Source organism: Pseudophryne corroboree, chromosome 6, assembly GCF_028390025.1.
Source record: "Pseudophryne corroboree isolate aPseCor3 chromosome 6, aPseCor3.hap2, whole genome shotgun sequence".
Taxonomy (NCBI): Eukaryota; Metazoa; Chordata; class Amphibia; order Anura; family Myobatrachidae; genus Pseudophryne; species Pseudophryne corroboree.
In genome coordinates, this window is record NC_086449.1 from 73331282 (window position 1) to 73460888 (window position 129607).

Below are 129607 nucleotides of genomic sequence, written 5' to 3' on the forward strand. Positions count from 1 at the left end.
CCTGTTGTTGACCAGAGCAGTCTGTTTCGGTGAGAGTGCCAGAGAGGTCGAGAAAGGATCTGGAATGGGTTCTGATGGCAAGGACGGATTTGTAGAATTCCAAGAGCAACACATTCACCGAGCAAAGGCGAGTATCAGAAAACGATATGGTAGTCACGAAACTAGGAGGCACTGTGAAGGGTTATTGGCTGAGGAAAATTGTATTTGTAGAAACTGTGAAAACATAGTTGAGGACGGGTGCATCCAGAGATGTCAGTCCAGCCTTAATATCAACATGGACCGTCATCCATTGAGTGACTATCACTCATTAGTGGGTAAGGTTTTAAACTAAACAGAATGCTGGGTGTGCTCACAAGTACCTCAAGGTCAGAGCAAGTCAGGACTAGTACCGTATCCCTTAACAATAGATGAGGTACTTGAATTAAGGGGTGGGAGACCGGTGGACAAGAAATTTAATATTTCTAGGCCCCCTAGTTTGAAGCTCCACCAATATCATGTGGATAGGTCCTTAGTATGTTTCAACATTTCCAATCCCCGAAAGCCGGGAAATTGGTAAGTAACATGGAATAACCAAACCATGGCATTTTCACACAGAGCCGACAGAATGTCAGTAGACACAGAACTTATACGCCAGATAGCCGACGTTGGAAGGTATTTTCGGTACAGGTATACTCTAGGAAGTAGGACCATGCGGGTTGGAGAAGTATCTCCAGGGTACTGTGCGCATATCATACAGCCTGATACGTGTACTGAACAGATGAGTTAGGGGTAGGATTTTTCACTTGGAAGGTTTGCAATATGGTAATGTCATATTCTGTCCCATATGTTCTCCCCGATGATGCATATTTCATATGCGGGAGGAAGGCGTATAAGTGGCTTGCCCCAAACTCAGAGGGATTGTGTTACATTGGAAGAGTGTTGCCAGAAGTTATGACCATAACCCATAATAAGATGAAAGACGTTCACCGCAATGCTCAAGCTCCTTACACTCATACTCACTACGAACACATCGTTAAGAGACACCTTATAGATAGGACAGAGCACGCAGCCTCTGATTTGATCCACGAATCCACCGGGATTCAATTCCTACTCGCGTTAGATATCACCCGTACCACCAGAGGAATTATAAATTTTAGGTATATTCATGCGCTAGTGAACCTGATAGATAATATCACCGAGATGTATGATGACACCTTCAGGTATACTGGGAGGGAGTTGCAAGCTTACAAAACGGAACTGATCCAGCACAGGATGGTTCTCAATTACATCACAGCGGTGACAGGCGGGTATTGTGTCACCCTAGCGACTCAGTATGGTGTGAAGTGCTGCACGTACATTACAAACAGCACTGATGACCCAACCGAGGTCATAGATCAAAAGATGGACGATATCTTGCAGTTGAAGTGGGAGTTCCGAAGGAGACACAACCTTACCCTCACTGCTGTGAGTAATGAACAGACCAGCTGGGTCTCATGGTTGAACCCACGCAATTGGTTCTCAGGTTTAGGAGAATGGGCTCAAAATGTTATCGCGAGTGTAGGAAAGTTTCTCCTTTGTATCCTGGGAGTCGTCGTAATGATTGGTTTGATATTTAGATGTGTTCGATTTTTAACGCGGCGCAAGCGCAGTACCAAAGTGATGAGTTTGAGGAGCAGGGGCATTGTTACAACAACTGATTTAATTTATGACCCATCAATCGAGACAATGTTGTGATAAGACGTGATTCCACGGTCCGTTTCTTTCACCCGTTTCTCCTTTGTTTTTCCCTCAAGAAAAAAAAAAGACATCCATTTGGAAGGAACTTTGATGAACTATACATTCATTCGGAAGAAGACTTTGATGGACATTCTAAAGACTTTGATGGACATTCTAAAGACTTTGATGGACATTCTAAAGACTTTTATGGACACTCTAAAGACTTTTAAAGACTTTGATCATCACCCACAGCAAGGATACACCCATCCGGACAAGACTTCAACCAACACCCAAGAACGATTGCACAAATGTTATGTGAATGTATTTGTGATACGTGTCTTATCTTCATCTCTACAACCTTCAGGTAGTATCACACATAGTCGACAGGTGATATCTACATATTAGCATTCACATATGTTCCCCCTCCATGTATCATCAACTAAACGTGCACCCCATTTGTTGGAACAAGAAGCCGAAAAGAGCTCGGTAGTGTTTGTTGGCCCACTTACAGACCCTTAATACGGGATAAGAAGGATTTAATGTATACTTCGCAATACCTCGAAGCTTATCTAGAACATGTACGGCACGATGATACATGCCCCTCAGACATGGATTTCATACATACATACTTTTACTATCCCACTAGGTCATACATTTCCCGCCTACTCCTCTCCTCCTACTATCCAATTATTTTATAGATATTGTATTGTATATTTTTCTGTTTAATGTTTAGATAGTGGCAGTTATTGTTGACTGTGGACTGTCAAAGTCGAAAAATATCGTAATACATATGCCTTGTACTAACCCCATGCACATGCCCGCTGCGTGTGCACTCGCTCTGCCGTGCGCGCGCATATCCGCACTTTGCGTAACGGAGCTTTCACGGCCATGCGCCTTGGCGCGTGGTATGCGCATTTACGGTAGAGTTTGTGAGCGTGTAGCGTGTTATTAGAACATTACATATTTAACCCATATAGCGTACATTTTAGATATAGTTCCCCTAGACCATGTCAGCGAGTATTACTAGTTTAAACGGTTCCTGGACAGAGAGATTCGCCTTTGTACGATAGGAAGGGTCAGATAAAGGTTGGTAGGTGATGTCTAGTATCCAGCTGTAGGGTATTTTGAGGGTAACATTCCGGTGTTAGTTAGAGAAAGATCGCTTGTTCCTGCGTATAGTTATGTACAAAAGTAGAATATGAACATTAACTGTATTTACTGTAAATTACATATGCGGCGGGAATCCAGAGGATACCACCCACAAGAGCAGTTGGGGAAAGACATCGCCCACCCTTTCAAATCCACCTATGACCTTTTCTGTAATGTAGAGACACATCTCTGTGTCCAATGAACAATGAGATTACAGTGACCATTGTATTGTGTATGCATGTTGTGTATAAAAGGACCATTGTTGCCTGGCCGGTCAGAAGACTCTGAACGCTATCTACCTGATGAGCGGAGGACCGGAACCGGGTTGCGCTTGCAAATATTCTCACGTATGTACATTCTCTGTAGCCATTATTCTGTTTAGATTTACTTGTTAGCCTGTAGTGTATCAATTGTATTGTTTTTATCTTTTGGAATCAATCCACTGTGGCCTTAGAACCCGGTGGTTTCAACTACAAATCAGTGTGGTGTCTTCACTTTCCTGCACGAGGGTTTAAAGTATATTTATCTGTATAAGGTGTATCAGCATTGATAAGGTGTACGCACTGCGGGTACTTTATACCGCCAGTGCTACTTAAGGTTTAAGATATAACATCATTACAGTACTTTACTGTTAAGGGTTTAAAGTGCGATCATATCATTAGATTGTATCATTAACAAGGTTTAAAGGTTATCAATTGTGTGCACGCTCGCTGTGTGTTCTTTGTACACTCAGCGCGGAGTGTGTACGCCAAGTGCGTACCACGTGCAGGACTCTGTACGCAAATAGCGTACAAAGTGCGTAGCACGTGCATTCAGTCTAGCGGCCATAGCGGCTCAATGGTAAAAGTGTATTACAGGTATAGCTTTGCGGTCTAAGATAATATCGACATTATCAAGGGAGAGTGTATTTTAGCTGTACGAGTGTGTGACCGCATGTGTAGCAGAGCTGTACAAACAGATCTTGTGCAGTCTCTGAGTAGCCCAGGACTTACTCAGCCACTGCGATCACATCAGCCTGTTCAGGACCGGAATTGATGTCAGGAACCCTCCCTGCAAACGCTTGGACACGCCTGCGTTTTTCCCAGACACTCCCTTAAAATGGTCAGTTGACACCCACAAATGCCTTCTCCCTGTCAATCTCCGTGCGAACGCCCGTGCAAATGGATCCTTCGCACAAACCCATCGCTGAGCGGCGATACGCTTTGTACCCGTGCAACGCACCTGAGCATTGCGGTGTATACGCATGCGCAGTTTACACCTGATCACCTGCTGTACGAAAACGCAGCCTAGCGATCAGATCTAAATTACCCCCTGTGTTTCAACAGCTACTACCAGTCCGCAGTGACACCTGTAATACCCACTGAGGCTGCACTGTCCCTGCTGTAGTATCAATTCATTTTACAGCAGACTAACCTGTTCTGGGGGGTGTAGTACGGGTGACCGCCGGTCACCTTACCGACGCCGGGATCCCGGCAGCATACCGACGCCGGGATCCCGGCGGGGAGGGGCGAGTGCAGCAAGCCCCTTGCGGGCTCGCTGTGCTCGCCACGCTGCGGGCTCGGTGGCGACCTGCGGTCGCCACGGGTTCTATTCCCACTCTATGGGTGTCGTGGACACCCACGAGTAGAAATAGTCCCTGTTGGTCGGCATGCCGACCATCGGGATAGTGAGCCGTCGGGCTCACGGAGGAGGTCATGTGACTGTCGGTCAGCCGACCAGCGGTCACATGACTACCACCCTGTTCTGGGTAGTGCTTGATAACCCCTAAACTACATTATGTTTCAGCATCAGCATTCTACCATACCAGATCCTTTCAGTAACCACCCATCATCGTTTATTGGAACCTTGTTGACACTAACCACCTAATTAACATCACCAAATGTAGCAACTGATGAAGTGGTGACCATTACATTAGGTGACTATATATTGATTCTGCATGTTTAGCCCTCCTTGGGATCACCACCGTTCCTCTTTTTTAAACCAATGGATTTATTTATGTACTGTTATTTGTTTTTCATTTTGTGTTCATTTTATTTCCCATGACATAGCGTCTTTATTCTACAGCAGAATTTTGTTGATTTCTTGGTATATTGCCACAGTATCTTGTGATAAAAACAGTAAAAGCAATAAACAGTTTTAAATTAAAAAATATACATATATATATTTGTCTGGTGTCACGTGTATTCAGTGTTGTTCAGCAGCTTCTCTGGTGTGATCCCCCACCTTCATGCTACCCCAGCCATCCTCAGGTATCAGGTAGTGATTCCTTTTAGTTGGGAAATCTCCATATCTCCACTGTTTGTCCACCAGAAGCTGCGGCCACTGTTCGTCCTGCCACACTGACCTGAGATGAAACACATGAGAAGAAGGGCTGTGGAGTTAGGAATTGAATGTAGAAGATGAGATATGAAGAGAGGACGGGAAGGCAGGAACATTCTCCTACTAATAGTAAAAATAGGATTTTAATTACCTACCGGTAAATCCTTTTCTCTAGTCCGTAGAGGATACTGGGGTTCCATTTAGTACCATGGGGTATAGACGGGTCCACTAGGAGCCATGGACACTTTAAGAATTTGATAGTGTGGGCTGGCTCCTCCCTCTATGGCCCTCCTACCAGACTCAATCTAGGAAACTGTGCCGAAGAGACGAACATAATTTGAGAGAAGGATAAATAAGGATAGTGGTGAGATTCCAAACCAGCACACACAACAAGAGGAAAGCCAAGCTAACCAAACCTGAAACAGGAACAGCAACGGCTGAGCTAACATTTCTTAACTAAGTAACAGTGCAAGAAAAACGAACCACCGGGCGGGCGCCCAGTATCCTCTACGGACTACGAGAAAAGGATTTACCGGTAGGTAATTAAAATCCTATTTTCTCTTACGTCCTAGAGGATACTGGGGTTCCATTTAGTACCATGGGGATGTACCAAAGCTCCGAAACCGGGTGGGAGAGTGCTGAGGTTCCTGCAGAACTGATTGACCAAACTGAAGGTCCTCAGAGGCCAAAGTATCGAACTTGTAGAACTTAGCAAATGTGTTCGAACCTGACCAAGTAGCCGCCCAGGAAGAACCCACTGACCTAGTAGAGTGGGCCTGTACAGATTTTGGACATGGCAAACCTGCCGTGGAATAATCATGCTGGATAGTAAGCCTGATCCAGCGTGCAATTGTCTGCTTTGAAGCAGGACACCCAATTTTATTCGGATCATAAAGAACAAACAGCGAGTCCGATTTTCTGTGACGAGCTGTTCGCTTTACATACACCTTCAAAGCCCTCACAGCATCCAAAGAATTTGAAGTAGCAGAGGTGTCAGTAACAACCGGAACCACAATAGTTTGGTTGATGTGAAATGCAGACACCACTTTAGGAAAAAATTGCTGACGAGTTCTGTGTTCAGCTCTGTCCTCATGGAAAATTAAATAGGGACTTTTGTGAGACAAAGCCCCCAGCTACGACACCCGTCTTGCTGAAGCCAAGGCCAACAGTGTGATGGTCTTCCACGGAAGATATTTTAGGTCCACCTCCTGTAACGGTTCAAACCAGTCCGATTGGAGGAACTGCAGCACCACATTGAGATCCCAAGGTGCTGTGGGAGGCACAAAGGGAGGTTGAATGTGCAGAACACCTTTCAAGAAAGTCTGGACCTCACGGAGAGAAGCCAATCGTCTTTGAAAGAAAATGGACAAGGCCGAAATCTGAACTTTTATGGAGCCCAGACGTAGGCCCACATCCACACCTGCCTGCAGAAAAAGCAGGAAACGTCCCAGATGAAATTCCACCGCAGAATAATTTCTGCCCTCACGCCAAGAGACATATTTCTTCCAAACACTATGGTAATGCTTAGACGTTACCCCTTCCTGGCTTGGATCATAGTCGGGATAACCTTGTTAGGGGTCCCTTTCCTGGCTAGAATCAGCCGTTCAACTTCCATGCCGTCAAACGTAGCCGCGGTAAGTCCTGCTAGAGGAATGGGCCCTGTTGCAGATGTTCCTCGAGAAGAGGTAGAGGCCACGGATCTTCGAGGAGCATCTCCAGAAGGTCCGCATACCAGTCCCTTCTTGGCTAGTCCGGAGCAATGAGTATTGCTTGAACCTTTTCCCTTTTTATTCGCTTGAGAATTCTTCGGATCAGAGGAAGTGGAGGAAACACATACACCATCTGATAGACCCATGGAGTGGTCTGGGCGTCTACCGCCACTGCCTGTGGGACTCTCGACCTGGAACAATACCGCCTGAGCTTCTTGTTGACACGAGAGGCCATCATGTCGATCTGTGGATATCCCCATCGCCGTGTCAAGCACCTGAACACTTCCGGGTGAAGGCCCCACTCCCCCAGGTGCAGGTCATGTCTGCTGAAGAAGTCTGCTTCGCAGTTGTCTACTCCCAGAATGAAGACCGTTGACAACGCCACAGCGTTTTTTTCTGCCCAGAGGAGAATACTTGACACCTCCGACATTGCTGCTCTGCTTTTCGTTCCGCCCTGTCGGTTTATGTACGTCACCGCCGTCACATTGTCCGACTGGACCTGAATGGCCCGATCTTGAAGAAGATGTGAGGCCTGCAGAAGGGTGTTGTATATGGCCCTGAGTTCCAGAATGTTGACTTGAAGGATGACTTCCTGACTTGACCATCTTCCTTGAAACTGCACCCCCTGGGTGACTGGTCCCCAACCTCTGAGGCTTGAGTCCGTGGTTAACAGAATCCAGTTCTGAATTCCGAAGCTGCGACCCTCAACGAGGTGAAAAGTCTGTAGCCACCACAGAAGGGAGATCCTGGCTTTTGGCGACAGACGTATCCTTTGTTGCATGTGAAGATGCGATCTGGACCATTTGTCCAACAGATCTAGCTGGAAGGGTCTTGCGTAAAAACTTCCGTATTGAAGCGTTTCGTAAGCGGTCACCATTTTCCCCAGAAGGAGAATGCATAGATGCACCGATATCCGGGTTGGCTTCAGGACATCCCGAACCATCGACTGGATTACCGATGCCTTTTCCAATAGAGGGAACACTTCCTCCGACTCTGTGTTCAGTATTATTCCCAGGAATGGAAGCCTCTGTGTTGGCTCCAGGTGAGATTTCGGAAGGTTCAGAATCCACCTGTGATCCTGGAGGAGTTTGGTTGGGAGACCAATGCTGTCCAGCAACCTTTCCCTGGAAGGTGCTTTTATCAGGAGATCGTCCAGGTACGGAATTATGTTCACTCCCTGTTTGCGGAGTAGAAACATCATCTCTGCCATCACCGTGGTGAACGCCCTCGGTGCCGTGGAGAGACCAAATGGCAGGGCCTGGAACTGGTAGTGACAGTCCAGCAGTGCAAACAGTAGGTAAGCCTGATGAGGCGGCCAGATCGGAATGTGAAGGTACGCATCCTTGATATCCAGAGACACTAGGAATTCCCCTTCCTCCAGACCTGAGATCACAGCTCTCAGAGACTCCATCTTGAAATTGAACACTCGTAAGTACGGGTTTAATGACTTGAGGTTCAGAATCGGCCTTACCGAACCGTCTGGCTTCGGTACTACAAACAGGTTGGAATAGTACCCCTTGTTTTGCAGATGAGGTGGAACTGGAACAATGACTTGAGTCTGTACCAATTTTTGGATGGCATGCTGTAAAGTTATACTTGCCTCTTGTGAAACTGGTAAGCCTGATTTGAAGAATCTGTGAGGTGGGATCTCTTGGAACTCCAGTCTGTAGCCCTGGGAAATAAGATTTATGACCCAGGGATCCTGGCACGAACTTGACCAGATCTTACTGAAGAATTGTAGTCGGGCTCCCACCTGACAGCCTTCCAGGCATTGCGATCCACTGTCATGCTGAAGTCTTTGAGGAAGCAGAGCCTGAGCTCTGTTCCTGAGCGCCTGCAGTTGCTGGTTTGTGTGGTTTACCTCTTGCGCCGCTGGAGGACGTAGAAGCACCTCTGGGTTTGCCCTTGAACTTGGCCGTCCGAAAGGACTGCAACTTAGAAGCTGAATAAGTCTTCTTGCTTGGGTAGGGCTGCGGAAGGAAGATACGTAGACTTACCCGCAGTAGCTTTGGAGATCCATTTGTCTAGTTCATCTCCAAACAAGGCCTCTCCTGTGAATGGTAGGCCTTCCACGCCTTTCCTGGAGTCCGCGTCAGCAGTCCACTGGCGTAGCCACAAGCCTCTGCGTGCCGACACTGCCATAGCCTCTCTCTTTTATGGCCTCCACCATAAAATTTGCAGAGTCCTGTATATGCTGCAGGAGTAAAACATCCCCCCTAGGCAAGGAATCTAACCCTCAATTAGGTTACCTGACCATTTAGCAATGGCTTTTGAGATCCACGCACATGCAATAGTGGGTCTTTCGTGACAGCCTATAGACTGATGCGTCCACTATGGGCGGATTTTCCCATTTTTTCCTATCTTCCAGAGGAAAAGGAAAAGATGAGAGCAACCTTTTAGGGATTTGAAATTTCTTATCAGGATTAACCCATGGTTCTTCAAACAGGGTATTCAATTCCTTTAACGCAGGAAAAGTGACTGAGGACTTCTTTTTTACATTAAAATAAGATTCCTCACACTCCTCTGACACCTTATCAGCAATATGCTGAACATCTCTGATAGCCTCTATAAGAGCCTCTATTCCCTGTGACAGAGCGTGATCCCACCCCTGCAAATCCACCTCACCCTCCTCCATGTCTGACCTGTCAGTGTCAGAGTTAGACTGCAGGTTATGGGCCAGAGATCGTTTTTGCGGACAAATAGGAGGAGATTGAGATGCTGTTTTGGGGACTGAGTCTCTGTTCATAAACTCATCCACAGTCTGTTTTAAGTATTGCGTCTCTTTCTCATTGCGGGACAATTTTGTAGAAAGAGTGGAGTTAATTTCTTTAAGAGAATTAACCCACTCTGGTTCAGCCCTGCTATTCTGGGAAGGTGCACTGCCCTGAGTAACCAGTAGTGAGCTCCCTGGTGAAGAGGAACACTCCGCTGTACGTGAAACACACTCTTTGCCCTACATAATGTAAATGTGACAGCACACACAGGAAAAGGTTAAGCACAATGAACCCACAAAGAGCCCTTCAGGGAGACACAGAGTTGTTGGAGCCAGCCCCCACCGCGCCCTCAATGCTAATGCCAAGTTTAGATGGGTCGCAGACCAAGTACCCTGATAGGGGGCTTAGTACACTAATAGACTCTATCCCCCTGCTATAACCCCCTGGTACCGCTGAGGTAATTTGGAGTCACACCGGAGGAGCTGCGCGTCCCTGTCAGTCAGCGTCTGTGTCCAGTGCAGAGGGAAAATGGCGCTGGTGAGCTGTGGATCCTCTCATAGTGAAGCCCCGCCCCTTCAATGGCGCGCGGTCTTCCAGCTCTTTTTATACTGGCTGAGGTCATTTTTGTGCTTAAAATGGAGCAGAACCGTTTTAAGGCTGTGTTTGCCACTCTGGGTACTGTGTACAGTGACGCAGGTGTGTACTGTGTCCAGAGACCCATTCCACACCGTTGAGAAGCGGTGTGCATCTCCGTACCCTCGTGCTGCCATAATAGCCGGCACCCCACTAACCGGGACGCCGACTCAGTACTCACCACTCTTCATTCTTTTGGCTCTGTTAGGGGTGGTGGCGTGCTGCGGGAATGTACGCTCGCCATAGTGGGGCTTGCGAATAGTACCCTCAGCAGCTCAGTGTCCTGTCAGTGGGGAACGGGACCATTAACCCCTCAAGAGGTTGGGCCGTCCATCCCCCCCCCCCCCCCTCTTGAGTCCCACGAAGCAGGCAGGCTGGTACCAACCAGCCCTGCCTAAAATAAGATTTTACTTACCGGTAAATCTATTTCTCGTAGTCCGTAGAGGATGCTGGGGACTCCGTAAGGACCATGGGGAATAGACGGGCTCCGCAGGAGATAGGGCACTTTAAGAAAGCTTTGGATTCTGGGTGTGCACTGGCTCCTCCCTCTATGTCCCTCCTCCAGACCTCAGTTAGAGAAAATATGCCCAGAGGAGACTGACAGTACGAGGAAAGGATTTTTGTAAATCTAAGGGCAAGATTCATACCAGCCATCCAATCACACCGTATAACTTGTGATAAACTACCCAGTTAACAGTATGAACAATAACATAGCCTCGGTTCAAACCCGATCAACTATAACATAACCCTTATGTAAGCAATAACTATATACAAGTCTTGCAGAAGAAGTCCGCACTTGGGACGGGCGCCCAGCATCCTCTACGGACTACGAGAAATAGATTTACCGGTAAGTAAAATCTTATTTTCTCTAACGTCCTAGAGGATGCTGGGGACTCCGTAAGGACCATGGGGATTATACCAAAGCTCCCAAACGGGCGGGAGAGTGCGGATGACTCTGCAGCACCGATTGAGCAAACAGGAGGTCCTCCTCAGCCAGGGTATCAAACTTATAGAACTTTGCAAAGGTGTTTGACCCCGACCAAGTAGCAGCTCGGCACAGTTGTAGTGCGAGACCCCTCGGGCAGCCGCCCAAGAAGAGCCCACCTTCCTAGTGGAATGGGCCTTAACCGATTTAGGCAATGGCAATCCTGCCGAAGAATGCGCCTGCTGAATCGTGTTACAGATCCAGCGAGCAATAGTCTGCTTTTAAGCAGGAGCGCCAAGCTTGTTGGCCGCATACAGAACAAACAGAGCTTCGGTCTTCCTGATCCTAGCTGTTCTGGTCACATAAATGTTCAAAGCCCTGACCACATCCAGGGACTCGGAATCCTCCAAGTCCCGTGTAGCCACAGGCAGGACAATAGGTTGGTTCATATGAAAAGATGAGACCACCTTGGGCAGAAATTGAGGACGAGTCCTCAACTCTGCCCTATCCACGTGAAAAATCAGGTATGGGCTTTTATATGGTAAAGCCGCCAATTCCGAAACCCGCCTTGCAGAAGCTAAGGCCAACAACATGACCACTTTCCAAGTGAGGTATTTCAACTCTACTGTTTTAAGTGGTTCAAACCAAGGTGACTTGAGGAAACTTAATACCACGTTAAGGTCCCAAGGTGCCACCGGAGGTACAAAGGGACGCTGAATATGCAGCACGCCCTTCACAAAAGTCTGTACTTCAGGAAGAGAAGCCAATTCTCTTTGAAAGAAAATGGATAAGGCCGAAATTTGAACCTTTATGGACCCTAATTTTAGGCCCAAATTCACTCCCGTTTGAAGGAAGTGAAGCAGACGGCCCAACTGGAACTCCTCCGTAGGAGCAGTTCTGGACTCACACCAAGAAACATATTTTCGCCATATACGGTGATAATGTTTCGACGTCACGTCCTTCCTAGCCTTGGTCAGGGTAGGAATGACCTCCTCCGGAATCCCTTTTTCCGCTAGGATCCGGCATTCAACCACCATGCCGTCAAACGCAGCCGTGGTATGTCTTGGAACAGACAGGGCCCCTGCTGCAGCAGGTCCTGCCTTAGAGGAAGAGGCCACGGATCTTCTGTGAGCAACTCTTGCAGATCCGGATACCAAGTCCTCCTTGGTCAATCTGGAACAATGAGGATTGTTCTGACCCTTCTTATTCTTATTATCCTCAACACCTTGGGTATGAGAGGTAGAGGAGGAAACACATAGACCGATCTGAACACCCAAGGTGTCACCAGAGCGTCTACCGCAACCGCCTGAGGGTCTCTTGACCTGGCGCAATACCTCTTTAGCTTTTTGTTGAGGCGGAACGCCATCATGTCTATCTGAGGCAGTCCCCACCGATCCGTGATCTGTGTGAAGACTTCTTGATGAAGTCCCCACTCTCCCGGATGCAGGTCGTGCCTGCTGAGAAAGTCCGCCTCCCAGTTGTCCACCCCCGGGATGAACACTGCTGATAGTGCACTTACATGGCCTTCCGCCCAGCGTAGAATCCTGGTCGCCTCTGCCATGGCCACTCTGCTCCTTGTGCCGCCTTGGCGGTTTACATGAGCCACTGCCGTTACGTTGTCTGACTGAATCAGAACCGGTTTGTTCCGAAGCCATTCCTCCGCTTGGCGTAGGGCGTTGTATATGGCCCTCAACTCCAGGACATTGATGTGGAGACCAGTCTCTAGGCTTGACCAGAGACCCTGGAAATTTCTTCCTAGTGCGACAGCTCCCCAACCTCGGAGGCTCGCGTCCGTGGTCACCAGGACCCAGTCCTGAATGCCGAACCTGCGACCCTCCAGGAGGTGAGCACTGCGCAGCCACCACAGGAGAGACACCCTGGCCCTGGGAGACAGGGTGATCCGTTTTTGCATGTGTAGATGGGACCCGGACCATTTGTCCAATAGGTCCCATTGAAAGGTCCTTGCATGGAACCTGCCGAAGGGGATGGCCTCGTATGAAGCCACCATCTTCCCCAGAACCCTCGTGCAATGATGCACTGAAACCTTTTTTGGCTTCAATAGGTTCCTGACCAGAGCTACGAGCTCCTGAGCCTTCTCCACTGGAAGAAAAACTCTTTTTTGGTCTGTGTCTAGAATCAGGCCCAAAAAGGTCAGACGCGTTGCAGGGACTAGCTGGGATTTCGGTAAATTGAGAATCCAGCCGTGCCTCTGCAACGTCTTCACAGACAGAGACACGCTGTCCAGCAACTTCTCCCGAGATCTCGCCTTTATGAGGAGATCGTCCAAGTACGGGATAATTGTGACGCCCTGCCTGCGCAGGAGCACCATCATTTCCGCCATTACCTTGGTGAAAATTCTCGGGGCCGTGGAAAGACCAAACGGCAACGTCTGAAATTGGTAGTGACAGTCCTGTACTGCAAATCTCAGGAACGCCTGGTGAGGAGGGAAAATCGGAACATGAAGGTACGCATCCTTTATGTCCAGTGACACCATCCAATCCCCTCCCTCCAGGCTGGCGATGACCGCTCTGAGCGATTCCATTTTGAACTTGAACCTCTTCAAGTACAGGTTCAGGGATTTCAGATTTAAAATGGGTCTGACCGAACCGTCCGGTTTCGGTACCACAAACAGGGATGAATAATAACCCTCTCCTTGCTGGAGATGAGGAACTTTGACTATCACCTGTTGAATGTACAATTTGTGAATTGCAGCTACCACCAGCTCCCTCTCCGACGGGGAAGCAGGCAGAGCCGATTTGAAAAACCGGCGAGGAGGCATGTCTTCGAATTCCAGTCTGTATCCCTGGGAAGCAATCTCTATTGCCCAGGGATCCACCTGTGAGAGAACCCAGACGTGGCTGAACAGACGAAGACGTTTCCCCACTTGATCTGACCCCCCCCGGAAAGCCCCAGCGTCATGCGGTGGACTTTGCGGAAGTAGGGGAGGACTTCTGCTCTTGGGAACTAGCCGAGTGCAGCTTTTTTCCCTTGCCTTTACCTCTGGCAACAAAGGACGATCCTCGTACCTTCTTGCTTTTATTGGAACGAAAGGACTGCATTCGATAATGCGGTACCTTCTTAGCATGCTGCGGGGGAACATAAGGTAAAAAATTCGATTTACCGGCCGTAGCAGTAGAGACAAGGTCCGAGAGGCCTTCTCCAAACAACTCCTCCCCCTTGTAAGGCAATGACTCCATATGCCGCTTTGAGTCGGCGTCTCCCGTCCACTGTCGGGTCCACAAGAGTCGCCTAGCAGAAATAGACATAGCGTTTATTCTGGAGCTTAGTAAACAAATGTCTCTCTGAGCATCTCTCATATACAAGGCAGCATCTCTGATATGCTCTATGGTCATTTGAATGGCATCCCTATCTAAGGTGTCAATCTCCGCAGATAAGGAGTCTGCCCATGCTACGACAGCACTACAAACCCAGGCCGACGCCATGGCCGGTCTAACGATAGTTCCTGAATGTGTGTAAATGTGCTTCATGGTAATTTCCTGCTTGCGATCAGCAGGATCCTTGAGGGAAGCAGTATTCGGAGAAGGCAGTGCCACCTTCTTTGATAAGCGTGTCAGTGCCTTGGCTACTTTAGGCGAAGATTCCCATCGTATCCTATCCTTCTGTGGAAAAGGATATGCCATAAGAATCCTTTTGGGAACATGTAGTCTCCTATCCGGAGACTTCCAAGCCTTTTCGCACAATTTGCTTAGCTCAAATGAGGACGGAAACGTGACCACAGGCTTTTTCCCTTTATACATGTGAACCCTCATGTCAGGGACAGGGGGTTCCTCAGTGATATGCAAAACCTCTTTTATGGCAATAATCATGTATCGAATACCCTTTGCCACCTTCGGCTCTAATTTTGCATCCTCATAGTCGACACTAGAGTCAGTATCTGTGTCGGTATCTGTGTCAGCGACCTGGGATAAGGGGCGCTTTTGAGACCCTGAAGGTCCTGGCGCCACAGGGACAGGCACGGTCTGGCTACCTGACTGATCCCTAGCCTCAGCCTTGTCTAACCTTTTATGCAGGAGATTCACATTTGCATTAAAGACATTCAGCATATCCACCCAGTCCGGTGTCGGCGTTGCCGACGGCGACCTGACATTCAAACACTCCCGCTCCACATTAAGCGAGCCTTCCTCGTAAAACATGTCGACACACACGTACCGACACACTTCATACACACAGGGAATCTCTTTTCTGAAGACAGTATCCCCTTTAAGGCCCTTTGGAGAGACAGAGAGAGAGTATGCCAGCACACACCCCAGCGCAATGACCCTGGAGACCAACACAAAATGTTTTTCCCCAGCAGCACTGTATAATATCTTATCCGCCAATTATGTGCCCCCCCCCCTCTCTTTTACACACCCCTTCACCGTGTGTAAGCAGGGGAGAGTCCGGGGAGCTTCCTCTCAGCGTTCTGTGGAGAGAAAAATGACGCTGGTGAGTGCTGAGGGAGAAGCCCCGCTCAAATTTGTGTAAAAATGGCGGGGGCTCTTTTATATACATGTACAGTGCCCAGCTGTACATGTATATACCTATTTGCCATCTAAGAGGTGTTATTATTGCTGCCCAGGGCGCCCCCCCTGCGCCTTGCACCCATACAGTGACCGGAGTGTGTGAGGTGTGTGGAGCAATGACGCACAGCTGCAGTGCTGTGCTTTACCTCAGTGAAGCCGCTGAAGGCTTCTGCCGCCTGAGACGTCTTCTTGCTTCTGTTCTTCTGGCTCTGTGAGGAGAACGGCGGCGTGGCTCCGGGGGTGGACGCCCAGGACGAACCTGTGTTCACCCCCTCTGGAGCTAATGGTGTCCAGTAGCTGAGGAAGCAGATCCTATCATTTAAGTAGGTCTGCTCCTCTCTCCCCAGTCCCTCGATGCAGGGAGCCTGTTGCCAGCAGTGCTCCCTGTAAAAATAGAAAAATCCAAACAAAAATGCTTTCTAATGCAAAGAACTCCCTGCAGTGCGCCCATCTTCCTCTGCGCACAGTGTAAAACTGAGGTCTGGAGGAGGGACATAGAGAGAGGAGCCAGTGCACACCCAGAATCCAAAGCTTTCTTAAAGTGCCCTATCTCCTGCGGAGCCCGTCTATTCCCCTTGGTCCTTACGGAGTCCCCAGCATCCTCTAGGACGTTAGAGAAAAATAACAAACATACAAAATAAATGCGGGAACCTCTTCAGGAGCTTCCTTCAGCATGACCGGCTTCTCCGGGCACATTTTCTAAACTGAGTCTGGTAGGAGGGGCATAGAGGGAGGAGCCAGCCCACACTGTCAAATTATTAAACTGCCCATGGCTCCTAGTGGACCTGTCTATACCCCATGGTACTAAATGGACCGGGACGCCCATCACTTGTGAGTTTTGGGTGGGAGGCTTTCGATCATCCACCCTATAGCCCGGACCTTGCTCAAAGTGATTTGTCACCTTTTCACTAAGCTCAGAGAGTTCCTGGGCGGAAAACGTTTTGGAAGGAATGATGAGATGAAGCTTGCAGTCTGCAATCTGTTCAATGGACTGGAGGTAGCCGAGTACAACAGGGGGATTCTAAAGCTCGTGGACAGATATGATAAATGCCTACATGACAGAGGGTTTGTTTTTTGCAGTCAAACGGTCATTACTTTCTGGATTACCCTGGTAATTAAAGGCTTCATAGTAAGTCTGTTCTGTCTTAGTGCAAACTGGCCGCTTGCACATAGAGAAGATGATGGTGGAGATGAACGATGGTGGTCTGCGGAGCGTATCTTGTGCGTTTTCAAACTGTGCATGCTCCGGAACACATTGCACGTAAATACAGGAGATTGAGAGTGATATACATATCGATTACATCTACACACACACACAACTACAGAGGCATAAGTGGTCTGTAATGGGGCCTTATAACATAGACAATGTTTAGTGCAGGTGTGTAAGGCTAATCAGCAATAATGACTAATACAGAGCAGGCGCGCACACACAGGAAGCAGGCGTGCCGCAAGATGCGCACAATATGGGCATATGGAATGTGGAATCACAAATGGCCGATTAGAGACTGGGCCAGGGCTCGGAGAATAGGTAAGCTAGAGGAAAGGGTTGGACCTGATCTCTTGGATCTATCCACTAATAGTAGCCTGTATTGGTTTTTATGACCCTGTGACTTATTCTTTATTCAGAGTTTAATCCCAGTCCATCCACACAACACAACGCTCTTACCCCGTTGACCACACAGCTGTGTGTCTGTGTACTGAGGGTCTTAGGAGGATCAGTAGGAATGTGCACCTGGAAACAGAACAAAGAAAAGTGTAAGTCTCAAATATGAGGTTCTGATCCACCTGAGACAGGGCTGGACTGTCACTGCAGAGCAGGACGTCGCTCCTATCCATTGAACTGTAATGTAAATGGGATTTGTATACTTGTGCTACATCTTTTTTTTCTGAGCCCATTGGGGGACACTGGAACCCCGGGGTATAGATGGCTTCTGCTAGGACACTTTTAATTTGACTCTAAAAATCAATGCTCACCCCACGTAAACCCCTGCAGCTTCCCGGGAGATTAAGGGGCTGATTAATAGTCAGATACAGACATGGCTGCGGCTTTTGCAGCAGTCGCACCTGTATTTTTATGGTAACGCGGCTACAAAGTCCTGTCCTGGTGGAGATCAGTGCCCCGGCATGTGCAAGGACTGAGATACCCACTATCCAATCTGCCCTGCCGGGAAGGACTGTCTGGCTTCTGGATCAAGCAGAGGTTTATGTAAAACCTAACTCCTATCTGCTTTTCTGGGACGGGAGTGATCACACCATTCCAAATTGTAAGAAGAAATACTATTACGTAAAGTTGAAAAATAAAAAGTTACACAGATGCACCCTGTTCCTGTGGGCAAATGAAAAAGCGGAGTCTCCCAGCAGGCTGCAGGGTATGGAGTGAGGGGGGAGATTTTTACAGCCATATTTAAAGTGCCCTAGCTCCAGGTGAAGACCTATATATATATATATATATATATATATATATATATATATGTATATATATACAATAGTCCAAAGACCGGCACTCCCTCTGTTTGAATGGCTGCCCCGGTGCCCCCAGAGTAGATACTGATACAGGGGACAAAGACTGCGGCACTCATGGTCTTTTGCATGAAAAAATAAGAATTTACTTACCGATAATTCTATTTCTCGGAGTCCGTAGTGGATGCTGGGGTTCCTGAAAGGACCATGGGGAATAGCGGCTCCGCAGGAGACAGGGCACAAAAGTAAAGCTTTTACAGGTCAGGTGGTGTGTACTGGCTCCTCCCCCTATGACCCTCCTCCAGACTCCAGTTAGGTACTGTGCCCGGACGAGCGTACACAATAAGGGAGGATTTTGAATCCCGGGTAAGACTCATACCAGCCACACCAATCACACCGTACAACTTGTGATCTAAACCCAGTTAACAGTAAGATAACAGAGGAGCCTCTGAAAGATGGCTTCCTAAACAATAACCCGAATTAGTTAACAATAACTATGTACAAGTATTGCAGATAATCCGCACTTGGGATGGGCGCCCAGCATCCACTACGGACTCCGAGAAATAGAATTATCGGTAAGTAAATTCTTATTTTCTCTATCGTCCTAAGTGGATGCTGGGGTTCCTGAAAGGACCATGGGGATTATACCAAAGCTCCCAAACGGGCGGGAGAGTGCGGATGACTCTGCAGCACCGAATGAAAGAACTCCAGGTCCTCCTATGCCAGGGTATCAAATTTGTAAAAATTTACAAACGTGTTCTCCCCTGACCACGTAGCTGCTCGGCAGAGTTGTAATGCCGAGACCCCTCGGGCAGCCGCCCAAGATGAGCCCACCTTCCTTGCGGAATGGGCCTTAACAGATTTAGGCTGTGGCAGGCCTGCCACAGAATGTACAAGTTGAATTTTGTTACAAATCCAACGAGCAATCGACTGCTTAGAAGCAGGTGCACCCAACTTGTTGGGTGCATACAGTATAAACAGCGAGTCAGATTTTCTGACTCCAGCCGTCCTTTAAATGTATATTTTTAAGGCTCTGACAACGTCCAACAACTTGGAGTCCTTCAAGTCGTCTGTAGCCGCAGGCACTACAATAGGCTGGTTCAGGTGAAACGCTGATACCACCTTAGGGAGAAAATGCGGACGCGTCCGCAGCTCTGCCCTATGTCGAATGGAAAATTAAATAAGGGCTTTTATAAAACAAAGCCGCCAGTTCAGATACTCTCCCGGCCGAAGCCAGGGCCAGTAACATAGTCACTTTCCATGTGAGATATTTCAAATCCACATTCTTTAGTGGTTCAAACCAATTGGATTTGAGGAAATCTAAAACTACATTTAGATCCCACGGTGCCACCTTAGGCACCACAGGAGGCTGTATATGCAGTACTCCTTTGATAAAAATCTGGACCTCAGGGACTGAGGCCAATTCTTTTTGGAAGAATATTGATAGGGCCGAAATTTGAACCTTAATAGATCCCAATTTGAGACCCATAGACAATCCTGATTGCAGGAAATGTAGGAAAACGACCCAGTTGAAATTCCTCCATCGGAGCACTCCGCTGCTCGCACCACGCAACATATTTTCGCCAAATACGGCGATAATGCTTCGCGGTGACTTCCTTCCTTGCCTTTATCAAGGTAGGAATGACTTCTTCTGGAATGCCTTTTCCTTTTAGGATCTGGCATTCAAACGCCATGCCGTCAAACGCAGCCGCGGTAAGTCTTGAAAAAGACAAGGACCCTGCTGAAGCAGGTCCCTTCTCAGAAGTAGAGGCCACGGATCGTCCGTGACCATCTCTTGAAGTTCCGGGTACCAAGTCCTTCTTGGCCAATCCGGAGCCACTAGTCTTACTCCTCTTTGCCGTATAATCCTCAATACCTTTGGTATGAGAGGCAGAGGAGGAAACACATATACCGACTGGTACACCCAAGGTGTTACCAGCGCGTCCACAGCTATTGCCTGCGGATCTCTTGACCTGGCGCAATACCTGTCCAGTGTTTTGTTGAGGCGAGACGCCATCATGTCCACCATTGGTTTTACCCAACGGTTTAATAGCATGTGGAAAACTTCTGGATGAAGTACCCACTCTCCCGGGTGAAGGTCGTGTCTGCTGAGGAAGTCTGCTTCCCAGTTGTCCACGCCCGGGATGAATACTGCTGACAGTGCTATCACGTGATTCTCCGCCCAGCGAAGGATCCTGGCAGCTTCTGCCATTGCCCTCCTGCTTCTTGTGCCGCCCTGTCTGTTTACATGGGCGACTGCCGTGATGTTGTCCGACTGGATCAACACCGGTCTTCCTTGAAGCAGAGGTTCCGCCTGGCTTAGAGCATTGTAGATTGCTCTTAGTTCCAGAATGCTTATGTGAAGAGACTTTTTCAGGCTCGACCACACTCCCTGGAAATTTCTTCCCTGTGTGACTGCTCCCCAGCCTCTCAGGCTGGCATCCGTGGTCACCAGGATCCAATCCTGCATGCCGAATCTGCGGCCCTCCAATAGATGAGCCTCTTGCAACCACCACAGAAGGGATACCCTTGTCCTCGGCGACAGGGTTATCCGCAGGTGCATCTGAAGATGCGACCCTGACCATTTGTCCAACAGATCCCTTTGCATGGAATCTGCCGAAAGGGATTGCTTCGTAAGAAGCTACCATTTTTTCCCAGGACTCTTGTGCATTGATGTACAGACACCTTTCCTGGTTTTAGGAGGTTCCTGACCAGGTCAGATAACTCCTTGGCTTTTTCTTCGGGAAGAAAAACCTTTTTCTGAACTGTGTCCAGAATCATCCCCAGGAACAGCAGACGAGTTGTCGGCATTAATTGGGATTTTGGAATATTCAGAATCCATCCGTGCTGCTTTAGCACCTCTTGAGATAGTGCTAAACCCATCTCTAGCTGTTCTCTGGACCTTGCCCTTATTAGGAGATCGTCCAAGTATGGGATAATTAATACGCCTTTTCTTCGAAGAAGAAATATTATCTCGGCCATTACCTTTGTAAAGACCCGAGGTGCCGTGGACAAACCAAACGGCAGCGTCTGAAACTGATAGTGACAGTTTTGTACAACGAACCTGAGGTACCCCTGGTGTGAGGGGTAATTTGAACGTGGAGATACGCATCCTTGATGTCCAAGGATACCATAAAGTCCCCTTCTTCCAGGTTCGCTATCACTGCTCTGAGTGACTCCATCTTGAACTTGAACTTCTTTATGTACAGGTTCAAGGACTTCAGATTTAGAATAGGCCTTACCGAGCCATCCGGCTTCGGTACCACAAAAAGAGTGGAATAATACCCCTTCCCTTGTTGTAGAAGAGGTACCTTGACTATCACCTGCTGAGAATACAGCTTGTGAATGGCTTCCAAAACCGTCTCCCTTTCTGAGGGGGACGTTGGTAAAGCAGACTTCAGGAAACGGCGAGGTGGCTCTGTCTCTAATTTCAACCTGTACCCCTGAGATATTATCTGCAGGATCCAGGGATTTACCTGCGAGTGAGCCCACTGCGCGCTGTAATTCTTGAGACGACCGCCTACCGCCCCCGAGTCCGCTTGCGAAGCCCCAGCGTCATGCTGAGGCTTTTGTAGAAGCCGGGGAGGGCTTCTGTTCCTGGGAAGGAGCTGCCTGTTGCTGTCTCTTCCCTCGTCCTCTGCCTCGTGGCAGATATGAATAGCCCTTTGCTCTCTTATTTTTAAAGGAACGAAAGGGCTGCGGTTGAAAGGTCGGTGCCTTTTTCTGTTGGGGAGTGACTTGAGGTAGAAAGGTGGATTTCCCGGCCGTAGCCGTGGCCACCAAATCCGATAGACTGACCCCAAATAACTCCTCTACGCATCGCCTGTCCACTGTCGTGTCCATAAAGCTCTTCTGGCCGAAATGGACATAGCACTTACCCGTGATGCCAGTGTGCAGATATCTCTCTGTGCATCACGCATATAAAGAAATGCATCCTTTATTTGTTCTAACGACAGTAAAATATTGTCCCTGTCCAGGGTATCAATATTTTCGATCAGGGACTCTGACCAAACTACCCCAGCACTGCACATCCAGGCAGTCGCAATAGCTGGTCGTAGTATAACACCTGCATGTGTGTATATACCTTTTTGGATATTTTCCATCCTCCTATCTGATGGATCTTTAAGTGCGGCCGTCTCAGGAGAGGGTAACGCCACTTGTTTTGATAAGCGTGTTAGCGCTTTGTCCACCCTAGGAGGTGTTTCCCAGCGCTCCCTAACCTCTGGCGGGAAAGGGTATAAAGCCAATAACTTCTTTGAAATTAGCAGTTTTTTATCGGGGCACCCCACGCTTCATCACACACGTCATTTAATTCTTCTGATTCGGTAAAAACTACTGGTAGTTTTTTCACACCCCACATAATACCCTGTTTAGTGGTACCTGTAGTATCAGCTAAATGTAACATCTCCTTTATTGCCAAAATCATATAACGTGTGGCCCTACTGGAAAATACGGTTGATTCGTCACCTTCACCACCGGAATCAGTGCCTGTGTCTGGGTCTGTGTCGACCGACTGAGGCAAGGGGCGTTTTACAGCCCCTGACGGTGTTTGAGGCGCCTGGACAGGCACTAATTGAGTGTCCGGCCGCCTCATGTCGGCAAACGACTGCTTAAGCGAGTTGACGCTATCCCGTAATTCCACAAATAAAGGCATCCATTCTGGTGTCGACCCCCTAGGAGGTGACATCCTCATATTTGGCAATTGCTCCGCCTCCACACCAATAACGTCCTCATACATGTCGACACACACGTACCGACACACAGCAGACACACAGGGAATGCTCTATACGAAGACAGGACCCACTAGCCCTTTGGGGAGACAGAGGGAGAGTCTGCCAGCACACACCAAAAAGCGCTATATATGACAGGGATAGCCTTATGATTAAGTGCTCCCTTATAGCTGCTTTTATATTAATATATTGCCATTTATTTTGCCCCCCCTCTCTGTTATACCCTGTTTCTGTAGTGCAGTGCAGGGGAGAGACCTGGGAGCCTTCCTGACCAGCGGAGCTGTGACAGAAAATGGCGCCGTGTGTTGAGGAGATAGGCCCCGCCCCTTTTTCGGCGGGCTCGTCTCCCGCTATTTAGTACATTTAGGCAGGGGTAAATATCTCCATATAGCCTCTGGGGCTATATGTGAGGTATTTTTAGCCTTTTTAAAGGTTTTCATTTGCCTCCCAGGGCGCCCCCCTCCCAGCGCCCTGCACCCTCAGTGACTGCCGTGTGAAGTGTGCTGAGAGGAAAATGGCGCACAGCTGCAGTGCTGTGCGCTACCTTAAGAAGACTGCAGGAGTCTTCAGCCGCCGATTCTGGACCTCTTCTTGCTTCAGCATCTGTGAGGGGGCCGGCGGCGTGGCTCCGGTGACCATCCAGGCTGTACCTGTGATCGTCCCTCTGGAGCTTCATGTCCAGTAGCCAAGAAGCCAATCCATCCTGCACGCAGGTGAGTTCACTTCTTCTCCCCTCTGTCCCTCGTTGCAGTGATCCTGTTGCCAGCAGGAATCACTGTAAAATAAAAAACCTAAGCTAAACTCTCTAAGCAGCTCTTTATGAGAGCCACCTAGAATTGCACCCTTCTCGGCCGGGCACAAAAATCTAACTGGAGTCTGGAGGAGGGTCATAGGGGGAGGAGCCAGTACACACCACCTGACCTGTAAAAGCTTTACTTTTGTGCCCTGTCTCCTGCGGAGCCGCTATTCCCCATGGTCCTTTCAGGAACCCCAGCATCCACTTAGGACGATAGAGAAAAGTTGTATTAAGAATTCAATTACATCGCGCACCTGCGCCCCACCAGGTGGGGCGCAGGTGCGCGATGTAATTGAATTCTTAATACAACTTTTTTCAAGCAAAAGACCCTGAGTGCCGCAGTCTTTGTCTCCTGTATATATATATATATATATATATATAGAACCAATAGTCACCGGCACTCCACCTTATAGAAAAATTGCCTCAGGTGCCATCCAACCAATTAGGCATACAATATATCACTCCAAAAGGCGGCACTCCTTGAGGACTTTCAACAGTACAGAAATGAAGAGACGGACGCCCCAGTCAGTTGTTAACGTTTCAGTTTTTCAACTTTCATCAGAACGCAAATGCCGCCGTTTGGAGTGATATAATATATATATATATATATATATATATATGGGTTGAGATTGAGTTGCGGCAGTTGGGATGCCGGCAGCCAGAATACCGACCGCAGCATCCCGATGATCAGAATTCCGACTGTAAGTATACTTACCTTCCCCCCGGCCCCCTAGCCCTTCTTTTGCGTAGCCTGAACCTAACCCCCCACAGCCTAACCCTCCCTAGTGGTGCCTGAACCTAGCCCCCACCTCCCTACAGCCTAAACCTAACCTCCTCCACCCCTGCATTTTACCTCTCTGGCATGGCGGTGGATGCTCGTTCGGGATCCCAGTGCCCGGCTGGAGACCCTATTCGGGATTCCGGTGTTACTTTTCTGACTGCCAGGAGCCCTGCCGCCGGGATCTTGACCGGATCCCATATAACACATTATATATACACATATATATATATATATATATATATATATATATATATATACATAGTATATATACAAAGCTGACTAAATTGTAAGAGAAATAATAAACAGCAAGTAAATGTGGGGGAATGGGCACGTAATGATTCTGAAAGAGACGTGCAGGAGTCTGAGGGAAATGCTGTAACAGTGTTAAACATTCAATAATCTGTAAAATCACATTATGTTTAGTTAGCCTTGGAGCTAAATATAACCAGCAAGAAGGGTTATACATCTTATAATCCAACCTATGTAGTAGTTATAGCGCTATAAATCCCCTGTAAACAGTGAGAAAGCTGCATACACTGTAATTAGTAGGTAGAAAGTGCTCCCAGACCACTGCAGCCTCCTCTGTTCCCAGTGTTCTGTTCTCTCTGAGAATTCCGCCATGGAAGGCTGGGGGAGGAGCCTCTTGCAATGCAGCGCTGGGAGGAAATGGGAAACTGACGCCTAATCCTGCCCAGGTTTCATGAGGGAATCCTTCTGTCTGCTTGAGCCGCCCTACCCAGTCACAGGGTTGCGCACTGAGCGGTGCCGTGACCTTAGAGTTGCAACCCAGTGCTACTCGGTGGTAGGCTGTGACTGCTTTACTATGTTTCTGTAGACCCCAGCCTCCCACGGGGCAGACACACTGCTATAGGTCCCAGTCCGGTGACCTCCTCTGAGCTGGGAGGCAGAGCGGGGCCGGCGCTTCTAGTGCACTTCTCCAGCAGCCTATACTAATCAAGGCTCCACTCTAATAGTGCACAGAGCACTGTAAACAGGGACTGAGGCGCAGGGACAATCAATAATATAAAGAAAAAACTAGAAAGCCTGCCTTACTCCAAGGGCCTAAAAGTAAAACTGTGGTCCGGCGGGGGTGGGAGGGGATAGAGAGGGTCTATTTTAGTTAATATTTTAGTGTCTAATCCTGTGCCAGCTCCTCTAAGCCATAGTCAAGACCGCAGTGTCCCCCAGATCGGAAGAGGAACTGATTTTCTATCACTTCAAACGAAATCTTCCCACCATGCATAATTCACCCAGACACGTTTGTGTGTTTTTCACAGGTCATTACTGCTGATAATGTCCTCACCCTCCACACACCTACCTTCATAGTTTTATCAGTGGAAGTTGTGTAGAGTGCGCCCGCTGAGTGCCAGATACCAGTAACTTGTGAAGCGTGACCTACATCAAAACACTGAGCGGAAAGAGTAAGCACAGGATAACTGGATCAGGGGGGAGAATAAGGTAATAATACAGGACAGTGTAAGGGGGAGGGAGGATGAGCAGGGCAGGATGCAAGGAAGGAGGTGACGAGTAAGGCAGAACACAGCGGACGAGCGGACAAGCAGAGCAGAACACAGTGGACGAACGGATAAGCAGAGCAGAACACAGGAAAAGAGAAGACAAGCGAAAGCAGAGAGAACAAGCAGGGCAGAACACAAAGGCAGAGAGGATAAGCAGGGCAGAACACAGGGGAAGAGAGGACAATCAGGGCAGAACACGGAAAGAGTGGACAAGCAGGGCAGAACACAAAGGCATAGAGGACAAGCAGGGCAGAGCACAGGGGAAGAGCGGAAAAGAGAAGGCAGAGAGAACAAGCAGGACAGAACACAGGGGAAGAGCGGAACACAAAGGCAGAGAGAACAAGCAGGGTAGAGCACAGGGGAAAAGTGGACAAGAAAAGGTGTAGAAGACAAGCAGGGCAGAACACAGAAGAAGAGCAGACAAGCAAAGGCAGAGAGGACAAGTAGGCAGAACACGGGAAGAGCAGACAAGCAAAGGCAAAGAGGACAAGCAGGGCACACAGGGCGGACAAGCAGGGCAGAACACAGGGGAAGAGTGGACAAGCTAAGGCACTGGGAAAGGATGCACCGGAAGAGCAGATAATCAGGGTAAGGGGGTGGGGTGGGGTGGGGGGGAGATAAAGGATGGGGACACACTGAGGAGAAGATAAAGAATGAGGGAGCCTACAGAAAAAGCAACAGGCAAGAATGCTGGAATGTTGTTAGTAAACTGTTAACAGCAAATTATGGCAGATCCTCTAAACACAGCATGTAGAACTTATACATTGTGCAGACATTACAGGCAGACTATAAACAGATGACAGCTTGTTAAATCGAGTTACATAGAGGAATCAGTCTGAAGGTATGCATCATAACCTAGGGCAGGGGCGGCCAACCAGTCAGTGACAAAGAGACAAAAAATCTTGTTAGGTACGTCAAAGAGCCGACATCGAGCCGAAGGCGCGCATGCAAAAATGGAATGTGGCCTTGTGCCTGCTAGACCACGCCCCTGATATAAAATGCATTGAAAAAGCCAGAAACAACATAAAATAAGAAATTTTAAAGTCAGATCCATTGAAAAAGCCACTTTCACATAAAATACTAGAAAAAGCCAGATTCACATAATAAACTTAAGTTCCCCCATGTGTCACTCCAGCCAGCTCCCCATGTGACACTCCTGCTAGCACCCTCCTATGTCACTCCTGCCAGCTCCCCATGTGACACTCCTGCTAGCACCCTACTATGTCACTCCAGCCAGCTCCCCATGTGACACTCCTGCTAGCACCCTACTATGTCACTCCAGCCAGCTCCCCATGTGACACTCCTGCCAGCACCCCCCATGTCACTCCAGCCAGCTCTCCCATGTGCCACTCCTGCTACCACCCTCCTATGTCACTCCAGCCAGCTTTCACATGTGTCACTACTCCCAGCACCCTCCTTCATCACTCCAGTCAGCTCCTCCATGTGTCACTTCTGCCAGGACCCTTCTGTGTCACCCCAGCCAGCTTCGCCTTGTGTCACTCTAGCCCACCCTCATGTGTCACTAAAGTTCCCCCACCAAGTCGTGCCATTGCTGCAGCCCCTAATGTGTCCTCTGTTTGCTGGTGGGTGTGTCACCTCTAGTATCCGACTCCTTCAGTTTCCAGTCCCTGTAGTGCTGCTGCATGTCTGGCTGGAGTGTAGCAGTTTCTGTATCTGTTGTGGTCACATGATTTAGAGTGTTGGGAGCCACATTTAAATAAAGAAAGAGCCTCGTGCGGCTCAAGAGCCACTGGTTGGCCACCGCTGACCTAGGGAGTTATTTAGGTTTTGTTAGCAAATGAAAAAAGTATGCAGTTAGGCAAAACCATCTGCACTGCAAGGGAGGGGGGGGGCAGATGTAACATGTGCAGAGGGAGTTAGATTTGGGTGGCGGGTGTTCAAACTGAAATCTAAATTGCAGTGTAAAAATAAAGCAGCCAGTATTTACCCTGCACAGAAACAATATAACCCTCCCAAATCTAACTCTCTTTGCACATGTTACATCTGCTCCCCCCAGCAGTGCACATGGTTTTACCCAATTGCTTACTTTTTTGGTTTGCTAACAAACCTGAATAAGGCCCCTAATGACACAATATACAAGTATTAGGCTGATATAACATCATTTTATACAGCTTATACTATGATCTGTATCCATAATGTACCGATATCAAACTGTAATTTCCAGTACCCGCAGGTGCTGGAATGTCCCTCCGTGGCTCCCGTACACATGAACCAGACCTTGGTTGTCTCCTGCCCAAAGCTGCGGCGCTTCATAGGACATGCAGAACAGGTAGTTTTCCAGCTGGGTGAGAGACAAAGGGCAATAAATGAGGATAAAGGATGCGGCAGCAGGTATGAGAGGAGAACCTTCTAGGATAAGAGTGAGAACAGAATACTGGTAGCTCTAACCTACCTATGTACTGTCTAAGTATGTACATAAAAGGCCACAAATATATGGAAACCTCATGGTCACAGCCTGAATGCAATACAACTGTGTACAGTGGTTGTCAGGTAAATTGAGGCTACAGTGAAACCTGCTGAGCAGCATCTTGCCAACAAGCAGCTCTGGAGTAATAATGTACAACAAGCAGTGTAATCTGTATCTATAAGTGAGAAGTGGGCATATGTGAAGAAGGGGTACTTTGTATCCAGAGATTATTTAACCAGTATCCTACCTGTATCCGCTGTGAAACTGCATTAGTTCTGCGGTCAAACACCACCAGTGTCCTGTCCTCACTTCCAGACACAATGTGACGATCGTCAGCCCCCAGGGACAGCACAGGGCTGGAATGTATCTTGCGACACTTGATCAATGGTCGAGATGCTACAAATAGGATCACAAGAGGGATCACTGCTCCCCTCAATCCTATGCCTCATCCTCATTAGAAGGTTACCAGTGTTGTATGATGCCATTCATTTAAATGTAACCATAGTGTCTATATAACAAAGTTTTTATTTCCTTCCTATGTGACTTTCAGAACACAAAGGCTGTGGAAGCCCCCCATATAGATGTATAGTATTGGCATATGGTGTGCCTTACCTCTTGGATCATACACGCTCACTCTCTTGTCATAGGATCCAGCTACCAGGATATCTGGCAGAAATGCCAGGCACAGAATTGCTGCTCGCCCCCTGCACAGAGAGATGTGATTCAGGTGTGAGGAGGATTTAGGGTCCACTAACTGCACATATGAAAAACACTCTAATGCTACACTGGCATTTACTAAGATCACTTACTACAATTTCTGGATGGACCAGAGATTGACCCAAACACATATTGGGTACCTGTGACATCCGAATCAGTGCCCGCCCCGTAAAGATCAAAATTTCCCTATGTGCAGAACAATGTACTGTCTCTATCCTGAGGAAAATCTATGCTGTATACACCGCCTGGTGAATGCAGCACAGAACAATGTACTATCTGTATCCTGAGGACAGTCCATGCTGTATAGACCACCCGGTGAATGCAGCACAGAACAATGTACTGTATCTATCCTGAGGACAGTCCATGCTGTATACATCGCCCGGTGAATGCAGCACAGAACAATGTGCTGTCTGTATCCTGAGGACAATCCATGCTGTATACATCGCCCGGTGAATGCAGCACAGAACAATGTACTGTCTCTATCCTGAGGACAGTCCATGCTGTATACACCGCCCGGTGAATGCAGCACAGAACAATGTACTGTCTCTATCCTGAGGAAGATCCATGCTGTATACATCGCCCAGGGAATACAGCACAGAACAATATACTGTCTCTATCCTGAGGACAATTCATGCTGTATACATCACCCAGTGAATGCAGCACAGAACAATGTACTGTCTCTATCCTGAGGAAAATCCATGCTGTATACACCGCCCGGTGAATGCAGCACAGAACAATGTACTGTCTCTATCCTGAGGACAGTCCATGCTGTATACACCGCCCGGTGAATGCAGCACAGAACAATGTACTGTCTCTATCCTGAGGAAAATCCATGCTGTATACACCGCCCGGTGAATGCAGCACAGAACAATGTACTATCTGTATCCTGAGGACAGTCCATGCTGTATAGACCACCCGGTGAATGCCGCACAGAACAATGTACTGTCTCTATCCTGAGGACAGTCCATGCTGTATACACCGCCCGGTGAATGCAGCACAGAACAATGTACTGTCTCTATCCTGAGGACAATCCATGCTGTATACATCGTCCGGTGAATGCAGCACAGAACAATGTACTGTCTCTATCCTGAGGACAATCCATGCTGTATACATCGCCCAGGGAATGCAGCACAGAACAATGTACTGTATCTATCCTGAGGACAGTCCATGCTGTATACATCGCCCGGTGAATGCAGCACAGAACAATGTGCTGTCTGTATCCTGAGGACAATCCATGCTGTATACATCGCCCGGTGAATGCAGCACAGAACAATGTACTGTCTCTATCCTGAGGACAGTCCATGCTGTATACACCGCCCGGTGAATGCAGCACAGAACAATGTACTATCTCTATCCTGAGGAAAATCCATGCTGTATACATCGCCCAGGGAATACAGCACAGAACAATGTACTGTCTCTATCCTGAGGACAATTCATGCTGTATACATCACCCAGTGAATGCAGCACAGAACAATGTACTGTCTCTATCCTGAGGAAAATCCATGCTGTATACACCGCCCGGTGAATGCAGCACAGAACAATGTACTGTCTCTATCCTGAGGAAAATCCATGCTGTATACACCGCCCGGTGAATGCAGCACAGAACAATGTACTGTCTGTATCCAGAGGACAGTCCATGCTGTATAGACCACCCGGTGAATGCCGCACAGAACAATGTACTGTCTCTATCCTGAGGACAGTCCATGCTGTATACACCGCCCGGTGAATGCAGCACAGAACAATGTACTGTCTGTATCCTGAGGACAATTTATGCTGTATACACCGCCCGGTGAATGCAGCACAGAACAATGTACTGTCTGTATCCTGAGGACAATCCATGCTGTATACATCGCCCGGTGAATGCAGCACAGAACAATGTACTGTCTCTATCCTGAGGACAGTCCATGCTGTATACACCGCCCGGTGAATGCAGCACAGAACAATGTACTGTCTCTATCCTGAGGAAAATCCATGCTGTATACATCGCCCAGGGAATACAGCACAGAACAATGTACTGTCTCTATCCTGAGGACAATTCATGCTGTATACATCACCCAGTGAATGCAGCACAGAACAATGTACTGTCTCTAACCTGAGGAAAATCCATGCTGTATACACCGCCCGGTGAATGCAGCACAGAACAATGTACTGTCTCTATCCTGAGGACAGTCCATGCTGTATACACCGCCCGGTGAATGCAGCACTGAACAATGTACTGTCTCTATCCTGAGGAAAATCCATGCTGTATACACCGCCCGGTGAATGCAGCACAGAACAATGTACTATCTGTATCCTGAGGACAGTCCATGCTGTATAGACCACCCGGTGAATGCCGCACAGAACAATGTACTGTCTCTATCCTGAGGACAGTCCATGCTGTATACACCGCCCGGTGAATGCAGCACAGAACAATGTACTGTCTCTATCCTGAGGACAATCCATGCTGTATACATCGTCCGGTGAATGCAGCACAGAACAATGTACTGTCTCTATCCTGAGGACAATCCATGCTGTATACATCGCCCAGGGAATGCAGCACAGAACAATGTGCTGTCTGTATCCTGAGGACAATCCATGCTGTATACATCGCCCGGTGAATGCAGCACAGAACAATGTACTGTCTCTATCCTGAGGACAGTCCATGCTGTATACACCGCCCGGTGAATGCAGCACAGAACAATGTACTGTCTCTATCCTGAGGAAAATCCATGCTGTATACACCGCCCGGTGAATGCAGCACAGAACAATGTACTGTCTGTATCCAGAGGACAGTCCATGCTGTATAGACCACCCGGTGAATGCCGCACAGAACAATGTACTGTCTCTATCCTGAGGACAGTCCATGCTGTATACACCGCCCGGTGAATGCAGCACAGAACAATGTACTGTCTGTATCCTGAGGACAATTTATGCTGTATACACCGCCCGGTGAATGCAGCACAGAACAATGTACTGTCTGTATCCTGAGGACAATTTATGCTGTATACACCGCCCGGTGAATGCAGCACAGAACAATGTACTGTCTGTATCCTGAGGACAATTTATGCTGTATACACCGCCCGGTGAATGCAGCACAGAACGATGTACTGTCTGTATCCTGAGGACAATCCATGCTGTATACATCGCCCGGTGAATGCAGCACAGAACAATGTACTGTCTCTATCCTGTGGAAAATCCATGCTGTATACATCGCCCGGTGAATGCAGCACAGAACAATGTACTGTCTCAATCCTGAGGACAATCCATGCTGTATACACCGCCCGGTGAATGCAGCACAGAACAATGTACTGTCTGTATCCTGAGGCCAATTCATGATGTATACATCGCCCAGGGAATGCAGCACAGAACAATGTACTGTCTGTATCCTGAGGCCAATTCATGATGTATACATCGCCCAGGGAATGCAGCACAGAACAATGGCCCTCATTCCGAGTTGATCGGTCGGTATTTTTCATCGCATCGCAATGAAAATCCGCTTAGTACGCATGCGCAATATTCGCACTGCGACTGCGCCAAGTAATTTAACAATGAAGATAGTATTTTTACTCACGGCTTTTTCATCGCTCCGGCGATCGTAATGTGATTGACAGGAAATGGGTGTTACTGGGCGGAAACACAGCGTTTTATGGGCGTGTGGATGAAAACACTACCGTTTCCGGAAAAAACGCAGGAGTGGCTGGAGAAACGGGGGAGTGTCTGAGCGAACGCTGGGTGTGTTTGTGACGTCAAACCAGGAACGACAAGCACTGAACTGATCGCACAGGCAGAGTAAGGTTGAAGTTACTCAGAAACTGCAAAGTAGTTTGTAATCGCAATATTGCGAATACATCGGTCGCAATTTTAAGAAGCTAAGATACACTCCCAGTAGGCGTAGGCTTAGCGTGTGTAACTCTGCTAAATTCGCCTTGCGACCGATCAACTCGGAATGAGGGCCAATGTACTGTCTGTATCCTGAGGCCAATTCATGATGTATACATCGCCCAGGGAATGCAGCAGAGAACAATGTACTGTCTCTATCCTGAGGAAAATCCATGCTGTATACACCGCCCGGTGAATGCAGCACAGAACAATGTACTGTCTCTATCCTGAGGACAATCCATGCTGTATACACCGCCCGGTGAATGCAGCACAGAACAATGTACTGTCTCTATCCTGAGGACAATCCATGCTGTATACACCGCCCGGTGAATGCCGCACAGAACAATGTACTGTCTCTATCCCGAGGACAATCCATGCTGTATACACCGCCCGGTGAATGCAGCACAGAACAATGTGCTGTCTGTATCCTGAGGACAATCCATGCTGTATACACCGCCCGGTGAATGCAGCACAGAACAATGTACTGTCTCTATGCTGAGGACAATTCATGCTGTATACATCACCTGGTGAATGCCGCACAGAACAATGTGCTGTCTCTATCCCGAGGACAATCCATGCTGTATACACCGCACGGTGAATGCAGCACAGAACAATGTGCTGTCTGTATCCTGAGGACAATCCATGCTGTATACACCGCCCGGTGAATGCAGCACAGAACAATGTACTGTCTCTATCCCGAGGACAATCCATGCTGTATACACCGCCCGGTGAATGCAGCACAGAACAATGTACTGTCTCTATCCTGAGGACAATTCATGCTGTATACACCGCCCGGTGAATGCAGCACTGAACAATGTACTGTCTCTATGCTGAGGACAATTCATGCTGTATACACCACCCGGTGAATGCCGCACAGGACAATGTACTGTCTCTATCCTGAGGACAATTCATGCTGTATACATCGCCCAGGGAATGCAGCACAGAACAATGTACTGTCTCTATGCTGAGGACAATTCATGCTGTATACATCACCCAGTGAATGCAGCACAGAACAATGTACTGTCTCTATCCTGAGGACAATTCATGCTGTATACATCGCCCAGGGAATGCAGCACAGAACAATGTACTGTCTCTATCCTGAGGACAATTCATGCTGTATACAGCACCCGGTGAATGCAGCACAGAACAATGTACTGTCTCTATCCTGAGGACAGTTTATGCTGTATACATCGCCCAGGGAATGCCGCACAGAACAATGTACTGTCTCTATGCTGAGGACAATTCATGCTGTATACATCACCCAGTGAATGCAGCACAGAACAATGTACTGTCTCTATCCCGAGGACAATCCATGCTGTATACACCGCCCGGTGAATGCAGCACAGAACAATGTGCTGCTGTATCCTGAGGACAATCCATGCTGTATACACCGCCCGGTGAATGCAGCACAGAACAATGTACTGTCTCTATGCTGAGGAAAATTCATGCTGTATACATCACCCAGTGAATGCAGCACAGAACAATGTACTGTCTCTATGCTGAGGAAAATTCATGCTGTATACATCACCCAGTGAATGCAGCACAGAACAATGTACTGTCTCTATCCTGAGGACAATTCATGCTGTATACATCGCCCAGGGAATGCAGCACAGAACAATGTACTGTCTCTATCCTGAGGACAATTCATGCTGTATACACCACCCGGTGAATGCAGCACAGAACAATGTACTGTCTCTATCCTGAGGACAATTCATGCTGTATACATCGCCCAGGGAATGCAGCACAGAACAATGTACTGTCTCTATCCTGAGGACAATTTATGCTGTATACATCGCCCAGGGAATGCCGCACAGAACAATGTACTGTCTCTAGTCTGAGGACAATTCATGCTGTATAAATCGCCTGGTGAATGCAGCACAGAACAATGGGGGTCATTCCGAGTTGTTCGCTCGTTATATTTTTCTCGCAACGGAGCGATTAGTCGCTAATGCGCATGCGCAATGTCCGCAGTGCGACTGCGCCAAGTAAATTTGCTATGCAGTTAGGTATTTTACTCACGGCATTACAAGGTTTTTTCTTCGTTCTGGTGATCATAATGTGATTGACAGGAAGTGGGTGTTTCTGGGCGGAAACTGGCCGTTTTATGGGTGTGTGCGAAAAAACGCTACCGTTTCGGGGAAAAACGCGGGAGTGGCTGGAGAAACGGAGGAGTGTCTGGCCGAACGCTGGGAGTGTTTGTGACGTCAAACCAGGAACGAAACTGACTGAACTGATCGCAGTTGCCGAGTAAGTGTGGAGCTACTCAGAAACTGCTAAGAAGTGTCTATTCGCAATTTTGCTAATCTTTCGTTCGCAATTTTGATAAGCTAAGATTCACTCCCAGTAGGCGGCGGCTTGGCGTGTGCAAAGCTGCTAAAAGCAGCTTGCGAGCGAACAACTCGGAATGAGGGCCAATGTACTGTCTCTATCCTGAGGACAATTCATGCTGTATACACCGCCCGGTGAATGCAGCACAGAACAATGTACTGTCTCTATCCTGAGGACAGCCCATGCTGTACACATCGCCCAGGGAATGCAGCACAGAACAATGTACTGTCTCTATCCTGAGGACAATTCATGCTGTATACACCGCCCGGTGAATGCAGCACTGAACAATGTACTGTCTCTATCCTGAGGACAATTCATGCTGTATACACCGCCCGGTGAATGCAGCACAGAACAATGTACTGTCTCTATCCTGAGGACAGTCCATGCTGTATACATCGCCCAGGGAATGCAGCACAGAACAATGTACTGTCTCTATCCTGAGGACAGTCCATGCTGTATACATCGCCCGGTGAATGCCGCACAGAACAATGTACTGTCTCTATCCTGAGGACAATCCATGCTGTATACACCGCCCGGTGAATGCAGCACAGTACAATTTACTGTCTCTATCCTGAGGACAGTGCATGCTGTATATATCGCCCGGTGAATGCAGCACAGTACAATTTACTGTCTCTATCCTGAGTACAATCAAGGCTGTATACACCATCCGGTGAATGCAGCATAGAACAAGGTACTGTCTCTATCCTGAGGACAATCCATGCGCTACTCCATGCTTCAAGGGTCCCAGGGTGGCTCTGCTAGTTGCAGAGAGGGGAATTCCAAATGGGAGGGTATTGGTGGTTTGTTATCATTTAGACCAGAGGTGCACAACATTTGTGGTCTGACTGCCACACGGATATTCTGGACTCATTTGAGGCAACAGCAATCAAATGCTTACTTAAAGAGTGTAAAACCTGTAGAATTTTGTGCAGGCAATAGGGAATGTATCTGTGTCTCTGGACACTGCGTAGGGAAAGAAGTGTATGCCCACCTATAAGCAGTGGTCCACATCCGAAAAGGACATGAACAGGCACCTCTCCCATAACACCATTCCCCATCCCTTATATATGTGGCCCGTTTCTACCACCACTACCTGTAGCACAAATCTGCCCCCAGCCCTCCTCTGCAACATACTTCTCCTCCCCTGGTCCCAGGCTGTCTAGATTACCATCACTCTACATACCTGCCCTGTGATCAGGATGTGGCTAATCTCACACAATGTCAGTGAAACCTAGCCCTGTGAGATGAGACACTGGTCATGTCTAACTTGCTAAAGTCTGCACTACAGTGACTGTCTGGCAGCCAATCACATGGCAGCTGAGTACTTTTGATTCGCTGCCAGGCAGTCTGACCTTAAGGTTGTTGTCCTGTGCCCGCAGTGAGACCGGGCATTCAGAACAGCATCCTGGGTCCCTCTATATCTCTGCTGCTTCCTGCAGGTAGCAAGAGATGACTTTGCAGGCCTCATGCAGATCCTTGGACAGTGAGTGCATTGTGCATCTCTGCTTCAGACGTATGCTGGCATCTTACCTCATCTCTCCCACCTGCTGACCCTCAGCACCAATGTCCCAAATCTTCATGGTGCTGTCCCAGGACCCTGAACACACAAGATTCTCGCAAGCGGCGAGTGACCAGGCCCAGCCCTATGAGAGAAAAAATAAGATTTTAAACCTACCGGTAAATCTTTTTCTCCTAGTCCGTAGAGGATGCTGGGGACTCCGTAAGGACCATGGGGTATAGACGGGCTCCGCAGGAGATATGGGCACTCTAAAGAACTTTTAGTATGGGTGTGCACTGGCTCCTCCCTTTATGCCCCTCCTCCAGACCTCAGTTAGAGAAACTGTGCCCAGAGGAGATGGACAATATGAGGAAAGGATTTTGTAAATCTAAGGGCAAGATTCATACCAGCCCACACCAATCATACCATATAACTTAGAATATACGCAACTAGTCAACAGTATGAACGAAAAAAACAGTATCAGTCTAAGACCGATTCCAACTGTAACATAACCCTTATGTAAGCAATAACTATATACAAGTCTTGCAGATTTAGTCCGCACTGGGACGGGCGCCCAGCATCCTCTACGGACTAGGAGAAAAAGATTTACCGGTAGGTTTAAAATCTTATTTTCTCTTACGTCCTAGAGGATGCTGGGGACTCCGTAAGGACCATGGGGTTTATACCAAAGCTCCAAACCGGGCGGGAGAGTGCGGATGACTCTGCAGCACCGATTGAGCAAACGCGAGGTCCTCTTCAGCCAGGGTATCAAACTTGTAGAATTTTGCAAAAGTGTTTGAACCCTACCAAGTAGCAGCTCGGCACAACTGCAATGCCGAGACGCCTCGGGCAGCCGCCCAAGAAGAGCCCACCTTCCTAGTGGAATGGGCCTTTACCGAATTTGGTACCGTCAATCCAGCAGTAGAATGAGCCTGTTGAATCGTGTTACAGATCCAGCGAGCAATAGTCTGTTTAGAAGCAGGCGCGCCAATCTTGTTGGCTGCATACAGGACAAACAGAGCCTCTGTTTTCCTAACCCTAGCCGTCCTGGCTACGTAGATTTTTAAGGCCCTGACCACATCCAGGGACTTTGAATCCTCCAAGTCACCCGTAGCCACAGGCACCACAATAGGTTGGTTCAAATGAAAAGAAGAGACCACCTTAGGCAGAAATTGAGGACGAGTCCTCAATTCTGCTCTATCCACATGAAAAATCAAGTAGGGCTCTTGTGAGATAAGGCCGCCAACTCCGACACCCGCCGTGCAGATGCCAAGGCTAATAACATAACCACCTTCCAGGTGAGAAATTTTAATTCCACCGTTTGAAGAGGTTCAAACCATTGTGATTTAAGGAACTGTAACACTACGTTAAGGTCCCATGGTGCCACTGGTGGCACAAAAGGAGGCTGGATGTGCAGCACTCCCTTCACGAAAGTTTGGACTTCAGGGAGAGAAGCCAATTCCTTTTGAAAAAATATAGATAGGGCCGAAATCTGTACCTTAATGGAGCCTAATTTTAGGCCCATATCCACTCCCGTCTGTAGGAAGTGAAGAAAACGGCCCAGATGGAAACCTTCCGCAGGAGCATTCTTGGTTTCACACCAAGATACATACTTCCTCCAGATACGGTGATAATGCTTCAGAATCACCAGAATCAGAATCAGCTTTATTGGCCAGGTGTACTCACGTACACTAGGAATTCTTTGTGGTACAATGCATCGCCAAGCAGCAACATGGAGGAAAAAACGTAGCATACATTACAAACATTACACATATGAGTTCATACTGCACATATGCAACTGTACAGTAGACATATTATACATTTAAGACTAAAAACTAAGGCTGCTTGGCAGAGAAGCACCGAGGCAGCCATCCGCGGTGCCAACTAGAACTCACACAATGCACATAATACAGAAGATTTAAGTATTACATCAAAAGATAAACCACACAGACAAAGACACAGAAAGAATAATGCATGATTGGTGTAGGCATTTTGAGTAATAACCTCCAGGGGTTGTGTATTCCACCATCACAAGGCACCAGGTGCGGCAGCCATCTTAGGCGCACTGCGTAGGATTACCCAGGGTGGAATAGTCCACCCCTAGAAGAGAACACAAAATGGGGAGATTGCAGAGTCCTTAAGTTCAGAGTAGGGTTCCAATAAAAACATCAGGTCCACGCATTTTTCATCCCATCCACAAGCGCACCAGATAAGGCAGCCATGTTGGGCGCACTACAAGGTTACACAGTGGGAGATGAGCCATACAGGGGCCAAATGCATGTATGGGAGAACTGACACGTATGTAGGAGTATGCTATACCCTGCATGGAAAGATCCAAATGAAGCACACCCCGCCCACAGGGGAACCATCCGAGGCAGCCATGTGGGGCGCACTGCATAGGTTACTGCTGGCAGGGTGTGCAACCAATGGAGGTACACATTATGGGAATAGCACACAGTGGGGTGGAAGTACCGTGTAAGAAGAAAGAGAAGAGAAAGACACATTTGCAGGAAAACTGTACTAACATTATTTTGTGAAAAAGATAAATGTCCTGGTCTCATGAGAGCAGTGCGGGTGGGTGTGAGAATGTGGGGTGCACACTAATGTCCAATGGAACTGACCCAGCAAAGTCTGGTCCTGATGCGCACGTCCCTCAGTTCCCTGCTGAGCTTGAGGGGTAGTCCCGGGGGCAGTCATGATGTTCTTGGACACAGAAGTAGTAGGCATTGGTCCTGGTGTTCTCATAGCAGAGGTGAGGAGAGGCCACATAATGTTCCAGATTTCTTTCTTGATGCTGTTCAATGTTTGTTTAACTGTTTTTTTAACTGTTCATTTTCAAGACGCTTAGAGAAGGAACGCTTTGAGTATTGGAACGCACAGCTGACATGCACAGCTGTGCATGGTTGAAGTTACAGATATACTATGGGAAATTGACCCAACTACAGCTGAGGCAATGTCCCACTAATCAAAGGTGTTACATTACACAGTGTTTGACTAAACAAACACCAGCCCAGTGAGCCTTAATTAAATATGCGGCACTGACCAAGCTTTGAAACGCAGGTATTTTAAATTACAAACAAAAGCATAAATCACAAAACTGACTAACAAATGATTTGAACATACATTTGGAATATAGATGATTTGCATAGGTGCAGATAGCAACAGGCAGATTCGCCGTTACCTCCTTCCTAGCCTTTATCAGAGTAGGGATAACTTCCTCCGGAATACCTCTCTGCTAGGATTCGGTGTTCAACCGCCATGCCGTCAAACGCAACCGCGGTAAGTCTTGGAACATGCAAGGCCCCTGCTGTAACAGGTCCTTCCTGAGAGGAAGAGGCCACGGATCTTCTGTGAGCATTTCCTGAAGATCAGAATACCAGGCCCTTCGAGGCCAATCTGGAACCACGAGTATTGCTTGTACTCTGTTTCGTCTTATGATTCTCAACACTTTTGAGATGAGAGGTAGAGGAGGGAACACATAGACCGACTGAAACACCCATGGTGTCACTAGGGCGTCTACCGCTACTGCCTGAGGGTCCCTTGACCTGGCACAATACCTCCGAAGCTTTTTGTTGAGGCGTGACGCCATCATGTTTATTTGAGGAAGTCCCCAAAGACTTGCTATCTCTGCAAAGACCTCTTGATGAAGTCCCCACTCTCCTGGATGGAGATCGTGTCTGCTGAGGAAGTCTGCTTCCCAGTTGTCCACTCCCGGTATGAAGATTGCTAACAGAACGCTTACGTGATTTTCTGCCCAGCGCAGAATTCTGGTGGCTTCCGCCATCGCCACTCTGCTCCTTGTCCCGCCTTGGCGGTTTACATGAGCCACTGCTGTGATGTTGTCTGATTGGATCAGAACCGGTAGGTCGCGAAGAAGATACTCCGCTTGTCGTAGGCCGTTGTATATGGCCCTCAATTCCAGTACGTTGATGTGTAGACAAGCCTCCTGGCTTGACCATACCCCTTGAAAATTTCTTCCTTTTGTGACTGCTCCCCATCCTCGGAGGCTCGCGTCCGTGGTCACCAGAACCCAGTCTTGAATGCCGAACCTGCGACCCTCTAGAAGGGGAGTACTCTGCAGCCACCACAGGAGACACCCCCTGGCCCTGGGGGACAGGCTTATCTTTCGATGAAGGTGTAGATGGGTCCCCGACCATTTGTCGAGAAGGTCCCACTGAAACGTCCTCGCATGGAACCTGCCGAAGGGAATGGTCTCGTAGGCTGCCACCATTTTTCCCAGAACTCGAGTGCATTGATGAACAGACACTCTTTTTGGTTTTAGCAGGTCCCTCACCATGTTCTGGATGTCCTGGGCTTTTTCTATTGGTAGAAAAACCCTCTTTTGTTCCGTGTCCAGAATCATGCCTAGGAATGATAGTCGAGTCGTTGGAAGCAACTGTGACTTTGGCAGATTGAGAATCCAACCGTGTTGATGTAACACTCTCAGGAAGAGTGACACGCTTTCCAGCAATTGATCCCTTGATCTCGCCTTTATCAGGAGATCGTCCAAGTACGGGATAATTGTGACACCCTGCTTGCGCAGGAGCACCATCATTTCCGCCATTACCTTGGTGAAAATCCTCGGGGCCGTGGAAAGCCCAAACGGCAACATCTGAAACTGGTAATGACAGTCCTGTACCACGAAACGCAGGTATTCTTGATGAAGAGGAAATATGGGGACATGAAGGTAGGCATCCTTCACGTCCAGCGACACCATAAAATCCCCTGCTTCCAGACTGGATATCACAGTCCGGAGTGATTCCATCTTGAATTTGAACTTTTTCAAGTATAGGTTTCGTGATTTTAGATTCAAAATTGGTCTGACCGAACCATCCGGCTTCGGGACCACAAACATTGTTGAATAGTACCCTTTGCCCTGTTGGCCTAGGGGAACCTTGACAATCACTTGCTGTTGACACAGCTTTTGAATTGCATCTAATGCCACTTCCCTCTCCGGGGGAGAGGTTGGCAAGGCCGACTTGAGAAATCGGCGAGGGGGCACCTCTTCGAACTCCAGTTTGTAACCTTGGGATACAATTTCCAACGCCCAAGGATCCACGCCTGATAGGACCCAGACCTGGCTGAAGAGTCGAAGACGTGCCCCCACCGGTGCGGACTCCCTCCGTGGAGCCCCAGCGTCATGCGGTGGAGTTAGCAGAAGCCGGGGAGGACTTCTGGTCCTGGGAACTAGCCGAAGCAGGTGTTCTCTTACCTCTACCCTTACCTCTGGCGAGGAAAGAGGAGCCCCGACCTCTTCTGGACTTATGCGACCGAAAGGACTGCATCTGATATTGTGGGGTTTTCTTTTGCTGTGGGGGAACAAAAGGCAAAAAAGTAGATTTACCCGCGGTAGCTGTGGAAACCAGGTCCACGAGACCGTCCCCAAACAAAACTTCACCCTTGTAAGGAAAAACCTCCATATGATTTTTTGAGTCGGCATCACCATTGGTGGGTCCACAGAGCTCCCCTTGCCTAAACTGCCATGGCGTTGGCTCTGGAGCCAAGCAGTCCCACGTCTCTTTGAGCGTCTCTCATATACAAGACTGCGTCCTTAATGTGTCCCAAAGTCAGGACAACGGTATCCTTGTCCAGGGTATCCATGTCAGCCAACAAGATATCTGTCCATGCTGCAACAGCGCTACAGACCCATGCCGATGCTATTGCCGGTCTGAGTAAAGCCCCTGTATGTGCATAAATAGACTTTAAGGTAGTCTCCTGTCTACGATCCGCAGGATCCTTAAGGGCCGCGGTGTCAGGAGACGGTAGCGCCACCTTCTTGGACAGACGCGTTAATGCCTTGTCCACCCTGGGCGAGGATTCCCAACGTACCCTGTCCTTTGCAGGAAAAGGATACGCCATAAGGATCCTCTTGGGAATCTGCAGTTTTTTGTCTGGAGTTTCCCAAGCTTTTTCAAATAATTCGTTCAGTTCATGAGATGGAGGAAACGTTACCTCAGGTTTCTTTTCCTTATACATGCGCACCCTCGTGTCAGGGACAGAGGGGTCATCTGTGATATGTAAAACATCTTTTATTGCCATAATCATACAATGAATACTTTTGGCCACCTTAGGGTGCAACCTTGCCTCATCGTAGTCGACACTGGAGTCAGAATCCGTGTCGGTATCAGTGTCTACTATTTGTGGTAAGGGACGCTTTTGAGACCCTGACGGGCCCTGTGACCCAGCCACATCAGCGGATTGACTCCCTGCTGTTTCCTTGGACTCAGCTTTGTCCATTCTCTTATGTAATAAGGTCACATTAGCATTTAAAATATTCCACATATCATACCAATCATGAGTCGGCGTTGCCGACGGAGACACCACAATCATCTGCTCCACCTCCTCCTTGGATGAGCCTTCCGCTTCAGACATGTCGACACACGCAGGGATATATCTATAAGGGGACAGTTCCCCAACAAGGCCTTTTGGAGAGACAGAGAGAGAGTATGCCAGCACACACCCCAGCGCCAACTGACACTGGAAACAATTCCCAGATTTAGCGCTTTTATATTAAGTCAATCGTGTAATACACTCACTGCGCCAAAATGTCCCCCCTCTTTTTCAGCCGTGCATCACCGTTCTGCAGGGGAGAGTCCGGGGAGACAGCTTCTCTTCAGCACACTGTGGAGAAAATGGCGCTGGTTAGTGCTGTGCGACCAAGCTCCGACCCCTCTAGTGGCGGGCTTCGGTCCCGCTCAAATTCACAATTAATGGCGGGGGATGAACATATCCACTGACTCCGCAGCCCATATGTGTCATAACATGCCAAAAATAGAAGTATATATTGCTGCCCAGGACGCTCCCCCTGCGCCCTGCACCCATCAGTGCCTGCCGTGTGTGTAACTTGTGGGCGCAATGGCGCGCAGCGTTACCGCTGCGCGCTTACCTCAGTGAAGATCTGCAGTTTTCTGCCTCCTTAGAAGTCTTCTTTCTTCGTTATACTCACCCGGCTTCTATCTTCCGGCTCTGCGAGGGGGACGGCGGCGCGGCTCTGAGACGAACGGCAGGGGGAGACCTGCGTTCCGATCCCTCTGGAGCTAATGGTGTCCAGTAGCCTAAGAAGCAGAGCCTATCATTTAAGTAGGTCTGCTTCTCTCCCCTCAGTCTCACGATGCAGGAAGCCTGTTGCCAGCAGTGCTCCCTGAAAATAAAAAACCTAACAAAATTCTTTTATCAGAGAAACTCAGTAGAGCTCCCCTGTAGAGCACCCATTCTCCTCTGGGCACAGAATCTAACTGAGGTCTGGAGGAGGGGCATAGAGGGAGGAGCCAGTGCACACCCATACTAAAAGTTCTTTAGAGTGCCCATATCTCCTGCGGAGCCCGTCTATACCCCATGGTCCTTAGAGTCCCCAGCATCCTCTAGGACGTAAGAGAAATATGACAATGATCCCGGCTGCAGTTACATAGTGTAAGTACCAGGAGGTGTGAGTGCAGGACCAGATCTCCATACAGCAGTATAAATAAATATAGGCTTATACTCAGACTCCATGCAGAGCTTTTGGAGCGCCCTCTAGTGTATCTGATGGGTAAGACAGCATATATACCTTGTGTGTTCCGGTTTTCTCTGTCCCCAGAGCCTTCACTTTCTCCTGGCCATTCCCCAGGTCTCTCAGGTCCCAGAGGCTGACATTTCTGTCCCGAGAACCAGACACACATAAAGATCCTCCCTGAGGACAAGGGTAATAGGCAGTTGTCAATGTGGATGGTAATGAGTGATCACTATATGCATGTTAATCACAATTGACATTAAAACCACCTGCCTAATTTTTTAGTAGGTCCTTCTCGTGCTCTGACCTGTTGAGGCACAAGACCCCTGAAGGTGTCCAGCCTAAACCTAAGCTCCACCCCCCATGGCTCACCTCTCTGCTGGCCTGACAGTCACTTGTTTGGGATCCCAGCTGCAGTACCGGGATTCCGACGTCAGGATTTTACTGCCCGAATCCCGACCGGATCTCGTACTTACGTACGTACATACATATATATACACACACATACACACTTATTCGGTCGCAGGAGTAATATGCATAATAGTAATAGCTTTATGTAACAATTAGAATGTGAAAGACTAATTAGGACATGGGAAGCAGGATTCCGTAAAAAAAAAATTTAGTGCAAAAAGTCGCCTATAGGGGGGATTATAGCACTGTACAATTACAAAACTGTGTGAAATGCAGACAAATGAATAACAAGACCAACAACTGGTTTTGATCCACAGTACTCAACCTACTGCGGTGCCAGTGGTATGTGACCACACATTTAAATAAAAAAATCATACATACGCAGCACTCACCTAAGTAAGGGGGCAATTCAGCCTGGATACTGCAGCGGCATCTATATTAACAGCATCTATGGGCTGAGATCGCCTCTGTCTGATTGACAGGCAGAGGCGGTCGCGGGGCGGGAGGGGACATGCCAATGGCGTTAGAACGCCGTTGGCGGGGTGCAGTTCGGACAACACAGGCATGTCCGGACTGTTGAGGTGGCGGGCTGCGGTGGTGGCTGCGTGATGTCACACGCAGCTGCTGCAACCCTGGACGCGGCGTGTATCCGCCTGTCATCGTAGCTAGGCTGTGCAGGCAGGGAGCTGCTCAGCGAGTGCAAAAGCATCACCACCGTGCGATGCTTTTGCACCCTTGCGGGTAGGGGGGGGGGGCTGACATGCGGGGCTGTGCTGGGAGACCCCCCGCATGTCAGAGTAACTGATCATAAATTTAGCACATCTACGATCAGATCTGAATTACCCCCTAAATGACAAACTGTATTTCATTAAAAAAACAGGGAAGGTTAGTTTAAAAAATCTTGCAGTGTCACCAGGTGAGGTGAGACCCAGTGCACACTATGCACTGCTTCCCCCGCGCCTCCGATGCATCCCCCCAAAAAGGGGATGTGGCCTAACAAAAGAGGGCGTGGTCTTGCAGGGGTCTCTATTTCTTCACTCTGGGGGCATGTCCAACATCCCTGGAGATGCTGGCTGCCCCCAGAAACTGGGCTGAGCGTGACACCCGGGTGCGGCATGTGACGCCACTGATCTCACCAACACTTCACAGTCTTCCCATTCTGGTGAGTATATAGTGAAGGAGCCCTAGACTGCACACCTTAACTGCAAGTAATGAGAGGTGCTCCCTTGCTGAGACCTGTAGTGCCACACACAGAGAGAAAGAATGCATGTGCACTATTCAAACATTACTTATTGGAATTGTAAATGTGTCAAGAATAAATATGTTCGGTATGCAGTCAGACTGCACATTTTGAACAATGCACAATTAAGGTAAGACCTAAACGTTTGTATAATATGAGTTGCTTTGGCTGGGCTGCTCCAGGGCATCACAATATACTTATTTTACTGCCATATAGCACTTTTATTGTTTGTTTTTTATATATGTAACAATTTTCACACATTTATTTCTCACCCCTGTAACACTAACACATGCAGTATCTGCTCTTATCTATCCAACTTTCTCACACACTTCACTTTCCTCACTAGTCCGGTGCCTTGGGGTGGTTTTGGCTGGGCTGTTTTTTGGGGGGTGTCCCACACCCTAGACTATTAGGGACTTACCAGACTATGAGGTTACTGTGAAGTGGTGGGTAAGCCCGTAATTTTGGCCAAAATTATGCAAAAAACTCATATTGCAAAATGTATTGCAAAATGTATTACTATTCCAATTAATGTCTGAATAGTGAACCTGCATTCTTTCCCCTTCTGGTGAGTCCCTGCATTGACTCTCAGAAAATGTGAGCATTGCTATACATTATTTGGCTTAATTTATTACCCAGATTTTAAATACAACTTGTGCTGCTCAAATGGGTTTAGGTATTGGTACTCTGGTTTAAAGAGACAGAACCACACCCAAGTATATTACTTATTAAGTGCCTGGGAAATGAACTGACAAAGGTTGACTTATGCTGGGTACACACTGGCCGATATATCGGTTCTTTTGAACGGTCAATATATTGCTTGCCTGACGGCCACTGTGTACGAGCGATATGTCTGTGAACGCCGTCGTTCACAGACATATCGCGTCGGCCCTGCAGCACAGCCAACGACCAATATATCTGAGTGACGGATCCTTTCCTCTCAGATGTATCTCCCATTCAGGTCAACAAACCATAGGATTCCCAGGTGTGGATATCATAAAAAAGATAAAATAACAAAAACAACCAATGTGTAGTACGTAATATCAAAACCTATTGATATTCATATGATGCCTTTAGATGATTAAAGTGAATTCAGAGCGTACCCCACTCACACTAGAAGTGGAAGTATAAAACACATCAAGGTTTCTTTTATGGAGATAACCTTCATTTATTCATATAGCAGCCGGTGTATCAGAAATGGGGTCACACTCAAACTCAAGAGTAAATTGTGATAGTTCCCTGAAGCGGGCAGGAGATGCGTACCCCAACACTCACACTCTATAAGTTGGCTGTAAACACATAAAGGTATCTTTCTCTACTTCAAGGGTAATCCAAAAATCGCGTACCACAACTGACAATTTGGAGAACTGTATGACTCCTATTAAGGTATCTTTCAATTTTCATATGAGGATGACGACTGGAAATTTCTAGTGTAGTCTCCCGGCGTAAGTCATAAAGAAATAGAAACAGACCAATGTGTAACAAGTCCTTTTTGTATTGAGTGTGATATAAACAATATCTCCAACAGATTTTTAGATGGATTTAGGGCGTACCCCACTCACACATATGTCAAGCACTTTAAGTATATAACGGTTTCTTTATGGTTGAATATGCACGGGATTCAAACAAACTTCAAAAGGTAGACAGCTAATGCGTACCCCGACACTCACACTCTAGAGGTGGGTGGTAAACTCATAAAGGTATCTTTTATTTCTCCCAGAGTAATGGATGATAATTCAATGTTGCGTACCCCAACTCACAGTTTGATGTGTTAGAGGCAGGCCCGGCGCTACCGGCTCAGCGAAGGGATGCAGTGCAGGGAGGCGCCAGGGTTGGAGAGGCGCTGTCCCTGCTCTGCATCCCTTCCCTGCTGCATGTCTCCCCTGCTGCCGGCTGCTGCAGGACCAGACCCATGTGTCATCCATGATCCAGCATTCAAAACCAATCTCCCTGAGGCTGCAGCCATCATCCCCTCCCCATATGTCTGCCTCTGCTCAACGCCTTCTCCACACTATCCCTGTCAGCACTCACTGCCTCACTCCCAGTTCCCAACCCATTGCGCAAACTCTCTCCACCCCACCCCGCCCTTTCCCCCCCCACCTGCATCCACGACAGCCATAAACCACACCCAAATCTGGGTAGCAGCGTGCCTGTGGCGGAAATGGGCATCCCTGTCAGCCCGGGATCATAGCAATAGAGGCAGAACGGAAGAGGATCAGAAGGACAGGCGGTAAGAGAGTCTTTATCTCCAGCCCACCAGTCCTAATAACAATAGATGTTCCCCCCTACCCGCGATAGCATATAAAGGATATATACTGTCAATTTGTGAGTGTGCATGAACGTTATAAAGTGTCTGTGTTTATATAATGGACCCCTGTGTGATGTCAGTGTGTATATAATGGACCCCTGTGTAGTGTCAGTGTGTATATAATGGACCCCTGTGTAGTGTCAGTGTGTATATAACGCAGAGCCCGTAACTCACACAGCACAGACGCCCTGAGGGCGCAACTGCCCGAATTCCAAGTCAGCGGATTGTAGTGAGTCAAATTGACTCATTACAACTTCAAGCCGCCTGTGCTATGTGCGACGGAGGAGTAGAGGAGCACCTCCGAGAGCAGAGGAGGAGGAGTGAGGGGGACTCCGGAGCCGCAGCAGCGCTATGTAATTGGTAGCGGCGCCGCTGCAGCTGTCCCTCTCCTTCCACATTGACTGGTCGGCGCTGCTGTGAATGCTGGGATGCGATTTCCTCATCCCAGCATTCACAGCGGCGGTTGTCAGCCAATGCGGATGGAGAGGGACAGTTGCATGCGGCGGCGCCAGCAATTACACTGCCTTGCTGCGGCTCCCTCCTCCCCCTCCCTCCTCCCTGCCTCCGGAGCTGCCAACACTGAGGAGCCTGACTGCCTGAGCCCGCGGAGAGATGGTAAGTATCTGTCTGTCTGTCTGTCTATCTCTCTGTCTATCTATTCTGTCTGCCGTAATGTGTAAAAAGGGTACGCTGTCTGCCGATCTGTGTAAAAAGGGGACGCAGTCTGCCGTACTGTGTAAAAAGGGGGACAGTTCCGTAATGTGTATAAAGGGTACGCTGTCTGCCTTAATGTGTAAAAAGGGGGTGCTGTCTGCCTTAATGTGTAAAAAGGGGGTGCTGTCTGCCTTAATGTGTAAAAATGGAACGCTGTCTGCCGTAATGTGTAAAATGGGGACGCTGTCTGCTGTAATGTGTAAAAAGGGGACTCTGTTTGCCGTAATGTGTAAAAAGGGGGACTATGTCTGCTGTAATGTGTAAAAAGGGGGACTATGTCTGCTGTAATGTGTAAAAAGGGGGACTATGTCTGCTGTAATGTGTAAAAAGGGGGACTGGCTGCCGTAATGTGTAAAAAGGGGAATCTGCCGTAATGTGTAAAAGGGGCTTTACCTGGTGTAGTGGCGCTACTGTGCGGCGTAATCTGAATAATGGAGACTAATGTGCACTGTAATATGAATTGGAATTATTTTGTGGCCACACCCCTTCCCTCATGAAGCCACGCCCCTATATTTTTTGCAAGTGCCTGTGGCGCGCACTGCCCCTATTTTACATAAGGGGGGGCGCCAATGCCGTTTCTTGCACACAGCGCTAAAATGTCTATTTACTGCACTGATATAATGGACCCCTGTGTAGTGTCATAATGAACCCCTGTATAGTGAGATGAGTACAGACAAGAGAGGTACTATGAGGTGAGTACAGACAAGTGGGGACATTATGTGGAAAGTTCGGACAAGGGGGAACTACAGTATGACAAGAGTACAGACTAGGGAGGAGCTATGAAGAGATAACAAGGAGAGGGCACTGTATTGCAATGTATGTTTATTTGAGTACTTATAGACTATGAAAATTCAGCCAGAATTTGAAATTACAATTTAAGGGGCGCTTTTTTTAAATTTGCCCTGGGTAACATAATATTCTGCTGCTGTACCTTGCTGATGCGCTGTGTTGCTACGGGGCTGTTCCCTGGGATTTGGTTTCGCCTGCCTGAGGCAGGTGAAACAAAATCCCTGATAAACCACGTCTCGGACCCAGATTTCCGCAGGTAGTCGCAAGCGTGATGCGACTGCGCGTAGCTAGGATCAGAGAGCCACATCTGTATTTGTAGGAGGGCGCAAAATTTAGTTTGCAGGAGGGCGCCGAACACCCTAGCACCGGCCCTGGTTAGAGGACTCCTATCAAGGTATCTTTAGGCTTCAGGTGGCCGGTGCAGCTTATGTATTTAAATCATGTATTTTTCCGTAAAACCCCCCAAAAAAAGGAAAATAGCAATGCTCATACCAAAATGGGTAAAAAGGGGGTTACAGATTTTATCTAACAATACATGCAAGTAAAATACATGCATGGATAACCATGCATAATGGTACATAAGATAGATGAAAAAAATAATAAATAGAAACGGCAAAGAGAGATGGTAAACTCTTGCAAAAAAAATTAAAAAATTGGGAAGCAAAATACAATATTAAAAAAGTCCGGATAAAATAGCTACTCACACTCCTGTTAATCGACGCGTTTCAGCCCACATCTGGGCCTTTATCAAGATACCCCCCTTTTTACCCATTTTGGTATGAGCATTGCTATTTTCCTTTTTTTGGGGGTTTATGGAAAAATACATGATTTAAATACATAAGCTGCACCGGCCACCTGAAGCCTAAAGATACCTTGATAGGAGTCCTCTAACATATCAAACTGTGAGTTGGGGTACGCAACATTGAATTATCATCCATTACTCTGGGAGAAATAAAAGATACCTTTATGAGTTTACCACCCACCTCTAGAGTGTGAGTGTCGGGGTACGCATTAGCTGTCTACCTTTTGAAGTTTGTTTGAATCCCGTGCATATTCAACCATAAAGAAACCGTTATATACTTAAAGTGCTTGACATATGTGTGAGTGGGGTACACCCTAAATCCATCTAAAAATCTGTTGGAGATATTGTTTATATCACACTCAATACTAAAAGGACTTGTTACACATTGGTCTGTTTCTATTTCTTTATGACTTACGCCGGGAGACTACACTAGAAATTTCCAGTCGTCATCCTCATATGAAAATTGAAAGATACCTTGATAGGAGTCATACAGTTCTCCAAATTGTCAGTTGTGGTACGCGATTTTTGGATTACCCTTGAAGTAGAGAAAGATACCTTTATGTGTTTACAGCCAACTTATAGAGTGTGAGTGTTGGGGTACGCATCTCCTGCCCGCTTCAGGGAACTATCACAATTTACTCTTGAGTTTGAGTGTGACCCCATTTCTGATACACCGGCTGCTATATGAATAAATGAAGGTTACCTCCATAAAAGAAACCTTGATGTGTTTTATACTTCCACTTCTAGTGTGAGTGGGGTACGCTCTGAATTCACTTTAATCATCTAAAGGCATCATATGAATATCAATAGGTTTTGATATTACGTACTACACATTGGTTGTTTTTGTTATTTTATCTTTTTTATGATATCCACACCTGGGAATCCTATGGTTTGTTGACCTGAATGGGAGATACATCTGAGAGGAAAGGATCCGTCACTCCGTCAAAGGGACGTTATGGTGATATCTAATTTTAACGCTTGTGGTGTATGACAGTGTTTCAAATTGCTGGTTTTCTATTTCTTGATCTAAATGTGGTGACATTTATTCTGAAATCTATTACATCCTAGCAGCTTAGCGCCAGTTAGGACCATCCTGACACATTTTGTTTTCGGACCAATATATCTAACCATATATTGGCGCATCGTGCTGTGACCGCCAGTACACTTGCTGCAGATGCCGTTGGTGATTGACAGCACAAATGGGCGGGCGCATGTAAAGGCCCACCCAGTCTGTGACGTCATTCCTGATGGATCTGGCAGTGTGTATGCACAACGCGCTGCCCGGTCCGTTTATAGCTATATCTGCAGATCAATTGATCTGCAGATATATCTATAAGTGTGTACCCAGCATTACACATGGGAAATAGACCGTGAAGTGGTTGATTAGCTTGGACAAATGACTGCAATAACCGGGACACTCATGAGTTACACAGGTTCTGTGACTGTCTGACTTCGAACCTGTATTACACCTGATTTTAAGCAGACATAGAACCTGTGTAATCCAAGAGTGTCCTGGTTTATAGGATAGTATGGCAAGTCTATATATACATACATACACTTATTTTAGGTTTTACTAATATTGGTATAAAATAAATCATGGAAAATGGTACAATAATGGCAAGGCCATTTCCAATTACACACAGTGCACTATTCAGATTTAAAGCTACAAATAAACAAATCCTAACTTTATAGTAAAATAATAAAAAACAGAAAAATGACACCTAACCATAAGTGAGCATGTCAGTCTTTCAAAACTGGAATGACAGGGTTTGTAGCCTTTTGCAAGACTAAAATGTGAATTTGAAAGGCAACATAATGTAGCCCATCTGTCACCTATATACACACCTGACATTCATAAGAATGCAGCCATTCGGTTCACCTGTTTTGCATCTACTGTATATCACAGTTTATCACATTTCATACCTGTAGCAGTAACACTGCATCTATGGAGGCATAGTGACCGTCAGCCAATGAGAAGTGCTCTATCTTCTCATTGTCTGACCAATGAGATAGCTGCTCTTCCAAATCAATGCATGCAGATGGCCAATCAAAGTTCTCTTCTGTAAAAACACAAAAACCAGGTATTAAGAATATATTAAAGTTCTGTGTTCTATTTGTGTATCAGGAGGGAGAGGTCTGTGTATTAGGAGGAGAGGTCAGTGTATTAGGCAGAGGCAAGGGCGTAGCTACCAAAGGTGCTGGGAGTGCAGCTGCTATAGGACCCAGAGCTGAGAGGGGCCCACCTTCCCTGTGACAGTTTCATGTTTTATATACATTTTTTATTAGTAGATACATAGGTGCTCATACAAACTTTTGCCTTGGGGCTTCACTATATCGCGTAAGGCCCCTGGCCCTGATCATTGTTGTGTGGTATAAAATTAACTGGATGGCATTATAATGTGACATAATATGAACTGGGGACATTGTATGTCATAATGTGAATTGGGGGTACTGCGTGGCATAATGGGCCTAATTCAGACCTGATTGCAAGCAAGCAATTTTTGCAGCCCTGTGATCAGATAGTCGCCGCCTATGGGCGGAGTGTATTTTAGCTGTGCAAGTGTGCGATCGCATGTGTAGCAGAGCTGTACAAACTGATTTTGTGCAGTCTATGAGTAACTTACTCAGCCGCTGCGATCACTTCAGTCTGTCCGGGACCGGAATTGACGTCAGACACCCTCCCTGCAAACGCATGGACACGCCTGCGTTTTTCCAGACACTCCCTGAAAACGGTCAGTTGACACCCACAAAGCCCTCTTCCTGTCAGTCTCCTTGCGATCGCCCGTGCAAACGGATATGTCGCACAAACCCATCACTGAACGGCGATCCGCTTTGTACCCGTGCGACGCGCCTGCACATTGCGGTGCATACACATGCGCAGTTTGGACCTGACCGCCCGATGTGTGAAAACGCACAGCAACGATCAGGTCTGAATTACCCCCAATGTGTACTGGCAGCCCTACAATGTGACATAATGTGAACTAGGGCACTATTATGGGACATAAAATTTGCAGCTGGTGTCTCTCTAGAAGCATTGGGACAGAGGCCTCATCAAAATGTTGCTATGGGGCCCACAAAGTTCTGGCTACACCCCTGGGAGGAGGGGAGAGGTCTGTGACCTGATGTCTGTGTATTAGGAGGAGGGGAGAGGTCAGTGTGTCCTGATGTCTGTGTATTAGGAGGAGGGGAGAGGTCAGTGTGTCCTGATGTCTGTGTATTAGGAGGGGAGAGGTCAGTGTGTCCTGATGTCTGTGTATTAGGAGGAGGGGAGAGGTCAGTGTCCCTATGTCTGTGTATTAGGAGGAGGGAGAGGTCAGTGTGTCCTGATGTCTGTGTATTAGGAGGAGGGGAGAGGTCAGTGTGTCCTGATGTCTGTGTATTAGGAGGAGGGAGAGGTCAGTGTGTCCTGATGTCTGTGTATTAGGAGGAGGGGAGAGGTCAGTGTCCTGATGTCTGTGTATTAGGAGGAGGGAGAGGTCAGTGTGCCCTGATGTCTGTGTATTAGGAGGGGGGGAGAGGTCTGTGTGTCCTGATGTCTGTGTATTAGGAGGAGGGAGAGGTCAGTGTGTCCTGATGTCTGTGTATTAGGAGGAGGGGAGAGGTCAGTGTCCTGATGTCTGTGTATTAGGAGGAGGGAGAGGTCAGTGTGCCCTGATGTCTGTGTATTAGGAGGAGGGGAGAGGTCAGTGTGCCCTGATGTCTGTGTATTAGGAGGAGGGGAGAGGTCAGTGTGCCCTGATATCTGTGTATTAGGAAGAGGGGAGAGGCCGGTGTGTCCTGATGTCTGTGTATTAGGAGGAGGGGAGAGATCTGTGTGTCCTGATGTCTGTGTATTAGGAGGGGTGGGGGGAGAGGTCTGTACACTGAGATCTGTGTATATAGGAGGGGGGAGGAATGTATTGCTGTGTGTGTATAATCACTCACGTTCCACCACGGGGAAGTTGGAGCTGACTCTTTTCTGTACCCGCACTTTCCATGTCACCTTCTCTGACACAATGTCTCTGAGAGTTGAGCACACCAGCGGTAAGACATTGAGGATAAAGCGCGGGTCAAGATATGACAGTATCTGCAGGATCAACTCGAGGGGCAGGAGTAACAGCTGTGAGGCCGCATCCCCATCCTCACCCGTCACAGGGGACTTCTTCAGGTCCAAACCTCCACGCTGGAGCTCATCATGACTCCCTGCAGGCAAAGTTAGTGAAGGTCGTTGGGTTTTGTCCTGCAGTGTCACGGTGCTGAGGACCCTAGACACATAATCTAAGGCTTGTCTTTCTGGATCTTCTGAGGTCTCCCCTTCAGAGTCATTATCAGACTCCACCTCCCGACTAGATGCCATGCTGGTTGTGGGAGTGGCCAAAAGGACCTGTCAGGATCAAGGCCTGCATCTAAATAAAGAGCAGAATCACAGTAAAGAAAACCACCAGGTACATTAGAGTCCTCAACAGTGGTGCAGTAATCCCGTTATCAGCCAGCACCCACACACAAGAAACACAAATACAGAAAATAAGCAGAAAGCATTGGGGCATTCTAATACAAGAATCAGATGTAAAGAATTCTGATGTATCGGAAGTCTATATATGTAATCGGCTAAGCAAATATTTAGTGAGTGCGACTGTTCCCCCATGACAGCACCGATTTTGATGGTTCAGGTGTCATTCAATGGGGGGTGTGATGTAGATGTGCAAAAAGGTCGCAGAATTTTGATAAGTGATCACGTTGTTGAGGAATAACGCGTCAAAGTTGTGACTATTTTCCCCTAGAAAAAGCATTGAGTTGGGGGCACTTTTTCCCTTTGGGGTGTAACTTGCAGCGAAGCCCTTGCCAATTGTCTTCTGCCCTAACTTGAGTTGATATAATTAATTCTTTCTAATATTTCTGGTATACAGTAAACTTTCCGGATACAGGGGGTAATTCCAAGTTGATCGCAGCAGGAAATTTTTTAGCAGTTGGGCAAAACCATGTGCACTGCAGGGGGGCAGATATAACATGTGCAGAGAGAGTTAGATTTGGGTGTGGTGAGTTCAATCTGCAATCTAAATTGAAGTGTAAAAATAAAGCAGCCAGTATTTACCCTGCACAGAAACAAAATAACTCACCCAAATGTAACTCTCTCTGCAAAAGTTATATCTGCCCCCCTGCAGTGCACATGGTTTTGCCCAACTGCTAAAAATTTTCCTGCTGCGATCAACTTGGAATTACCCCCACAGTGTTTTGGGGGTTTTTTTTTTGCTTGATTTCGAGCAACGCGGTTGACTGGTAAAAAGAAATCATACAGAATAAAAGTAAATATCAACTGTGATCACAAATCCGTGGTATATTTATCGGAACCCCCGTCCCCGTGGCAGACAATACTGCTATAACTTGAAAAGGCTACAAGAACAATAAATACAAGAATCAGGGAGCGCCTATTAAGTATAGGCCCAGTCTAGAAACTCATTCCTTAGGCGTAGACAGAGCCCTTCCTGACATAGGGGGTCATTCCGAGTTGTTCGCTCGTTGCCGATTTTCGCAACGGAGCGATTAAGGCAAAAATGCGCATGCGGTAAGTATTTTGGCACAAAACTTAGTAGATTTACTCACGTCCGAACGAGGAATTTTAATCGTTGAAGTGATTGGAGTGTGATTGACAGGAAGTGGGTGTTTCTGGGCGGAAACTGACCGTTTTCAGGGAGTGTGTGGAAAAACGCAGGCGTGTCAGGGAAAAACGCGGGAGTGTCTGGAGAAACGGGGGAGTGGCTGGCCGAACGCAGGGTGTGTTTGTGACGTCAAACCAGGAACGAAACGGGCTGAGCTGGTCGCAATCTGTGAGTAGGTCTGGAGCTACTCAGAAACTGCTAAGAATTTTCTATTCGCAATTCTGCTAATCTAAGATACACTCCAGAGGGCGGCGGCCTAGCGTGTGCAATGCTGCTAAAATCTGCTAGCGAGCGAACAACTCGGAATCACCCCCATAGAGCCGATGATGTTGGAGAAAGGATTCTGGATCCATGAATTAAACACAATAGGACGGATTCAGAGGTGGATGCAGGTTCGTCCGTGGTCGCCCATCTGCGGCTTTATGCAAATGCAACTATATCAGCCCTTGTGTACATCCATGCGTCCGAATGTGCAAGGACTGGGGCTACCACTATGAGCGTCATTAAACACCACCACCACCAGACGCACCATACAAACATGCGCAGCCCTGTGGGAGGTGCAGATTTCCCGCCTGTGTGAGCGATGAAGCGCCTGTGTATGCAAACACTTTAGCCACACGCCTGCAAGACTCCCACAAAACGTATGTAAGATATAAAAGCATATATCGAACTCCAGGTAGACAAACTGCAAACAAACAGGATTCCTATCACCTTCCCAGATGGAGCAGTAATGGAAGAGGGAGAATGGAGTCCGGAATTCCAATCCTACCGGTGGTAGATCCTGATGTCCGTCTATGTCTGGAGTCTATGTACCAATAGTCCCGCTGGATTATGATCATGGAGTTCGATATATGCTTTTATATCTTTTCTGTTTGTAAGTGCAACTAGTATTAAATTTTGTTACCTTTAATCAAGAACTACTGCACTATTATTTTCTTTCTCTCTTTACTTGGATACACTGCAAAGTGTCCAGGGATTAGAGGTTCTGTTCTTGTAGCTTGACGTAGAAAGATCGTCTGTGAGAAGATCCAATCAGCTGAGAGCATTCTCGACTTTTTATATGCTGTGAACTCGCTTACGTTTGTAAGTGTACATTTGGAATTCTTGAATGAATGGTGTTTTTAAAGAAATACTACACTATATTTGTTTATGTGTGTTCCTTCTACACTGATATAATCTGTGTGGCAAGAACACCTGTTTTCTAGATTCAATATTTGGATGCTGGATTATGATCAAAGTTGAAGCATTCAAGTCATAAGAAAAACAAGGGTGATTTGTGCTTTAATTATTATTCGTTTGTTAAATGATCACATGTTATCTCCAAGTGCGCTATTTGTTCTGTGTGCTTCCAATCTGTATTCTATGTAATTGAGTGGTTGTGGATTACCCCTCTAGCACCTAGTTCAGCTGCACCTGGTGGTTTTACTGCGCCTATTCTTGGAATTTTTCTCTATAGTGGCCAGTATAAGACAGACCAATAAGTCATATCGCTATTGCAGTACTAACAATGACACAGATATGTTGCAGAAACCAGTGTCTATAGTAACTGCTTTTATGTCACATACTGTATACAGTATGTACCTATTATCAGTGAGTGCCTGCAGGGCAATATGTCCTTAACTATAATGTGATTGAATCACAAACAATTAGAAAGAACATGGTTATTGTATATAGAGCAATTACGTATCGCTGTGCTAAAAGGAAGAACTAAGTTTAGGGGAAGGGGGGGGGGGGTGTATTCAATTTTTCTCCTCAAAATTCTACACACAATACCCCATAATGACTACGTGAACATATTTTTTATTTTTTATTTTTTATTTCTGCAAATGTATTAAAAAGAAAAAATAAGAATTTACTTACCGATAATTCTATTTCTCGGAGTCCGTAGTGGATGCTGGGGTTCCTGAAAGGACCATGGGGAATAGCGGCTCCGCAGGAGACAGGGCACAAAAGTAAAGCTTTTACAGGTCAGGTGGTGTGTACTGGCTCATCCCCCTATGACCCTCCTCCAGACTCCAGTTAGGTACTGTGCCCGGACGAGCGTACACAATAAGGGAGGATTTTGAATCCCGGGTAAGACTCATACCAGCCACACCAATCACACCGTACAACTTGTGATCTAAACCCAGTTAACAGTATGATAACAGAGGAGCCTCTGAAAGATGGCTTCCTAAACAATAACCCGAATTAGTTAACAATAACTATGTACAAGTATTGCAGATAATCCGCACTTGGGATGGGCGCCCAGCATCCACTACGGACTCCGAGAAATAGAATTATCGGTAAGTAAATTCTTATTTTCTCTATCGTCCTAAGTGGATGCTGGGGTTCCTGAAAGGACCATGGGGATTATACCAAAGCTCCCAAACGGGCGGGAGAGTGCGGATGACTCTGCAGCACCGAATGAGAGAACTCCAGGTCCTCCTTTGCCAGGGTATCAAATTTGTAAAAATTTACAAACGTGTTCTCCCCTGACCACGTAGCTGCTCGGCAGAGTTGTAATGCCGAGACCCCTCGGGCAGCCGCCCAAGATGAGCCCACCTTCCTTGCGGAATGGGCCTTAACAGATTTAGGCTGTGGCAGGCCTGCCACAGAATGTACAAGTTGAATTTTGTTACAAAACCAACGAGCAATCGACTGCTTAGAAGCAGGTGCACCCAACTTGTTGGGTGCATACAGTATAAACAGCGAGTCAGATTTTCTGACTCCAGCCGTCCTTTAAATGTATATTTTTAAGGCTCTGACAACGTCCAACAACTTGGAGTCCTTCAAGTCGTCTGTAGCCGCAGGCACTACAATAGGCTGGTTCAGGTGAAACGCTGATACCACCTTAGGGAGAAAATGCGGACGCGTCCGCAGCTCTGCCCTATGTCGAATGGAAAATTATATAAGGGCTTTTATAAGACAAAGCCGCCAGTTCAGATACTCTCCCGGCCGAAGCCAGGGCCAGTAACATAGTCACTTTCCATGTGAGATATTTCAAATCCACATTCTTTAGTGGTTCAAACCAATTGGATTTGAGGAAATCTAAAACTACATTTAGATCCCACGGTGCCACCTTAGGCACCACAGGAGGCTGTATATGCAGTACTCCTTTGATAAAAATCTGGACCTCAGGGACTGAGGCCAATTCTTTGTGGAAGAATATTGATAGGGCCGAAATTTGAACCTTAATAGATCCCAATTTGAGACCCATAGACAATCCTGATTGCAGGAAATGTAGGAAAACGACCCAGTTGAAATTCCTCCATCGGAGCACTCCGCTGCTCGCACCACGCAACATATTTTCGCCAAATACGGCGATAATGCTTCGCGGTGACTTCCTTCCTTGCCTTTATCAAGGTAGGAATGACTTCTTCTGGAATGCCTTTTCCTTTTAGGATCTGGCATTCAACGCCATGCCGTCAAACGCAGCCGCGGTAAGTCTTGAAAAAGACAAGGACCCTGCTGAAGCAGGTCCCTTCTCAGAAGTAGAGGCCACGGATCGTCCGTGACCATCTCTTGAAGTTCCGGGTACCAAGTCCTTCTTGGCCAATCCGGAGCCACTAGTCTTACTCCTCTTTGCCGTATAATCCTCAATACCTTTGGTATGAGAGGCAGAGGAGGAAACACATATACCGACTGGTACACCCAAGGTGTTACCAGCGCGTCCACAGCTATTGCCTGCGGATCTCTTGACCTGGCGCAATACCTGTCCAGTGTTTTGTTGAGGCGAGACGCCATCATGTCCACCATTGGTTTTACCCAACGGTTTAATAGCATGTGGAAAACTTCTGGATGAAGTCCCCACTCTCCCGGGTGAAGGTCGTGTCTGCTGAGGAAGTCTGCTTCCCAGTTGTCCACGCCCGGGATGAATACTGCTGACAGTGCTATCACGTGATTCTCCGCCCAGCGAAGGATCCTGGCAGCTTCTGCCATTGCCCTCCTGCTTCTTGTGCCGCCCTGTCTGTTTACATGGGCGACTGCCGTGATGTTGTCCGACTGGATCAACACCGGTCTTCCTTGAAGCAGAGGTTCCGCCTGGCTTAGAGCATTGTAGATTGCTCTTAGTTCCAGAATGCTTATGTGAAGAGACTTTTTCAGGCTCGACCACACTCCCTGGAAATTTCTTCCCTGTGTGACTGCTCCCCAGCCTCTCAGGCTGGCATCCGTGGTCACCAGGATCCAATCCTGCATGCCGAATCTGCGGCCCTCCAATAGATGAGCCTCCTGCAACCACCACAGAAGGGATACCCTTGTCCTCGGCGACAGGGTTATCCGCAGGTGCATCTGAAGATGCGACCCTGACCATTTGTCCAACAGATCCCTTTGCATGGAATCTGCCGAAAGGGATTGCTTCGTAAGAAGCTACCATTTTTTCCCAGGACTCTTGTGCATTGATGTACAGACACCTTTCCTGGTTTTAGGAGGTTCCTGACCAGGTCAGATAACTCCTTGGCTTTTTCTTCGGGAAGAAAAACCTTTTTCTGAACTGTGTCCAGAATCATCCCCAGGAACAGCAGACGAGTTGTCGGCATTAATTGGGATTTTGGAATATTCAGAATCCATCCGTGCTGCTTTAGCACCTCTTGAGATAGTGCTAAACCCATCTCTAGCTGTTCTCTGGACCTTGCCCTTATTAGGAGATCGTCCAAGTATGGGATAATTAATACGCCTTTTCTTCGAAGAAGAAATATTATCTCGGCCATTACCTTTGTAAAGACCCGAGGTGCCGTGGACAAACCAAACGGCAGCGTCTGAAACTGATAGTGACAGTTTTGTACAACGAACCTGAGGTACCCCTGGTGTGAGGGGTAATTGGAACGTGGAGATACGCATCCTTGATGTCCAAGGATACCATAAAGTCCCCTTCTTCCAGGTTCGCTATCACTGCTCTGAGTGACTCCATCTTGAACTTGAACTTCTTTATGTATAGGTTCAAGGACTTCAGATTTAGAATAGGCCTTACCGAGCCATCCGGCTTCGGTACCACAAATAGAGTGGAATAATACCCCTTCCCTTGTTGTAGAAGAGGTACCTTGACTATCACCTGCTGAGAATACAGCTTGTGAATGGCTTCCAAAACCGTCTCCCTTTCTGAGGGGGACGTTGGTAAAGCAGACTTCAGGAAACGGCGAGGTGGCTCTGTCTCTAATTTCAACCTGTACCCCTGAGATATTCTCTGCAGGATCCAGGGATTTACCTGCGAGTGAGCCCACTGCGCGCTGTAATTTTTGAGACGACCGCCTACCGCCCCCGAGTCCGCTTGCGAAGCCCCAGCGTCATGCTGAGGCTTTTGTAGAAGCCGGGGAGGGCTTCTGTTCCTGGGAAGGAGCTGCCTGTTGCTGTCTCTTCCCTCGTCCTCTGCCTCGTGGCAGATATGAATAGCCCTTTGCTCTCTTATTTTTAAAGGAACGAAAGGGCTGCGGTTGAAAGGTCGGTGCCTTTTTCTGTTGGGGAGTGACTTGAGGTAGAAAGGTGGATTTCCCGGCCGTAGCCGTGGCCACCAAATCCGATAGACCGACCTCAAATAACTCCTCTACGCATCGCCTGTCCACTGTCGTGTCCATAAAGCTCTTCTGGCCGAAATGGACATAGCACTTACCCGTGATGCCAGTGTGCAGATATCTCTCTGTGCATCACGCATATAAAGAAATGCATCCTTTATTTGTTCTAACGACAGTAAAATATTGTCCCTGTCCAGGGTATCAATATTTTCGATCAGGGACTCTGACCAAACTACCCCAGCACTGCACATCCAGGCAGTCGCAATAGCTGGTCGTAGTATAACACCTGCATGTGTGTATATACCTTTTTGGATATTTTCCATCCTCCTATCTGATGGATCTTTAAGTGCGTCCGTCTCAGGAGAGGGTAACGCCACTTGTTTTGATAAGCGTGTTAGCGCTTTGTCCACCCTAGGAGGTGTTTCCCAGCGCTCCCTAACCTCTGGCGGGAAAGGGTATAAAGCCAATAACTTCTTTGAAATTAGCAGTTTTTTATCGGGGCACCCCACGCTTCATCACACACGTCATTTAATTCTTCTGATTCGGTAAAAACTACTGGTAGTTTTTTCACACCCCACATAATACCCTGTTTAGTGGTACCTGTAGTATCAGCTAAATGTAACATCTCCTTTATTGCCAAAATCATATAACGTGTGGCCCTACTGGAAAATACGGTTGATTCGTCACCTTCACCACCGGAATCAGTGCCTGTGTCTGGGTCTGTGTCGACCGACTGAGGCAAGGGACGTTTTACAGCCCCTGACGGTGTTTGAGGCGCCTGGACAGACACTAATTGAGTGTCCGGCCGCCTCATGTCGGCAAACGACTGCTTAAGCGAGTTGACGCTATCCCGTAATTCCACAAATAAAGGCATCCATTCTGGTGTCGACCCCCTAGGAGGTGACATCCTCATATTTGGCAATTGCTCCGCCTCCACACCAATAACGTCCTCATACATGTCGACACACACGTACCGACACACAGCAGACACACAGGGAATGCTCTATACGAAGACAGGACCCACTAGCCCTTTGGGGAGACAGAGGGAGAGTCTGCCAGCACACACCAAAAAGCGCTATATATGACAGGGATAGCCTTATGATTAAGTGCTCCCTTATAGCTGCTTTTATATTAATATATTGCCATTTATTCTGCCCCCCCCTCTCTGTTATACCCTGTTTCTGTAGTGCAGTGCAGGGGAGAGACCTGGGAGCCTTCCTGACCAGCGGAGCTGTGACAGAAAATGGCGCCGTGTGCTGAGGAGATAGGCCCCGCCCCTTTTTCGGCGGGCTCGTCTCCCGCTATTTAGTACATTTAGGCAGGGGTAAATATCTCCATATAGCCTCTGGGGCTATATGTGAGGTATTTTTAGCCTTTTTAAAGGTTTTCATTTGCCTCCCAGGGCGCCCCCCCCCAACGCCCTGCACCCTCAGTGACTGCCGTGTGAAGTGTGCTGAGAGGAAAATGGCGCACAGCTGCAGTGCTGTGCGCTACCTTAAGAAGACTGCAGGAGTCTTCAGCCGCCGATTCTGGACCTCTTCTTGCTTCAGCATCTGTGAGGGGGCCGGCGGCGTGGCTCCGGTGACCATCCAGGCTGTACCTGTGATCGTCCCTCTGGAGCTTCATGTCCAGTAGCCAAGAAGCCAATCCATCCTGCACGCAGGTGAGTTCACTTCTTCTCCCCTCTGTCCCTCGTTGCAGTGATCCTGTTGCCAGCAGGAATCACTGTAAAATAAAAAACCTAAGCTAAACTCTCTAAGCAGCTCTTTATGAGAGCCACCTAGAATTGCACCCTTCTCGGCCGGGCACAAAAATCTAACTGGAGTCTGGAGGAGGGTCATGGGGGGAGGAGCCAGTACACACCACCTGACCTGTAAAAGCTTTACTTTTGTGCCCTGTCTCCTGCGGAGCCGCTATTCCCCATGGTCCTTTCAGGAACCCCAGCATCCACTTAGGACGATAGAGAAAACTAAGAAATCGCATTTACATAAGTATTCACAGCCTTTACCATGAAGCTCAAAATTGAGCTCAGGTGCATCCTGTTTCCACTGATCATCCTTGAGATGTTCCTACAGCTTAATTGGAGTCCACCTGTGGTAACTTCAGTTGATTGAACATGATTTGGAAAGGCACACACCTGTTTATATAAAGGTCCCACACTTGACAATGCATGTCTGAGCACAAACCAAGCGTGTAGTCAAAGGAATTGTCTGTAGACCTCCGAGACAGGATTGTGTCAATGCACAAATCTGGGGAAGGGTACAGATAAATATCTGCTGCTTTGTAGGTTCCAATGAGCACAGTGGCCTCCATCATCTGTAAATGTAAGAAGTTCGGAACCACCAGGACTCTTCCTAGAGCTGGCCGGCCGTCTAAACTGAGTGATCGGGGAAGAAGGGCCCTAGTCAGGGAGGTGAACAAGAACCCGATGGTCACTCTGTCAGAGCTACAGCATTCCTCTGTGGAGAGAGGAGAACCTTCCAGAAGGACAACCATCTCTGCAGCAATCCACCAATCAGGCTTGTATGGTAGAGTGGCCAGACGGAAGCCACTCCTTCGTAAAAAAGGCATGGCAGCCCATCTGGAGTTTGCCAAAATGCACTTGAAGGACTCTCAGGCCATGAGAAACAAAATTCTCTGGTCTGATGAGACAAAGATTGAACTCTTTGGTGTGAATGTCAGGCGTCATATGTTTGGAGGAAACCAGGCACTGCTCATCACCAGGCCGATACCATCCCTACAGTGAAGCATGGTGGTAGCAGCATCATGCTGTGGGGATATCTTTCAGCGGCAAGGAGACTAGTCAGGATAGAGGGAAAGATGAATGCAGCAATGTACAGAAACATCCCGGATGGAAACCTGCTCCAGAGCGCTCTTGACCTCAGACTGGGGCGACGGTTCTTCTTTCAGCAGGACAACGACCCTAAGCACACAGCCAAGATATCAAAGGAGTGGCTTCAGGACAACTCTGTGAATGTCCTTGAGTGGCCCAGCCAGAGCCCAGATCTGAAAATGGCTGTGCACCAACGCTTCCCATCAAACCTGATGGAGCTTGAGAGGTGCTGCAAGAGGAATGGGCGAAACTGCCCAAAGATAAGTGTGCCAAGCTTGTGGCATCATATTCAAAAAGATTTGAGGCTGTAATTGCTACCAAAGGTGCATCAACACAGTATTGAGCAAAGGCTGTGAATACTAATGTACATGAGATTTCTTAGTTTTATATTTTTAATCAATTTGCAAAAATCTCAAATCTTTTTACACATTGTCATTATGGGGTATTGTGTGATGAATTTTGAGGGGGAAAATGAATTATTTCCAGTTTGGAATGAGGCTGTAACAACATAAATGTGGAAAAAGTGAAGCGGTGTGAATACTTTCCGGATGCACTGTATGTGCGTGTGTGTGTATATATATATATGAAGCCAGCCTGCACACATTAGAGTCCAAAGGGGGAGTGCATGGTACATATGTATTGTATAGTGGAGAACCAAGAACCAGCACCTCCAATCAATGCAAAAAAAGAAAGGTTTTAATATCCACAAATTCCATTTAAAAACATGGAAAAAAACGGAAACATGATAAAGCATAATAGGAGCAAGACAAAAAAAGTGCAAATGCCTGCATAGGGTGGCCAATAATATAGTTAAGTCTCCAGTGTGTCATATTCAGGTCGACAGCCGTTTCGGTGCCAACACAGGTCCATGATGAAGATGCTGTGATGGCACCGAAACGGCTGTCGACCTGAATATGACACACTGGAGACATGTAACTATATTATTTGCACTTTTTTTTGTCTTGCTCCTATTATGCTTTATCATGTTTCCGGTTTTGTGCATATGATTTCAAATGGAATTTGTGGATTCTGTGGATATTAAAACCTTTTTTTTTGCATTGATTGGAGGTGCTGGTTCTTGGTTCTGGACTATATGTGTATATATATATATATATATATATATATATATATATGCCCTTCTGTGTGTGTTTTATGTGTTTTTTTTTATGTGCCTTTTCCCCAGTAAGGGAATGTGTTATTTCTAAATATTTGAATAATTATTAATAAAAGTTACATTTTAAAAATAAGGGTGCCCCCCAAAAGGTTATTCCCTTTTCCTACAGTCTGTCAGGACCCCAGGTTTAAGGTTCTCCTATTTTTTTTTTTAAAGCGCCAATCATGTAAATTATTGCGGCTTCAAAAAAAATAAAATGGGAGAACTCGCACAAAGTCTAGCACTTTCTGCTTCTCGCAGGCTATTATATTCCCCCCATGACATCTTCTGGTTAACCTGCGTCCATGAGAAACCTCTTTCTTTACACTTATCACAGAAGTCCGTGATACTAAGCACATAGCTGTATACCTGTGGCTGTCCCTCAGAACAGCCTGGTCACATGGTCCTACCATATGACACACAGTTTGGGATCGGGATCGCTGTGAATTACTATGACAAGAGTTCCATTCATTGTGTACTCGTGATGTGTTCAGCACTTTGGCTCTCAGGATGCCGGCGGTCATGTGACCAAAGCCAGAACCCCGCCACCACTCAGGAGACAGGTGCTGGATCACTGACAGCCTGAAGACACCAATGCTCTAAATAACTCCACCAGCACTGTGGGGGTGAATATGCTAATCTGTGGGGGACACACACAATGGACTATAACACAGTGTCAAATACATTCATATATTACATAGGATGTATTGGATATATAGGCTATATACTGCTGTGCAGTACTCTATAGGCTACGTGGTGCCATATGGAGTGATATACAGATGCGGACAAACATGTCGGTACCCTTCCATGAAGAAAGAAGCAGCCGTGTTCTTCACTGCAATAACCTGATAGTGATCAAGCATTGGGAATTTTGATTCAACAGAATATTTGAAATAATAAAACAATGGCGTGGGCAAAACTGATGAGATCCTTAACCTAATATTTGGTTGCACAATCTTTAGAGGCAATCACTGCAATCAGGCCCTTTCTGTAGTTCTGCACCTGTCCGCAGGTAGTTTGGCCCAATTTTCCTGAGCAAGCTGCTCCAGATGTCTCAGGTGTGATGGGTGCCTTCTCCAGACTGTGCGCATCAGCTCTTTCCATAGATGTCTGATAGGATTCAGATGAGGGCTCATAAAAGGCCACTTCTGAACAGTCCAATATATACATTGTTGGTTGCTTTTAGCTGAGTTGTTTGGGCCATTATCTTTTTGGAGGGCCCATGTAACTTAAGATGCATATACACCGGGTGTTTTGCCCAGCATGTATGTACAGCGATGATAGTGGACATCACTGGCAGGAAAATAGCTCAGTGAAAACACACTGAGCTATTTTCCCTGTGCCAGCTATATTCACGGGGAGTGAAGCACTTTCCACAGTAGGAGACAGTGGAAAGTACTTTACTCGGCTGTACAAACAGCCTGACGGACAGCGATGATGCGGGAGCCCGCACCAGCGCTCACCCCTCATCGCTAGCCCATACACACAGGACGAGATTAAGCTCAAAATGCCAAAAATAAGATTTTACTCACCGGTAAATCTATTTCTCGTAGTCCGTAGTGGATGCTGGGAACTCCGTAAGGACCATGGGGGATAGCGGCTCCGCAGGAGACTGGGCACAACTAAAAGAAAGCTTTTAGACTACCTGGTGTGCACTGGCTCCTCCCACTATGACCCTCCTCCAAGCCTCAGTTAGGATACTGTGCCCGGAAGAGCTGACACAATAAGGAAGGATTTTGAATCCCGGGTAAGACTCATACCAGCCACACCAATCACACCGTATAACTTGTGATACTATACCCAGTTAACAGTATGAAATATAACTGAGCCTCTCAACAGATGGCTCAACAATAACCCTTAGTTAGGCAATAACTACATACAAGTATTGCAGACAATCCGCACTTGGGATGGGCGCCCAGCATCCACTACGGACTACGAGAAATGGATTTACCGGTGAGTAAAATCTTATTTTCTCTGACGTCCTAGTGGATGCTGGGAACTCCGTAAGGACCATGGGGATTATACCAAAGCTCCCAAACGGGCGGGAGAGTGCGGATGACTCTGCAGCACCGAATGAGAGAACTCAAGGTCCTCCTCAGCCAGGGTATCAAATTTGTAGAATTTAGCAAACGTGTTTGCCCCTGACCAAGTTGCAGCTCGGCAAAGTTATAAAGCCGAGACCCCTCGGGCAGCCGCCCAAGATGAGCCCACTTTCCTCGTGGAATGGGCTTTTACTGATTTAGGATGCGGCAATCCAGCCGCAGAATGCTCCAGCTGAATTGTGCTACAAATTCAGCGAGCAATAGTCTGCTTAGAAGCAGGAGCACCTATTTTGTTGGGTGCCTACAGGATAAAAAGCGAGTCAGTTTTCCTGACTCCAGCCGTCCTGGAAATATAAATTTTTAAGGCCCTGACTACGTCCAGTAACTTGGAATCTTCCAAGTCCCTAGTAGCCGCAGGCACTACAATAGGTTGGTTTAAGTGAAAAGCTGATACCACCTTAGGGAGAAACTGGGGACGAGTCCTCAATTCTGCCCTATCCATATGGACAATCAGATAAGGGCTTTTACATGACAAAGCCGCCAATTCTGACACACACCTGGCCGAAGCCAAGGCCAATAACATGACCACTTTCACCGTGAGATATTTCAAATCCACAGTTTTAAGTGGCTCAAACCAATGTGATTTTAGGAAACTCAATACCACGTTGAGATCCCAAGGTGCCACAGGAGGCACAAAAGGGGGCTGAATATGTAGCACTCCCTTTACAAATGTCTGAACTCCAGGCAGTGAAGCCAGTTCGTTCTGGAAGAAAATCGACAGAGCCGAAATCTGGACCTTAATGGAACCCAAGTTTAGGCCCATAGTCACTCCTGACTGTAGGAAGTGCAGAAAACGACCCAGCTGAAATTCCTCTGTTGGGGCCTTCCTGGCCTCACACCACGCAACATATTTTCGCCAAATACGGTGATAATGGTTTGCGGTTACTTCTTCCTGGCTTTTATCAGCGTAGGAATGACTTCCTCCGGAATGCCTTTTTCCTTTAGGATCCGGAATTCAACCGCCATGACGTCAAACGCAGCCGCGGTTTTTTGGCGGGACGCCATCATGTCCACCTGTGGCCTTTCCCAACGGTTTACCAACAGTTGGAAGACTTCTGGATGAAGTCCCCACTCTCCTGGGTGTAGGTCGCGTCTGCTGAGGAAGTCTGCTTCCCAGTTGTCCACTCCCGAAATGAACACTGCTGACAGTGCTAAGACGTGATTCTCCGCCCATCGGAGAATCCTTGTGGCTTCTGCCATCGCCATCCTGCTTCTTGTGCCGCCCTGTCGGTTTACAAGGGCGACTGCCGTGATGTTGTCTGATTGGATCAGTACCGGCTGGTTTTGAAGCAGAGGCCTTGCCAGACTTAGGGCATTGTAAATGGCCCTCAGTTCCAGAATATTTATGTGTAGGGACGACTCCTGACTTGACCAAAGTCCTTGGAAATTTCTTCCCTGTGTGACTGCCCCCCAGCCTCGAAGGCTGGCATCCGTGGTTACCAGGACCCAGTCCTGTATGCCGAATCTGCGGCCCTCTTGAAGATGAGCACTCCGCAGCCACCACAGTAGAGATACCCTGGTCCTTGGAGACAGGGTTATCAGCCGATGCATCTGAAGACCACTTGTCCAACAGGTCCCACTGAAAGGTTCTTGCATGGAACCTGCCGAATGGAATTTTGCTTCGTAAGAAGCTACCATTTTTCCCAGGACTCGTGTGCAGTGATGCACCGATACCTGTTTTGGTTTCAGGAGGTCTCTGACTAGAGATGACAGCTCCTTGGCTTTCTCCTGCGGGAGAAACACTTTTTTCTGTTCTGTGTCCAGAACCATCCCCAGGAACAGTAGGCGTGTGGTAGGAACCAGCTGTGACTTTGGAATGTATAGAATCCATCCGTGCTGTTGTAGCACTTCCCGAGATAGTGCTACTCCGACCAACAACTGCTCCTTGGACCTTGCCTTTATAAGGAGATCGTCCAAGTACGGGATAATTAAAACTCCCTTTTTTCGAAGGAGTATCATCATTTCTGCCATTACCTTGGTAAAGACCCTCGGTGCCGTGGACAGTCCAAACGGCAGTGTTTGGAATTGGTAATGGCAATCCTGTACCCCAAATCTGAGGTACTCCTGGTGAGGATGGTAAATAGGGACATGTAGGTAAGCATCCTTGATGTCCAGGGATACCATGTAATCCCCCTCCTCCAGGCTTGCAATAACCGCCCTGAGCGATTCCATCTTGAACTTGAATTTTTTTATGTATGTGTTCAAGGATTTCAAATTTAAAATGGGTCTCACCGAACCGTCCGGTTTCGGTACCACAAACAGTGTGGAATAGTAACCCCGTCCTTGTTGAAGTAGGGGCACCTTGACTATCACCTGCTGGGAATACAGCTTGTGAATTGCCTCTAGCACAGCCTCCCTGCCTGAGGGAGTTGTCGGCAAGGCAGATTTGAGGAAACGGCGGGGGGGGGGGGGGGGGGGGGGACGCCTCGAATTCCAGCTTGTACCCCTGAGATACTACCTTAAAGGATCCAGGGATCCACCTGTGAGCGATCCCGCTGATCGCTGAAATTTTTGAGGCGGCCCCCCACCGTACCTGGCTACGCCTGTGGAGCCCCCACGTCATGCGGTGGACTCAGAGGAAGCGGGGGAAGAATTTTGATTCTGGGAACTGGCTGACTGGTGTAGCTTTTTCCCCCTTCCCTCGTCTCTGTACAGAAAGGAAGCGCCTTTGACCCGCTTGCTTTTCTGAAGCCGAAAGGACTGTACCTGATAATACAGTGCTTTCTTAGGCTGTGAGGAAACCTGAGGTAAAATGTTTTCTTCCCAGCTGTTGCTGTGGATACGAGGTCCCAGAGACCATCCCCAAACAATTCCTCACCCTTATAAGGCTCTATGTGCCTTTTAAAGTCAGCATCACCTGTCCAGTGTCGGGTCTCTAATACCCTCCTGACAGAATGGACATTGCATTAATTCTGGATGCCAGCCGGCAAAATATCCCTCTGTGCATCCCTCATATATAAGACGACGTCTTATGTTCGCAAAATAGTATCCCTGTTTGACAGGGTTACAGACCACGCTGCAGCAGCCCTATCTGCAGGTCTCAGTCTAGTACCTGAGTGTGTAAATACAGACTTCAGGATAGCCTCCTGCTTTTTATCAGCAGGTACCTTCAAAGTGGCCGTATCCTAAGACGGCAGTGCCACCTTTTTTGACAAACGTGTGAGCGCCTTATCCACCCTAGGGGATATCTCCCAGCGTAACTTATCCTCTGGCGGGAAAGGGTACGCCATCAGTAACTTTTTAGAAATTACCAGTTTCTTATCGGGGGAACCCACGCTTTTTCACACTTCATTCACTCATTTGATGGGGGAACAAAACACTGCCTGCTTTTTCTCCCCAAACATAAAACCCTTTTTTAGTGGTACTTGGGTTAATGTCAGAAATGTGTAACACATTTTTTATTGCCGGGATCATGTAACGGATGTTCCTAGTGGATTGTGTATATGTCTCAACCTCGTCGACACTGGAGTCAGACTCCGTGTCGACATCTGTGTCTGCCATCTGAGGGAGCGGGCGTTTTTGAGCCCCTGATGGCCTTTGAGACGCCTAGGCAGGCGCGGGCTGAGAAGCCGGCTGTCCCATAGCTGTTACGTCATCCAGCCTTTTATGTAAGGAGTTGACACTGTCGGTTTATACCTTCCACCTATCCATCCACTCTGATGTCGGCCCCACAGGGGGCGACATCACATTTATCGGCATCTGCTCTGCCATCACATAAGCCTCCTCATCAAACGTGTCGACACAGCCGTACCGACACACCGCACACACACAGGGAATGCTCTGACTGAGGACAGGACCCCACACAGCCCTTTGGGGAGACAGAGAGAGAGTATGCCAGCACACACCAGAACGCTATATAATTTAGGGATTAACACTATGTTGAGTGACTTTTTCCCAATAGCTGCTTGTATATACAATATTGCGCCTAAATTTAGTGCCCCCCCTCTCTTTTTAACCCTTTGAGCCTGCAAACTACAGGGGAGAGCCTGGGGAGCTGTCTTCCAGCTATACTGTGAAGAGAAAATGGCGCCAGTGTGCTGAGAGAGATAGCTCCGCCCCTTTTTCGCTGACTTTTCTCCCGCTTTCTTATGGATTCTGGCAGGAATATTTATCACATATATAGCCTCTGGGGCTATATATTGTGATATATTTGCCAGCCAAGGTGTTTTTATTGCTGCTCAGGGCGCCCCCCCCCCAGCGCCCTGCACCCTCAGTGACCGGAGTGTGAAGTGTGCATGAGGAGCAATGGCGCACAGATGCAGTGCTGTGCGCTACCTTGGTGAAGACTGATGTCTTCTGCCGCCGATTTTCCGGACCTCTTCTTGCTTCTGGCTCTGTAAGGGGGACGGCGGCGCGGCTACGGGAACGAACACCAAGGCCAGTTCCATGCGGTCGATCCCTCTGGAGCTAGTGGTGTCCAGTAGCCTAAGAAGCCCAAGCTAGCTGCAAGCAGGTAGGTTCGCTTCTTCTCCCCTTGGTCCCTCGATGCAGTGAGCCTGTTGCCAGCAGGTCTCACTGTAAAATAAAAAACCTAAAATAAACTTTCTTTCTAGGAGCTCAGGAGAGCCCCTAGTGTGCATCCAGCTCGGCCGGGCATAGAAATCTAACTGAGGCTTGGAGGAGGGTCATAGTGGGAGGAGCCAGTGCACACCAGGTAGTCTAAAAGCTTTCTTTTAGTTGTGCCCAGTCTCCTGCGGAGCCGCTATCCCCCATGGTCCTTACGGAGTTCCCAGCATCCACTAGGACGTCAGAGAAAGTAAGTTACTTTAAGCTCAAAATCTGGGCCTTTAGGCAGAGCTTTCAGACACTGGGGGTCATTCAGAGTTGATCGCTAGCTGTTTTCGGTCGCTGCGCAGCGATCAGGCTAAAAAATGGCACTTCTGAGCATGCGGTGCAATGCGCACACGCGTCGTACTATTACAAGGAACTATGTAGTTTCACACAAGGTCTAGCGAAGCATTTCAGTCGCACTGCTGGCCACAGAGTGATTGACAGGAAGAGGGCGTTTCTGGGTGTCAACTGACCGTTTTCAGGGAGTGTTCGAAAAAACGCAGATGTGCCAGGAAAAACGCAGGCGTGGCAGGGCGTGTTCGTGACGTCAAAACAGGAACTGTATAGTCTGAAGTCATCACAAGCGCTGAGTAGGTCTGAAGCTACTCTGAAACTGCACAAAAAAATTTTGTAGCCGCTCTGCGATCCTTTCGTTCGCACTTTTGCTAAGCTAAAATACACTCCCAGTGGGCGGTGGCATAGCGTTTGCACGGCTGCTAAAACTGCTAGCGAGCGTTCAACTTGGAATGACTTCCACTGTGCAGTATGTGTCACTAAAATATGACTTGATAGTCTTGCACAGATTTAAGGCACACTATGCCAGGCACAGCAAAGCAGGCATAAAACATAACCAAGCCTCCTGCATGTGTCACGTAGGTAGGGTGTTCTTTTCTTTTACAGCTTCATTTTTTAATCTGTGAACATAGAGCTACTGTGATTTGCCAAAAGCTCCAGTTTTGACTCATCCGTCCAAAGAACACTCTTCCAGAAGCACTGTGTCAATATAAATTTTAGAAAATTCCAATGTGGATTTTTTATGTTGTTTTTTTAAAAGTGGAATCCTCCTGGGTCTTCTTCCATGGAGCCCACTGTCACTCAAAAAATAAGAATTTACTTACCGATAATTCTATTTCTCATAGTCCGTAGTGGATGCTGGGAACTCCGTAAGGACCATGGGGAATAGCGGCTCCGCAGGAGACTGGGCACAAAAAGTAAAAGCTTTAGACTAGCTGGTGTGCACTGGCTCCTCCCCCTATGACCCTCCTCCAAGCCTCAGTTAAGATACTGTGCCCGGACGAGCGTACATAATAAGGAAGGATCTTGAATCCCGGGTAAGACTCATACCAGCCACACCAATCACACCGTACAACTTGTGATCTGAACCCAGTTAACAGTATGATAACCGTAGGAGCCTCTGAAAAGATGGCTTCCAACAATAAACAACCCGATTTGTTTGTAACAATAACTATATACAAGTATTGCAGACAATCCGCACTTGGGATGGGCGCCCAGCATCCACTACGGACTATGAGAAATAGAATTATCGGTAAGTAAATTCTTATTTTCTCTGACGTCCTAGTGGATGCTGGGAACTCCGTAAGGACCATGGGGATTATACCAAAGCTCCCAAACGGGCGGGAGAGTGCGGATGACTCTGCAGCACCGAATGAGAGAACTCCAGGTCCTCCTCAGCCAGGGTATCAAATTTGTAGAATTTAGCAAACGTGTTTGTCCCTGACCAAGTAGCTGCTCGGCAAAGTTGTAAAGCCGAGACCCCTCGGGCAGCCGCCCAAGATGAGCCCACCTTCCGTGTGGAATGGGCTTTTACAGATTTTGGCTGTGGCAGGCCTGCCACAGAATGTGCAAGTTGAATTGTACTACAAATCCAACGAGCAATCGTCTGCTTAGAAGCAGGAGCACCCAGCTTGTTGGGTGCATACAGTATAAACAGCGAGTCAGATTTTCTGACTCCAGCCGTCCTGGAAACATATATTTTCAGGGCCCTGACTACGTCCAGCAACTTGGAGTCCTCCAAGTCCCTAGTAGTCACAGGTACCACAATAGGTTGATTCATGTGAAACGCTGAAACCACCTTAGGGAGAAATTGAGGACGAGTCCTCAATTCCGCCCTATCCGAATGAAATATCAGGTAAGGGCTTTTATAAGATAAAGCCGCCAATTCTGATACGCGCCTGGCTGAAGCCAGGGCCAACAGCATTACCACTTTCCATGTGAGATATTTCAAATCCACTGTGGCAAGTGGTTCAAACCAATGTGATTTTAGGAACCCCAAAACTACATTGAGATCCCAAGGTGCCACTGGAGGCACAAAAGGAGGCTGTATATGCAGTACCCCTTTGACAAACGTCTGAACTTCAGGCACTGAAGCCAGTTCTTTCTGGAAGAAGATCGACAGGGCCGAAATTTGAACCTTAATGGATCCTAATTTTAGGCCCATAGACAATCCTGCTTGCAGGAAATGTAGGAAACGACCCAGTTGAAATTCCTCCGTAGGGGCCTTCTTGGCCTCACACCACGCAACATATTTTCGCCAAATGCGATGATAATGTTTTGCAGTTACATCCTTCCTGGCCTTGATCAGGGTAGGGATGACTTCATCTGGAATGCCTTTTTCCTTCAGGATCCGGCGTTCAACCGCCATGCCGTCAAACGCAGCCGCGGTAAGTCTTGGAACAGACAAGGTCCCTGCTGGAGCAGGTCCTTCCTTAGAGGTAGAGGCCACGGGTCCTCCGTGAGCATCTCTTGCAGCTCCGGGTACCAAGTTCTTCTTGGCCAATCCGGAGCCACGAGTATCGTTCTTACTCCTCTCCTTCTTATGATTCTCAGTACTTTTGGTATGAGAGGAAGAGGAGGGAACACATATACCGACTGGAACACCCACGGAGTTACCAGAGCGTCCAACGCTATTGCCTGAGGGTCCCTTGACCTGGCGCAATATCTGTCCAGTTTCTTGCTGAGGAAGTCTGCTTCCCAGTTGTCCACTCCCGGAATGAACACTGCTGACAGTGCTATCACATGATTTTCCGCCCAGCGGAGAATCCTTGCAGCTTCTGCCATTGCCCTCCTGCTTCTTGTGCCGCCCTGTCTGTTTACGTGGGCGACAGCCGTGATGTTGTCCGACTGGATCAATACCGGTTGACCCTGAAGCAGAGGCCTTGCTTGACTTAGGGCATTGTAAATGGCCCTTAGCTCTAGGATATTTATGTGAAGAGACGTTTCCATGCTTGACCACAAGCCCTGGAAATTTCTTCCCTGTGTGACTGCTCCCCAGCCTCTCAGGCTGGCATCCGTTATTACCAGCATCCAATCCTGAATGCCGAATCTGCGGCCCTCTAGAAGATGAGCCTTCTGTAACCACCACAGGAGAGATACCCTTGTCCTTGGAGATAGGGTTATCCGCTGATGCATCTGAAGATGCGATCCGGACCATTTGTCCAGCAGATCCCACTGAAAAGTTCTTGCATGGAATCTTCCGAATGGAATCGCTTCGTAAGAAGCCACCATTTTTCCCAGGACTCTCGTGCACTGATGCACTGACACTTGTCCTGGTTTTAGGAGGTTCCTGACTAGCTCGGATAACTCCCTGGCCTTCTCCTCCGGGAGAAACACCTTTTTCTGGACTGTGTCCAGAATCATCCCTAGGAACAGTAGACGTGTTGTTGGAATCAGCTGTGATTTTGGGATATTTAGAATCCACCCGTGCTGACGTAGCACTACCTGAGATAGTGCTACTCCGACCTCTAACTGTTCCCTGGACCTTGCCCTTATCAGGAGATCGTCCAAGTAAGGGATAATTAATACGCCTTTTCTTTGAAGAAGGATCATCATTTCGGCCATTACCTTGGTAAAGACCCGTGGTGCCGTGGACAATCCAAACGGCAGCGTCTGAAACTGATAATGACAGTTTTGTATCACAAACCTGAGGTACCCTTGGTGAGAAGGGTAGATTGGGACATGGAGATAAGCATCCTTGATGTCTAGAGATACCATATAGTCCCCTTCTTCCAGGTTCGCTATCACTGCTCTGAGTGACTCCATCTTGAATTTGAACCTTTTTATGTAAGTGTTCAAAGATTTTAGATTTAAAATTGGTCTCACCGAGCCGTCCGGCTTCGGTACCACAAACAGCGTGGAATAATACCCCTTTCCCTGTTGTAGGAGGGGTACCTTGATTATCACCTGCTGGGAATACAGCTTGTGAATAGCTTCCAATACTGCCTCCCTGTCGGAGGGAGACGTTGGTAGAGCAGACTTCAGGAACCGGCGAGGGGGAGACGTCTCGAATTCCAATTTGTACCCCTGTGATACTACCTGCAGGATCCAGGGGTCCACTTGCGAGTGAGCCCACTGCGCGCTGAAATTCTTGAGACGGCCCCCCACCGTGCCCGAGTCTGCTTGCAGAGCCCCAGCGTCATGCTGAGGACTTGGCAGAAGCGGGGGAGGGCTTCTGCTCCTGGGAAGAGGCTGCATGGTGCAGTCTTTTTCCCCTTCCTCTGCCCCGGGGCAGGAACGAGCGGCCTTTTTCCCTCTTGCCCTTATAGGGACGAAAGGACTGGGTTTGAAAAGACGGTGTCTTTTTCTGCTGAGAGGTGACCTGGGGTAAAAAGGTGGATTTTCCAGCCGTTGCTGTGGCCACCAGGTCCGATAGACCGACCCCAAATAACTCCTCCCCTTTATACGGCAATACTTCCATATGTCGTTTGGAATCTGCATCACCTGACCACTGTCGCGTCCATAACGTTCTTCTGGCAGAAATGGACATCGCACTTACTCTAGATGCCAGGGTGCAAATATCCCTCTGTGCATCTCGCATATATAGTAATGCATCCTTTAAATGCTCTATAGTTAACAATATACTGTCCCTATCCAGGGTATCAATATTTTCAGTCAGGGAATCCGACCAAGCCACTCCAGCGCTGCACATCCAGGCTGAGGCGATCGCTGGTCACAGTATAACACCGGTATTTGTGTATATACCTTTTAAGATATTTTCCAGCCTTCTATCAGCTGGTTCCTTGAGAGCGGCCGTGTCAGGAGACGGTAACGCCACTTGTTTTGATAAGCGTGTGAGCGCCTTATCTACCCTAGGGGGTGTTTCCCAACGTGCCCTAACCTCTGGCGGGAAAGGGTATAGTGCCAATAATTTATTAGAAATCAGCAGTTTTTTTATCGGGGGAAACCCACGCTTTATCACACACCTCATTTAATTCATCTGACTCAGGAAAAACCACTGGTAGTTTTTTCACACCCCACATAATACCCTTTTTTGTGGTACTTGTAGTGTCAGAAATGTGCAATGCCTCCTTCATTGCCGTGATCATGTAACGTGTGGCCCTACTGGACATTACGTTTGTCTCGTCACCGTCGACACTGGATTCAGTATCCGTGTCAGGGTCTGTGTCGACCATCTGAGGTAACGGGCGTTTTAGCGCCCCTGACGGTGTCTGAGACGCCTGAACAGGCACTAATTGATTTGTCGGCTGTCTCATGTCGTCAACAGTTTTTTGCAAAGTGCTGACATTGTCACGTAATTCTTTAATTACTACCATCCAGTCAGGTGTCGACTCCCTAGGGGGTGACATCACTAACACAGGCAATTGCTCTGCTTCCACATCATTTTCCTCCTCATACATGTCAACACAATCGTACCGACACCCAGCACACACACAGGGAATGCTCTGATAGAGGACAGGACCCCACTAGCCCTTTGGGGAGACAGAGGGAGAGTTTGCCAGCACACACCAGAGCGCTATATATATACAGGGATAACCTTATATAAGTGTTACTCCCTGTTATAGCTGCTGTATTTATATATTAGCTGCCAATAGTGCCCCCCTCTCTGTTTTACCCTGTTTCTGTAGTGCAGGACTGCAGGGGAGAGTCAGGGAGCCGTCCTTCCAGCGGAGCTGTGAAAGAAAATGGCGCTTGTGTGCTGAGGAGAAAGGCTCCGCCCCCTTCACGGCGGCCTTTTCTCCCGCTTTTTTCAGGAAACTGGCAGGGGATAAATGCATCCATATAGCCCAGGAGCTATATGTGATGCATTTTATTTAGCCATATAAGGTTTTTATATCATTTTTATTGCGTCTCAGGGCGCTCCCCCCAGCGCCCTGCACCCTCAGTGACCGGAGTGTGAAGTGTGCTGAGAGCAATGGCGCACAGCTGCAGTGCCGCCGCTTTCTCCGGACCTCTTCGCTCTTCTGGCTCTGTAAGAGGGCCGGCGGCGCGGCTCCGGGACCCATCCAGGCTGAACCTGTGATCGTCCCTCTGGAGCTAATGTCCAGTAGCCAAGAAGCCCAATCCACTCTGCAGTCAGGTGAGTTCGCTTCTTCTCCCCTTAGTCCCACGATGCAGTGAGCCTGTTGCCAGCAGGACTCACTGAAAATAAAAAACCTATTTAAACTTTTACTTCTAAGCAGCTCAGGAGAGCCACCTAGCTTGCACCCTTCTCGTTCGGGCACAAAAATCTAACTGAGGCTTGGAGGAGGGTCATAGGGGGAGGAGCCAGTGCACACCAGCTAGTCTAAAGCTTTTACTTTTTGTGCCCAGTCTCCTGCGGAGCCGCTATTCCCCATGGTCCTTATGGAGTTCCCAGCATCCACTAGGACGTCAGAGAAAGACTGATTAAAAGATTCAAAGCAATTAATTTGAAATATCACTAAAATAAAATTATCTCCTAGTCTGTAGTGGATACTGGGGTTCTGTACTTTAGTACCATGGGTATAGATCGGGTCCACTGGAGCCTGGCACTTTAAAACCTTTAGTGTGTGATGGCTCCTCCCCTCTATGCCCCTCCTACCAGACCCAGTCTAGGAAAACTGTGCCCGAGGAGACGGACGTAATATGACAGAAGAAACAATACAACAGCGGTGAGGCAACAAGCCAACACACAACCATAACTGAAAGGAGGGCGCTAACCCGAACAGAGGATAGCAACACCAACCTAACACGGATAGCACAGCTATCCCAACAACATAATGGTACCGCAACGTCCGTCCAACCAAATACTTACACAGGTAAGCAGGAGTGAAGCACTGAAGCGGGCATCTAGCACCACTATGGACTAGGAGAAAAGGAATTACCGGTAGGTATTAAATTCCTATTTTCTCTTACGTCCTCGTGGATACTGCGGTTCTGTACTTTAGTACCATGGGGAAGTCCCAAAGCTTCCAAATGGGTGGGAGAGTGCTGAGACCCCTGTAAAACCGCCTGACCAAACTGAAGGTCATACTTGGCCAAGGTATCGAACCCATAGAATTTAACAATTGCGTTCGAACCAGACCAAGTTGCAGCTCGGAACAATTGCAGGGCCGATACACCCCGGGCAGCTGCCCAGGAAGACCCCACCGACCTTGTCAAGTGGGCCTGAATAGACGTCGGCAAGGGCAGAGCCACTGAAGTATAGGCCTGGCGAATGGTCAACCTGAGCCAGCGAGCAATAGATTGCTTAGAAGCCAGCTGACCAATCTTGGAGGCATTATAAAGGACAAACAGATTTCCGAAGACGGGCCGTCCTTTTGACATAAATCTTCAGGGCCCTGACCACATCCAAGGACACAGGACTAACTGAAGCGTCAGACAACACTGGAACCTCAATGGGTTGATTCACATGAAAAGCTGACACTACTTTCGGCAAACTGAGGACGGGTCCTAAGTTCCGCCCTGTCTTCATGACATATCAAATAAGGGCTCTTACAGGATAAGGCCCCCAATTCAGAGACACGTCTGGCAGACGCCAATGCTAACAACATCACCGTCTTCCAGGTAAGAAACTTCAATTCCACCCTATGTAAGGGTTCAAGCCAGTCCGACTGAAGAAAGGACAGAACTACATTGAGATCCCACGGAGCCGTGGGAGGAAAAAATGGCGGTTGCATATGAAGAACTCCTTTAAGGAAAGTCTGTACTTCCGGCAACATGGCAAGCTGTTTCTGGAAGAAAATAGAAAGGACTCTGATGGAGCCCAACCATAGGCTCAAATCCACTCCCACTTGCAGGAAAAGCAGAACACAACCAATTCTAAATTCCACGGGAGAAACCTTTCTACTTTCACACCAGGAAACATACTTCTTCTAGATGTGATGATAGTGTTTTGACGTAACCATCTTCCTGGTGCGTCCACGGTGTCGTCAGCGCGTCCATTGCTACAGCCTGCGGATCCCTCGTCCTGGAACAGTAACGGCATAGCTTCTTGTTGAGATGAGAAGCCATCAGATCTATCTGCGGACAGCCCCACCGATGAATAAACTGTTGAAACACCTGGGGATGTAGGCCCCATTTCCCCGGATGGAGGTCGTACCTGCTGAGGAAGTCTGCTTCCCAGTTGTCCACTCCTGGAATAAATATAGCTGAGATGGCCCTTGTGTTGGTCTCCGCTGAGACGAGTATTCTTGACACTTCTCGCATCGCTGCTCTGTTTCTTGTCCCCCCTTGTCGGTTTATGTACGCCACCGCCGTAGCGTTGTCTGACTGAACCTGGATCGCCTGATCCTTCAGGAGGTGAGAAGCTTGCAGAAGAGCATTGTAAATCGCCCTGAGTTCCAGGATGTTTATTGGCAGAGCCGCTTCCTGAACAGACCATATCCCCAGGAATTTGTCCCCTTGGGTCACAGCCCCCCAACCCCGGAGGCTGGCATTCGTTGTCAGTAGAATCCATGAGTGGATACTGAAATTCCTGCCTTCTACCAGGTGAGGAACTTGTAGCCACCATAATAGAGAAATTCGGGCTTTCGGAGATAAGGTCACCTCCTGATGCCTCGTAAGCAGCTACCATCCTGTCCAACAAGCGTATGCAAAGATGTATCGATACCTTGCGAGGACGGAGCACTGAGCGGACCATTGCTTGGATAGCCAAGGACTTGTCTATAGGAAGAAATACCTTCTGAGACACCATATCCAATATCATTCCCAGGAATTGAAGACGTTGGGTCGGTTCCAGGTGAGATTTCTGAAAATGTATGATCCACCCATGATCTGTAAGCAGGCGAGTCGTCAGATCGATGCTGTGCAATAGACGCTCCCTGGACATAGCCTTTATCAGGAGATCGTCCAAGTAGGGAACTATATTGACTCCCAACATGCGCAGTTGCAGCATCATCTCCACCATGACTTTGGTGAAGACCCTCGAAGCTGTGAACAGGCCAAAGGGCAACGCCTGAAACTGGAAGTGGTCGTCCAAGATGGCGAACCTGAGGTAAGCCTGATGAGGGGGCCACATGGGAATGTGTAAGTAAGCATCCTTAACATCTAGGGAAACCAGGAATTCCCCCTCCTCCAGACCAGACACCACTGCCCTTAGGGATTCCATCTTGAATTTGAACACTCGCAGATACGGGTTCAGAGACTTCAGGTTTAAGATGGGTCGCACCGAACCGTCTGGTTTTGGAACGACAAAAAGACTGGAGTAAAAACCCCTGTTGTGTAAAGGGGGGGGGGGGGTACCGGAACCACCACCCCTGTCCACAAAAGTTTCTGAATGGCTTCTTGCAAGGTAACTTTTGCTGCGGGCACAAATGGTAAGACTGATTTGAAAAATCTGTGAGAGGAGGAAGTGCTTGAAATTCCATCCTGTATCCCTGGGAAATGAGGTCCCTCACTCAAGGATCCCGGCAGGACTCTGCCCACATGTGGGCGGAGTGGTGAAGGCGAGAACCTACCTGAAAATCGCCTTGCTGCTGGGGCCAACCGTCACGCGGAAGGCTTAGCGGCAGGGGATCCGGTGGTCTGGTCCAGGGAGACAGCAGTTGCAGGTTTACGGGACTTACCACGAGATCCTCTGGGAGTGGTGGAGACCCCTCGGCCCCTGCCTCTGAACCTTGCCGCACGAAAGGACAGCAAGGAGGGTCCTGTGTAAGAACGTTTAGGTGGTGGCGCAGCCGACGGCAGATAGGTAGACTTACCCGCCGTTGCTTGGGAGATCCATTTATTTAATTTGTCTCCAAACAAGGCATCACCTGTAAAGGGAAGATTTGAAACAGCGGAATCAGCGTCTTCCGACCATTGACGTAAGCACTGAGCTCTGCGTGCCGAAACAGCCATAGCAGTAGTGCGGCCATTTATTTTACACTACTCTTTAATAGCCTCGCTCATAAAATTTGCAGCATCATGTATATGTTGCAGCAGAGTAATGACCTCATCCCAGGGTAGAGAGTCTAAACCATCAATAACATTATCCACTTGACTACCGCCCTGGAAATCCACCCACAAACAATTGTGGGGCGCTGTGCTGCGCCTGCTGCCGTATAAATTGCCTTGAGCGTGGTTTCAATTTTACGGTCAGCCGGCTCTTTCAGGGATATAGCCCCTGGCACAGGCAGTACCAACTTCTTAGTCTGGATACCGACATATCGACTGACAGGGGATTTTCCCATACCTTCCTGTCCTCAGCTGGGAGGGGAAAGGTAATTAAAAACCTCTGAGGAATTTTTTTTTTTTTATCAGGGTTTAACCAAGCCTCCCTGGCTAGGGAGTTTAATTCTTTAGATACAGGAAAAGTTTCTGAGGTCTTTGGTCTAACATTAAAGTACAGCTCCTCAACTGGTTCTGCCTCCTGATCCGGTATGTGAAGGACCTCTCTTACAGCAAAAATGAGAGTCTCCACCCCAGGGGACAGAGAGCTGTCCTCATCCATATCATCATCATCTACATCAGGCTGATCAGAATCAGACTGGAGCACCTGTGGCAGTGAGCGTTTATGTGAAGTGTATGAGTGTATGACCTGATAGCAGTGCAGCGGCACTACCGCTGGCGTGCTCCCCCCTGTCTATGACCCCCTGGTACCAGTACAGAGGCATGTAGCAGCGTGGGTATCTGGAGGAGCAGTGTACATGCAGCTTGATGATCTGCAGCAGCAGGAAATGGCGCCTTCCCGCCGCAGGTCTCGCTCCGGGAAGCCCCGCCCCCTGTAATGGCGCGCGGTCCCTAATCAATAATTATACTGGCCATGTTACTAAAACATCATAATATGCAATACAGTACACACAAAGCCTTTTTGTGACAGTGAGCACTGAGGGGCATCAGCCCAGAGCCAGTTTGTCCACGGCGGGCACCGCAGCTCTGGGCCCCTGACCGCCACGCGACTTGCTGCCAAAACTGCACCGGGGACCCGCTAACCGGGACCCCGGTGTAATACTCACTGCACCTTGTACTTCGGCATCTGTTAGAGGGTGGCAGCTAGATGCTGGAGTGGGCACCAGGGCCGCCATAAGAAATTGTGGGGCCCGGGACTGAAAAAATGGGCAGGCCCCCCCACCCCTTCCCCGGGGGAAAGGCGGGCCGCAGTGGTGGGCGGGGCTGTGAATGTGGGTGGAGCTACAGCGGGAGTGGGACATCAATTGGCACGTACACCAGTTTAAAAAGAGAGAGAAAGATAGTGACAGGGAGAGAATGACGGTGAGAGGAAGAGGGTGACAGGAAAAGGAAGATGGTGACAGGGAGAGGATGACGGAGAGGAAAAGGGTGACATGAAGAGGATGATGGTTAGAGGCATATGGTGATGGAGAGGATGATGGGGTGATAGTGATGGGGAATGGCAGAGGGTGATGGGGAGAGGTAGTGGGTGATTGGAAGAAATAGAGATGGAGAGGCTAAATGTGACAGGAAAAGGGTGATAAATATAGTCATAATTACAATTTACTTACCTGGGGGCACGGCAGAGCTGCAGCATCACCTCCAATCCACATCAATGGTCGCAAGGGCAGGTGGAGAACTTCCTCAAAGAAAAGGCAGCCATTGGCAGAGGTAAAAAGCGCAGGGGACTCGGGGAGAGATAACAGGAGGGAGGAAATGTGGTGGACGGGTGGGGTAGAGGGTTTGAAGGGTATGGGGGTGGCCATCCTCCTCTTGTCCAGGCAGACATCCTCCTCACCTCCCTGGCCTGGATACCAGCTGGCAGCTTTCCCATAGATATTTGGTGCTGGGAACGGTCACTAGAACATGACGTCAGATCCCCAGCACCCAAGCTCAGCAGTCACACAGCAGGGAAAGTGAAGGACCAGAGAGGAGAGATGCAGCTCAGCGGCTCCTCCTCCCCCACTGGCCTCCGTTCACTGCAGTAGCTGCTTCAGGACCAGTGTGGTATATGTAGCGCCGGACCCACCAGTGTTTCAGGTAGCGCGGCAGCGGCAGGCAGTAGCCGGCATGTAGTGAGAGACAGGGACAGCCGCATTTTAAATGTGGAATCAGCCGCGAGCCGCGGGCCAATCGGAGCTTGCCGACCGGCAGCCAATCAGGAGCCAGCGGCTCCTGATTGGTTGCCGATCCTCGAGCTCCGATTGGCTCGCGGCCCATGCCATACTTACAATGCAGCTGTTCCTGTCTCTCTCTACACGCCGGCTACTGCCTGCCGCGCTACCTGGCTGGAACACTGGTGGGTCCGGCGCTACATATACAGTACCACACTTCTGACACCCGGGCCCCCCTTCTGGCTGGGCCCGGGACTCAAGTACCCGCAGACCCCCCTTGATGGCGGGCCTGGTGGGCAGACATACTAACGATGTGTGATCAGTACCTCAGGAGCTCAGAGTCCTGTCAGTGTGGTTACGAACCAATAACCGTTAAGGGAGGTTGGTTCGGTCCCCCCTCTACGTCCCACGAAGCAGGTAGCCTGGTTGCCAACCAAGGCTACCTCAAAATAATGAACTAAAATAAAAATAAAGGAAACTCTCTAGAGCTCCAGAGAAACGCACCCGGCTCCTTGGGCACATTTTAATAAACTGAGTTTGGTAGGAGGGGCATAAAGGGGAGGAGCCAGCACACACTAAAGGTTTTAACGTGCCAGGCTCCAGTGGACCCGATCTATACCCATGGTACTAAAGTACAGAACGCCAGTATCCACTAGGACGTAAGAGTAATAAGCAATAATGTATCTGTTTTCACAGTTTCTTTGCTTTATTCTATGACACAGCAAAGGTATGCCGGTATACATGAGACAATGGGCCTAATTCTGAGTTGATCGCAGCAGCAAATTTGTTAGCAGTTGGGTAAAACCATGTGCACTGCAGGGGGGACAGATATAACATGTGCAGAGAGAGTTAGATTTGGGTGGGGTGTATTCAAACTGAAATCTAAATTGCAGTGTAAAAATAAAGCAGCCAGTATTTACCCTGCACAGAAACAATATAACCCACCCAAATCTAACTCTCTATGCAAATGTTATATCTGCCTCCTCTGCAGTGCACATGGTTTTGCCCAATTGCTAACAAACTTGCTGCTGCGATCAACTCAGAATTACCCCCAATAGCTCTTACTTTCATCACTTCTCAGGAGGAATGAAGCATTGTTTCAATGAGCTGCAAGGGTTCCAACAAATTTGTCCATGTCTGTACAGGCATTGAAAGGACAACTGGTTATGGCGCACATAGAATTATTATGTGTTTACACTACTTTGTATTGGGCCTGAGGAAGGGGCAGATGCCCTGAAACGGCTGTTGCCTTCAAATACAAATCTTTTCTGCATATTGTTGTCTCCAGTGCCGTTCTTCCCTTGACCTATATATATATATATATATATATATATATATATTTACCGTGAATGCTAAGTAATCACCTATCTGCTGTGGTACACATATCTTTCTGGTAGAGGATAAGGTCCACGCCACTCTACTAAACAGAAATAATCTAGTCCATTGTGCTGCCACTGTGAGAGTGGCAAGGGGTATACAGAATCCCATTGGGGGGTAACAATATAAAAGAGGCATTAACTCTTGGGTGCAGGTTGGCAGGATGAATGTATATTAAATACCAATGTTCCTGGTATCTGTCGCTCTATGTTAGGACCAGCAGTCCAATACAGGTTGAGTATCCCTTATCCAAAATGCTTGGGACCAGAGGTATTTTGGATATCGGATTTTTCCGTATTTTAGAATAATTGTATACCATAATGAGATATCATGGTAATGGGACCTAAATCTAAGCACAGAATGCATTTATGTCACATATACACCTTATACACACAGCCTGAAGGTCATTTTAGCCAATATTTTTTATAACTTTGTGTATTAAACAAAGTGGGTGTATATTCACACAATTCATTTATGTTTCGTATACACCTTATACACACAGCCTGGAGGTCATTTAATACAATATTTTTAATAACTTTGTGTATTAAACAAAGTTTTTATACATTGAGCCATCAAAAAACAAAGGTTTCACTATCTCACTCTCACTCCAAAAAGTCCGTATTTCGGAATATTCCGTATTTCGGAATATTTGGATATGGGATACTCAACCTGTAGTGGTAAAAGTGAGAGTGAATGGTCCAACAAATACATATCTCACAAAAATATTATTTATTAAAGCGCAATGGAATATGCTGCGCTATATAAGAAACTGTTACTAAATTAAACACATTTATTCCAGAGGTTCCCAAACGCGGTCCTCAAGGCACCCCAACAGTCCAGGTTTTAGGTATATCCATGGTTCAGCACAGATAGTTAAATCAAATTGACTGAGGTGCTAATAAAGTCACCTGTGGCCAAGCATGGATACATTTAAAACCTGGGCCATTGGGATGCCTTGAGGAGCGGAGTTTGGGAACATCTGATTTATTCCAAAATGATGTGTTATGAGCAAGTAACATCTCCCACGCTTGTGTCATTTTTGGTTTTCAAAGTATTACGCGTTTCACAGGTCTCTGCTTACTCAGATATGGAAACATTCTGATGATAACAGGGGACGGAGCATGTTGTGTGTCAGCAATTTTCTACTTGTTGCAGTGAAACAGCATAGGTACCGACATAGGATTGTTTGCAGAGAGGACATATACTATCGTAAGCTGGGTACACACTGAAGCGATCTGTACCTAGCAGACATATGGGAACCTGGGTACACATTGAATGATGTTGATCGTTCCGTCCTTCATTTGTGTTTATGTTGTCGCTAGCGATATCAAACCTTACGTCGCTAGTGACTGCAGGCACCAGCATATCTGGTATAGACACTGCCCAATATGAGAGATATGTTGGTCTTATCCACCGGATAGGACGTCACATTGCTCAGTGTGTACCCAGCTTTAAATGACTGGTTACCTAACCCTGACACACAACAATCTGTCACTTTAATCAGCATGATTCTGTATCTGAGGAAACGGACTGCAAATTATGAAACGTGTAATACTTTGGAAACAGAAATTGACACAAGTCTGTGAGATGTCACCTGCTCATAACACCTCCATTTCGGAAAATAAGAATTTACTTACCGATAATTCTATTTCTCGTAGTCCGTAGTGGATGCTGGGGACTCCGTAAGGACCATGGGGAATAGCGGCTCCGCAGGAGACTGGTCACAAAAGTAAAGCTTTAGAACTACCTGGTGTGCACTGGCTCCTCCCCCTAAGACCCTCCTCCAAGCCTCAGTTAGGATACTGTGCCCGGACGAGCGTACACAATAAGGAAGGATTTTGAATCCCGGGTAAGACTCATACCAGCCACACCATATAACTTGTGCTCTAAACCCAGTTAACAGCATGATAACAGAGGAGCCTCTAGAAAAGATGGCTCACTACAGCAATAACCCGATTTTTTGGTAACAATAACTATGTACCAGTATTGCAGACAATCCGCACTTGGGATGGGCGCCCAGCATCCACTACGGACTACGAGAAATAGAATTATCGGTAAGTAAATTCTTATTTTCTCTGACGTCCTAGTGGATGCTGGGGACTCCGTAAGGACCATGGGGATTATACCAAAGCTCCCAAACGGGCGGGAGAGTGCGGATGACTCTGCAGCACCAAATGAGAGAACTCCAGGTCCTCCTCAGCCAGGGTATCAAATTTGTAGAATTTTACAAACGTATTTGCTCCTGACCAAGTAGCTGCTCGGCAAAGTTGTAAAGCCGAGACCCCTCGGGCAGCCGCCCAAGGTGAGCCCACCTTCCTTGTGGAATGGGCTTTTACAGATTTTGGCTGTGGCAGGCCTGCCACAGAATGTGCAAGCTGAATTGTACTACAAATCCAACGAGCAATAGTCTGCTTAGAAGCAGGAGCACCCAGCTTGTTGGGTGCATACAGAATAAACAACGAGTCAGATTTTCTGACTCCAGCCGTCCTGGAAACCTATATTTCCAGGGCCCTGACAACGTCTAGCAACTTGGAGTCCTCCAAGTCCCTAGTAGCCGCAGGCACCACAATAGGTTGATTCAGGTGAAACGCTGAAAACCACCTTAGGGAGAAACTGAGGACAAGTCCTCAATTCCGCCCTGTCCGAATGGAAAATCAGATGAGGGTTTTTACAGGATAAAGCCGCCAATTCTGACACGCACCTGGCCCAGGCCAGGGCCAACAGCATGACCACTTTCCATGTGAGATATTTTAACTCCACATATTTAAGTGGTTCAAACCAATGTGACTTTTGGAACCCAAAAACTACATTTAGATCCCAAGGTGCCACTGGAGGCACAAAAGGAGGCTGTATATACAGTACCCCTTTCACAAACGTCTGAACTTCAGGGACTGAAGCTAGTTCTTTTTGGAAGAAAATTGACAGGGCCGAAATTTGAACCTTAATGGACCCCCATTTCAGGCCCATAGACACTCCTGTTTGCAGGAAATGTAGGAATCGACCTAGTTGAAAATTCCTCCGTCGGGGCCTTACTGGCCTCGCACCACGCAACATATTTTCGCCAAATGCGGTGATAATGTTTTGCGGTTATATCTTTCCTGGCTTTGATCAGGATAGGAATGACTTCATCCGGAATGCCTTTCTCCTTCAGGATCCGGCGTTCAACCGCCATGCCGTCAAACGCAGCCGCGGTAAGTCTTGGAACAGACAGGGTCCTTGCTGGAGCAGGTCCCTTCTTAGAGGTAGAGGCCACGGATCCTCCGTGAGCATCTCTTGAAGTTCCAGTTACCAAGTCCTTCTTGGCCAATCCGGAGCCACGAATATAGTGCTTACTCCTCTCCATCTTATAATTCTCAGTACCTTGGGTATGAGAGGCAGAGGAGGGAACACATACACTGACTGGTACACCCACTGTGTTACCAGAGCGTCTACAGCTATTGCCTGAGGGTCCCTTGACCTGGCGCAATACTTGTCGAGTTTTATAAACATGTGGAAGACTTCTGGGTGAAGTCCCCACTCTCCCGGGTGGGGTTCGTGTCTGCTGAGGAAGTCTGCTTCCCAGTTGTCCACTCCCGGAATGAATACTGCTGACAGTGCTATCACATGATTTTCCGCCCAGCGAAGAATCCTTGCAGCTTCTGCCTTGCCCTCCTGCTTCTTGTGTCACCCTGTCTGTTTACGTGGGTGACTGCCGTGATGTTGTCCGAATGGATCAACTCCGGGTGACCTTGAAGCAGAGGTCTTGCCGAGCTTAGAGCATTGTAAATGGCCCTTAGCTTAAGGATATTTATGTGAAGTGATGTCTCCAGGCTTGACCATAAGCTCTGGAAATTCCTTCCCTGTGTGACTGCTCCCCAGCCTCGCAGGCTGGCATCCGTGGTCACCAGGACCCAGTCCTGAATGTCGAATCTGCGGCCCTCTAGAAGATGAGCACTCTGCAACCACCACAGGAGAGACACCCTTGTGCTTGGTGACAGGGTTATCCGCTGATGCATCTGAAGATGCGACCCGGACCATTTGTCCAGCAGGTCCCACTGGAAAGTTCTTGCGTGGAATCTGCCGAATGGGATTGCTTCGTAGGAAGCCACCATTTTTCCCAGAACCCTTTCATTGATGTACTGAGACTTGGCTCGGTTATAGGAGGTTCCCGACTAGCTCGGATAACTCCCTGACTTTCTCCTCCGGGAGAAACACCTTTTTCTGGACTGTGTCCAGGATCATCCCTAGGAACAGAAGACGAGTCGTCGGAATCAGCTGCGATTTTGGAATATTGAGAATCCAATCGTGCTGCCGTAACACTACCTGAGATAGTGCTACACCGACCTCCAACTGTTCCCTGGATCTTACCCTTATCAGGGAATCGTCCAAGTAAGGGATAACTAAAATTCCCTTCCTTCGAAAGAGTATCATCATTTCGGCCATTACCTTGGTAAAGACCCGGGGTGCCGTGGACCATCCATACGGCAGCGTCTGAAACTGATAGTGACAGTTCTGTACCACAAACCTGAGGTACCCTTGGTGAGAAGGGTAAATTGGGACATGAAGGTAAGCATCCTTGATGTCCCGAGACATCATGTAGTCCCCTTCTTCCAGGTTCGCAATCACTGCTCTGAGTGACTCAATCTTGAATTTGAACCTCTGTATGTAAGTGTTCAAAGATTTTAGATTTAGAATCGGTCTCACCGAGCCGTCCGGCTTCGGTACCACAACAGTGTGGAATAATACCCCGTTCCCTGTTGCAGGAGGGGTACCTTGATTATCACCTGCTGGGAATACAGCTTGTGAATGGCTTCCAAAACTGCCTCCCTGTCAGAGGGAGACATCGGTAAAGCCGACTTTAGGAAACGGCGAGGGGGAGACGTCTCGAATTCCAATATGTACCCCTGAGATATCACCTGAAGGATCCAGGGGTCTAATTGCGAGTGAGCCCACTGCGCGCTGAAATTCATTGAGACGGGCCCCCACCGTGCCTGATTCTGCTTGTAAAGCCCCAGCATCATACTGAGGGCTTGGCAGAGGCGGGAGAGGGCTTCTGTTCCTGGGAACTGGCTGATTTCTGCAGCCTTTTTCCTCTCCCTCTGTCACGGGGCAGAAATGAGGAACCTTTTGCCCGCTTGCCCAAGAAAGGACTGCGCCTGATAATACGGCGTCTTCTTATGTTGAGAGGCGACCTGGGGTACAAACGTGGATTTCCCAGCTGTTGCCGTGGCCACCAGGTCTGAAAGACCGACCCCAAATAACTCCTCCCCTTAATAAGGCAATACTTCCAAATGCCGTTTGGAATCCGCATCACCTGACCACTGTCGTGTCCATAACCCTCTACTGGCAGAAATGGACAACGCACTTAGACTTGATGCCAGTCGGCAAATATTCCGCTGTGCATCACGCATATATAGAAATGCATCTTTTAAATGCTCTATAGGCAATAATATACTGTCCCTATCTAGGGTATCAATATTTTCAGTCAGGGAATCCGACCACGCCAACCCAGCACTGCACATCCAGGCTGAGGCGATTGCTGGTCGCAGTATAACACCAGTATGTGTGTAAATACATTTTAGGATACCCTCCTGCTTTCTATCAGCAGGATCCTTAAGGGCGGCCATCTCAGGAGAGGGTAGAGCCCTTGTTCTTACAAGCGTGTGAGCGCTTTATCCACCCTAGGGGGTGTTTCCCAACGCACCCTAACCTCTGGCGGGAAAGGATATAATGCCAATAACATTTTAGAAATTATCAGTTGTTATCGGGGGAAAACCACGCATCATCACACACCTCATTTAATTTCTCAGATTCAGGAAAACTACAGGTAGTTTTTCCTCACCGAACATAATACCCCTTTTTGGTGGCACTCGTATTATCAGAAATGTGTAAAACATTTTTCATTGCCTCAATCATGTAACGTGTGGCCCTACTGGAAGTCACATTTGTCTCTTCACCGTCGACACTGGAGTCAGTATCCGTGTCGGCGTCTATATCTGCCATCTGAGGTAACGGGCGCTTTAGAGCCCCTGACGGCCTATGAGACGTCTGGACAGACACAAGCTGAGTAGCCGGCTGTCTCATGTCAACCACTGTCTTTTATACAGAGCTGACACTGTCACGTAATTCCTTCCAACAGTTCATCTACTCAGGTGTCGACCCCCTAGGGGGTGACATCACTATTACAGGCAATCTGCTCCGTCTCCACATCATTTTTCTCCTCATACATGTCGACACAAACGTACCGACACACAGCACACACACAGGGAATGCTCTGATAGAGGACAGGACCCCACTAGCCCTTTGGGGAGACAGAGGGAGAGTTTGCCAGCACACACCAGAGCGCTATATATATACAGGGATAACCTTATATAAGTGTTTTTCCCCTTATAGCTGCTGTATTTTTAATACTGCGCGTAATTAGTGCCCCCCTCTCTTTTTTAACCCTTTCTGTAGTGTAGTGACTGCAGGGGAGAGCCAGGGAGCTTCCCTCCAACGGAGCTGTGAGGGAAAATGGCGCCAGTGTGCTGAGGAGATCCCTTCTCGGCGGCCTTATCTCCCGTTTTTCTGTGTATTCTGGCCAGGAGCTATATGTGATGCATTTTTTGCCATCCAAGGTGTTTTTATTGCGTCTCAGGGTACCCCCCCCCCAGCGCCCTGCACCCTCAGTGACCGGAGTGTGAAGTGTGCTGAGAGCAATGGCGCACAGCTGCAGTGCTGTGCGCTACCTTGTTGAAGACAGGACGTCTTCTGCCGCCGATTTTCCGGACCTCTTCTGTCTTCTGGCTCTGGGACCTATCCATGGCTGGGCCTGTGATCGGTCCCTCTGGAGCCAATGTCCAGTAGCCTAAGAAGCCCAATCCACTCTGCACGCAGGTGAGTTCGCTTCTTCTCCCCTTAGTCCCTCGATGCAGTGAGCCTGTTGCCAGCAGGTCTCACTGAACATAAAAAACCTAAAACTAAACTTTTCACTAAGCAGCTCAGGAGAGCCACCTAGTGTGCACCCTTCTCGTTCGGGCACAAAAATCTAACTGAGGCTTGGAGGAGGGTCTTAGGGGGAGGAGCCAGTGCACACCAGGTAGTTCTAAGGCTTTACTTTTGTGCCCAGTCTCCTGTGGAGCCGCTATTCCCCATGGTCCTTACGGAGTCCCCAGCATCCACTAGGACGTCAGAGAAAAATATTTTTGGTATATACCGTTTTCATAAAATTTACTATTGTACCACAATTGGACTATTAGCCCTAACATAGGGTGTGATCCATAGGTGGACGGAAGTAAAACAGCGAGGGCGAGCATCCCATCCATGTTTTACTTCTGGGTATGCGTCCTGATGGTTACCACCAGGGGATGCATATCGGAATCGCACTGGTATCCATGCAATATCGAAGGACATTCCTCCCGAGCGGCAACTGGGGGGTGGGGTGCTATCAGCACTGGCGGCCATGTTACGTTGGACATTCTGAGCACCCAAATAGATGCTCTGATGTCTGATGGTGGGTCTTTGTGCGCACATCGTCGGATTTGCGACACAGCCAGTGTGTCTCCACAGACCACACACACACATATATATATATATATATATATATATATATATATATAAAAATATATAATTATATAGGGAGATAGATGTACACACAGCAGTTACTCTGATCTTAATAGCTCATGCAAGTTTCCCTATAGACCAGCACCGAGAGCCAGCGCAGCCTGTGAGTGGGTTACACACACACTATACCAGGGGCTGCATTACATGTGCCTCAGCGCCATGACAACAACCCTGGCTCCCTCTATATCCCTCTGCATGCAGCCCCTCAGTAACAACCCCGGCACTTATATACACACACCTGTCTCCTAGGACATCGCCCATACTTCCGGCTGCGGGCAATGACGTCACCGCGACCGGTTGTCACCATGGAAACGGCAACATGACTGGAATGAGAAAGGGGGCGTGGCCCGCAGCTACTGCGGCGGCCAGGTCATGTGTAACATCTCCAGAGCACGCCCCCTGCTGGGCTGGAGTGACTCCGGGCTGGCCAGGCTACGGCGGCTCGCAGCTTACTGTGCGCCTACAGGGCCACCTACACTTATAATAAACTAATAAGGAAACACTAGCTAAGACGTGCATTGGTACTAATAATACCCAGGGTGATGGGCTGACAGTCACTGCATCTGCTGGCTGGGGAGGGGGATGACTGTCATAAATTCCCATCTTGCCTCCATTGGTATCCACCACCCAAAAGTATGCTTGTGCGCAATGGGCGTACAGCTCTGCCGCAGACTCGGAGCGTCACCTTGTGGTGCGCGCAGCAGGGGAGACCTCAACCAAGCATCAGAGCGCTGCCCAGGGCCGGATCGGGGGGGGGGGGGGGCCATCATCACATGCCGTCACCCCCACTTTGGGCAGTGTGTGCTGCCCATCGGTGTGTTAATAGTTACATGTGCCCGGTTGTGTGTACTACATAAGAAGCACATGTGCAGCCTGGCAATGCTTTATATTCTCTTTAGAGCAGGGGTGGGGAACCTTTGGCCCTCCAGCTGTTGTTGAACTACACATCCCAGCATGCTTTGCTACCGTTTTGCTATTTGGCCTTGCTAAAACTGTTGTAGGGAATGCTGGGATGTGTAGTTCAACAGCAGCTGGAGTGCCGAAGGTTCCCCATCCCTGCTTTAGAGCATTAATGGACAGTTGGTATGGGAAGTGGGAGGAGTAATGAGTGTAGGGGAGGAGTCAGGAATAAATAAACTGCCCCCCCCCTAAAAGAAAAGTCTAGATCCGTCCCTGGCGCTGCCATCGTGCGATAGCCGCCACCACGGAATCAGATTGGAAAACCATCACCATCAGGTTGAAAACACGGCTGGCTTGGTGCCATGGGTTACTGCTGTCCAGCCCTAGGGTGACGCGTAAGGCTTACAGCAAGCTATGACTACTGCGCCCTGATTTTCTTACATATTAAAAAGTTTACCGCTGGTATTTAAGGTGTCGATTTACTAAACCTTGCATGGAGATAAAGTACCAGCCAATCAGCTGCTAACTGCCATGTAACCATGGAGACAGTAATATGCGTGTAATCTCCGTCCACTTTATCTCTCTCCAAGGCTTAGTACATCTGCCCCATTCTCCAATTCTGACCTCCTTGCACAGTACAAGTCCTCTAATACCATTCAGTGTAATTCTCACTGAAGGTTAAAGCCAAACTACATCCTAGGACAGGCATTCCCAAGCACGGTCCTCAAGGCACACCAACAGTGCAGGTTTTAGTGATATCCAGGCTGCAGCACAGATGGTTAAATCAAAATTACTGAGCTACTAATTAAGTCACCTGTGCTGAAGCCTGGATATCACTAAAACCTGCACTGTTGGTGTGCCTTGAGGACCGTGGTTGGGAATGCCTGCCCTAGGGAAACACTTTACTAAAATGATCCTTAGGCGGAGCCATGGGCAACTGTTTTGGCATCGGTTTTCCCTCACAATTTTTCATTAGTAACATAAAAATTTAGGTCAGACTTATTTTTTTCCTTGTTTGAAGAGATCGTATTCATCATCTTAGAACATAATTGGAAGTATCCAAGAGTCTGGCAAGGCCTTTTGCGAAGGTTTGGCGGGCGCTCACACGATATTATGGGTGTTCCATGTACCCCAGTGGCATGCCTAGGCCAACCTCCATCCCTTCAATGCCCAATAATGCACCCGTTCACTTCTGCTTGGGATACGTAATAATCTTGCGAGCAGGGCCCTCCTACCTCTATGTCTGTCTGTTTTTACCCAGTTTTGTTCTATTACTGTTGTTCTAATTGTAAAGCGCAACGGAATATGCTGCGCTATATAAGAAACTGTTAATAAATAAAGTGTGGGGGGGGGGGAGTGTTCTGACTGGCAGGACGATCCTCTAAAATTGGGATTGTCGCAGTAAAATCAGGAGTTATGAAGTATGTCTAAAGCAGTGTTAATATTTGTATAAGAGCCCTAATGTTCTCCTGGACCACAGCATACATTCTTGTACGCATCACAGGGTTTGGAATTTCCCCTAGAAAATTAAACTGCGTCACCTTGTGTTGAATTGTGGGACCTATTGGTGATGGTCTGGGGATAAGTGTGGGCACTTGAAAGACCAGCCTGCTACCATTCCTTCATATTAGTTAGAAGCCACTTACAGCATATGGGCTGGCCAGCATCCTATAGACTCCACTGTGTGTCTTTCTGTCCAGCACACATTTGTGTGGCACATTCCTTATTACTAACACAGTCAGGTTACCACTGTCATGTGTGAAGAATAGGGCCATTGAGTACCGCTTCACGGCGTTAGACGTGTGATACCTGATTGGGTTGAAATAATCTATGAACATGTTTCAGCCTATAGGAGAAGCACATTTGTTGCGTTCTATCCTCTATGTAGCTGCTTCTCTATCTTCACCCAAGATCACGGTCCACTCTGACCAACATGACTCAGCTGCAAGTGTAGACCCCATAGGACCAGGATACTGTAGACCAACTTTCATCCAACCAGGTGGTTGGAAGGAAAATCTGGTCATGGATGGGAGCAAATACTGTAAGCAATCTGCTCCCAAACCCTGGAATGAACAAAAACAGTCAGACAAGTTGTTTAAATCAGATTTAAACAGCGCCATCTGTACAACAGTTGTTCATGTTTTGGGGGATTGGGAGCAAATTGCTTAGTCATTTGCTTCCATCCATTACCAGATTTATTCCAACCAACTAGTTGGATGAAAGTTGGCCTAGTTTATATCCACCTTAATGGCATGCAGTCCTAGGCCAGGTGGGGAAGTTCCCATTTAATTTTTTTATACAAATTCCTGAATTATGCAGTAACACCAAAGCATGGTGTAACCTTATACCATGTGGGGTTAATGACTCCTTTCTCTAACGTCCTAGTGGATGCTGGGGACTCCGTCAGGACCATGGGGAATAGCGGCTCCGCAGGAGACAGGGCACAAAAAGTAAGCTTTTAGGATCACATGGTGTGTACTGGCTCCTCCCCCTATAACCCTCCTCCAAGCCTCAGTTAGGTTTTTGTGCCCGTCAGAGCAGGGTGCAATCTAGGTGGCTCTCATAAAGAGCTGCTTAGAAAAAGTTTTTTAAGTTTCTTATTTTCAGTGAGTCCTGCTGGCAACAGGCTCACTGCTACGAGGGACTTAGGGGAGAGAAGTGAACTCACCTGCGTGCAGGATGGATTTGCTTCTTAGGCTACTGGACACCATTAGCTCCAGAGGGATCGAACACAGGCCCAGCCATGGAGTCCGGTCCCGGAGCCGTGCCGCCGACCCCCCTTGCAGATGCCGAAGTTGAAGAGGTCCAGAGGTCCGGAAACAGGCGGCAGAAGACTTTCAGTCTTCATAAGGTAGCGCACAGCACTGCAGCTGTGCGCCATTGTTGTCGGCACACTTCACACCAGCGGTCACTGAGGGTGCAGGGCGCTGGGGGGGGCGCCCTGGGCAGCAATGTATAATACCTTTTTCTATGGCTAAAATACATCACATATAGCCCTTGAGGCTATATGGATGTATTTAACCCCTGCCATATATCGCAAACTCTGGGAGAAGAGCCCGCCGTTTTAGGGGGCGGGGCCTATTCTCCTCAGCACACAGCGCCATTTTCCTGCTCAGCTCCGCTGTGAGGAAGGCTCCCAGGACTCTCCCCTGCACTGCACTACAGAAACAGGGTAAAACAGAGAAGGGGGGCATATTTTGGCGATATTTTTATATATTAAGCGCATATAACAGAAACAACACCTTTTAGGGTTGTTTATATACATTTTTATAGCGCTTTGGTGTGTGCTGGCAAACTCTCCCTCTGTCTCCCCAAAGGGCTAGTGGGGTCCTGTCTTCGATAAGAGCATTCCCTGTGTGTCTGCTGTGTGTCGGTACGTGTGTGTCGACATGTATGAGGACGATGTTGGTGTGGAGGCGGAGCAATTGCCGGTAATGGTGATGTCACCCCCTAGGGAGTCGACACCGGAATGGATGGCTTTAATTATGGAATTACGTGATAATGTTAGCACGCTGCAAAAGTCAGTTGACGACATGAGACGGCCGGAAAACCAGTTAGTACCTGTCCAGGCGTCTCAGGCACCGTCAGGGGCTGTAAAACGTCCCTTACCTCAGTCAGTCGACACAGGTACCGACACAGATGAATCTAGTGTCGACGGTGAAGAAAGAAACGTATTTTCCAATAGGGCCACACGTTATATGATCACGGCAATGAAGGAGGCTTTGCATATCTCTGATACTGCAGGTACCTCAAAGGGGGGTATTATGTGGGGTGTGAAAAAACTACCTGTAGCTTTTCCAGAATCAGAGGAATTGAATGACGTGTGTGATGAAGCGTGGGTTAACCCCGATAGAAAACTGCTAATTTCAAAGAAGTTATTGGCATTATACCCTTTCCCACCAGAGGTTAGGGCGCGCTGGGAAACACCCCCTAGGGTGGATAAGGCGCTCACACGCTTATCAAAACAAGTGGCGTTACCGTCTCCTGATACGGCCGCCCTCAAGGATCCAGCTGATAGGAGGCTGGAAACTACCCTGAAGAGTATATACACACATACTGGTGTTATACTGCGACCAGCAATAGCCTCAGCCTGGATGTGCAGTGCTGGGGTGGTGTGGTCGGATTCCCTGACTGAAAATATTGATACCCTGGATAGGGACAGTATTTTATTGACTATAGAGCAATTAAAGGATGCTTTTCTTTATATGCGAGATGCTCAGAGGGATATTTGCACTCTGGCATCGAGAGTAAGTGCGATGTCCATATCTGCCAGAAGAAGTTTATGGACGCGACAGTGGTCAGGTGATGCGGATTCCAAACGGCATATGGAAGTATTGCCGTATAAAAGGAGAGGAATTATTTGGGGTCGGTCTATCGGATCTGGTGGCCACGGCAACAGCCGGAAAATCCACTTTTTTACCTCAGGTCACCTCCCAACAGAAAAAGACACCGTCTTTTCAGCCGCAGTCCTTTCGTTCCTATAAGAACAAGCGGGCAAAAGGACAGTCATATTTGCCCAGAGGCAAAGGAAGGGGTAAGAGGGTGCAGCAAGCAACTACTTCCCACGAACAGAAGCCCTCCCCGGCTTCTACAAAGCCCTCAGCATGACGCTGGGGCTGTGCAAGCGGACTCAGGGGCGGTGGGGGGTCGACTAAAGATTTTCAGCACACAGTGGGCGCGCTCACAGGTGGACCCTTGGATCCTGCAGGTAGTATCTCAGGGTTACAAGTTGGAATTCGAAAAGTCTCCCCCTCGCCGGTTCCTAAAGTCTGCTTTACCAACGTCTCCCTCAGAAAGGGCGACGGTATTGGAAGCCATTCACAAGCTGTATTCTCAGCAGGTGATAGTCAAGGTACCCCTCCTACAACAGGGAAAGGGGTATTATTCCACACTATTTGTGGTACCGAAGCCGGACGGTTCGGTAAGACCTATTCTAAATCTGAAATCCTTGAACCTGTACATACAGAAATTCAAGTTCAAGATGGAGTCACTCAGAGCAGTGATAGCGAATCTGGAAGAAGGGGACTTCATGGTGTCCCTGGACATAAAAGATGCTTATCTGCATGTCCAAATTTACCCTTCACACCAAGGGTATCTCAGGTTCGTGATACAAAACTGTCATTATCAGTTTCAAACGCTGCCGTTTGGTTTGTCCACGGCACCTCGGGTCTTTACCAAGGTAATGGCCGAAATGATGGTTCTTCTACGAAGAAAAGGCGTATTAATTATCCCTTACTTGGACGATCTCCTGATAAGGGCAAGGTCCAGAGAACAGCTGGAAGTCGGAGTAGCACTAACCCAAGTAGTGCTTCAACAACACGGGTGGATTCTGAATCTTCCAAAATCTCAATTGACCCCGACGACACGTCTGCTGTTCCTGGGAATGATTCTGGACACTGTTCAGAAAAAGGTGTTTCTCCCGGAGGAGAAAGCAAGGGAGTTATCCGAACTTGTCAGGAACCTCCTAAAACCAGGAAATGTGTCAGTACATCAATGCACAAGAGTCCTGGGAAAGATGGTGGCTTCTTACGAAGCAATTCCATTCGGCAGATTCCACGCACGAATATTTCAGTGGGATCTGCTGGACAAATGGTCCGGATCGCATCTGCACATGCATCAGCGGATAACACTGTCACCAAGAACAAGGGTGTCTCTTCTGTGGTGGTTGCAGAGTGCCCATCTGTTAGAGGGCCGCAGATTCGGCATACAGGACTGGGTCCTGGTGACTACGGATGCCAGCCTACGAGGCTGGGGAGCAGTCACACAGGGAAGAAACTTCCAGGGCGTGTGGTCGAACCTGGAGACGTCTCTTCACATAAATATACTGGAGCTAAGAGCGATTTACAATGCTCTAAGCCTGGCAAAACCGCTGCTTCAGGGTCAGCCGGTGTTGATCCAGTCGGACAACATCACGGCAGTCGCCCACGTAAACAGACAGGGCGGCACGAGAAGCAGAAGAGCAATGACAGAAGCTGCAAGGATTCTTCGCTGGGCGGAAAATCATGTCATAGCACTGTCAGCAGTGTTCATTCCGGGAGTGGACAACTGGGAAGCAGACTTCCTCAGCAGACACGACCTCCACCCGGGAGAGTGGGGACTTCATCCAGAAGTCTTCCACATGATTGTGAACCGTTGGGAAAAACCAAAAGGTGGACATGATGGCGTCCCGCCTCAACAAGAAACTGGACAGATATTGCGCCAGGTCAAGAGACCCTCAGGCAATAGCTGTGGACGCTCTGGTAACACCGTGGGTGTACCAGTCCGTGTATGTGTTTCCTCCTCTGCCTCTCATACCAAAGGTACTGAGAATTATACGGCTACGGGGAGTAAGAACAATACTCGTGGCTCCGGATTGGCCGAGAAGGACTTGGTACCCGGAACTTCAAGAGATGCTCACGGAAGAGCCGTGGCCTCTACCGTTAAGAAGGGATCTGCTTCAGCAGGGACCTTGTATGTTCCAAGACTTACCGCGACTGCGTTTGACGGCATGGCGGTTGAACGCCAGATTCTAAAAGAAAAGGGCATTCCAGAGGAAGTTATTCCTACCTTGATTAAAGCCAGGAAGGAAGTGACCGCACAACATTATCACCGCATTTGGAGAAAATATGTTGCGTGGTGTGAGGCCAAGAAGGCCCCAACGGAGGAATTTCAATTGGGTCGATTCCTACATTTCCTGCAGGCAGGATTGTCTATGGGCCTCAAATTGGGGTCTATTAAGGTTCAAATTTCGGCCTTATCGATTTTCTTCCAGAAAGAATTGGCTTCAGTGCCTGAAGTACAAACCTTTGTCAAAGGTGTACTACATATACAGCCCCCGATTGTGCCTCCAGTGGCACCGTGGGATCTCAACGTAGTTTTGGATTTTCTCAAATCCCATTGGTTTGAGCCGCTCAAATCGGTAGATTTGAAGTATCTTACATGGAAAGTAACCATGCTACTGGCCCTGGCTTCAGCCAGGAGAGTATCAGAGTTGGCGGCTTTATCGTACAAAAGCCCATATCTGATTTTCCATTCGGACAGGGCAGAACTGCGGACGCGTCCTCAGTTTCTGCCTAAGGTGGTTTCGGCTTTTCACTTGAACCAGCCTATTGTGGTGCCTGCGGCTACTAGCGACTTGGAGGACTCCAAGTTGCTGGACGTTGTCAGAGCATTGAAAATATATATTTCAAGGACGGCTGGAGTCAGAAAATCTGACTCGCTGTTTATCCTGTATGCACCCAACAAGATGGGTGCTCCTGCGTCTAAGCAGACGATTGCTCGTTGGATCTGTAGCACAATCCAACTTGCACATTCTGTGGCAGGCCTGCCACAGCCTAAATCTGTAAATGCCCACTCCACAAGGAAGGTGGGCTCATCTTGGGCGGCTGCCCGAGGGGTCTCGGCATTACAACTTTGCCGAGCAGCTACGTGGTCAGGGGAGAACACGTTTGTAAAATTTTACAAATTTGATACTCTGGCTAAGGAGGACCTGGAGTTCTCTCATTCGGTGCTGCAGAGTCATCCGCACTCTCCCGCCCGTTTGGGAGCTTTGGTATAATCCCCATGGTCCTGACGGAGTCCCCAGCATCCACTAGGACGTTAGAGAAAATAAGAATTTACTTACCGATAATTCTATTTCTCATAGTCCGTAGTGGATGCTGGGCGCCCATCCCAAGTGCGGATTGTCTGCAATACTTGTACATAGTTATTGTTACAAAAATCGGGTTATTATTGTTGTGAGCCATCTTTTCAGAGGCTTCTTCGTTGTTATCATACTGTTAACTGGGTTCAAATCACAAGTTGTACGGTGTGATTGGTGTGGCTGGTATGAGTCTTACCTGGGATTCAAGATCCTTCCTTATTGTGTACGCTCGTCCGGGCACAGTACCTAACTGAGGCTTGGAGGAGGGTCATAGGGGGAGGAGCCAGTACACACCATGTGATCCTAAAAGCTTACTTTTTGTGCCCTGTCTCCTGCGGAGCCGCTATTCCCCATGGTCCTGACGGAGTCCCCAGCATCCACTACGGACTATGAGAAATAGAATTATCGGTAAGTAAATTCTTATTTTCCCTCTGTGTGGTGCTTGAACAAATCGTTGTATGGACCTTAAATGTCTATATTAATAAGGTCACTTTTAAGGCCCTTTTCTACCCTCTCTTTCTCCGGCAGGGTCCACAGATTACCCACAGGATAACAATGGGATATGATGGCGCGACAGCGGATTGGCACCAAACGATCACAAGCTTTCAGTCCTCTCAGGATGCAACGGGCCCATCCATATATCCCCGCCCACTGGCTCAGGCAAATCAGTTTTTTGTTTGGTGCGGCAGGAGCCGGACCATGGTCAGAGGGCTGCTGTTCTTGGCAGTCCTAAGCTTTCTTATTTTATTTTTATAGTCTTACTATGGTTTTGAGCGATCTTTCTTAACAGCGTCTTATACGCATATTGGAAAGAGTCGCTCCAACAACTCTCCGCTGGGTTGCAACAACGCTTACCCATGTGTACAGTGCTGCCTCGACGGGCGTCTGTGTCGGATATACTAGCAGGTCCAGCAGACGTTACCAGGCTGTGGCCGAAGCACGGGGCGAAGGTAAGACATCGGTTCCATGTAGACGGGGAATACGGACACAGCCGCACTGTATTGGGATACTACCAAACAGTAGCAGACCCGCCACCACCACGAGTGCTCCAGCGCTAGGCCTTGGGGATCATAAGGCACCAGGAATAGCATGAGGCTGTGATCCCTAGGGTTGATGTCAGTGGTAGGGAGTTAGACGCTCTCCTGGTCACCCCTCCCCCCAGTTCATGACCAGTTTCCGCAAGTCTCCCGCCATGAACTGTTGCCTCACTTCCATCTCAGATGCTTCCACAAGGGGTCTCGGTCGCAGCATAGGCCGCTGCGTCTGTGTTCACTAAGAGCTACCGCGAGGAGACCCTATCGCAGTACAGGCGTCTGTATGCACTAAAAGTTCCCGAAGCGGCAGTGTACACTAGTAGTGTCTGGATCCACTCAGCGTTCGCTAACGTATTGATCGAGCTCGAAAGTGAGGTGTGTCTCCCTGTATCCCACTCTACTACACTCTAGTACAGATTATACAGCACTAAATTTTTATATGCTTTTGTCAGTATGAATAGTTAAGTTTAAGTGCCTATTGCATGAGTCTGTGTACATTACTGTGGTTTTCTTCAAATTGCGTCTGAATATTTTAAGATCTGTAAAAAAACAGAATTCAGTAATATGTACTCCTACATACTTTAAAATGTGTAGGTAGTTGATTATGTGCTCATATGACTAATATATAACATGTGACTGACTGTCAGTGTGATTGCTGACTTTAGTATATGTTTGTCAGTTGCTTCTTCTGGTCCTCAATGCTGGTGCATGGGTAGGGTCAGATTGATATCACTTTAGAAGGTTAAAGTGATTACAATCACAAATTGTATAGTACACTGTTAAAGTGCTGATAATTTATCATGTCCAAGAGCAGCAAAGGTGACGAGGGTACACCCACAGTAACATCAACACTCATATCATGTTTGTCTTGCAAAACTGGATTATCCTCTCAGGATCTGGTACAGGATGGTTTATGTGCAAATTGTTTTACGTTTCAGCAAATTACAAGGCAGATCCCTGTTCAACATCAGGTACAGATAGATCCACCTTGGGCGATATTCGCACAGACCTTGTCCAGTATAGCTGAACGGATAATTCCTACAGCTTCATTACCAGGAATGGGGTAAACGAATATACCGTACGTAGGGAGCTGCATGTATGTGTTATCATTCCCCTCACCAGCTTCTCCAAAGAGACAAGCTGATAAACCGAGTGTAAGTAAACCATCAACTTTACAGGTTACACAGGAAGATTCACCAGACGATGAAAGCTCTATAAACTCTGCTTCGGCATACGAAGAACAAGTAGAAGGTCTCAGCTCAGTGGATATAGCGGAGTTAATTAGACCAATAAAGGACATTCTATCCTTAGAGGATTCAGCAGATCCTGTGTTAAAAGCAAGGCATCTGTATTTAAACTGCCTAAAGCAGGTAAGACTGAGTATCCAGGTGCAGACCAGCTCACAGAAATCATGGAAGAGGCTTGGGCTACACCCAGTAAAAAATATAGAATTGCCAAAAAATGAAATTCCAATTATCCTTTTCCAGTTGGGGACTGTTTAAAATGGGAAATGGTTCCCAAAGTAGATACGCATGTCATTCGATTAGTGCGAAAATCTATATTGCCTTTGCCAGCAATGTCATTGAATGATGTCACGGATAGGAGAGTGGATGGTTTTCTGAAAACCATATTTTCTCTGTCTGGGGCAGTCATAAGGCCAGCCATGGCTTCAGCTTGGATGGCAAAAGCATGTCTGGAGCAGTCATAAGGCCAGCCATGTCTTCAGCTTGGATGGCAAAAGCAGTTGCTGCCTGGATAGAGATACTGGAAGATGGTCTTTCAGCACCTTCAAGGGAGCAAGAATCCTATACAGCTCATATAAAACAGGCTGCAATATTCTTGGAAGAAGCAGCATTAGATATGGGCACTATCGTCTCCAGGGCATCAGCTTCAACAATAGCTGCTCGCAGAGCACTTTGGTTACGTACATGGAAAGCTGATTCAGAATCTAAGAAGGTTCTGGAATCTTTGCCTTTTACTGGAAGTATTCTGTTTGGTAAAGAATTGACAGATATTCTGGAGTCAGAAGCAGACTCCAAAAAGGTAAAATTTCCCTCCACTTATAACCCCAAACGTAAGGGTCCCGCTTTTCGGCCCTTTGGGTCACAAAAAGCAAAAAGTGATCGTAAGCAGCCCCAATATAATAAAACTGGTAAGGCGAAAAAGCAATGGGCTACCAGAATGCCAGCTTCCAAACCCGAGTATAAGCCATCAGCCTGATGGTACGGGCTTACTGCTAGGGGACCCCATGGTAGGGGGCCGACTTCTTCAGTTTGCACAGATATGGCAGAAGTCTACAACAGATGCCTGGGTGCAAGAAGTGGTATCTCTAGGTAATGTTTTTCCCTTCAAGAAGCATCCTCCTCGAAAGTTATTCTGCACCAGCCCGTCTCGGGTAGAGACGAAGGCCAAGGCTTTGCAAGAAGCAGTTCAGAAATTGCTTCAGTCAGAAGTAATTATACCAGTACCCTCTGCACAACGAGGACAGGGGTTTTACTCCAACCTGTTTTAGGTTCAAAAGCCAAATGGGATTTCGGACAATTCTCAATCTCAAAATGCTGAACAAATACATTTGGGTCCCACATGGAGCCGCTACGCTCCATAGTTTTGGCCATGGAACCAGGGGATTATATGGTATCCCCGGATATTTAGGATGCTTACCTACATGTTCCTATAGCACTGTCCCATCAGTGCTATCTCAGGTTCGCTATCCGCCAGCAGCATTTTCAGTTCCAGGCATTACCGTTTGGGTTAGCCACAGCACCCAGAGTATGTACCAAGATCATGGTGGTTAAGGCAGCTTACCTTCACAAGCAGGGGGAAATAATTTTTCCATACCTCGACGACCTGTTAATCCTAGCACAATCAGAGGAATTGCTCCTGTGCCATCTCCAACAAACAATAACATGTCTGCAGAGGCACGGATGGCTCATAAATTGGGCAAAATAGTCTCTAGTTCCGTCACAACAGATGACTCACTTGGAGCTGTACTGGATTCAAGTCTGCAGGAAATATTTTTACCTCGGGACAAGATAGCCAAGGTACAGTCAAGGACTCAGGAGTTGTTACACAGTCAAACAATATCCATCCACGCAGCTATGCGACTGATGGGTTTGATGGTGTCAAGATTCGACATGGTGGCGTATGCACAATTCCACTCAAGACCTCTGCAGCGGCTGATTCTGGCTAGATGGAATGGAATACATCAGACTATAAAGAAACAGACTATGGTACTTCCACACAAGGTAAGAAAGTCATTAGCCTGGTGGCTACAAACGGGTGTAGTATGGTATGCTGGCGGACGGGCTCCCGCATCCAGCATACCGGCGCCGGGAGCCCGACCGCCGGCATACCGACAGCGTGGCGAGCACAAATGAGCCCCTTGCGGGCTCGCTGCGCTCGCCACGCTGCGGGCACGGTATTTTATTCTCCCTCCAGGGGGGGCGTGGACCCCCATGAAGGGAGAAAAAGTGTCGGTATGCCGGCGCCGGTATACTGTGCATCTATACAAAGGGAGACCCTTTTGGATATCAGATTGGGAGATCCTGACAACAGATGCCAGTCTTCAGGGCTGGGGAGCAGCGTCCGGAAGATTATGGTTCCAGGAACAATGGCCCAGAGACGAAAGTTGCCTGCCAATAAATCTGTTAGAACTTCGGGCCATATACATGGCACTGATTCAGGCAAAGGACACTCTTCAAGCTAGACCAGTCCAGAACCGATCGGACAATGTTACGGCGGTAGCATACCTCAACCATCACGGAGGAACGCGCAGTCAAACAGCAATGAAGGAGGTAAGTCACATACCCATCTTTCAGCATTATCCGCAGTATTTGTTCCAGGAGTCCAAAACTGGGAAGCAGACTTTCTCAGTCGACACGCCATTCAAGCAAGCGAATGGGCTCTATATCCGGAAGTCTTTCAGACTCTAGTAGACAAGTGGGGTTTGCCAGAGATAGATCTCATGGCGTCCCATCTGAACAACAAGGTACACGTATACGGGTCAAGAACAAAGGATCCCGCAGCGATCTTTGTGGACGCCCTGTCAGTGAAATGGGATTTTCATCTGGCGTATGTGTTACCTCCTATCATCCTGTTACCCAGGGTGGTGAGGAAGATAAAAGAAGCAAAGGGTGCCGTGATTCTAACAGCTCCGGCTTGGCCCAGAAGGCATTGGTACACAGATCTGCAGAGAATGTCGATGGATGCTCCACTTCTGCTCCCTCAACGTCCAGATCTACTAATGCAGGTTCCTTGTTATCACAGGCATCTGGATAGACTATTGTTGACGGCGTGGCTCTTGAAACCTCTATCCTGAAGTCAAGAGGATTCTCACAACAGGTAATTCAAAAACAATGCACAGAGCAAGGAAACCCTCCTCAGCTCACATTTATCACTGAATATGGCAGACCTATATTCATTGGTGCAGTGAAAGAAATATGGGCCCTCATTCCGAGTTGATCGGTCGCAAGGCGAATTTAGCAGAGTTACACACGCTAAGCCGCCGCCTACTGGGAGTGAATCTTAGCTTCTTAAAATTGCGACCGATGTATTCGCAATATTGCGATTACTAACTACTTAGCAGTTTCTGAGTAGCTCCAGACTTACTCTGCCTGTGCGATCATTTCAGTGCTTGTCGTTCCTGGTTGACGTCACAAACACACCCAGCGTTCGCCCAGGCACTCCCACCGTTTCCCCGGCCACTCCTGCGTTTTTTCCGGAAACGGTAGCGTTTTCAGCCACACGCCCCTGAAACGCCGTGTTTCCGCCCAGTAACACCCATTTCCTGTCAATCACATTACGATCGCCGGAGCGAAGAAAAAGCCGTGAGTAAAAATACTTTCTTCATAGTAAAGTTACTTGGCGCAGTCGCAGTGCGAACATTGCGCATGCGTACTAAGCGGATTTTCACTGCGATGCAATGAAAAATACCGAGCGAACAACTCGGAATGAGGGCCATGGGCCTGAAATCTTTCCAAATTTCTAGGGTCATAGATTTCCTTCAGGCAGGAATGGATAAGGGTTTGAAGGTGGCTTCCTTGAGAGTACAAGTGTCAGCATTGACTGTATGGTTCCAAAAAAAAAATAGTTTTAGGATGTGCGCACTATCTTCCAGGGAATGCTGCACATTCAACCTCCTTTTGTCCCTCCTACAGTGCCTTGGGACTTAAATTTAGTCCTGAAAGACCTACAAGTTGCTCCACTTGAACCACTTAATAAAGTGGATCTTAAATGGTTGACAGCTAAAGTTCTCTTTCTACGGACTATGGTATCAGCTAGAAGAGTGTCAGATTTAGGAGCGCTGTCATGTCGTTCTCCTTTTCTGATTTTTTATCCAGATAAAGCAGTTCTTAGAACTAGGTCTGGGTATCTTCCTAAGGTGGTGTCTAAGTTCCACCTTAATGAAGAAATTGTAGTCCCGGCTTTTCAGGTATCGGGACTTTCTGCGGGAAATGCGTCGCTGGACATAGTTCGGGCATTAAGGATCTACGTTGATCGTACCAGTGCCATCATAAAGACAGATTCTCTCTTCATTCTCGAGCTGATCTCCCTGTTCTGGCTAATGTCTCTGTTCACTCTACTCGTAAGATAGGTCCTACATGGGCAGCACAAAATGGTGCTTCAGCAGAACAGATATGCAAGGCAGCCACATGGTCTTCCATTAACACATTCATTAGACGGGTTCACTACGATATGCCGGCGGTCGAAACTCCCGGCAACCAGCATACCGGCGCCGGGAGCCCGACCGCCGGCTTACCGACAGTGTGGCGAGCGCAAATGAGCCCCTTGCGGGCTCGCCGCGCTACGCGTGCCACACTATTTTATTCTCCCTCCAGGGGGGTCGTGGACCCCCACGAGGGAGAATAAGTGTCGGTATGCCGGCTGTCGGGATCCCAGCGCCGGTATACTGTGCGCCGGGATCCCATCAGTCGGCATACTGAAGACCACCCCATTAGACATTATGCCTTGGATACTTTTGCCTCTCATGACACTGAATTCGGGCAAGATTCTCCTGTCCAATCAGGAGCATCCCCACCACCAAATTGCTTTGGGAAATCCTATTGTTATCCTGTGGATAACCTGTGGACCCTGCCGGAGAAATATACGTTATGGTAAGAACTTACCGTTCTCAACTGTATTTCTCCTAAGTCCACAGGGATCTCACCCTGATGCACCTGATTTGAGGATCCTTCTACTCACTAACCTCTTCCTTCTTGTATGGAAGGGAGTGCATGTGTGTTCTGCTCGCCTGATTAGGGCTCTACATGGTGCTCCTGCCTAGTGCTTTGAAATACAACTGATTTGCCTGAGCCAGTGGGTGGGGATATATGGACGGGCCCATTGCATCCTGGGAGGACTGAAAGCTTGTGATCGTTTGGTGCCAATCCGCTGTCGCTCCATCATATCCCATTGTTATCCTGTGGAACCTGTGGACTTAGGAGAAATACCGTTATCAACGGTAAGTTCTTACCATAACGTATATTTGTATTACCTCTATTAAAAGTTTCTATGTCCAAATCTTTAGTTTCATTTCTCTTTCATCCACTAGGGGACACTGGAGTTCCTTAGACATTAGGGTTGTGAAGCTTGCAACCGGAGGTGTGGCACAATCTAAATCAGTATTGTCTGCACAGCCGGTTCCTCCCCCTTCACATCCCTCCTCCCTCAGTTTTGAAAATTGTGCTAGGAGGTAGCACATGGAGCTTTGAGCTCCTGACTAAAACATTTGGTAGCTGCGTCCACCTAATAAAAGGGAGACAAGGCTGACTTATATAGAGAGACAAAGATCCCCTATTGAAGGGACCTGCATCTCTCATCTGGAAAATCCTCATCTAAAACAGAGTACTGTTTTTTTTACGAAGGGCCCTGTTAGGTTTCTTAGTTTCCTTCCTTGCCCTATTAATTTAACATTACAAGAGTTCCCCTGGTTTCTAATCCCACTTTAGATACAGTTAACTGGTGGGCTTATGCTACACAGCGGCAGCGATCTCAGTCTCCCTTTTCTAGAGTGAGATTCTATGCTGAGAGCTCAAGTTCTCCTGACGCGCCGGGGGAAACTTCTGCGTGCTAAACTATCTTATCGCCGCTACGGGACTTAGTGAGAGACGTCCCGTAGCACGTACAGGCAGGAGAGGTCAGATGCCGCAAGAGCTCGGCTGAGCGCTGCAGCGGGCAGTCCCGGAGTGCGGAGAGAGTGTGAGGCTGGCTTGGACTACAGGTTTGCAGACACTCAACCTGGTAGACGATCAGCGCGCCTCCCCATAGCATAGCACAGAAGGCTGGAAGGCGCAGTTTAGTTTATGAAGTGACTAAAAATGTTTAATGTCGCCCATTTTACTTTTAACTCCTGGCGCCATGCTAAGGGGAGGATATAAGCCCTCCCCCTCGCATACACACTAACTTCATCCTAATGGGAGGGTATAAACCCTCTCCCTGGTATTGACATCAAGCATTTTTTAGTGTAGCTGTAGCTCCCTCTGCTGGTAGAAAGTTATATATAAACATATTTTAAATGAGGATTTCCTGAACAATTTAATTATATTACCATTTATATTTTCAAAGGAATTCTATGCAAAGATCCTGAAGAAAATACTAGGAAGCACGTGGACAACCTCACCATCGTAGCGGATTTACAGTTCGGGCTGTGAGGGTTGCAAAACGGCTGCTGAATTATTATTATTTATATAATTTTTTTTAATTTAGTTTTGGTTTTGTCATTTTCCCTCCTTGTACATATTGAAGGGATAAGTTTGCCAGTCGGTTCCAATACCTTCGCTTCCGTCTTCCCTCAGTCTTTCCCTTCCTAGTTTAAAAGCGCTGCGTAATACCCTAGTATGGGGTTTAAATAGCATGTCTAAAGCACCAACTAAGACTTCCAAGACCTGCTATGTTTGTGCGAAATGTAACAAAAAGAGCACGAGGGTTGGCAGCTCCGGGGTGTGCGACTCCTGCTTGGACAAGGACGCTCCACCTAGGAGCAGTGCTCCGCCTAGGTCATGGGAAGACAACCTGGCAAATAGAATCTCACAGGAGATGGCGGAATCCCGCAGACAGCAATCAGAATGGGCTACGGGCTTCTCTAAGACGATGGAGGAATTTCTCATCAAGTTAATGCCGCGAGCACATGCAGAAACGAATGTGTGCAAGGCAGTTAAAAGACCTCTTCCTATCATAACCGAACCAGACGAGGAAGGAGATCCTCTCATTGATACGGAGGAAGGTGAGTTAATGGAATCTACCCTGGACGCCGATTTTCCAGAAGTAGACACGGCACTCTCGGGTATTGAGTCTTTGATTGAAGCGGTGAAAGAGATCCTTGACTTCAAGGCGGAAGACGTCAAGGAACCAGAAGAATTCGATTTATTCGAATCCCAGAAGCCGCGTTCTGCTGTGTTTCCCATTCCTAAATCCCTCCAATCTCAGATGGAGGAGGCTTGGAAACAGCCGGACAAACGCTTTCAATTTCCAAAGAGGTTTCAAGCAACTTATCCCCTACCCAAGGGTGTCATGTATAAGTGGGAGACTCCACCTGTAGTGGATGCTTCCCTAGGAAGGTTATCGAAGAAGACAATATTGCCGATACCTAATGTGACGACTTTAAAGGGTGCGTCAGATAGGAAGGTGGACACTACTTTAAAGTCAATATTCATGGCAGCAGGTGCAGCACAGAGACCTGCGATCGTATGTGCTTGGGTAAACAAGGCCATGGGCGCATGGTCTGGGTGTATTGTACAAGCTTTTGAGGAGGAAAATAGCTTGGAAGAGATTACCCAACTGGCGGACCACATTCGTGAGTCTGCTTCATACTTGTGTCAAGCCTCACAGGCTCTTAGCAGAATAGCTTCGCGCATCTCCGCTTCGGCTATATCGGCTAGACGGATTTTATGGCTCAGAGAATGGCAAGGCGACTGACACCAAGAAGGCGGTGGAATCTATCCCCTTTGGGGGAGAGATGCTTTTCGGTGTTGAGTTGGATAAGTGGATTTCGCAGGCTACAGCAGGAAAATCTACTTTTCTGCCTACTCCATATACGAGAGCCGTTCCACAGCCTAGAAGAGGATATTCGGGACAGGCATTTAATTCATTTAGATCGCGGTCCTTTCGAGGCCAAGGACGAGGTTTTGGTACACAAGTCTGTGGAGGCAGAGGCCGCGCACAGGCAGCAGCCAGACAACAGGATAAACCTGTTGACAAGACCGTGGCATGACGGTCTTCCGGCCCACCTGGGATCCCCCTTGGTGGGCGCCCGTCTGGAAGGTTTTCGGGACATATGGACAGTCACCTCTCCAGATCCTTGGATCAACGACAATCTCCCAGGGGTACAGACTGGATTTTCAACAGAGACCTCACAGTCAGTTTTTTACAACGGGTCTGCCTCAATGCCCTCAGAAGGCAGAAGCGCTACTGACAGCCATCCAAAAAAAAAAAAAAAAAAATTATTGCGGTCATTACTACAGTTCCCGCCTCTCAGAGAGGAACGGGTTTTTACTCCAGTCTTTATGTTGTATCAAAGCCAGACGGAACGGTCAGGCCGATCCTCAATTTAAAAGTTTTAAACCAGTTTCTAAAGATATACAGCTTCAAGATGGAATCAATCCAGTCGGTCATTGCAGGTCTGGAACAGGGCGAATTCATGGTGTTCATGGATATAAAGGATGCATACCTGCATATTCCAATTTGGGCTCCCCACCAAGCTTACCTAAGGTTTGCACTGGTGAGGGATCATTACCAATTCAGAGCCCTGCCATTTGGTCTATCGTCAGCGCCAAGGATCTTCACAAAGATAATGGAAATCATGGTTGCGGGGATGAGAATGGTGGGAGTCACGATCATACCCTATCTAGACGATCTTCTGATCAAGGCCTCCTCTCAAGAGAAGCTGATCAAAGATGTTCAGACGTCTCACCGATTTCTCGTTCAACACGGCTGGATTGTGAACTTCCAGAAATCCAACCTCACTCCGACTCAACAAATTCAATTCCTTGGTCTCATCTTGGACACGGTACAGTTAAAGATTTTTCTGCCAGAATCCAAGATTAGGGATATACAGAGGTCAAGTTCTAGGGACACCGTCAGTGTCCCTGCGCCTCTGTGTACAACTTCTCGGAAAAATGGTGGCGTCGTTCGAAACTCTCCAGTATGGCAGGCTTCATTCACGACCGTTCCAGATGAACCTCCTTGCTCAGGGAGCCGGTACACACTGGCTTCTTCATCGTCGGATCCGACTTCAACCACACGTACGAGTCTCCTTGATTTGGTGGTCGTTGCACAAGAATCTCGCAGCAGGGAAGAGATTCGGGATATGGAATTGGAGAATCCTGACAACGGACGCCAGCCTCAGAGGTTGGGGTGCCGTCTTCGAGGACCATCAGTTTCAGGGACGATGGACGTTACAAGAGAGCAGATTGCCCATCAACATTCTCGAACTAAGAGCAGTTTACAATGCACTTCTCCTCGCCGAAGACTTAGTCAGGAATCACTACGTGAGGGTACAGTCGGACAATGTCACAACGACGGCTTACATAAACCGTCAGGGAGGAACAAGGAGCAGAATGTCGTTAAGGGAAGCCACAAAGATATTGGTATGGGCGGAAAGGCGAAACGTCATAATATCGACGGTGTTCATTCCAGGTGTGGAGAACTGGGAAGCAGATTATCTCAGTCGACAGGACATGCACCCGGGAGAGTGGTGCCTGCATCCACGGATTTTCAACATGGTAGTGAGAGATGGGGTCTTCCTCAAGTGGACCTCATGGCGTCTCGGCAGAACCGTCAGCTGCCCCGTTATGTGTCTAGAACAAGGGATCCTGCAGCAGAAGGAGTGGACGCATTAACGCTTCCTTGGGGGTACGAAAGGTTTACATCTTTCCACCGTTCCCACTCATTCCCAGGGTTCTGAAGAGGCTGAAACGAGAGCGAGTATGGGCGATTCTAATCGCACCAGATTGGCCACGCAGGAGTTGGTACTCGGATCTACAAGGCTTGTTAGCGGACAAACCATGGCGGTTACCTCAGAGAGAGGACCTGCTATCTCAAGGCCCGTTTCTACATCCGGACCTGAACAGGCTGCGTTTAACGGCGTGGCTATTGAGACCAGGATCTTAAGGAACAGAGGGATACCTAGAACGGCTATTCCTACGATGATTGCAGCTCGAAAACCGGTCACGGCCGGGCATTACTACAGAATTTGGAAGAACTACATCGACTGGTGTAAGGAACGTGGATGGAATTCGACGTCCTTCCACTTATCCAAACTTTTACTTTTCCTTCAAGCCGGACTAGACTTAGGTCTGCGCCTGGGATCTCTGAAGGTTCAAGTGTCGTCTCTTTCCATCCTTTTTCAACAGCGGTTGGCAGCCTTACCAGAGATTCAGACCTTTTTACAGGGGGTTCTGAGACTACAGCCCCCGTTTCGTCCTCCCACTGCACCGTGGGATCTCAAATTGGTATTAGATTTTTTGAAATCCCCACTCTTTGAACAGTTACCAAGAACAGACCTGAAACATCTCTCTTGGAAGGTAACGTTGTTGCTAGCCTTGGCTTCGGCTAGGCAGGTTTCGGAGTTAGGAGCCTTATCGTGTAAGAGTCCTTTTTTGATTTTTCATGAGGACCGGGCGGAACTCCGTACAAATGCAGATTTCCTTCCGAAAGTTGTTTCGGGGTTTCATGTAAACCAGCCGATTGTGGTCCCATCTTTCCAGGGGCTGGCAGATGGGGATGTATCCTTGGAGGTTGTCCGAGCGTTGCGGGTGTATGTACACATTACGTCGTCCTTTAGAAAGTCCGACCATTTATTTGTCCTGTATGATGGGCCAAAGAAGGGTTGGCCGGCTTCTAAGCAATCTCTGTCAAGATGGATTAGACTGGCCATTCGGCAAGCTTATGTTTCCTGTGGTAAACATGTTCCTGTACAGACAGGTGCTCATACTACCCGGTCGGTGGGTGCCTCCTGGGCGGCTGCTAGAGGTGCTCCCATGACTCAACTTTGTAGAGCGGCGACGTGGTCCTCAGCCCACACGTTCACTAAATTTTACAAGTTTGTTACCTTTGCGTCCGAGGATTCTAAGTTCGGATGTTTGGTTTTAAAGGCAACAGACAGCACTCCCTCCCTAGGGGATAACTTTGGGACGTCCCCTGATGTCTAAGAAACTCCAGTGTCCCCTAGTGGATGAAAGAGAAAATAAGAATTTACTTACCGATAATTCTATTTCTCGGAGTCCGTAGTGGATGCTGGGGTTCCTGAAAGGACCATGGGGAATAGCGGCTCCGCAGGAGACAGGGCACAAAAAGTAAAGCTTTTCCAGATCAGGTGGTGTGCACTGGCTCCTCCCCCTATGACCCTCCTCCAGACTCCAGTTAGGTACTGTGCCCGGACGAGCGTACACAATAAGGGAGGATTTTGAATCCCGGGTAAGACTCATACCAGCCACACCAATCACACCGTACAACTTGTGATTTGAACCCAGTTAACAGTATGATAACAGAAGAGCCTCTGAAAGATGGCTCCCTAAACAATAACCCGAATTAGTTAACAATAACTATGTACAAGTATTGCAGATAATCCGCACTTGGGATGGGCGCCCAGCATCCACTACGGACTCCGAGAAATAGAATTATCGGTAAGTAAATTCTTATTTTCTCTATCGTCCTAGTGGATGCTGGGGTTCCTGAAAGGACCATGGGGATTATACCAAAGCTCCCAAACGGGCGGGAGAGTGCGGATGACTCTGCAGCACCGAATGAGAGAACTCCAGGTCCTCCTTTGCCAGGGTATCAAATTTGTAGAATTTTACAAACGTGTTCTCCCCTGACCACGTAGCTGCTCGGCAGAGTTGTAATGCCGAGACCCCTCGGGCAGCCGCCCAAGATGAGCCCACCTTCCTTGTGGAATGGGCCTTAACAGATTTAGGCTGTGGCAGGCCTGCCACAGAATGTGCAAGTTGAATTGTGTTACAAATCCAACGAGCAATCGACTGCTTAGAAGCAGGCGCACCCAACTTGTTGGGTGCATACAGTATAAACAGCGAGTCAGATTTTCTGACTCCAGCCGTCCTTGAAATGTATATTTTTAAAGCTCTGACAACGTCCAACAACTTGGAGTCCTCCAAGTCGCTTGTAGCCGCAGGCACTACAATAGGCTGGTTCAGGTGAAACGCTGATACCACCTTAGGGAGAAAATGCGGACGCGTCCGCAGCTCTGCCCTATCCGAATGGAAAATTAAATAAGGGCTTTTATAAGATAAAGCCGCCAGTTCAGATACTCTCCTGGCGGACGCCAGGGCCAGTAACATAGTCACTTTCCATGTGAGATATTTCAAATCCACATTTTTTAGTGGTTCAAACCAATGGGATTTGAGGAAATCTAAAACTACATTTAGATCCCACGGTGCCACCGGAGGCACCACAGGAGGCTGTATATGCAGTACTCCTTTGACAAAAGTCTGGACCTCAGGAACTGAGGCCAATTCTTTTTGGAAGAATATTGACAGGGCCGAAATTTGAACCTTAATAGATCCCAATTTGAGACCCATAGACAATCCTGATTGCAGGAAATGTAGGAAACGACCCAGTTGAAATTCCTCCGTCGGAGCACTCCGATCCTCGCACCACGCAACATATTTCCGCCAAATGCGGTGATAATGCTTCGCGGTGACTTCCTTTCTTGCCTTAATCAAGGTAGGAATGACTTCTTCTGGAATGCCTTTTCCTTTTAGGATCTGGCGTTCAACCGCCATGCCGTCAAACGCAGCCGCGGTAAGTCTTGGAATAGACACGGTCCCTGCTGAAGCAGGTCCTGTCTTAGAGGTAGAGGCCACGGATCGTCCGTGACCATCTCTTGAAGTTCCGGGTACCAAGACCTTCTTGGCCAATCCGGAGCCACTAGTATCGTTCTTACTCCGCTTTGCCGTATGATTCTCAATACCTTTGGTATGAGAGGCAGAGGAGGAAACACATACACCGACTGGTACACCCAAGGTGTTACCAGCGCGTCCACAGCTATTGCCTGCGGATCTCTTGACCTGGCGCAATACCTGTCCAGTTTTTTGTTGAGGCGAGACGCCATCATGTCCACCATTGGTCTTTCCCAACGGTTTATTAGCATGTGGAAAACTTCTGGATGAAGTCCCCACTCTCCCGGGTGAAGATCGTGTCTGCTGAGGAAGTCTGCTTCCCAGTTGTCCACTCCCGGGATGAACACTGCTGACAGTGCTATCACGTGATTCTCCGCCCAGCGAAGGATCCTGGCAGCTTCTGCCATTGCACTCCTGCTTCTTGTGCCGCCCTGTCTGTTTACATGGGCGACTGCCGTGATGTTGTCCGACTGGATCAACACCGGTCTTCCTTGAAGCAGAGGTTCCGCCTGGCTTAGAGCATTGTAGATTGCTCTTAGTTCCAGAATGTTTATGTGAAGAGACTTTTCCAGGCTCGACCACACTCCCTGGAAGTTTCTTCCTTGTGTGACTGCTCCCCAGCCTCTCAGGCTGGCGTCCGTGGTCACCAGGATCCAATCCTGTATGCCGAATCTGCGGCCCTCCAATAGATGAGCCCTCTGCAACCACCACAGAAGAGATACCCTTGTCCTTGGAGACAGGGTTATCCGCAGGTGCATCTGAAGATGCGTGCATTGATGTACAGACACCTTTCCTGGTTTTAGGAGATTCCTGACCAGGTCGGATAACTCCTTGGCTTTTTCCTCGGGAAGAAAAACCTTTTTCTGAACCGTGTCCAGAATCATCCCTAGGAACAGCAGACGAGTTGTCGGCATTAATTTGGATTTTGGAATATTCAGAATCCATCCGTGCTGCTTTAGCACCTCTTGAGATATTGCTAATCCCATCTCTAGCTGTTCTCTGGACCTTGCCCTTATTAGGAGATCGTCCAAGTATGGGATAATTAATACGCCTTTTCTTCGAAGAAGAATCATCATCTCGGCCATTACCTTTGTAAAGACCCGAGGTGCCGTGGACAAACCAACCGGCAGCGTCTGAAACTGATAGTGACAGTTTTGTACAACGAACCTGAGGTACCCCTGGTGTGAGGGGTAAATTGGAACGTGGAGATACGCATCCTTGATGTCCAAGGATACCATAAAGTCCCCTTCTTCCAGGTTCGCTATCACTGCTCTGAGTGACTCCATCTTGAACTTGAACTTCTTTATGTACAGGTTCAAGGACTTCAGATTTAGAATAGGCCTTACCGAGCCATCCGGCTTCGGTACCACAAATAGAGTGGAATAATACCCCTTCCCTTGTTGTAGAAGAGGTACCTTGACTATCACCTGCTGAGAGTACAGCTTGTGAATGGCTTCCAAAACCGTCTCCCTTTCGGAAGGGGACGTTGGTAAAGCAGACTTCAGGAAACGGCGAGGTGGATCTGTCTCTAATTCCAACCTGTACCCCTGAGATATTATCTGCAGGATCCAGGGATCTACCTGCGAGTGAGCCCACTGCGCGCTGTAATTTTTGAGACGACCTCCCACCGTCCCCGAGTCCGCTTGAGAAGCCCCAGCGTCATGCTGAGGCTTTTGTAGAAGCCGGGGAGGGCTTCTGTTCCTGGGAAGGAGCTGCCTGTTGCTGTTTCTTCCCTCGACCTCTGCCTCGTGGCAGATATGAATAGCCCTTTGCTCTCTTATTTTTAAAGGAACGAAAGGGCTGCGGTTGAAAAGTCGGTGCCTTTTTCTGTTGGGGAGTGACTTGAGGTAGAAAGGTGGATTTCCCGGCTGTAGCCGTGGCCACCAAATCTGATAGACCGACTCCAAATAACTCCTCCCCTTTATACGGCAAAACTTCCATATGCCGTTTTGAATCCGCATCGCCTGTCCACTGTCGCGTCCATAAAGCTCTTCTGGCCGAAATGGACATAGCACTTACCCGTGATGCCAGTGTGCAGATATCCCTCTGTGCATCACGCATATAAAGAAATGCATCCTTTATTTGTTCTAACGACAGTAAAATATTGTCCCTGTCCAGGGTATCAATATTTTCAATCAGGGACTCTGACCAAACTACCCCAGCACTGCACATCCAGGCAGTCGCTATAGCTGGTCGTAGTATAACACCTGCATGTGTGTATATACTTTTTTGGATATTTTCCATCCTCCTATCTGATGGATCTTTAAGTGCGGCCGTCTCAGGAGAAGGTAACGCCACTTGTTTTGATAAGCGTGTTAGCGCCTTGTCCACCCTAGGAGGTGTTTCCCAGCGCTCCCTAACCTCTGGCGGGAAAGGGTATAATGCCAATAATTTCTTTGAAATTATCAGCTTTTTATCAGGGGCAACCCACGCTTCATCACACACGTCATTTAATTCTTCTGATTCAGGAAAAACTATAGGTAGTTTTTTCACACCCCACATAATACCCTGTTTAGTGGTACCTGTAGTATCAGCTAAATGTAACGCCTCCTTCATTGCCAAAATCATATAACGTGTGGCCCTACTGGAAAATACGGTTGATTCGTCACCACTGGAATCAGTGCCTGTGTCGACCGACTGAGGCAAAGGGCGTTTTACAGCCCCTGACGGTGTTTGAGGCGCCTGGACAGGCACTAATTGATTGTCCGGCCGCCTCATGTCGTCCAACGACTGCTTTAGCGTGTTGACACTATCCCGTAATTCCATAAATAAAGGCATCCATTCTGGTGTCGACCCCCTAGGAGGTGACATCCCCATATTTGGCAATTGCTCCGCCTCCACACCAATATCGTCCTCATACATGTCGACACACACGTACCGACACACAGCAGACACACAGGGAATGCTCTAAACGAAGACAGGACCCACTAGCCCTTTGGGGAGACAGAGGGAGAGTCTGCCAGCACACACCAAAAAGCGCTATATATGACAGGGATAGCCTTATAATAAGTGCTCCCTTATAGCTGCTTTATATATATCAAGATATTGCCATTAAATTTGCCCCCCCTCTCTGTTTTACCCTGTTTCTGTAGTGCAGTGCAGGGGAGAGACCTGGGAGCCGTCCTGACCAGCGGAGCTGTGAGAGGAAATGGCGCCGTGTGCTGAGGAGATAGGCCCCGCCCCCTTTTTCGGCGGGCTCGTCTCCCGCTATTTTGTGAATACAGGCAGGGGTTAAATATCTCCATATAGCCTCTGGGGGCTATATGTGAGGTATTTTTAGCCTTTATATAGGTTTACATTTGCCTCCCAGGGCGCCCCCCCCCCAGCGCCCTGCACCCTCAGTGACTGCGTGTGAAGTGTGCTGAGAGGAAAATGGCGCACAGCTGCAGTGCTGTGCGCTACCTTTAGAAGACTGCAGGAGTCTTCAGCCGCCGATTCTGGACCTCTTCTTACTTCAGCATCTGCAAGGGGGCCGGCGGCGCGGCTCCGGTGACCATCCAGGCTGTACCTGTGATCGTCCCTCTGGAGCTGATGTCCAGTAGCCAAGAAGCCAATCCATCCTGCACGCAGGTGAGTTCACTTCTTCTCCCCTCTGTCCCTCGTTGCAGTGATCCTGTTGCCAGCAGGAATCACTGTAAAATAAAAAACCTAAGCTAAACTTTCTCTAAGCAGCTCTTTATGAGAGCCACCTAGAATTGCACCCTTCTCGGCCGGGCACAAAAATCTAACTGGAGTCTGGAGGAGGGTCATAGGGGGAGGAGCCAGTGCACACCACCTGATCTGGAAAAGCTTTACTTTTTGTGCCCTGTCTCCTGCGGAGCCGCTATTCCCCATGGTCCTTTCAGGAACCCCAGCATCCACTAGGACGATAGAGAAAAGAGGAATTTGGTACTTACCGATAAATCCATTTCTCCGAATCCTCTAGGGGACACTGGACGCCCGCCTCGGTGCTGTCAGCCTGCTGTGTTTGTGTTATTGTTCAAACAGTTCGTACAAACGGTGTTAGTTTCGGTTAAAGAAGTTCTTGGATGCGGTTTGTTATGTTGTACGGTGCGGTTCCTCGCCAGGTGCGGTAGTCTCATATCCTATTCTCTCAGTCACATTTTCAAAACTGAGGGAGGAGGGATGTGAAGGGGGAGGAACCGGCTGTGCAGACAATACTGATTTAGATTGTGCCACACCTCCGGTTGCAAGCTTCACACCCCTAATGTCTAAGGAACTCCAGTGTCCCCTAGAGGATTCAGAGAAATGGATTTATCGGTAAGTACCAAAATACTCTTTTTAGACATCTTGGGCAGAAGTCTTATTGCTGCAGTTTAACGGGAACCTCCCATTACTACTGCATGTTGCTGGAGGAACTGGTCATTCCACTGTCTTTCAGTCTGTTGCTTCCTGTTGACTATTCCCTCCTATCACTGCTCTGTGCTGCTGCTGATCCTGCTTCTTTTACTATATGTCAGTCTGTGGCTTCCTGGTGCCTGTATTCCCCTCCTCATATCACTTATCAGTGCTGTTGGAGACACTGTTCCTTCTACTATATAACTCTCAGTCTGTGGCTTCTTGCTGCCTCCATTCACCTCAGCACATGCAGCCCTGTTCTCATCTACCCAATCACACTAGGGGCACAGAACATTGTATCTCATAAGACCAGATCACTCATCGATGCGTCATAGAGACTGGATAAGCTTTAGCTGCTTAGGAAAAGGTACTCAATTACAGATGCACATTATTAAACATACTAAATAACACAAAATCAAAGTTAATGCATTAAAAACCAGTGTTCCCCAACTCGTCTACAGGGATCCCACATGCTGTGTACATTTTCCAGATCTCCTCATGGTTGCACAGGTCTATACAATAACACTTGTGTTATAATTCGGCTATGCTAGGTACACACTTTCAATATATCACTAACAAATCAGGTGTGTACAGGTAACGTCGCTACAACCACATAGCTTAGGCCCTGCATCATCATGCAGATATAAATTGGTGCATCCACGTGTGGAAGGGCAAAACGTCAACCGATTCGTTGTGGCCGCAGGAACCGCAATGACATCACAACTGGGTGGAAAATGTAAATGTGTGGCAAGACATATGGCGACTTAAGTGTGTATAGCTTACCACAAGAGCCACACGGCCGTCAGATGCGCCGTTAAAGTGCACACCCAACCATAGGTGGCCCTGAGGACTGCAGTTGGGAAACGCTGTACTAGACCAGCGGTTCTTCAAGTATTGCCCACAAGCCATGTTTTCATGATTTCTGAAGCAGGTGTGATAATTCCTGACCCAGCAACATAGAATAACTTACGTGTACACGATAAAAGAAATCCACAAACCATGATCTCTTGTGGGTACCTGAGGACTGGAGTTGGAAAAACCCCTAGGTTAAAGGCTTTAATTTCACATTGGGTACTTTTTCCCATCATTGCTCAGGTTTCGTCTTACGCACCTGTTTTTTACAATCTCACTCCCTGATGTGTATACTTAGAAGGAAAAGATTAGTTTCCGGTTTTAGGTCTAGAAAGCACATTAACTTATACTGTAGTTTTGCTGGCTTACAGTTTTGATGATAGCTGTAATGATTGGACTGACTGTATCCAAACCAATGCACTCCCAAACCTACCCAAGTGTGGTACTGCAGCCCTAAAAAGTATTTACTCAAAAATGTACTCTTACACTTACTCTTTTTGAAGGGGATTTTTACCACTTATTAATACGGAGTACTCCGCCTTGTTACAATATTGCAGATTGTCACTGGAACAGAGAGCCCAATTCAGAGTTGATCGCAGCAGCAAATTTGTTAGCAGTTGGCCAAAACCATGTGCACTGCAGGAGGGGCAGATGTAACATGTGCAGAGAGTTAAATTAGGGGTGGGTGTGTTCAAACCGAAATCTAAATTGCAGTGTAAAAATAAAGCAGCCAATATTTACCCTGCACAGAAACAAAATAACCCACCCAAATCTAACTCTCTCTGCACATGTTACATCTGCCCCACCTGCAGTGCACATGGTTTAGACCAACTGCTAACAAATTTGCTGCTGCGATCAACTCCGAATTACCCCTCGAGACAGTCCTTTGCCAAAAATAGCCTAAGAGGGTTATTAAGAGATATACACAGCCAGATCTCTGTTCATCTCTGCACATGTGTAGGACCGCATCCGCAATCGAATTGTGAACGCATCAGATCTAAGGTTACCCCGGCAGCCAGGTGCCATTTTTTTCCCCGAAGCAGCTGCGTGTGACGTGCTGCAACTGCCCCAAACACTGTCCCAGCCCACCCCGTTTTCACAGCAGCACCTCCGCAGCACGGAACTTCCAGACTTTATAAACCCAACCCTAGGTGGTTGCTAAATAAAATAAAAATTAGCAGGTACAGAGGTACCGTAAATGTGGCATATACAGATTGAGCCACGTTCATCTTGGCTTCTATGCTGCGCCTAGTCACACCATGGTTTATTAGCATAAGCCCTTCATCTAATGTTCTCAGCTGCAATACAATACAGAGAGAACAATACATCAGGGGATTAAGTCCGACTGCCCTTGTTCAAATAATCCTATTAAAGGCCAAGATAAAGATAGCTCCATCTGTAGCTACACAAACTCACGGCTCTTAAAAATCTACCGCTAAGTGATTGTTTGACCCCATGTCTGTAGGTACTGAAGGGTATTTTTCAAGATGTAAAGATATATGCAGAACAAAGTTATGTTGTTTTGCAACTGGATGCCCAGCCAGGCTCTGGAAGGGGCATGTTGGGACGTGTCGTTTACAACATCTCCAACCACCTACACCCCATGGTATCCCTGTGGATCCCTATGAGCCCTGAAGAAGAAAATAAGATTTTACTTACCGGTAAATCTATTTCTCGTAGTCTGTAGTGGATGCTGGGGACTCCGTAAGGACCATGGGGAATAGACGGGCTCCGCAGGAGACAGGGCACTTTAAGAAAGAATTAGGAATACTGGTGTGCACTGGCTCCTCCCTCTATGTGCCTCCTCCAGACCTCAGTCAAGGAAACTGTGCCAGGAAGAGCTGACATTACAAGGAAAGGATTTTGGAATCCAGAGTAAGACTCATACCAGCCACACCAATCACACCGTATAACTCGTGATAAACTTACCCAGTTAACAGTATGAACAACAACAGAGCATCACACAAACCTGATACAACCATAACATACCCTTATGTAAGCAATAACTATATTCAAGTATTGCAGAAGAAGTCCGCACTTGGGACGGGCACCCAGCATCCACTACGTACTACGAGAAATAGATTTACCGGTAAGTAAAATCTTATTTTCTCTAACGTCCTAGTGGATGCTGGGGACTCCGTAAGGACCATTGGGATTATACCAAAGCTCCCAAACGGGCGGGAGAGTGCGGATGACTCTGCAGCACCGAATGAGCAAACACAAGGTCCACCTCAGCCAGGGTATCAAACTTGTAGCACTTTGCAAAGGTGTTTGAGCCTGACCAAGTAGCCGCTCGGCAAAGCTGTAATGCCGAGACCCCTCGTGCAGCCGCCCAAGAAGAGCCCACCCTCCTTGTGGAGTAGGCTTTTACCGATTTTGGAAACGGCAATCCAGCCGCAGAATGAGCCTGCTGGATTGTGTTACAGATCCAGTGAGCAATAGTTTGCTTTGAAGCAGGAGCACCCAGCTTGTTGGATGCATACAGGATAAACAGCGACTTAGTTTTCCTGACTCTAGCCGTTCTGGCTACATAAACCTTCAAAGCCCTGACTACATCAGGTAACTCGGAATCCTCCAAGTCACGAGTAGCCACAGGCACCACAATAGGTTGGTTCATATGAAAAGATGACACCACATTTGGCAGAAATTGCGGACGAGTCTGCAATTTGGCCCTGTCCATATGGAAAACCAAATAGGGGCTTTTATGTGACAAAGCCGCCAATTCTGACACACGCCTAGCCGAAGCCAAGGCTAATAGCATGACCACCTTCCACGTGAGATATTTTAACTCCACGGTTTTAAGTGGCTCAAACCAGTGTGATTTCAGGAAATTCAACACCACGTAAAGATCCCAAGGTGCCACTGGAGGCACAAACGGGGGCTGAATATGCAGCACTCCCTTTACAGACGTCTGAACTTCAGGTAGAGAAGCTAATTCTTTTTGAAAGAAAATGGATAGAGCCGAAATCCGGACCTTAATGGACCCCAATTTCAGGCCCAAAGTCACTCCCGACTGTAGGAAGTGAAGGAAACGGCCCAGCTGGAATTCCTCTATAGGGGCATTCCTGGCCTCACACCAAGCAACATATTTTCGCCGTATACGGCAATAATGTTTAGCCGTCACGTCCTTCCTAGCCTTTATTAGCGTAGGAATAACCTCATCCGGAATCCCTTTTTCTACTAGGATCCGGCGTTCAACCACCCTGCCGTCAAAAGCAGCCACGGTAAGTCTTGGAACAGACAAGGTCCCTGCTGCAACAGATCCTGCCTTAGAGGCAGAGGCCATGGGTCCTCAGCGAGCATTTCTTGCAGCTCTGGATACCAAGTCCCTCTAGGCTAATCCGGAACAGTGAGTATTGTTCTCACTCCTCTTTTCCTTACGATTCTCAGCACGTTGGGTATGAGAGGAAGAGGAGGAAACACATAAACCGAATGGAACATCCACGATGTCACCAGTGCGTCTACAGCTATCGCCTGAGAGTCTCTTGAACAGGCGCAATAATACCTCTGTAGCTTTTTGTTGAGGCGGGATGCCATCATGTCCACCTGTGGCAGTTCCCACCGACCTACAATCTGCGCGAAGACTTCTAGATGAAGTCCCCACTCTCCCGGGTGGATGTCGTGCCTGCTGAGGAAGTCTGCTTCCCAGTTGTCCACTCCCGGAATGAACACTGCCGACAGTGCTCATACGTGATTCTCCACCCATTGAAGAATTCTGGTGGCTTCCGCCATCGCCACCCTGCTCCTTGTGCCGCCTTGGCGGTTTACATGAGCCACTGCGGTGATATTGTCTGATTGAATCAGCACCGATTGGTTGCGAAGCAGGGTCTCCGCTTGACTTAGGGCGTTGTATATGGGATTGGATATTAGGATTATTGAATGGATAAGATCTTGGTTGAAGGATAGAAAACAGAGAGTTGTGGTAAATGGAGTGCATTCACAGGAGGGAAATGTTACCAGTGGAGTACCCCAGGGATCTGTACTTGGACCAGTGCTTTTTAATATCTTTATTGGTGACATTGCAAATGGCATTAAAGGGAAAGTATGCCTTTTTGCAGATGACACAAAAGGTATGCAACAGGGTAGACACACCAGGTGGGGTAAAACAAAATGATTGAGGATCTAGGTAGATTAGAGGAATGGTCAAGAGTCTGGCAATTACAGTTTAATGCCAAAAAATGCAAAATCATGCACTTGGGTCTCAAAAATCCTAAAGCTAAATACAGTATTAATGGCACTATACTGGAAACTACTGAGGAGGAAAGGGATCTAGGAGTCACTATTTCAGATGACTTAAAGGCAGGTAAGCAATGTAACAAGGCAATGAGGAAGGCTAGTCAGATGATTGGCTGCATTGGGAGAGGAATCAGCAGCAGAAAGAAGTAATAATGCCACTGTATAGGTCATTGGTACGGCCTCATCTAGAATACTATATTCAGTTCTGGAGGCCATATCTTCAAAAGGATATTAATACATTAGAAACTGTACAAAGGAGGGCAACTAAAATGGTGCATGGCCTACATCACAAAACATACCCAGAAAGACTAAGAAATCTCAATATGTATAGTTTGGAGCAGAGAAGGGAAAGGGGGGACATGATAGAAACTTTCAAATATATCAAGGGTTTTAACAAAGTCCAGGAGGGAAACATTCTCCAAATGAAGAGAAGCAATAGGACACAAGGACATGCACTGAGACTGGAGGGGGGGAGGTTCACGGGAAATTTGCGGAAAAATTATTTCACAGAAAGGGTAGTGGACAAGTGGAATAGCCTCCCATCAGAGGTGGTAGAGGCTAAGACAGTAGAGCAATTTAAACATGCATGGGATAGACATAAGGATATCCTTACAAAGAAATAAGGATCAAATAAGGTTAGAGATAAAAATAATATAAAAAAAAAAAAGGGGGCAGACTAGATGGGCCAAGTGGTTCTTATCTGCCGACAAATTCTATGTTTCTTAGTTCCAGGATATTGATGTGAAGGCAAGTCTCCTGACTTGACCACAGCCCTTGGAAACTTCTTCCCTGAGTGACTGCCCCCCCACCCTCGGAGGCTTGCATCCGTGGTCACCAGGACCCAGTCCTGAATGCCGAACCTGCGGCCCTTGAGAAGTTGAGTACTCTGCAGCCACCACAGAAGAGACCCCCTGGCCCTGGGGGATAGGGTGATCAGCCGATGCATCTGTAGATGCGATCCGGACCACTTGTCCAACAGATCCCATTGAAAAGGTCCTCGCATGGAACCTGCCGAAGGGAATGGCCTCGTATGACGCCACCATCTTTCCCAGGACTCTCGTGCAGTGATGCACAGACACCTGTTTTGGTTTTAAGAGGTCTCTGACCAGTGTCATGAGTTCCTGAGCCTTCTCCGTCGGGAGAAAAACCTTCTTCTGGTCTGTGTCCAGAATCATGCCCAGGAAGGGCAGACGCGTCGTAGGAATCAGCTGCGACTTTGGAATATTCAGAATCCAGCCGTGCTGTTGCAACACTTCCCGAGAGCGTGCTACACTAATCAGCAACTGCTCTCTGGACCTCGCCTTTATGAGGAGATCGTCCAAGTATGGGATAATTGTGACTCCTTGCTTTCGCAGGAGCACCATGATTACTGCCATTACCTTTGTAAATATTCTCGGTGTCGTGGACAGACCAAACGGCAACGTCTGGAATTGGTAATGACAATCCTGTACCACAAATCTGAGGTACTCCTGATGAGGTGGATAAACGAGGACATGAAGGTAAGCATCCTTTATGTCCAGAGACACCATAAAATCCCCCTCCCTTGTGATGACCACTCTCAGCGATTCCATCTTGAACTTGAACTTTTCAAGTATATGTTCAAGGATTTTAAATTCAATATGGGTCTGACCGAACCATCTGGGTTCGGGACTACAACATGGTCGAATAATAACCCCCTCCTTGTTAAATCAGGGGGATACAATTTGTGAATTGCAGTTAACCCTGTTTCCCTCTCGGGGGAAGGGGGGGGGGGGGGGGGCGGCAGGGCCTTCAGTGAGGAGGCATCTTCTCAGTCCAGCTTGTATCCCTGAGACACAATATCTATTGCCCAGGGATCTAACAGGGAGTGAACCCACTTGTGGCTGAACTTACGAAGGCGTGCCCCCACCGGGCCTAGCTCCGCCTGGATTTTCATAGAGGCCGGGGAGGACTTCTGTTCCTGGGAACTAGCTGTGTTGTGCAGCTGGTTTCCTCTGCCCCCGCCTCTGGCAAGAAAGGACGCACCTCGGACTTTCTTGTTTCTTTGTTCGAAAGGCTGCAGTTGATAATGACGTGCTTTCCTAGGCTGTGCAGGATTATAAGGCAAAATATCAGAATTACCAGCTATAGCTGTGGAGACCATGTCCGAAAACCCTTCTCCACACAATCCTCAGCCTTCCATATGCCACTTAAGTTGGCATCATCTGTCCATTGCATATTCTACAGGATACGTCAAGCAGAAATCGACATAGCTTTGCCTCTAGGACCCAGTATACTCATGTCTCTTTGGGCATGTTTTATGATATATATCTATAAATATCTCTCTACACATACACACATATATACACACACATATATACCTACATACATACTAGGATCTCAATTTCTGCTGATAAGGTACCTGTCCACGCTGCCACAGCGCTATAAACCCATGCCGACACAATCGCCGGTCTGAGTAGTGTACCAAAATGTGCACACTATCTGCAGGATCCCTGAGGATAGCTGTTAAATCAGGGCTACCTTTTGGGCAAACGTGACACCCTGGGGGAAGATTCCCATCACATCCTGGCCCTAGTGGGGAAAAGATACTGCCTGAGAATTCTTTGTGGGAAGCTGCAGTCTCTTGTCTGGAGATTCCCGCTTTTTCCTCATGAGAGGAGGGAAATTTACCTCAGCTTTCTTCCCCTTAAAATGTGTACCCTTGTGTCAGGGACAGATGAGTAATCAGTGATATGCAAATCATCTTTATTACAAAAATCATATATTGAATACTTTTCTGCCATTTTGGCTGTAACTTTGCATTATCGTAGTCGACACTGGAGTCAGACTCCGTGTCAATATCAGTGTCTATTATTTTGGATAGTGAGCATTGTGAGACTCTGAAGGTCTCTGCGCCATAGGGACAGACCTGGGTAGATTTCCTGTCTGTTCTCTAATCTTTTGTGCAATAAATTCACCTTAGCACTTACACATATCCAAACAGGTGTCGGCGTTGTCGACAGACACCCTCTCACACACATTAGCTCCATCTCCTCCTTAGGGGAGCCTTTTACCTCAGACATGTCGACACACGTACCGACACCACACACACAGGGGATGCTCTATTTGAAGACAGTTCCCCCTCAAGGAGAGACAGAGAGAGAGTATGCCAGCACACACCCCAGCGCTATATGTCCCAGGAATCACACAGTAACTTAGTGTTAACCCAGTAGCTGCTGTATATTGTTTTTACGCCAAATTTATGTGCCCCCCCTCTCTTTTTCACCCTCTTCTATCATGCTTCTGCAGGGGAGAGCCTGGGGAGCTTCCTCTCAGCGGAGCTGTGGAGAGAAAATGGCGCTG

At 48.0% G+C, this 129607-nt stretch overlaps 1 protein-coding gene across 4 annotated transcripts; it reads right to left on the reverse strand.

The window, feature by feature from the left end:
- Positions 1 to 4813: 4813 nt before the first annotated feature.
- FBXW9 (F-box and WD repeat domain containing 9) lies at positions 4814 to 93790 on the reverse strand. 4 transcript variants are annotated; one of them, XM_063931175.1, is made up of 11 exons: positions 93691 to 93790; positions 54458 to 54918; positions 52457 to 52593; positions 44327 to 44449; positions 36813 to 36925; positions 28992 to 29083; positions 28627 to 28775; positions 28140 to 28253; positions 25753 to 25842; positions 17334 to 17399; positions 4814 to 5188 (listed from the first exon to the last, which is right to left on the reverse strand). In XM_063931175.1, the coding sequence occupies exons 2-11, from the start codon at positions 54867 to 54869 to the stop codon at positions 5114 to 5116; spliced, it is 1371 nt and encodes a 456-aa protein (XP_063787245.1). In that variant the 5' UTR covers positions 54870 to 54918; positions 93691 to 93790; the 3' UTR covers positions 4814 to 5113. The 4 variants fall into 4 exon arrangements, with proteins under 4 accessions (XP_063787245.1, XP_063787246.1, XP_063787247.1 ...); XM_063931176.1 differs by lacking the exon at positions 93691 to 93790 and adding an exon at positions 93597 to 93644; XM_063931177.1 differs by lacking the exon at positions 93691 to 93790 and adding an exon at positions 93486 to 93566.
- Between the last annotated feature and the right edge of the window lie 35817 nt (positions 93791 to 129607).

What these genes read in the sequence shown, in the direction of transcription:
- FBXW9 (XM_063931175.1), bottom strand. Translation starts at nt 54,869, where the DNA reads ATGGCATCTAGTCGGGAGGTGGAGTCTGATAATGACTCTGAAGGGGAG. An exon ending in GAGCGTGTATGATCCAAGAG is followed by an intron (nt 28,776 to 28,991) that starts GTAAGGCACACC and finishes TCCTATTTGTAG; the next exon opens with CATCTCGACCATTGATCAAG. An exon ending in CAGTTTCACAGCGGATACAG is followed by an intron (nt 28,254 to 28,626) that starts GTAGGATACTGG and finishes TCTCTCACCCAG; the next exon opens with CTGGAAAACTACCTGTTCTG.